The sequence below is a fragment of the Sceloporus occidentalis genome, unplaced genomic scaffold (assembly GCF_023333645.1).
Source record: "Sceloporus occidentalis isolate IW3139 unplaced genomic scaffold, rSceOcc1.0.p SCAF_37, whole genome shotgun sequence".
Classification (NCBI taxonomy): domain Eukaryota; kingdom Metazoa; phylum Chordata; class Lepidosauria; order Squamata; family Phrynosomatidae; genus Sceloporus; species Sceloporus occidentalis.
The window spans coordinates 9111778-9255956 of NW_028317017.1; the positions used below are offsets into that span (position 1 = coordinate 9111778).

At 38.5% G+C, this 144179-nt stretch overlaps 2 protein-coding genes across 9 annotated transcripts; one reads left to right on the plus strand and one right to left on the minus strand.

The window, feature by feature from the left end:
• Window positions 1-20816: 20816 nt before the first annotated feature.
• LOC149297813 (gliomedin-like) lies at window positions 20817-28223 on the plus strand. Its single transcript, XM_089488242.1, has 10 exons — window positions 20817-21086; window positions 21985-22036; window positions 22616-22633; window positions 23162-23278; window positions 24153-24308; window positions 24821-24955; window positions 26396-26479; window positions 26559-26684; window positions 27327-27477; window positions 27758-28223. Exons 1-10 carry the CDS (start codon window positions 20913-20915, stop codon window positions 28221-28223), a joined length of 1479 nt encoding a protein of 492 aa, XP_089344368.1. The 5' UTR covers window positions 20817-20912.
• A 3177-nt stretch (window positions 28224-31400) lies between these two features.
• LOC149297814 (dmX-like protein 2) lies at window positions 31401-85702 on the minus strand. Of its 8 annotated transcripts, none has more exons than XM_089488352.1 (44): window positions 85616-85702; window positions 73544-73669; window positions 72983-73057; window positions 71673-71751; window positions 71107-71260; window positions 69287-69353; window positions 65947-66125; window positions 64646-64820; window positions 61862-62036; window positions 61133-61395; window positions 60539-60796; window positions 59563-60244; window positions 59290-59411; window positions 58707-58796; window positions 58282-58399; window positions 57682-57801; window positions 56434-56652; window positions 54417-56105; window positions 53500-53610; window positions 52891-53060; window positions 52426-52523; window positions 51489-51654; window positions 51134-51398; window positions 48618-49687; window positions 46074-46265; window positions 45552-45628; window positions 43469-43599; window positions 43103-43351; window positions 42192-42373; window positions 41168-41301; window positions 39450-39535; window positions 38982-39183; window positions 38010-38127; window positions 37438-37500; window positions 36834-36920; window positions 36612-36733; window positions 36372-36510; window positions 35662-35722; window positions 35439-35566; window positions 35096-35173; window positions 33467-33558; window positions 32398-32450; window positions 31744-31961; window positions 31401-31610 (listed from the first exon to the last, which is right to left on the minus strand). In XM_089488352.1, exons 1-44 carry the CDS (start codon window positions 85700-85702, stop codon window positions 31401-31403), a joined length of 9180 nt encoding a protein of 3059 aa, XP_089344478.1. The 8 variants fall into 8 exon arrangements, with proteins under 8 accessions (XP_089344478.1, XP_089344476.1, XP_089344477.1 ...); XM_089488350.1 differs by having other exon boundaries at window positions 56434-56664; XM_089488351.1 differs by having other exon boundaries at window positions 56434-56664; window positions 60539-60783; window positions 61129-61395.
• Between the last annotated feature and the right edge of the window lie 58477 nt (window positions 85703-144179).

Here is a 144179-nt window from a genome sequence, read left to right on the forward strand (position 1 = left end):
TTTAGTCAAAACAAGATGATACCATTTCTTCTAGAAATGATTAATGAACTTGGAGTTATAAAACTTTCCTTCTTTGATTGTATGTGTTTGACAACTTCATGTGGCGTAATGTCCTTGACATTGGACATGGCTTTGTAGTCACTGGCGGGGGTAGCAACGGTGTGATCCTGTGAGATATGAGAAGCTATTATATCTCACTCGTATGGTAAAAAAAATGTGTTAAGCGTCACACATGGGACGGTTGCATTAAAAAGGTCATTTCAATTCTGTAAAATTCAAAATGTGTATATTTTTATGCTTTACGCTGTAGTTCCTCTCATGTATCAGGTGTATTTACAGAGATATAGGCAGGCCAATAAAAAGCTTATTTTGGAGTCAAATGTAATAATTCTGTACGAGTGGAAGCTTTTAGTGAAATAGAAAAGCTCAAATTTAATTTGTCGGAATCCCCAAGCAAGCAACATGTAGTCTCAGGAGCAGAGATACCCTATGCCACTGGTGTCCAACCTGCGGCCCTTGAGCTGCTGCAGGACTACATTTCCCATAAAGCTCTTTTAACTAAGGGGCTGGTTGAGGAGTATGGGAGATGTAGTCCTGCGGCAGCTGGAGGGCCGCAGGTTGGACACCCCTACCCTATGCAGATAGGATCTCAGAAGAATGGAAGTCAATGTGAATGCACGTCGCTATATATTTTTGTGGGGATGCATAGGTATAGGTTGTATAGTTTGTGTCTCTTAAGTAGCTGCATGCCATAATGACATAAGAAAAGATTTATTTTTATGACATGTTGATTATGTTCAGCTAGTCAAATTTATACTTAATTTAGGTTTTGTGCTTCGCATGGCTATCACCCTAGTGTGGGCAGTGCTCCCCTTCAGGTGCCCTTAAATATTATATGTGATTATATTGGAGAAACCCCTCTGAATTGTGTTATCAGGGCCCACATAATCTTCTGCTAGATCTAATTTCTAGTGTCAAATAAAAAAAGAAAGTTTGAAAAAATGTTGTACTGTATTGTCTTTTTTAAAACAATTCTAGTTTTTTCATGTAATATTTTCAGCTGCATATTAGTCAGCTTACATATTATAGCTGTGTTATATTTTGTTTCTACTAGAAAAAACGCCCTGACTCCTTATCATACTGCCTTGTAGTATACAGTGGAATTGCATTACCATCCTGTTGGACACTAATGGAAGTCTATGGGGAAAATTGTTTTGTTGTACAACCAGGACATAATTATCAATGTATTGCCATAAAAATTCAATTCCATTTTGTGTTGGAGCAGGGAAAGTCACCCCAAAAATCATGGCAGACAATAATGGCCTCATCCAGGTCTGCTGATAACGGAAGTTTATTTGAGAAAATGAGTAATATACATTCTGTATACAGCAATGTATTGTATGCTCAAGGAGATCTTATCCCCATTTAATTAACCTACACACTTGTTATAGCTCTAGCTTGTAAAACCATTTCTTATTTGGACGAGATGACTATAAGCTATCATGGGACAATATGATCTCTTCTGTGCCAGGAAGGAAATCGATCTGATTTCTAAATGATCCCGATGTGCCACAATCAAGACCTGCATGTTATTTACCAGCATTTTGTCATGGCACACCACATCTCAAGGGTTAAACTTAAGTAGCACCTAAAAGAAACTTCATTTTAGACGATTTTCAGGTGTATGTTAAAATAATCTAATTAATATAGAACATTGGGTTAATTATAGATTGCAGAAATAGGAATCACTTCCATTCCAGCTGTGTCAGGGTTGTCCAACGACAATGCTTGAGGGACACAAAATGGCCAGGTTCTGAAGTGATACATAACACATTTTCCAATAATGCTACAAGTTATTTGTTTTAAAGCTAGTGAAATCCTAACATTTGGCAGCTTTTACGTCTCTTGGAGTAAGTTGGACTCTCTAAATTATACCATAAATCTTTTAAAACTAGTAAAAAAATAGTAATCTTCCATCCAATTTGTATGGCTAAAAAACTAATTTTGTTGAATTAGTTTTTTCTAATCATTATATAATAATGTTCAATATATATACACTAATAAAGAAATTATTATTTGATAAACCAAATAATGGGGTTCAGTTACTTTGTCAGTTGGTATCCCATTGCAAGCATGCATGACAGTGAATCCATACAAAAAATGATACATTGTTAACGTTATTACAAAATAATTGTAATCCGTTTAAAAAAAAACCATCAAAAATGCAGGCATGTATACTTGGTTTTAAGATTCAATACATTCTAAAATTTCTCAAAGTTGTAGTAAAAATATGAAATACTAGCTTGTATATGGTTTTACGATTTGATACATTCTATGATTTTAGTAAAAAAAACAAAAAACAAAATAGTTTGTTATTGTTATCAATAAAATAAAAAATTTAAAATAAATGGCAATAGTTGAAAAAATAAAGATACATACACTAGGTATATTAAAAATACACTGTACTAAACAATCATAGTCCTTTGTCTTTCTATCACCGTGCATTATACTGTATACATAAAGCACTTCTTTGATATAGCTAGTAAAAACCTACCTGTCCCTTCGGGATAATTCTGAGTTCTGTGAGGAACCCTGAGATACCTACCTTTTTAAAGTAGAGAGAAAAAAAATATTTTTCTTCTGACCAGCGCTGTTTTGTGCAGCATCTTTAGAAAAGGTGCTTCAAGTTGCTACGAGATCAGTTGCTTAGATACAGGTGATTGATTTCATAAGAGTCATTATTACAGACAGCAGGACCTTAAAAACAGAAGTTTGTAACCAAACCTGCGTCTGCACTAGTTTTCTACCATCAACTTTCATTAGTATAAAATATTGCAAAGCTTTCACTAATTCATTTTCTTGATTTATCTAAAAAAGTTAAACTATTTTAATTATACAAATTTAAAACAGACTGGGATTACAGACTTTTTTACAGTGGCAAGATTCTGTATATGAAGTAACCAACAAGAAATATTTCAATAGTGCTCATGGAATTCATTTTTGGTGCTCTATTTTCTTTCTGGTATTGCTGTTTTGACATAGGGGCTATAGTTTCAGTTGAAATAAAACCACCTGTTTCTCTTAAACCTGATGCTTTTCTATTAGTGTTTAAGACAGAGAATGGGCAAAATGAATGGGGCCCTGATGATATTGGGTACTATTAGTATTTTAGCGTGCCAATGTCCACTTATGTGCTTCTACAGGTACCTATATCATTTGGTGTTTTTTTAGGACAGGTTCTGCCACACTGACACACACACACCAGGACAGGCTCTGCCACACCGACAGCCAAACACACACACTAGGACAGGCTCTGTCACACCAATACCCTAACACACACACCAGGACAGGCTCTGCCACACTGGCAGCCAAACACACACACACCAGGACAGGCTCTGCCACACTGACACCCAAACACACACCAGGACAGGCTCTGCCACACCAACACCCAAACACACACCCCAGCACAGGCTCTGCCACACCGACACCCAAACACACACCAGGACAGGCTCTGCCACACTGACACCCAAACACACACACCGGGACAGGCTCTGCCACACCATCACCCAAACACACACACCAGGACAGGATCTGCCACACTGACACCCAAACACACACACCGGGACAGGCTCTGCCACACCATCACCCAAACACACACACCAGGACAGGATCTGCCACACCGACACCCAAACACACACACACCAGGACAGGCTCTGCCATGCCGACACCCAAACACATACCATGAAAGGCTCTGCCACACCGATACCCTAACACAGACATCAGGACAGGCTCTGCCACACAGACGGCCAAACACACACACCAGGACAGGCTCTGCCACACCAACACCCAAACACACACACCAGAACAGGCTCTGCCACACCGACACCCAAACACACGCACACCAGGACAGGCTCTGCCACACTGTCACCCAAACACACACACACCAGGACAGGCTCTGCCACACCGTCACCAAAACACACACACACACACCAGGACAGGCTTTGCCACACCAACACCTAAACACACATGCTATAATCCACAATTAAGCATAAAAAAAACATTTTCTACATGGCTTTCTCATTAACCCTTTTATATTTTTGCACCTTGTGTATTAATGCCCCAGCCAGGCCCCCCTTTGTATCGATGAATGTCCCCCCCCCACAATCTTGTGTATCGTCTCCTTTGTGCATTTATGCACTCACACTCTTGTGTATTGATTTATGTGATGCCCCCCATCTAGTATTGATTTATGTGATGCCCCCATCAAGTATTGATTTATGTGATGCCTACCAGCCAACCCCCTCCCTTGTGTATTGATGCACCCACCCCTTTTGTATTGATTAATGTGATGCTCCCCATATACTTGTGTATTGCCCCCAGCTAGCCTCCCCTTTAGTATTGATGTAGTGATGCCCAACCACCCCCCACTGCCATGTATATTATCCCCAGCCAACCCCCCGTTTATATTGATTTTGTAGTGCCAAAACCCAGCTAGGTATTATTTAGTATTATTTAGGGGACGAAGAGCCTCACTGCGGCAGTCGGTTTAATTTTTTTAGCTGGTCTGCCAGCCCACGGACCAGCCTGCACACTGGGAAATTTCCCAGTTTCCTGGTGGGCCAGTCCGGCCCTGATTTTTCTTGGAATATCATAAATTCGGCAATGCTAGCTCCTACTAACAGGGGAGACCCCAGGTTGTTGATTGTTGATCTCTCAGGTGCCGACGGGGAAAAGTCCCCATCTGTGCAAAAACCATAGGATTTACTTTTATTATTATTACTGTTATTATTATTTCTATGGTGCTTTTACCAACAAGTTTGGGGGATATGCAACTATTTAACAGTATCAAACACATATACAGACAAGAACACTATGGTGCCACAGTTACAACTTATCAGCAATACATTAGCAAATTATCTGATTTTAACGAGAAAGAACGTTGTTAATTTTTTAACTCCTACTAAGGCATTAAACATTTTTTCATATCACATATTTTACTAGGGGACGAGAAGAAGGCGGATTATTTTCATTGTTTTATAGAAAGTTCCGGGAATTCTTTGCATAAAGAGGCTGAATCTCAAAATCTTTGGCATGTTGTAACAATATATGGCTTCAAATAATATCCCACACATTGAACTCATGCCACAGACCTAATGTTATTTGACAGGAATGGTTGCCACATTTAACTAATTCTATTCGAACAGAAGAATTTATTCAATGAACTCCTTCTTGGTTTTCAGTAGAGTGCACAACTAATTACAATAATTTATTGAAGATGAATTAATAAGTCTCGCAGCACAAAACACCAACATTATTCAGTATCGCCAAATATTTTGTGCGTGTGTAAATGAGACACATTTTGTTCATGGGAAAAACCTGGCATTTTCACTTCACAGGATTTCATTGTCAGTTTACAAAATCATTTTGCCACCTCTGTTATAGGGCATAATGGATCCAAGTGTCTTTGTTTTTGCAACACATAACAAGTTTTCATAACATCGGATCTTAAAATAATATCTTATACAGATGACAAATGGATGGACCAGATAAAACCATATGGAATTCAATGTTTCTATGATGAGAATAAAACCAACACATCACAGATCTCAATTTAATAGGGTGCTGGTGTTGGCCACCACTTGTGCAACCTCTCTTAATAATTGTGCCTTTAGTGAATATACCCAATTGTATAATATATTAATGTTACTATATATATATATATATTAAGATGAACAGAATTCATGAAGTCAAATAGCTAGGGGAAAAAAAACTATGTTTAATAGAATTATTTAAACCGGCTATAAAATGTATATTTGTCTTTCTTTATATATATGGTAAATTACTTGTTCTTCGTCTTTGACTTGAATTTTGTGTGTGAAAAATACAATGCATCATTATAGTAACTTGTCCATGCTCTGTGTGAGGTGCTTTGCCACAGCCAGGTTAAATACGTATTCCCAATCATAAACTGAGAGGATTACTACAACCAGAGCATATAGAGGAGTATTGTTATTATGGCAGAATGGGGCAGACTGTAACATTTTTAAGGCATATTTTAAAAGTTGCTTTTTAGAAGGTATTCAGCTATTTTAAATGCTAAGACCTTATTTTTATTTTCAAAAAGTAGATGTAGATATTTTTATGCATTGACATTCTCCACACATAGTACGATAATAGATTCTGTATTCTAATACAATTAAAGACCACTGTGTGCATATGCCATGGTTATACTGAATCCCAGTAGACCAAATTATATAGACAATCCTATTTCATAAACCAACTCATTAGAATGATTAAAAACAAACATAACAACTGTCATAATATCATTTTGTTGGTTTCATTTTTGTTCTATATGCTATGGCCCGTCAAGGACCTGGCTGTGGTGTCACTTCTACTTAACTGTACAGTCGATAATGTCTCAACTCTTCAGTAGTGAATGTAAATCCCATTCCATTAGTAAACAGAAGAGTAATTAATATTTTATAATTAGCTCACAAGAAGCTAAGATTTGTTGAGAGACACAATCTGATGAACATTCTGCAACAAGCACAAAATGGTCATCATGGACAATATGAAATTGTTGTCACAGTTCATACTTATCTAACCTGCTCCCCAAGACCCCAACCACGACTATCCAGCTGTTCTTGAACTTTAGCTCTCAAGAGTAAATTAAGTGACAGCCCCAGCACAATGTTTGGTGTAGTTCAAGGTTGCCTATCTTTATCATAAAGGTTGCCTTTTCCAATCATTTACTTTCATGGCTGTTGACATGACTCTCCAACTATACCTAGATTTTGGGTAGTACCAATGCATAGACCTTCATGGCAATAATAATGTTGAGAAATGTAATCAGATTCATCCTCATGGTTCACACAGCAAGCAGAATGTACCTGGACAACCCAATATGTTTCTATATTAAAGAATGCTAGACAGTTTGCATTTAATACCTGATGTACTCAGCTTTGGGTTAAATAGCCTGCAATGCATTTCATATAACTAGATGTAACATCCAGTCCTACAAAATGATTTATATGTTGTTTGTTCCAGTAAACTCATTGATAACTATTTTCTTGATATACTGATTTGTTTTCACTTTCAGCCCTTGAAAAATGTCTACATCTATCTTAGAATTAACTAGTCTGTCAGTTTTTCTTCTGCAATCCAACTATTTTGACATTTTTACTGTCTACCCCTGCACCATCCTCTTCAGCAGTAAGATGCCTAGGATACAGCTTTAGAGAACAATCTTCCATTATCTCAGCTACTGAATTGAAGAGCAGAGCTATAACTGTTGCCTGATTACAGCTGCTGCAAATGTTACAATAAAGCCAAACATCTGTGCTCCCATCTGCCTTTTGCCCCTTGCATCTGGATAGGTCTTACACATTTTATAGGACTTGCATGTTTTTAATCACTTATCTATGTATGAGGAACTTCGGGAAGATTGATAAAAATGACAATACATTAAAGAAATAATACCTTCTAACTGGGAACTAACAAGTAAAGAATTAATTATGGTATTGTGTTATTTTTTTATTGACAAATTTAACTGTATTGAAGATAACGTTCAGTTACAATTTTGGGCCAACACTTAAGCATTATCTACGCTCAAATTTATGCCCACTAATGTCCCATACACTAGGTTATGGGTAAAGACATTCACTATTAGGTCTTTTACCTATAACAGTTGCCTTGGCTCTCCCTAGGAACTTGGTCGCAAATCTGTATTTCCTAAGCTCTTTTATTTTATTTGTTTTTTCAACTGTCTAACAATGTTGTAGATGAGTGTATTTATGTAGAATAATCTTAGCTGAAGTCTAACAATCCTGCTGCATGGTCAGCATTAAAATGGGTAAATGTTACATGTATTATATTTACGTAGCACCATCAGATTCTGTAGTGCTGTTAAAAAATATATATATTAACAAGGGTAAAATCTCCATATCAATGTTAATGCCTGTAGACCTAGTATTGCATTGTTAATTTGCCAAACTGTAGTCCAATTAACCTGTCTTGGGATAAGAATATAATAGTTTTCTTAAATTTTCTTTGATTTCCCAGTGGTAAAAACCCCACACTCACACCCCAGGAACTGTTGCAAACCTTAAGCGCATACTAAAAAAAAATCTCAGTGAACTGCTCGCAATAATAACTGTATTTTACACAACAGGTGGGATGGGAAAATCTTATATTCCAATATATTTTTTTAAGGACCTACAAGCCCTTGATATAAACATTAAACTTGGTTTTGAATGTTTGCAGTCTGCTGATAACAGAATTAGGCATAAACTGTCAATTTTCAATTCTGAGAAACCAAGACAGAAATAGAGTAAAAAAATGAAATTTCACAATTTGCTGGTACAAACGTCTGAAGTAGATTTATTCATTGCATGTTTATATCACTCTTATTTTCATTTGGGCACAGTGTGTTCTCCTGGCCTTCTGAGTCACATATGCAAAGGACAAAGACAGCCACCAAATGCTTGTTGAAAAACAAATGACAAAGAGACGTCCCTTACACAGAACTAGATTAAAAAATAGTCTCTGATACTCAGCTGTGCAGCTAATGCACAAAAAGAGAACCATTCATAATAGAAAAATGTATTTTCCCTGAGGGTTCATGGAAAAAAAATATCATTAAAACATAAAGCATTTTGTTTGCAATGGAGGCCAAGCTGACATGAAGAGGACATTCATTTATTTATGTTGTACACAATCAGCAGTGGCATATGGGAAATCTTTTCTGTATGGATAATATACACATCAATAAAAAAAATATTTAAGTATAAAATACCTGTAAAACATAAATCCACTCTGCTCCCAGACATCTATGTGCTCATGTTATTTCATTATGTTTATTAATTAGAAGAAATTACCAATTATTATTTATTATTTATAATGGACTTAGCTTACAAATAAAGATTACAAAATTGCTGAAGTGCAGGAAAAGGAATATTTTATTCCTGGGTATTAACACTGGGATTGGAAAGTACACAAAGCACCATCATGTGTATTGACCATGCAAGACTTAGCTTTCCCATACATTTCTCCCATCTCTAGATCATGTAATAAAGTAACCCACACTAGTAAGCACTACCGGACCCAAGATTATATGCCCAATTTGTTTTTTGATTTTGTTTTTTTTTTCTTTATAACAAATTACTAAAAGTATAGTGAACAACAAATATTAAAATGCAAAAAAGAAAGACATATGTACAGGCTGCCTGGACATGATAGGAGTGTGATTGCTGTTGGGGGGTCATTTTCGGTTTCGCCCAAGTGAATGCTGAATTTTTCATTTCGGTTCAGAATTTTAATTTTGGTGCATCCCCACTATATACTAAGCCAGACATTGAAGTGGTAGGCCTACACCACATCAATGTTTGGCTTAGTATATAGTGATAGGAGTTATGCTGCAATATTATCAATGTCTGGCGCAATGTATAGTGATAGGGATTACCGGCAATATCTGCCTCAGTATATAATCATAACAGTTATGCCGTACCACCGTCAATGTTTGCCTCAGTATGTAGTGATAGGGATTACGCTGTAACCCTGTCAATGTCTGCCTCAGTATATAATGATAAATTATGCTGTACCACCCTCAATGTCTGCCTCGGTATATAATGATAACAGTTATGCCATACCCCCGTCAATGTTTGCCTAAGGATAGAAGCAATGCAGTTTTAAAGTGTGTGTGTGTGTGGGGGGGTGCCATATACAGGATCCGCCCCAGGTGCCAAATACTCTAGGTACACCCCTGTTTTACTGTTATATGGATGATAATTTGGGTATATTTCCAGAAGGGTTTAGGCTGGTAACAATTCTTCTGGAACAACCTTCCTTGATGAGCCTGTTAGACCTGGAAAGAGACAAGAGAAATTAGACAGCAGTTTGATTTTACTCTATGACCATCAGATATGTAGGTATGTGCTCTATCTGATATTGATAATGTGTTTGGGTACATACAGGCAAAGCTACAAAATACCACCTGTATAAACTTGGCAGGAACCTTTAGAAAAATGATAAATAATACATGGATTTCTTAACTTTCTAAAGGGACTTATTCTATTCAACTATAGACACTGTTTTGTCTAATTCTTTATTCTATAAATTTATTGCAGAGGGGTCTTTTTTGTATATATTTAAATCTGATGATGTAAAAAAAACTCAGCTGAGTACACTTATCTTCAGTCAACACTTATATAATTAAACACCTCTTTGTTGACAAGTCCATATTCACTTTTCAGTGAAGATAATGATTTAATAGAATAATCCACAATTATATTTGCAATTTTAGTGGTTCCTTTAATATACCAATTATTTTCACTTTGACACTGTAAATTAGTTTTCTTGAAAGCCCTAGTTTTTTGGTCTTGTACTAACTGATATTGTTTTACTTTATTTGACTTTATTGATTGGTATTTCCATTTTGGTTCTTCATTCTTGCAGTTTTTAAAATTTAATTCACAATCCAGTGTCATGGGACCGCCCACCAATGTCAACAGGACCACCCGCTGATGCCAGTCAACGCCTCCCTGGGTAAGCCCCCTCATATTAAGAATTTTAACAAAAGATCATTCCATTTGTTAGATCAACTGTTTGTTTCCCCATTAGATCTACTCTAAAATGTATTAACCCGTAGCCAGCCCCCCCCTCAAAAAAAATTTCAACAAACTGTCCTTGATTATGATAGCTTCGCGTCATATCAGTTTTGAGTAGACAATTTTTTTTGTTAGATCTAGTCTAATTACTGAGATATTGCAAATTTTATGAGGGGGGCTGCCCCCCCAACTGAAATTTAGAATTTTTAAAATTGATTTTGGTAGATATTCTTTAGATCCAGTAAGATCAACTGTTGTTTTTGTTAGATCTATCACACAGGAAGCGGTATTCACAATCCTATTGTGTGTCCGGGGAAGATAGTGAGAAGGGAGGAAGAGGGGGTAGATAGTGAGAAGGGAGGGAGAGGGGGTAGATAGGGAGAAGGGAGGGAGGGAGAGGGGGTAGATAGCGAGAAGGGAGGGAGGGAGAGGGGGTAGATAGGGAGAAGGGAGGGGGTAGATAGGGAGAAGGGAGGGAGAGGGGGTAGATAGGGAGAAGGGAGGGAGGGGGTAGATAGGGAGAAGGGAGGGAGGGGGTAGATAGGGAGAAGGGAGGGAGGGAGGGGGTAGATAGGGAGAAGGGAGTAGTAAGTATATTGAATGTGTGGATGAATTGTCTGAGTGAGGGAGATAATTAATGGGTTTGTGAGAATGCATTAATGAATGTGTAAATTTGTGTGAATGAGTGAGAGAATAAATTATTGTGTAAATTAATTATGTGAATGAAAGTGTGAATTAGTGAGTGATTGTAAAAGTGTTTGTGTGTATCATATAATTGATTTGTGGAAAGGCAAAGATGGCACAAGCAGGATGGTTGAACCTTGGGGACCAAGATGACACAGGCAGGGTGTTAATGGGACAAAGATGGCACAGGCCGGGCTGTTTGGTGACAAAGATGGTAAGTCCTATGTGTGTAATTTAGGTGCTGGTCAGGTTCTATGTGGGCAGTGTGGACACCAGGGCTGGCTTTGAGTTGTGCAACCTATCATCTATGCCTGTAATTTAGGGTTTTTTATCTATACCTTTATATGTGATTTCCAGTTGATCAATACCTGCAATGCATACATTATTATTGTATACCTGCAAATACGGATTTGTATGTCTGATTGTATGCCTCCAGTGCTGAGTTCACATGTGAACAATAATAATAACAATATTAATATATATATATATGATTGCTAACAGCAATCACACTCCTATCATGCCCAGGCAACCAGTACATGCTAGAACCTTGGCATAATAGGAACCAAGTGAGTTAGTACATGCTGGAATCTGGGTATGCCTGGGCATGATAGGAGTGTGATTGCTGTTAATATATTGTTATTTAATTTTTTTTGTCCGATTTTGGTGTGTTACTTACTTTAAATGAAAGTGTGAATTTTTTTTAATGGTTTCAGTCTAGGTCCAGAATTTTCATTTCGGTGTATCCCTACACTAAGCCAGACACTGAAGTGGTAAGTCTACACCACATCAATGTTATATAGTGATAGGGGTTATGCTGCACTATTGTCAATGTCTGGCTTAATGTATAGTAACATAGTAACATAGTTCATAAGGTTGAAAAAAGACCAAAGTCCATCAAGTTCAACCTATATACATATTGTGTCCCTACTGTGTTGATCCAGAGGAAGGCAAAAAAACCCTTATGAAGCAGATGCCAATTGCCCCATACCAGGGGGAAAATTCCTTCCCGACTCCAAATATGGCAATCAGAATAAATCCCTGGATCAACGTTCTGTCCCTATTAATCTAATATCCATAACTTGTAATATTATTGCTTTCAAGAAACACGTCCAGGCTCCTTTTGAACTCTTTTATTGAGTTTGCCATAACCACTTCCTCTGGCAGAGAGTTCCATAATCTCACCGCTCTTACTGTAAAGAACCCCCGTCTGTGCTGGTGTAGAAACCTTCTTTCCTCCAACCGTAGAGGATGTCCCCTTGTTATAGATACAGTCCTGGGTATAAATAGGTCCTGGGAGTGATCTCTGTACTGTCCCCTTATATATTTATACATAGTTATTAAATCCCCCCTAAGCCGTCTTTTTTCCAAACTAAATAACCCTAATTCTGATAATCTTTCTGGGTACTGTAGTCCTCCCATTCCCCTTATTACTCTGGTTGCCCGTCTTTGAACCCTCTCCAGCTCCACTATATCTTTCTTGTACACTGGTGCCCAGTACTGTACACAGTATTCCATGTGTGGTCTGACTAGTGACTTGTACAGTGGTAGAATTATTTCCTTGTCGTGGGCATCTATGCCCCTTTTGATGCACCCCATGATTTTATTTGCCTTAGCAGCAGCTGCCTGACACTGGTCGCTACAGGTAAATTTACTGTTAACTAAAACTCCTAAGTCCTTTTCCATGTCAGTCGTCCCCAGTGTTTTCCCATTTAATACATATTCCCAGCCTGGATTTTTCTTCCCCATGTGCATAACCTTACATTTATCTGTGTTGAACCTCATCTGCCACATCCCAGCCCAAGCCTCCAACCTATGCAGATCCATTTGTAATCGTGCACTGTCCTCTATTGTGTTAACCACGTTACAGAGCTTAGTATCGTCTGCAAAGATTGATACTTTACTATACAATCCCTCTACAAGGTCATTAATAAATATATTAAAAAGAATAGGACCCAAAACTGACCCCTGTGGTACCCCACTAGCAACAGTAACCCACTCAGAGTATGTACCATTAATAACCACCCTCTGTTTCCTATCACTGAGCCAGTTACTTACCCACATACACACATTCTCCCCCAGCCCAAGCATTCTCATTTTATGTACCAGCCTTTTATGTGGCACCGTATCAAATGCTTTGGAAAAATCAAGATATACGACATCCAGCGATTCACCCCGATCCAGTCTTGAGCTCACCTCCTCATAAAAGCTGATCAGGTTAGTTTGACAGGACCGATCCCTTGTAAACCCATGCTGATATGGAGTCATACACTTATTTTCATTGAGATACTCCAAAATAGCATCTCTTAGGAAACCCTCAAACAGTTTACACACAACAGAAGTTAAACTAACAGGCCTATAATTCCCCGGGTCACTTTTTGTCCCCTTTTTGAATATTGGCACAACATTTGCTATGCGCCAGTCCTGGGGAACAGACCCTGTCACTATAGAGTCCTTGAATATTAGAAATAGGGGTCTGTCTATTACATTACTTAACTCCCTTAGAACGCGGGGGTGAATGCCATCTGGACCTGGTGATTTGTCTATTTTGATTTTTTTTAGGCGGCACTGCACTTCTTCCTGGGTTAGACAGGCGACATGTACTGGGGCAGTTATCTCATCCTGCTGTATATTACCTGGCATTTCATTTTCCTCTGTGAATACAGCAGAGAAGAATATATTTAATAGATTAGCTTTTTCCTGATCCCCGTCTATAACTTCTCCCTCATTACTTTTTAAGGGGCCAACGCTTTCATTTTTAACCTTTTTACTATTTATATAGTTAAAGAACATTTTGGGGTTTGTCTTACTCTCTTTGGCAATGAGTCTTTCTGTCTCCACTTTTGCTGCTTTTATCTGATTTTTACATATTTTATTTTTTTCCCGATAGCTTTTTAGTGCTTCCTCACTGCCTTCCTGTTTTAGTAGCTTAAATGCCTTTTTTTTGCCATTTATTACCCCCTTTACATTTTTATTTATCCACATTGGTTTTCTCTTGTTCCTGACTCTTTTATTCCCATACGGTATGTACCTTTCACAGTGAGAATTTAAGATATCCTTAAAAATCTCCCATTGAGTGTCTGTACTCTTGTTTTTGAGGACATTTTCCCAATTTACAGTGTTAAGGGCTTCTCTTAGTTGATCAAACTTTGCCTTCCTAAAGTTCATGGTTCTTGTGGCTCCTCTAAGAGTTCCCTTATTGAAGGACAAGTTATAATGTATCATATTGTGATCACTATTTCCTAGATGCCCCCTGACCTGCACATTAGTTACTCTGTCAGGTCTGTTGGTTAATATTAAGTCCAGTAGGGCGCCCCCTCTGGTCGGGTCCTGTACCATTTGGGACAGATAATTATCCTTACTTATAGTCAGAAACCGGTTTCCTTTATGAGATTCACAGGTCTCTGTTTCACAGTTTATGTCGGGATAGTTAAAGTCCCCCATAATAACCACCTCATTGTTATTTGCTGCCTTGTTTATTTGCTTTAATAATTGATCTTCTGCTGCTTCCATTATATTTGGTGGCTTATAGCAAACCCCGATCAGTATTTTATTATTTTTCTTTCCATATATTTCTACCCATAATGACTCCACATTATCATTTCCCTCACATATATTCTCCCGCAGTGTGGCCTTTAGGCTGGACTTTACATAAAGGCAAACTCCTCCCCCTTTTCGTTTTTTTCGATCCTTCCTGAATAGACTATAACCCTGTATGTTAACCGCCCAGTCATAGCTATCATCCAACCATGTCTCTGTTATACCCACTATGTCATAGTTTTCTTCAGACATTATTAACTCCAGTTCGTCAGTTTTATTGGTCAGACTTCTGGCATTAGTAAGCATACAATTTAGAGGTGTATGGTTTTTTTCCCTATGAAGCCTATCCCTATTGACTATTCTAACCCCTCCCTCCGCTCCACCCCCAGGTACATTTATAAGCCCCAGCTTTCTATCTACACTATCTTCCCCTTCTATATTGTAGTTTCCCTCCCCCCCTTTACCTAGTTTAAACACTCCTCCACCCTTCTGGCCATCTTCTCCCCGAGCACAGCTGCACCCTCCCCATTGAGGTGCAGCCCGTCCCTACCGTAGAGCCTGTATCCGACAGAGAAGTCGGCCCAGTTCTCCATGAACCCAAACCCCTCCTTCCTACACCAGCTTCTGAGCCACTTGTTTAGCTCCCTAATCTCCCGCTGCCTCTCTGGTGTGGCACGTGGTACAGGTAATATTTCAGAAAATACTACCTTGTAGGTCCTTGCCTTAAGCTTGCTACCTAAGTCCCTGAAATCATTTTTAAGGACACTCCGCCTACCTCTCACTTTGTCATTGGTGCCAATGTGCACCATGACTGCTGGGTCTTCTCCAGCCCCCCCAGTAATCTGTCAACCCGATCCGCGATGTGCCGAACGCGAGCGCCAGGCAGACAACACACTGTTCGGCGATCCCGGTCTTTGTGACAGATCGCCCTGTCTGTCCCCCTAATAATTGAGTCCCCCACTACCAGCACCTGTATGGCCTGCCCTGCGCTCCTCCTTCCCTCCTTACTGGAGCAGACACCCCTCTGGTGGTCAGAGGCAGTGACTTGCTGCAGTACTGCTAACTCTGAACTAACATCCCCCTCATCTGCCAACCGGGCAAACTTGTTGGGGTGTGCTAGATCAGGACTAGCTTCCCTGGCGCTTTTTCCCCTACCCCGCCTTCTAACTGTAACCCAGCTAGCTGCCTGACTGTCCTGTACCTCCATCCCGCTATCCTCCCCCACCTCTACCCCCGAGAGAGCTTGCTCAGTGAGCAGCAGACTCCTCTCCAAGTTGTCAATAGATCTCAGTGTTGCCAGTTGCTCCTCTAGACTCAGGATTTGTGCTTCCAAATGAGCAACCCGCACACATCTCGCACAGCAATATGCACCCTCGAAGCGCTGATCAAGGATTGCATACATTGAGCAAGATGTACACCTGACCGCATTGTCAAACATGGAGGACATCTTGGCAATGGGGATAGCTCAAATAACTGGCAAAAACAGACAGTAAGGTGCAATATATATATATATATATATATATATATAAATATATGGAATCACAAGGATTTATACTTTACCCTCCTTCTTGCTTTTTAACTCCTTCTTTGCTTGTAACTCCTCACTTAGAGATGTCACTTAGGAGATTCACCCCAGCTCAGGATTCGCTTGTGTGTCCAAGCTAAATGCAACTGCAAATTACGCTGTACCACCGTGAATGTCTGTCTCAGTATATAGTGATAGATGTAATGCTGTACCCCTGTCAATGTCTGCCTCAGTATATAGTGATAGGTGTTATGTTGTACGACCATCATTGTGTGCCTCAGTATATAGTGATAGATGTTATGCAGTACCACTGCCAATATCTGCCTTAGTATATAGTGATAGGTGTTATGCTGTACCCCATCAATGTCTGTTTTAGTATATAATGATAACAGTTATACTGTACCTCATCAATGTCTGCCTCACTATATAGTGATAGGTGTTATGCTGTACCCCGTCACTTTCTGCCTCAGTATATAGTGGTAGGTGTTATGCTGTACCACCGTCAATGTCTGTGCCAGTATATAATGATAACAGTAATGCCGTACAACCTTCAGTGTCTGTGCCGGTATATAACGATAGAAGCTATGCAGTTTTAAAGTGTGTGTGTGTGGGGTGGGGATGCCACATACAGGATCCGCCCCAGGTGCCAAATACTCTAGGAACGGCTCTGGATTGAACAAGAGCTCATAATAAAGTTAGGAGGTCAGAGCCTTAGATGTATTGTAAGGATGTTTTACTTTACCAAAAAAAGGTAGATAAATGAAACAGTCTCCCAGCAGAAAATAATACAGTGAGGCAATTTAAACATGCATGGGATAGGTATAAATCTGTCCTGAATCTAAAATAAGCCAAGTACTGATTTGGGGCAAGGTCTTTACAGCTGGGGAAAAAAATGGGGAGACAAGATTGAGTGATTCTCATCTACCATCAAAATCCTAAAATTATAGTAATGCATTGCCATTAATGGGTGGCCATTACAATTTTTGTAGTGAATAAATAATGTGCATGCATTGTTCTTGTTAGTTTAACAAAACAAAAAGGAAAAACTGGGTCAACTATGGATAGTTGAAAGCCTTAAGGCATAGAGAGCTTTAGAAGTGACCTGATAATTACTCACTGCTCCTTGACAAATGCCAAATGCAATTTGTTGAGATGTCCATTTTTTAACAGAGATTCAGGGTGTCATTACAATTATAACGGCAAAATAAGGATTAATAATGTTAACATTCAGTCCTACCCTGAAGAATAAGAAACTATTACTTAAAAAAATATAGAATTATCTAGAAATATCACTGGGCAATAACCACAAAAAAGGTAAATTCCACAGAAGTTTGAAAAAGAAGCCACTGCTAATCACAACTCATCGGAAGTAACACTAAATATACAAAATAATTTTCCAGAACTTAACATTTTAGTTATTTAGTGAGAAATATATTCAAGGAGTGCAACTTTTCCATTGTAAAATCATGTACATTCTCCAAAACCATTACCGCTTATTTCTGTACTTATTAAAGATGTCTCAGAGTTACAAGATTATTGTTACACCTAAAATTTCATGTTTACATTCACTTGCATATGTTACAATTTTTCCCCAGATTGTCTCATTGTTAAGTTACCTGGTATGATTACTATTGCTGAAGCCTGCATCTGATAGGAACCCCTCATCTCCTGGCCGCATCCAGCAAGGGAAGGCTCTGGGTAGCTGGAGCCCAGAAGTTCCCAGGTATGATAATAGGTGTTACGCTGGAGGGAACCTGCAGGAACTGCATACCATTCACCATTGCAGTCATCACTTAACCCTCCTTTTATACTACTAACCCTAATCCTCACTATGACCCCATATTTGTTTTTACTTCTTTTATCTATACCCCTACTCCTCAAACAGATTTCATCTCTCCTGACTCTTCCACAGTCCACACCTCTCCTTACCTTCTGCCATCACCCCACCTCAACTCACATGCCCTCTTCTACTTCCTTCAAACTCTCCCCCCACTAACCAAAATCAGATGAAGGAAGCCTACTCCCACAAATCTCAATCCAACTTGTTATTGGTCCCATGCTGTACCCATTCTCTGGAATTCTGGAATAACCTCTTTGGATAAGCATACATGCTTTCCTCATAACATTCTCTAGCATCTGAATGACCAACAACCTCTACAGCTCACCCTGACTTGACCAAATAATTTCCATCCAAGCCATACTGTCCTACTGTTTCACTTCCCCCTCAACAAAACTAGATTGTAAGATCACAAGAGCAGTGCCCTCTTCTGCTTTTGTAATAGTCTGTCGTTACATAGTCTGTAAGTTATTTTATTCAATTAAGTAGCATTTCCACTTAAATAAATTCAATCGAAATTTGGCTTTAAAACAAGGAGATAAAATAAAGATTCAATAAGATCCAGTTCTTCGCAAACCTATGGCACCAGACGTACCTTCTGCTTTATGAGCCGAACTAAATTTTAGACAACTGAGGTAATGCCCTTGAATGTCCTTCTTAGTACTCTCAATTACCTCAGCCTAAATCATTTATTTGGTCCCTCTGTGGAGCAACACTGTTACAACTTCATAATAACAGAACAGTTATTTGATTTGCTGATAGATACTGAATACCCACAATAATGTTTACATATTCATACATTTTTGCAGAGAGTCATATTGGTGCTTCAGACATTTATTTGAGTGATAGCCCACACAGACTGACCTAAGGACCCAGAAAACAATGTTATCTGTGACACAGCATTCATTACATGTCCTCTAGATTAAGTCACTCTGTGACTTATGAGTTTGAACATTCCAAACTAGACAATAAGACAATAGCCTTTTCAAAGCAGCAACTATGTTTAGTTGCTCAGGCATAACATCATGACCACCTGCCTCATATTGTGTAGGTCTCCCTTCTGATGCCAAAACAGCCCTGACCCGTTGAGGCATGGTCTCCACTAGACTTCAGAAGGTGTGCTATGTTAACTGGCACCAACAGGTTACCAGCAGATCCTTTAAATCCTGTAATTTGCGAGGTGGGGCATCCATGGATTGGACTTGTTTGGCCAGCAATCCATAGGATTGAGATCTGGGGAATTTGTAGGCCAAGTCGATACCTTGAACTCGTTGTTGTGTTCCTCAAACCATTCCTGAACCATTTTTGCTTTGTGGAAGGGTGCATTATCCTGCTAAAACAGGCCAATGTCATCAGGAAATACTGTGTCCATGGAAGGGTGTAAATGGTCTGCAACAATGCTTAGGTAGGTGGGACATGTCAAAGGAACATCCGCATGAATGGCAGGACCCAGTAGCTTGTCTGTTTGATTTGACCACATTGGCCAGCGTGCATTAATAAACCTTACCCACCCATAACCCTGTTGTCAGTTCACAGCTTTTCCTTCCTTGGACAACTTTTGATAGGTATTGACCACTGCAGCCTGGGGACATCCCACAAGAGTTTGTGGATGCGCTGCAGTTTTGGAGATGCTCTGACCCAGTCGTCTAGCCATCACAATCTGACCCTTGTCTAAGTCACTTAGATCCAAACACTTGCCCATTTTCCCTGCATCTAACGCATCAACTCTGAAGAACAAATATTCACTTGCTGCTTAATATATAACAATCTTACACAAAATACATATAAGGAGGGGTTGTGTCTTCTATACAAGTACGCAATAAAATTTTTTTGCTAATAAAAGGGAATTAAAGCTTTTGATTCTGATACCTGCAAAAGAATTGTAATAATGACCTACATCGCCTAAAATGAATGAGCATGGCCCCCTCGACTTTTGTTTCTGTAAGTCAAATGGTTATTATGTGCACTACTTGTTTTGTCCTGTTTACCCATTGTACAGTGCTGCAGAGTATTTTGATGCTATATACAAATGTGTGAAAAATGTATATCACTGTGAGGAATGTACACATACATCCGTTCCTAATCTTTAATCTGTTTTACTGTTGCCTGTTTGTAAATGTGTTTTATAAATGCACAAGTCGTTTGTCATGCATACATTCAACACATTTCTAAAGTCATAAAAGATATGGCATAGTTTATCAATGTAAGCATTGATTTATTTTTCTCAACTGGGTGTTGGTTCTGCAAAATATAATTTGCTACAAGTAGAAAATGGGCCCCTCCTTGTCTCTCCCATAGAAATGCATTTGCTGTTACTTTCACATGACTAATTTGGATCTAAAGTTACAATCATGGTCTAACAGCCCACGGCATCTCAAGGCATTTATAGCAGGCTGTCTTCCCAGCATATGAAAAGGACTTTGTTCCAAGAATGAGGCACTGTATCCCTTGTGGATTGTATGAAAAGAAGAGGGAGAACTGAGACTGGCTGCTTCCATCATATTCCTCTGTGGCAGGCTGTGGCATGGGGACACAGAAGGTTGTGAGCTTGGTGGCCCATTCTGAAAGAGAGAACATCAATGTGGCTTCCAAAGCTTTTATAGTTGTACTTGGACTATTCATACTTCTTAATGCAGGTGGAACAATATTTATCTTGCTGCAATGGAGAGATATTGCCTCTAGACTTAATGTATTGGAATCATATGGGAAACCACACAAAGAGAACATGATGGCGTCCCATCTGACCCAGCTAATCTCTAAATTAAAAGAGCAAGACTCTGAAGAAGATGCTGGTCAAGTATCCAGGAACAAAAGGAGCCACCATCACAAGCTAGAAGACAACTACATCAGAGCTGAAAATGAAGACATGCTTATGATGATGACTTACTCCATGGTCCCGGTAGGCAATGGTGTCCAGCACACATCGAGGCTGTTTATTTAGGCTTTGATCAACCAAAACACCTATAAACCTTTCGTGCTTCAGTAATCCCAGAGTTTGTTTATTTAGGCTGTGATCAACTAAAACACCTATAAACCTTTTGTACTTCAGTAATCTCTTGGGTCTGGAGGAACTCAAGTGGCCTGCACAGAGGCCTAACCTTAATCCAATTGAGCACCTTTGGGATGAATTTGAATGTCGATTGTGAGGTCAGGCACGGATGTTGTACAAGAAGGCCTGACTCGCAAATACTCTTTTGGTTGAATGGGCACAAATCTCTTCAGACACACTCCAAAATCTTGTGGAATGCCAGAGGAGTGGAAACTGCTATGGTGGCAAAATAAGGGGGGTGAATTCCATATAAATACCCATGGTTTTGCAATAAGATGCCCAACAAGCTCACATAGGTGTAATGGTCAGGTTTCCACATATATTTAATCCTATAGTATAGGACTGTAGTTGAGAGTTTGTATGCAGTTGTTGCAAGCTGTAGTTTATTTAATTCCTTGGCCGAGCATCATGATAGCCATTGCCTACATCTTCTGGAGTTGTAAAGCTCAGCCATCAGTGCAGTACAAGGTTACTGAGCTATTTTAGCTAATTGTAATGTGTTTCCAGGTTCACCTTTCGTATTTGCAGGGAATTAGACATGTTATTCAAGAGACAAATATAAGCTGTAAAATTGTTACAGTTTGCTCTTCATCGGCCACAGTTACACAAATTTTGTTACTAACACCCCCCCGTATAAAAGAATAAAAATCCCATGGCGTATTTAGTGTCAGAGCCTAAAGACACCGAATGATATTAATGCTAAAAAATATTTTTGAGAATGTTGTATTCCCTTTCTCTGTCTATATAGGTACGTGTCATGCTAGACTTATGTAACAGCACAAAAGGAATTTGTTTAACAGGTATGTGGAAACATTTACTTCTCTTCTAAAGAACATAAATGAAAGCTGATTCTTCCAATGTTCCCCCCAGAAATATTTACTTTATACTTTTGTATAATGTAGCTGACTTTGTTAGTTTTGGAATTAGAACTTGTGTTGGCACTAAGGCTATGAAACATGGTGGCAGAAAGTGTTCCTTTTAACTTGCTCTATTTTTTTTTAAGAATTGGTATGTGTTGTGGATAAAAAATATATATTCTAGCCTATTTATCTAGATTCTGATGTGTCATAATCAATGATTTTCTAGACAATATTTATGAGATTTCTACCACTAAAATAAATGAAAGAAAAAAATGGAGAAAATGTTAAACAAGGTCTTACATTCCAAAAATGTATCTGCGTAAAGCCTAGCACAATGGACTGTTAGAAACTATGTCCCCTAAAGATTAATATAGGCGTCACAGTAACATGTTCAAGAAAAGTGGAGTCCTCATGTAAGATCTCCACCAGGGCCGATTGACAAAGTATGTGTTTGTGTTACATACCTCTTCCCAAGACAAGCCAGTGGACTGATATTTTCTTTTTTCTATTTTTCCATAGGGCCACCTGGACCCCCAGGTAAGATCTTTTTGCTTTACACTTTACACACCTTTTGCTTTTAAAATTTTCCACTCCAGTGAGTTAATTTGAGAGGTATTTCCCCAAATGAAATTTGTAGTTTTGTAGCAACAAACTCATTTCATTAAACTTGCACTGAGAGTAGCTGAGCTCAGAGAAGTACCTTATATGTATTCTAGCCCATGGCAGTAGCCTAGTTTTACCTTCTGGAAGTGACAATCATTATGGAGAATGTGTGCATTCATCAATTATACTTCACCTTGTTTAATAGGTTTCACACGCTAGCTCCACATGCCACTCTCTAAATTGTTCTTCTTCTGAGGTGTAATGCATTAGCCCAGGAAAAACCCAGCCTGTGGCTGTTTTTAAATCTCAGCTTAATAAAACAGAAAAATGCACAATGTAAGGCACACTTACATCAAATCACATAAAGATAAAAAAAAAAAAGCTTTCATAGAACATGAACCTGTTAGATTTGTTATTCTTTATATAAATATGTTATTCCCATTACTTATATCGTTCACATAGGTCCCCCAGGTATTGATGGAATGGATGGATTGCCTGGCTACAATGGTTCAGATGGTTTACCTGGGCTACCAGGTAAAAAAGGAGAACCGGGGAAAAATGTGAGAAGAGGAAAAGCAGGTAACTGAACAGCTGTATTACACAACAATTTGTCCAGCTTATCCCTATTGTCTTTGTAAATCTAGAATGCTGCCACTCTAATGTTGTTGAGACATTAAACCTATCAACACATAAATGGACCCTTCTGGATATTTGCATATGGAGCCTTTCCAGAGTTAAACAGCCTCTATTTCAGACCACCCATGCTTTTGATGTGTAGAGGTTCTATCAGGTTTCTTTAAAATAGATAGTGTATTGTGCCTGATGATAATGCTGTCATTTTTATTCAATAAAGTTCTGCCCTGGTTTATTCTATATCACCATACCTGGAAACTCTCCGGAAATTGCCGGGTGAAGCCCCACGTCTCCAGGTCGTGGGCGGCTGGGTCTTGACACGCCCCGCTCATTTTCCCACTGACATTATGGGACCGCCCGCTGACATCAGTGGGCAGTCCTGGCCGCGTCTAGCAAGGGAAGGCTCCGGGTAGCCAGAGCCCAGAAGTTCCCAGGTATGCATATCACCATACTTAACATGGTTGTTTAGGAGATTGAGCCAAGATAAAAGAACTAGAACTAGAACAAAAAGCCAGCTATTACAATCATTGACTTTCTGCAGGTACAGAAAATGTATCAGATTTCATGGGATTGTCTCTTCATATATGTTCATTTACAGCTTTGTTTTACAGCAAAAAAGCTTGTAAGCAAAGGACTCTCATCTCCTTCTTTACCAATATGTAATTTGTCAATTTTAAAATTGTTAAATATTTTCACTGTTCTGCTATTGTAACTATGTAGCTATGGAATATGATGATGCTGTATAAATAAAGGCAATTATTGTATTTTCAATTAAGAAATTATATAACTGCTGTTCATGATCGGCTTTTACATTGTCTAGGAGAACCAGGAGCAAAAGGTGAACCAGGCCCAGTAGGACAGAAGGGAGACCCTGGTGAAATAGGACCCCCTGGAGACGACGGGGCACCTGGCAAGATGGGTGAAAAAGGGGAGAAAGGAGACAAAGGTGATACACCAAATGATGTTATTGTCGAAGGTATGTATTATGTATGTTGGTAATGGCTTATTTATTAGAATGCTTAAAAGAATGCTTGGTAAAAAAAAGAGATATTGTACTTTTTATCTAGCCAGATGTATTTGTTTTTTTGTTTGCCCTTGATGGAAGCAAACATTTATTTGTGACCTTATGGTTTATACTGTATAGGATTGTGTACACTAGAAATGACTTATATATTTTCAGTATGAAACTTTACCAAGTGTTCTTGAGTACAGAGCTGGCTGAATCTGTGTATGCTGAAAAATAATTCCCTGTAACAGGGTATAAGGAAAAATAGATTTCTGAGTAAACAACCTTTGAAATAGAAAAGCAAAACTATTACAAATTGTGGTACTACAGGATGAACGGGGAAAAGCACAGAGGCACTCCAAAAATCGTGCGGAAAGCCTTCACAGAAGAGTGGAAGCTGTTATAGCTGTAAAGGGTTGACCAACTACATATGGTATTTTGTATAAACATTTAATCAGTGAAATCTGCAACATTCATTGTAGGTGCTAAGGGTGATATGGGACCTCCAGGCCCAGCAGGACCCCCTGGTCCACCAGGACCTGAAGGACCTCCACGTCGGAAGAAGGAAAAGCCACAGAAGAAGACTGTACAGGAATTTAATACTAATGAATGTTCAGGTACATAACATGTGTACTGTATTTTATACTTTAAAGAAAAAAGTAGGAATGCTTGGATACTGAATGTATTAAACCTCATAATGTCTGCTGGACAGAAATCCAACTTGGAACTCTCATGGACTAGAATCACTTAGGAACTCTATGTGCAGTGTGGAGATAGAAAGGAAAAGGAAACGTAAAAAATGCTTGACAATGATGGAACTGACATAAATAGAAAAGACATAGGAACAGATACTTTGCTGTAGGGGAGGTCCACATCTGTAGCAGCAGGTGTGTAAGTGGACCTTGATTACCTATTCTCAGTCAGAGATGCGTTCAAATTAGGTATGCCTATAAACAGCTCTCATTTTATTCCACTGTTGTGAATAACTACATGTTCAATGCCACTGTATTTGTTATAAGCTAAGAATCTCAATCAATACCCTTAAAGTCAGAGTTAACTTGACTACTGTATGTATGTTTATTTCAGTAAGATGTAGATACTATCCTTAAACCCAAATACGCACAGATGACTTAAGTTGGGCTATCACTGTCCTTGACTCTTCCACTGGAACAGATAAAGTCTTGAGAGAACCCTCGTCATTTACATTTTTACAATTGTTCTTGTAGACTACAAAACCTGTTCTAAAATTACAAATATGTTGGCTTAGCAACTGCATTATGTGCAATTCTCTAGAATAAGAAAATCCACATAAATAGTAAATTCTCTCACCCTTACATGATGATTTGGGGTAGGCAAGCATTTTCTTAGTTTTAAATTAGTGGTGAAACGTACACCCTGTTATTCTAAATACTGTAATACATAAAATACTTGCCAAATAACTTTTTTGGGAAAATTGAAGCACCGTGAAATCCAGTACAGTCTAGCTCAGGGCTGTCCAACCTGCTGCCCTCCAGCTGTTACAGGACTACATCTCCCATAATGCACACACATATATATATATATTCATAGTGTTCCTTAATAACAAATAGCAATTAACTTTAAAGAAACTATTTTTTTTAACCTTGGTTTGAAAACCTGTCTGCGTGCACCATTAAGACTGCCTAGGATAAGTACTGGTATTGCAGGCAAAAATCAAAAAGGCCCCTTAGGTTGGCTTTTTTGTGTAGACATGCTCCTTACTGCAGATATATTTTACAGGATAAAGGAACCATAATAGGGAGCTTGGGCAACCCCCAGTGAACATCTCCTGCAAGAAGGAATCAATTAGTCTTCATAAAGCATAGTTCTTATAGGGAGAACTGTCAATAATTTAACTATCTGAGCCCATGGAGGCTGACACTTCATAATGCATAGTAAATTGTTCAGCTGTCCCACAACCTCCTTGTTATTGAATATACTCTAGTGCGAACAAAAGCAGCTTATAGTTGCCTCAACTCTTTGAAATCTAAATTGAGGCCAGGGCAAAATGACTTCTAATGTATTTTATTGTATTTAAGGTGAAAAGTGTACAGTGCCCAATGATGACACCATGGTGGGAAAAATAAGTGAGAAAAATAATGCTCAGCCTTTGAAGCTAGGAGGTAAAAAAAATTGAATGCTTTTGACAGTATTTTAAGAGGTTTGTGGCAAGTACTAAAATTGTATTCTTGTCTACACTAGACTGTACTATAAAAACAATAGACAGTCCAACTCAAATTGCAAAAGTGAAAGATACGTTTGGAGCATGGATGATGGAAACTTCAAACAGGAGTGATGACAGGATTTGGATTGCGGGTCATTTTTCAGGTATTTTAAAGTCCATATGGTTAACAGGTGCTGCACAGTATTTTTCTGTTTCCCCTCAGTGAATGCTATAGAAATTTCACATATCCTCTTGTAGTCCTAGGATCAAAACTAGAACATTAAACATGTCAAAAGGCAGAGTTATCACTATAGCAGTCAAAGAAAAGGACCATGTAACTGGTCCACATAGCACTAGAAGCACTTTAAAGAAAATAAAAAATATTACTCCTAGTATAAGTTTCTCTTGGGGTACAGTGAAATATAATAGCATTATATACAATATTTATACAATAAAAATGTATTTAATAATTCCAGTCAAGACTTCACTATAAATAGCATGTGCCACATACATTTCACCATGACTCATAAAATGGAACAGTCTTAGGGAAACTTAATGTCCCATGGAAATAAGATTTCATAGAATAAAAATATACTATAAAGTAATATATGAAACTTGGAAGAAATGAAATTAAGTCTTATGGGTACTGTAAGAGAAAAAATGCTAGATGATACTTTTTGTCTAGCGAGACTCTTAGGATATTAGACAACGAGCAGTATGCTGCTAGATTATGCAAGGGGCATTTTAATATTTCTATTATTTAAAACACCCTACTATTTCTCAGTGTTATTATTTTCTGTCTGCAGGGCTCATAGTAAAACAATATGAAAATGTAACTGAGCTACTGAATGACAACTACAAGCCTATTAAACTGCGTTGGTTCTACCATGGATGCGGACATCTGGTGTATAATAAATCAATGTATTATCACAAAGGTGGATCGGATAAAATTATAAGGTAATTAAGCCTCTTGTCCCCTCCTCCCCTCCAAAAATCATATTTTTCAAGAACAATTACATGATCAGATCTCTTATTAGACCTTATGAGTAACTTACTGTTGATGTATACTCTTTGTATAAGGCTTCGGTAAATTGTAGTTGTCCACCGATTACGTCACACTTTATGAGTGGTTGAAGGAAATATAAGCACTGATGGAATTGGGATCTGGGGAAGACTGTCTTAAAACACATACCGTGGTTTATAAACCTCATCGATTTTTAATGGGTTTTTTTTCCAGGTATGATCTTGAAACAGAATCAGTTCAAACTCTGAGCATAAACAATGCAGCTTATCACAATCGGAGCTACCTCTTCTCAAATTCAAAGTCTTACTTTCACATAGCGGCAGATGAGAAAGATTTATGGATAATCTACTCGTCCGAAACAGACAAAACCATAATGGTAGCTCACTTGGATGAAAAAACATTCACCATCACCCAGCACATAAATACAACATATCCAAAAACAAAAGCTGGGAATGCTTTTATTGCATGTGGGATCCTTTACGTCACAGATACAAAGGACCTGAGGGTGACATTTGCATTTGATCTCCTAAAAGGGAAGCAGGTTGAAGTTAGTTTTGATTTGAGGTCATCAACATCAGTTCTTTCAATGCTTTCTTATAACCCTAAGGACCGACATTTGTATGCATGGGAAGATGGATATTTACTTTTGTATCCTGTACATTTTTTCTCTAAAACATAATGTTATATATATTAACTTGGAAAAGACTGTCCCAAATGCAGGCATTCATTAGTTATTGGAGTTCTGTCTCATTTAACTCCCCCTCCAGCTTCCTCTACCGAGAGCAAATAGCATGGTATTCTTCCTCCGTATGTACAGTAAAACTTTTACTTCAGTGACTGGAATGAGTAGTACTGAGCATACGCAAGATTTTATATATCCACGCTTCCTGGTTTTATTAGAGACAACCAGGGTAGGAGTTAAATAAGAGTTTCATGTTATAACTGCAGTAACTAAAGAATGCATACCCCAATTTACATGCAATAAAATGCATTGGGGTCTATATTAAAAAAAAAAATACAGGCTTGGGGACTAGACTGCTCCTTTAAATTTATTGAATGTACAGAAATGTGTTATTTATTATCATCGAAATCTTAAGTAATTGCACACAAAAATCAAAGACAGCAATGTACAGAGAACCATATCATATCTAAAGATGGGTAAAATGTAATACATTTGGTGCTACAACATAGGCCACTGTTCTCAGCAGCACATTGTTTTCCGAGCCAAAAGAGGCTAATATAACTGACAACCGGCTGCATTTGAAGACTTATGTGCACATTGAAAAGCAGGATTCTTGAGTAGAAAAATTGAACAGAAATAATGTATTACCAAGTTTGTCAATAAAGGCATCATCTATATACTAATCAATATCCAATATCTTATTTTGCCCAAATGCATCTCGCCACCTTGGGTTAAAACAATACAAAAATAGCATAATAATATGAGGGCTATCAGAACACAACTGTTCAAAGGATCAGCCCCCTTGCCCCACACTCACTTGTACCCCTCCTTATTTGTGTTACTACCTTTACTTAGCCCAGTGGTTCTCAACATACCTATTGCTGCGCCCCTTTAATACAATTCCTCATGTTGTGGTGACCCCCAACCGTAAAATTATGTAATTATATATTGTGAAATATGTGTTTTCCAATGGTCTTAGGCGACCCACAGGTTGAGAACCGCTGACCTAGACAGAAAGCAATAACACTATATATCTCACAAAAGAATGCTGGTTATGCTTCTAATGTTTTCAACAGTTAGTCACAGTAAAAATTCCATGATACCATGCCTGGCAGATGCAGTGATGTTAAAACTACAACTTGTGAGAGTTCACCCTTAATTTTTGTTGAATTACAGAGGTTGGCAGTATTGGTACCCTTCATATAAGTAAAGGTGAGGAGAACTTCTCTACCTAGTATCAGTTTATAACTGTAATGACTGGACATTCATCTTTCACCAATGTGTTTTTGTAAATTAGATTTCTAAAAAAGTCTTCTGACCCGTTGAATCAGGCATTATGTAGGGCCAGCTATATCTTTATTTATGGAGAAACTGATGGAGTTGAAACCAGAACTCTCTTTTTACCGACTACACCCCATTGTGTAGCATACCATAAAATAGCATTGGTAAAACATAATTTTGCATACTGCTAATAATGCTAATTACCGCAAACTAGTTGTGAAAAGGACAACTAGACTCTTGGCATGATTAGACTTCCTGAGTTGAGAACATTCTCTTACTGATCATTCTGCTTAAACACAGCCCTTGTTTACTTGAATATTAACTGATGATGACCATGTGTGTAACCGCCACAATGACATTGGAAACCTATAAAAGGACACACATTGCACAATTATAATGTTGAAATTTGCAAGTTTCGCCCAGTAAAAACTATTGTGGACCATTAGGATTCCATGAAATAGAAGGTGTTTATTTAACTTACAAAGGTTTGACAAGTGACTCCCTCTTTCTATACATACTTTTAAAATGTTTTCAGAGAAGGCAAAGTTACAAGAGAAAGGTGCATGGAATGCCATTATAATTTACATTACGTCACACACATTGGATGTTGCACTGAAAATAAGGAGGACAATTTGCTAAATGACAGTACAATACACACAAATCAGTCTTTGTAGCTTATTAAGAATGTGTTTGTTTACAACGGAGAAAATACATCAAAAAGGACAACACTGTCTAGTATATTACAAGCAAACAATATTGAACTCTGCATAGTTTATACATATGCTGTATAATAATTTAGTTCATCACTTTGAGCTATTCACTATGTGGCCACAAAAAAGCCTGACATTCATGTTAAAATGTGGTTCCTCATTGTCTACTGAAGTATCTGGATTCTGGGGAGTTTCTGGTTTATGCTTTTTTCTCCCTCTGATCTAGGGGTATTTAGAGAAGCTAAAATAAATGATGTACCAAAAAACAGAAATGCATTAAAAAAAAAAAAAAAAAGTAAACATGGCTGCAGGAATCAATATCAAAGTTCACCACAACAATCAACATTTATATGTTCATGTTTATAATAAAACCAAGGAGCTAATTTTGGAACGATCAAATGAATGAGAGGTAATGTGCAAGTACAACATAAAGTAAACAGTTAAAAATTGTGCAAATTAAAAAAACAAACAAAAAAACAAACTAATAAATAATACAAAAGAAAAAAGTGATACCCCACTAAGAATAAAAAATGACTACCTCAAAATAATGGATGACAATGTCTAGCCTTCGTTTGGGTGCACTTTTGTTGGAAATATGCTTGGTTTGGTAACTGATAGTATATGAAATGCACCACCTTCACTTCTACAGATGGAAAAATATGGACATGCTTTCTTATGACACAGCTGTTGAAATTGGAAGCAAAGTTGCTTAAGCCTTACACCACCAAAAGAACGGAAGTCTTTCCCGACTCCTCCAAAACCCTCAGCCGTCTTTCCTACTGCTTGGCCCCAGTGATCTTCTTGGGCAGAGCAAGTAACATTTGGTGTCAATACTTGTAAAGTGAAAACTGCAAAAACCTACATCGTTTAATCTATTTGAAGACAAAAAATATTTTACATTGTCTCAAGTAGAATGAATCATGAATTTGTCACCACTATTAGAATGGTCCAGCAAATTGTGTGTGTGAGACTACTACTTAAAGCTCTTACTGGCCTCTGCTTAGGTTCACTCAAAGAAACACATGCATGTCCACTCCCATACAGAAACAGAAAGAAAAAATCCTCAGTGTATACCCATCATCTAGGTCTTCAGTAACTGCGGAGAGGCCGACTACCTCTTTCTCCACATTTCGTAGCAGCAGCTCAAGATTTGGAAGTGAAATAGGTTTCTCAAACCAAACTTTTATATAATATCGAAAATGCCCGATTGGGTCTTGAAAGCAGTGGGCAACATCCGCATTTTCAGAGTGCCATCTGCTCCACAGGAGAAGATGCGTCTGTCATCTCCCACTTCAATCTGCATGACACCTGCTCCAATATTTCGAAATATGGACTGCTTTGCATGCTCATTTTTAAATGAGTGAATTAGGCCATGCCCTGTCAGTTTCCACACCTAAATCAAATGAAGACAAATATAATCAATTAGTCTGTCAGGTACTGGTGCACTTTATACGTATATCAAGATTAGGTTATTTCGTCTGAAATGATCCCAATGCTTGGGTTATGTGAACAGACTTGCACGTTACCTTCATGTTGCCTTCGGCTGAGCCAGTAACAAAATAATCTTCAGATGTGTCCAGGGCCAAGGCCTTCACTGCAGAATCATGAGCCTGGAACGTGTGAATCATTTGCCTCTGTCTGATGTCAAAGATGCAGATACATCCTTTCCTGCCACCGGTGATCAATAGCTGCTGTTTTGGTGCATACTGAAGTACAGTGGCACCATTGTCATGGCAATTGAAAGCTACATTATACAAAAACAAAGAAACATTGGTAAGCGCAAAGAGAAAAGACTAGTGTGAGTCGTACATTTTTATTTATCATCCTCGGTTGGGTAGTATGGATTAAGCATGTAGCATTAGTTTCCATGTACATGAAATTTAGTCAGTAAACTGTTTAAAACAATTAAAATACTTGCCTTGCTAGGTAACATTCAAAAATAGTTATAATTCATTGATATCTCACTAGATGCACATACACACAAAAAATACTTGATGTTCTCGTCTATTGTGCAAAACATATGGTGAGATTTTATTTGTCCGCTCAGTTTAGTGTACATGTCTTACAGTTTAACTATAGATAAATGTGTATAAATAAGGTATATGATACAAAAGATGAAACAATATAATATCCCAATTCAAAAAGGGAAACATTTTTACCCATATAAGCAAGATGCTTACCATGTACAAGGCTATTATTGGAGCATATCAAGGTATCCCATAGGCAAACATTTCTAGAAGAAAAACAGATTACAAATGAAAAAGCGGTACAATGAGGCCACAGAGACACCAAGTAAACTGAATATTTGCAAGGCAAATTACCAAAACATCTGCAACTTATTTTAAACAAAACAATATTGCGCTTAAGGGTAAGGATGGTCAAAGCTGCACTTCATGACAATTGTTGGATGGTAAATTCCAATTAAACTATCAGCAAAAAATTGGAGGAGCTTTTCCTACAGACAAGACTGCAAAAATATATACTTTTATAACTGCTTATAAGAAAGAAAGAAAGAAGAAAAAAAAGTTTCCATAAGTTTCCCTTTGTATTTCTGTCTTTACAAAATTTGATTTTATTCTTCACCGAAAGAGAAACTTTTATGAGCTCAGCTCAAAAGATTGTGTGTTTGTGTGAAAGAGGTTTGATTTTATTTTCATTTTTTGTTAATTAGTTAAAAGGTGTCTCAAAAATAGGTAAAGGAAATATGTTTTGCTTTGAATTGAAAAGAATATAGTTCTGGGATGCATGTTTGTCGCATGCCATTGCAGGTGTGCAAGAACAGACATCCGAAGGACAAGGAATTATTTAAACACACAAGTCATTTTTACATTTATGTTACACAGTGCCCAGAAAGTACTGGTGGGAAAAGAAAAAAAAACAGCATTTACTAGAGCAGAGTTAGCGGAAATACACATTATATCCAATTCCAATCCACCCAATGAAACACTTAATACTGAATCAGGCCCATGATTTCAGATAATCATGTATCAGGAGGTTTTAAATAACATTGAGACCTGCATAAACCTTGAATTGAAGGGAAAAAAACTGATGAAATGGGTGAGATTTTAGAACACTTTGAAACTGTGATATAATATCAAATGTATACTTCAAGTATCATTAAAGAAGGAAAGGTCAAGTATTCATCTATTTTCAAAACCTGCTGTAAAATGCAATGTAACATTTCGCCCTACCAAAGGATTTAACTGAGGAGACCATCTGCTATTGTTCAGCTGTTTATTTTACACATACCTGTTATCACTGGATTGTCCAGCTGTAGCAACTAGGCTTGAAGAGGTAATGAAGGCAAAATCACTTGTGGTTTTGGTATGACACTGCCAGCTCTGTAGAAAATTGACAACATACACAAATAAGCACAACAAAACTACTAATCTATAAATTGGCTGGATGCATGTAAATGAAAAATTACAATCACGGTAGGAGTTAAGTGCCATTCCAGGGCACTTATTAGTTATATATAACATTTTGTCTAGTAAGCAAGTACTAATTGACCTCTTTTCGATTCAATCTAAAGTATAAGCTTATTTAAGGCTGGCTCTTTGGAAACATATAGCATCCTATTGTACAGCTTGGCTGAATATGATGGTAGTATATGAATCCATAAATAATGATATATCTGTGGCAAAAACTTGTAATATGTGTAATATTTTATTGATTTTCTTGGGTCAACAGGCAGACTTGCCATTTCTTGCCCTGTATTTTAAGAAGCTGCAAGAACATTTTGGGCTGTAACAACTGCATATGTTCCAAATCTTGGGCAAGCCTACACATTCAGTCAAATATGTTGATCATGGGCATACATTTGTCTTTCCTGGAGCTTGAAACAGTGAACATGGTATCTTGTTTGTTGACTCTGGGTTCGAAAGGTTTATGTGGTAAATTGTTATTTGCATACGGTAGCTTAAGTAATCTAAAAAATTATTCATAAAAAAAAAAAAAAAAAAATACACATCAAAATGTTTGACGTATTTCATTACTAAACCAAGTCTTGATACAGTTTAATCCTTTCAATTCAGTCTGTTTAATACAGGCTAGGTCGCAAAAGGTAACTTTGCAATCAGCAAATCGTACACTGTAAAGCAGTACAATTTAAAAAAAAAAATCAAGTCAAAATTACCTGATTGCTTAGAGTTTTGCTGAAAGGCAAATTATTTTCATAATATAGGCAAATTGAAACATGAAAATAGATGCAATTTAAGGTTTGGAGAAATTCCATGATTGCAATTTAAATAAAAATATATATTTGGTGTGAAATATACATATAAATAAAATTATAATCTCGGTGTCCTCTTGCATGCAGTGATAAACATGTGGAATTACCGGTCATATTCTAAGTATACTGTGGCATTTCACAGTGACAATTAGGAAGGTCTTAACATGACAATGAAAGAAACAGTAGCCCCCCCCCCCCCACTAAGACTGGGTAATGCTGGCACTAGGGAGAAATAGTCACGTATACACTAACTATACCTGACTATGTGCTTTACATAATCAAATAGCCCCAAGATCAAAGTTGATACTGGGAAACATGCCAGACATCTAAATAAGACCATCTATGAGAGGTGATTAAAAAGGAGTCTGAGGGACAGTGTTTTCCCAAGGGTCTTTGAACCGTATAATGTAGTTTTAAATAGGGCAGATGATATATTATTTATAGCGGTGTTCTATGGTATCGGTGAGCCCAAGGATTTTTTTTTTTTTCTTTCAATCCAAACACTGTAGTCTGGGACTCAAAGAAGCATAAAGAAAGGGTAGTGCAGTGGTTAATATGTTCTGTGATGTGCAGTTCATAACCATGGACACTGTAGAGGCTAAAAAGCCGTTACATGCATAGAATGTCACACAATCAAATGAACTTACCAGGTATGGTTTTGGATTTGAGGCGGTTTGGTTTACCTGCCAGATGCTTAAAAATCCTTCTCCATCAGCAACACCACACTAAAACAAAATATATCATTGTGCAATTCAAGTAACCCATTATGAAATAGATTAGTAGAGGAGAATTTATAACTTACAAAAAAAACAAAAACATAGCTATGGGCTGTCATGTTCGATAGAGAAAAGCTGAAAGGCATTATTGTTTTGTATTGTATTGTGATGTCTGCATGCTGTTTGCACTGCACTTAAGGCCTCTTTTTTTGGCAACTGTTGTCACACTGACTAATTTACAACATATCTGTATGTACACATATATACAACAAACCTTATTTCCTTGGGAATTAAAGTACAGTCTTGTAACACGAGCATTTCCAGCTTGACGGAAGCATATGAGTTGCTGGGGCCTATTCCATTCAAACATACGGACGCTGCCATCCTGAGCACCAGTAAGATCTAGTGTAATCCAAAAGACAAAGATGATGCCTTTACTAGTCTTCATCACAAAAATGTTAAGGCACAATAATGAGATGAAAGCAGTCTATACTTACAGTACTGGTGAACCGGGTGAGAGGCCATTCGCTTCACATTATTAAGATTCCGTTTAATAAGCTTCAAGAAGGAAAGAAGTATAAGCAAGTTATGGTGTGTTACCAAGATAAATAAAAAACACAATCAAACTTATCCTTGTACCAATGGAATACAAGCCAGTCAGATGTACAATCTCCATGTTATTCTAAGTTGCCTAAAACCTGAACCTCTCAGCCCATTTTCCTTCTAAAAGCCTTAGAACTGTCCAAATTATTGACATTTTATGGGAAAACTAGTACAGCAATGCTCAATGTCAATTTAGCCAATGCTTGGTACACTGAATAGGGTATGGGAAACTCAAATGGAAAAACTGCTTAACAAGATAAAGAGGACCCAGTTGCACATTTACAGAGTAGAAGTGAAAACAGTCCCATCTCCGCATAATAATGTTATTGCTGCCAATAAAAATAAAATATAAAATCATCACACATGTATTTAGTTAGAATATATAAGAATAGTTTCAATGAAATAACTTTCTAATGGAATGGGACCTACCAAAATGACCAAACCGTTCTGAGATTAAAATAGACAAATGATATTAAGAAGCAATATACAAATTTGTATTTGGAGTATAAAATAAAAAAAATCCTCAAAAATATGCAGTTTAAATGTCAGTAAATACATTTTACTGTGGAAACAATAAACAAGAATACGTGGAAAGCGAACATACCACCCCAGCTCCAGTGCTTGTCTGACCACTGCCCAGCCAGGGCATGGATGAGGAGGACTGCATATGGCTAAGGTTAAAGGAAGTTACACTTGACTGAGGGATTGCAGAGGTCGAGCCCCTAAAATCAAGGTCATCAGAACTGTGGAAGTACAAAGATATTTATGTTTAAATCATCTTGATTCCTATTGCATACAAGATCTGAGAGGAAAAAACTTTTACAACTTAAATAATTGAACTAACCTTTTAGATTCTCGGTCACACTCTTCTCCAATCCATATGTAAGGTTGGGCAGAAAGGAGGCAAGATACATCAAGTTCTTGTACATCATGTGTTGATGCCAACACAATTTCATTGCTGTTAGCCTAGAATAATAAAGTTATTTGAAACAACAGACACGCGGATTAGTGAATTATATTATAGTTAATGCCACAGCTAGAATAAGATTACAGTAATTATTCATACCTTGTTAATTGCAAAAGCCATTATAATATCAGATTCCTTGTGGATAATCTTTGCTTTTCCTCCTGGGTAACCAAGATCGGCTTCAACCTGCAAGACATTTCTAATGTTACAATTGCAAACTAATTGGAGAAGACATGTAGAACACATTTAAGCCGCATGCAGAAACATGTTCAATCGTTCCAGCAATGGGTACCACAAAAGAAAAAAGGAAAATTACCAATATTAGTATTTAGTAAAGAATGTGAATTTGGTATAATAAATAATAAGATAAATATCTGTGCTTGCACTTCTAAACCTAGCTGGAGGCATTATACATAAGACTGGATTTATGAGCAATTCTTTCTAAAATTAATTGATCTTTTAGTTAGATAAGGCCAAAATACAAAAGGCAACAAAGAACAGAAGCCAAGTAACCATAATATGAAACGATATATATATTTTAGTGATCCCAGAAATTATTAATAAAATGCATTGAAGCCTGTCAGTGGTTTAGAAAAGTGACCGTTCGCTTAATATTTGTAAGACTAGAGTAAGTCCAGAGAGTGCTGGCACCAGTGAACATGAAAGAGTGCACTAGAGGAGGAGGCTTTGTAAGACATACTACCTTGTTTGTCTGGAGATCTGCTATGGAGTTTACTTTGACACGTTCTGCATTTTCTTCTACAGACTACATCACAACACACAGTCACAAACACAAAAACATGCACAAAGAAACAAACAAGAAAATAAATAAATGATATGTTCCTTAATGCTATTAATCACGAATCTTGTTATCGTGACAAATTAAATGTTTTGTCTTGCGCTTTAAATGCAAGTTTACAGCAACTAGATGGATAAAAGAAAATATAGAAATGGTAAATAAACAGACAAGCGATACAAGCGAAACATCCTACTTACACGGACGTTTCATTTGCCTCCATATGATTTTTTACCATTTCTTTTTGATTATTACGTTTGAACATAGTCACATTGCTCTCAAGATTACCGTCACTGAAGAGGTAATTAGCATTAAACACGCCAGGGTTTAAATGAAGATTTGCTGATGACCTTGCGTTATGTGAGCAATGTGATATTCATTCATTCATGGTAGACATGCTGCCTTCCATATGCAACGCGATTACAATTATTTTGTCGGCAAAACATAAAGGGTTTTTAAATCTGCTGTTCCGAGTTTACCTCACTTTGCTTTCTTTTCTTTGTAAATATATATCTTATAAAAGACTCCTGCAGAATCTCCTGTTTCACTAGAAAATGCCAAAGCCTCTTCACAGGAAGCGCAGAGTAATCTTTGGACCTGCAATAAGAAGATACAGTTTGATCTCATTCTGTATCCCAGTGAGACTGCATCGTTACAATTTTACAGAAAAAAAATACCATTTTAATGAGCAAGGAAAAAAATACTACCATTACTACTAACTTTTCATACACAGAGAAACTAGTAAGTGATATTTGAGAACAGTTGTCGTCGTTACCTCGGCACTGTCTAGGGCATTTAGGAACATCACATGGAGGTTACATGGGCCCTTTTTAATCAGCTCGGCACCAGGGAGCCCGACTGACCAGTAGAGTAATCCACCCCCCTTATGGCTGCTGCACCAGGCTTGGTCTTCAATGGAACGTTATATACTATATTTACTAAATCACCTGTTATTTAGAGCTGTCTGGTATTTCTTGTGCTGTATCAGATTTTATAAACATATATACCGACTAGTGTTTTATTCTGTTGACAGACATTTTTTACCGTTTTAATGTTCTAGTTTTCTTACAGTGAGGTAAAAGGAAAAAAATAAAATATGACTTATGTAGCATAAGTATATTTTTTTAAGGAAACGCATGAATGTGAACTTGCTCTGAGAAAGTAACTTAATTCTTGGAGCATCCAGAGGGGTCCACTCCCTTTAGCCGATTTCTCACATTCATTGTTAGCATTAAAAATCCAATAATTTTCATATAGGATTCTCTCATCCGATGGCTGCAAGCAGTGAGCTCAGCAGTACAGTCTAGATAAGGAACCTATACATCACTTGCATTGCTGGGCAGACATACACCACAACAAAACTTTCATTATTGTAAAAGAAAATCTGTATTTCAAAGTAGCCTATACCTCTGGCAGACCAATAGACACTAAACATAAAAGATGACTCTTACCTAAACGGCGTGTTTTCAGGGTCCAGCATAGCCTTGTGGCGTAAAATAGCTGGTCCTGCACCCGCAGATACGTCACTGGGATAGTTGCTTATGTAGTTGGGTGGAGGGCCTTCAAATTGGTCCATTCTTTCGTGGAGTATTTTCTCCCAGGTCTCTAGATTTTTGACAACCGCAATCCCCAAAGGAGATGTAACAGGAAGATCTAAATAAATATAAACAGATGTAAATGAAAGGCTTCTACAGAGTTATAATTTGTTTTGCTATTAAGATGTTTACTGTAAAGAAGGGCGATTATCACAGATGGCATTTGATACCCCTCCTTTCTAAAGAAGTACCATTATGTGCTATCTATTATTGGAGACAGACCAGACAAACTCAATGATGAAATACATCATACTAGAACTCTAATCCCCTAGCAATTAGCTAAACATCAACTAAGCAAACAAATGCATAAAAAACAAAATCCACCTGACATCTCCAGACCAGCAATTGGAAAGAAATTCTTCAGATTGTGAATTGCAAGTTTTGTCATTGCCAAACGAATAAGTGTCCAGCTGCAAACAAAACATAGATTGAACAATGTGCATATCTAATGAAACATGTTATAGTTCACAGCTAGAGGCAAGATACATCAGTAGAGTGTGTAGTTTAAAAGCTCCCATAGCATCATGATTCAGAATCATTACTACTAGAACATAAAAGACTTGTGCATTCGTATCCGTACAAACTTTGTTTTTATCGAACATTGGCCGTTTCACACATTCCTAGGAACCTCTGAAAACCAGTTTGACTCCAGCTGAAATTTTATTTGTTGGCCTGCTATAGAGGAGTCATCTCCCTCTCACACATTTTCTGGGATGGTTGGCAGTAAATTACAAGTTGTTGCTATATCTGGGGCCATACAGGCTTAAACAAGCTATGATTAGCATTTTTGGAAGCATTCCTATAAATTGTGGTTAATGTTCAAAGTGGGTACATGTGTTAAGCACTCAATAAGCAGCACCTGTTAGATGTATTGGACTAAGTATTAGCAAATACAAACTACACAGGAAACAATCAAGGACAGGGAGGAAAGGGTTGCCTACAGCCATTGCAATGCCAGAGATATCTATACTGAAATCATCCTCTCTAACATCACTCTAAAATGAATCTTTAAAAATCTCAACCAAAACACTAACTGATATTATAGAGGTGTAAAATAAGGAAAAGGAAAAAAAAAGATCTCAGAGGTTCTGTGGACCTCAAGTTACTTCTACTGGGAGGCTGTTGCACATATCCACCACCCCCTTAGTAAAAGTACAACCTTCTTTATATTAAGACTTTATGACATGAAATACAAGTACAAATCTCTGGGGTTCTGTGGAGGCTATGGGAGGCTATTCCACACATCCACCACCCTCTCTTTAAAGTAAGGCTTCCTTACATTAAAGTAAAACTTTATTACATTGAGTAAAAGTAAAAATCTCAAGAGGAGCATAATAAACATGCAAATGACAATTACCCATTTCAGTGCCTGAAAGGAAAGCTGTGCATTATTTACCTCTACTAACAAGGATTATATCATCATTTAGAGCTGCTTCTTTTGTAGGCACTGTGTGTGTGGTGCACTACACACACGTGTGGCCCCTCTCTTTTCTCCTGTTTTTTTTTTTCTATGCAGCAGGACACCGTCTCACATACTGCTCCCCCCCTCCCCTCCCATGTAACCAAACAAAAGGATATGAAACGCAATTCGCTGTCCGGAAACAAAAAACGCAAAAACAAAAGGAAAGATTTGGCGGAAATTATTTTGAACCTCGTGTACAAATCTATAACAGGTCTCCATTTATACCACGTTATGCTCCCTGGTACTCTACTTGACAGAACACTGCATATAACAAGGTGATGCACAAGTAAACTCTGAGTGCATTTAGAAGCATGCAACATCTTCCAGCTGAACAAAAGTTTATCTTAAAATATATTTAAAATCTAAAAATCTATTTCCAAATTGATAAACAATATAAATTTTAACTGGATAGCAGTTGTAAAAGTTAACCAAAGAGGATGCATATAAAGCGTGGATCCTGACAGCATCAATGTTATGTGCATCAGCTGAACAAAGTATTACCAAACGTCTGCTTTACAGCCTCCGTAACAAGCGATTGAGATGCACAAGCTCATTTATGTTACGTAGCTTCTAACTGTACCTGTAGGAGCTTGAATTTTTGTGCTCCTGTATCTGAATGTCTGAAAGAAAAGCATCATCATCCTCATCGTCGTCACTTGGAACACTTTCATCTGAGTCATAGATAAAGCCGCTGTCAGACAGAGGAAGAAAGGGCTGCAAGAGAAAGCAACTCATCGCGTTAGAACCTGATTTCCACTTACCGAGGTCAATAATTAATGTGAAGGGGTCTGTAATCCAATCAAACAAAGGCATCCATTGATAATTTATAGTAGAAAAAATTATATTGCAATAAGAATTTTTTTTTTTAAAGTTGCATCATCCTGTATTAAATGAAAACTTTTTAACTGATATAGTCTGGCTCGGCATGCACGTGCCGGGGTAATAGCTTCCGTTGCACCACTTGACATTAAAAAAAATTAAACAGTGTATTAATAAACAAAGTTTTAATTGAACAGGCCTTACTATACCATTTTTCCCAGGACTAAAGAAAAATACACCAAATACATATGTTAAAAAAAATAATGAAATAGTATGTCACATAATTTCAGTCTTGCATGTGTTTCTGTAACCTTTAATTTGTCACCTCTAAATGTCATGGTTCAGTTTGTCTGATGCATAAAAAACGAGGCAAAGTGAAAGCTGCAACTGAATGTCCTTCAGATATTTTGTCTGTATAGATGCAGACAATGATATACTTCAGTAAGCCTCTTATTTTTTAAACTTATGATGTAATATTACTTCAATTCAAACAAAGATTGTAGGAGAAAAAAAAATGCTGCGTTATAGTCCAAATAGCAGCTGCTACAAGCTCGGCTACCCACAAACTACAGTAATAAACATTATATTTGTCCTTTAACAATTATGCAATAATAATAATTTTTAGCACGTAAAGCGAGCCCTCCTATTTCAAAACATCAAAAACGGAAAACCATTCAAATGCTAAAAGTTAAGATAAAATTGCAAATTAAACAGACTCCAAACATGTGGAACACATACTTTTGCCATCACCCACAATTTATAACAAAAAATGGTTGATAAAGTACCTTAGCAACAAAATAGTCCCACATGCTCAGCTCTGGGGGGATGAATTTCTCTTTGTAAGTCGGCCTCTCTGTGGGAACTGGAGGTGGAACAACAATATCCTTTACTGGTCTTCCAGGAACCAGCATTCTCATATTAAATCTTCGACGGTGCTTATCTATCTCCTCCGACGGTACAGGGACTGCTGCAAAAAGGTGTGAATGATCATATTATAAAGTAATATTTGATTTACTTATTATATGAGATAATCTGCATGCAGAATTATACACCAATCAAGGAACCAATTTCCTTTACAAAGTTTAACCCTGTGGGCTGCGTGCAGTGCTGTGTCACCATCATATCTCATTTGGCTTGATTTTGTAACATGCGCTCACTAGAGATGTCAGCAGTGAGGAATATAACGCATAGCAGGTTCTTTGCACTGCAAACACAACACTGGGTTCTCACCACACAACTGAGACTCATGTCCCATATCTGTGACAGGAGCACTTCCTTTTCTGCTTGGTATAACAATTTTGGGTGAAGGATGCTCCTCATTAGTCACTGACAGAGAATATTGTGTTTTGTGTTCATCAAATGTCTTTGTGCTACCTAGATGAAATACATGAATTTGCCACAAGGAACTAACAGAATAAAACCAACATTTACAGTATCATATTAAATGCCCAAGAATTTCTGGAATGTTGTCTGTATGGGCATTTAAACACCTTAAGACATGCTTGGAAAGCGAATGGTGGCGTGGAGAGCATTTCTTTTTAGACCTTGTGATCCTAGGCTTAAAATGTTGTCAGTGTTCATAATTGGTGTTTATAGATAAAGAGATCAATCTTTACACAACATATTTAATGGAGTACTGCAGTAAATACGGTCATGACAGCTAGCAAATGGATGAGATAAGACATTATCACAATACCTGGAATAGCCTCAGGTGGTTTTCTGGGTTTCACTAGAAGTTTCACTCCTCCTCCAAAAACAGCTGCCCACATTCTGCCATTTAGCGGATGAGCCGCAAGCCGGAACAGCTCCGTGCTCGAGTCCGTAGCAAGGGCATTTATTAAAAGGCTAACATACACAGCAACAACTGCTTCACAGAGCAAAATGTTCAGTTTAGGCTGATCTTCATCTTGGGCTGTGGTAAGCAGGTTTATCAGAGAGCTAACTCCTGTAAAAGGGGTAAATAAAAATGCATGAAAAAATATCCAAGAATACACAAAACACACACTTCAAGCACCATGAAGGCTAAGCAAAAGATTATAATGTTTACATAGTAGCATCATACCTGGCCACGAAGCAGGAGATGAATTTGGGGTGGCATGTTCCTCAATGCTTTCTGTCCTCAGTCGTCTCCTTTCACTAAGTAAGAGTCCCTGGTATACCATTCCTGTAAACTGATTTGTTGCAGTCTGAGAGCTACACAAAACAAATTAGAGCACCCACTCAGAAAACTAGATGCAAAGATAATATATGTTTACTAGACTTGAGCAAGAAGCGGACCAAGACAGAAGAATACAGGAGAAGAACAAGTGAGAGGAGAAAAAAAAAAGGACAAGAAACCGAGCAGTGGAAAAGGAAATAGGGACACTGAAGTACTTGGTAGAGAAGGTAGGGAGCCATTAAAAGGGTTTTTGGGAATGCCTTCATAATATTTAGGGTTTAATACTGTCTAATACTCTGGATGACTCTTAACATTGCAGTTCTGACTTTCTCAGGGAGCGGAGATATAATGCAGTGGCCTCAGTCCTCTCTGGGCATAAACTGCAGGATTAGTTAATTGAACATAAAAGCCAATGGGGAAAATTATTATGTGCTTTTCAAGTACTGTGCATATTGCCTTCTTTGATCCTTTTATTTTTTATTTTATTTTTTTACAGTATATTTCATCAAAGTTATTTTTATACAGCAAATAACTTGCAGTACTTAAGATACGCCTCAGCCTAAGAGAAATCACAAACCACTTTATTAAAATACAAGTGCAGATGTAATATGAAAGGAGAAGTATTTCAGATAGCAGATCCTTTCATGAAGGTCAAGCCTTTATGATACTCCCTTTCTTCTGAGGTCTGCACTTTGCATTTCAATTTAATGGATTAAAGGATTTCAAAACAAACTATGTTTAGGACAACTTTAAAAAATAAAAAAATCTTGATCTTCTATAGACAGCAGTTTTTTTGCATCTGCACCTGCAAGCTAATCAGACTGGATCAGCCAAGTAGAGAGGGATGGTTTTCTCCTATGGTTTGTGTCCTTAGTGTTAGGCAAAACACATGATATACCATACTGTCCCAAATATATTGATATTACCGTATGTGCTCGATTATAAGACAACCCCCCAAAATCTAAATATTAATTTAGGAAAAAAAGAAAAAGCCTGAATATAAGACTACCCTATAGGAAAAAAAGTTTCACTAGTAAATATTAATGTAAACTATTTTTTTATATTTAATAAAAGCTATGATTGAGAAAAATATGTTTTGTTTTTATTTGCCAACCTGCCCCCCCCCAGGGGGGCAAATACAGTAATTTAAATAAAATGTAATAATAAAAAATTACTGGAAAGGTAAAACAGTATTTTCTCACTCACCCTCAGTCTCTTAATGTTCCCTACCTATACGCTGTCTTCCTCTTGTCCCTGTGTCTCCAGCCTTCACTCCCAGGGGACATTGAAAATATCTAAATCCCGATATATGGGCAAGCCCCTAATGTAAATACTTTAAAATAGGGGGGAAAGCGGGGCCTATAACCACACAATACAGTAATTACTAATCTGGAAGTTGGTATCACGTCTAAGCGTTCCTTTTTGTCTCCCTGTGATCCTTTGTTTTCCGAGTATGCATAACATAGTATTTTACATCCGAAAAGGCTTCATTTGTACAAAGAAAAAGCAGCGCATGTGTTTATAACTCAAATCATAAAATATAATAGGGTAAATATTATATATTCTTATTCTAGATGCCTTACTCTTTTGCATAAATAGCTATCAATAGGTCACAGTGCCATATGAAAGAGTCTGTAAAGACCTGCTCCCTCGTTGTGCCTCCCGATACAACCCCTAAAACAAAAACCTCTCTTGTTGGCTATTTGAAGTGTTGTGAAGCGAGTGACATTAAAAGGTGAACATTTTACTCTTCAGTTACAATCCTACAAAGGTTTTCCTTGAAACAAGGGCCTTTTATAATGAATAGTTAATAGGGGAGATATTTTTTGAAATTCATCAAATTTCACAAAGCATTATATAGGATCAGTCCTTCCTATAAGTGAACTAATTCCCTAGTGATATAGTAACGGCAGTTTTAGTAAATACTCATCTACAGATTAGAACAGGGAGAGTTGAAACAACACAGATGAGAGGTTTGAATTTTTACCTGTAGCTATGGCTGTCACATAATGCTTGATAAATAGAAGCAGATAGGGATGCTGCCAACAAGTGAAGAGTGTATACCTTAAGAAGAAAAAATACTGTAAAAGCACCATAGGAAACAGAGTACTGTACTCCAACAGCTATATTAAATAAAAGACATTAATTATATATGACAGCTATACAAAACACTGTTATTTGACATACAAACATGACTTGTTATTCTTATAGTATATTGTAAACACACATGTATTCTAGAATCGTGATGTTCTCTGTAGTTCTTGGATATATGGCAAATATGCCTTTATATAATAATATAACAAAAAGAATATCTGGATATACATATTTTATATAATACATATTAAATAAATAATATACTAGTTGTGGTTAAGTGTGAGGTCCATAAACAATTTATGTGCAAGAAATGCTGGTTTGCTCACAGCCTCTCATTTGGGCTCTATGTTGTCCGAAATTGGTACTCCATTTTACAAGTGCTTTTCCAGTGGGATTTTGCATTTTTCTCTCTTACTTTTGCTTCTCTGTTAGCCGGATGTGGAGGGCTTTTCATCTGTACAATGGTGTAGAGGATATCATGAATATGGTTATTTAGGTAGAGCACAGGGTTGGCTATCACAGTTTTGGTCACAGCAATGCTTGCAGATAATAAGGGTAAGGTTGTAGGCAACGGAAGAGGAGACTGAAGCTGTTTCACAGTCGTTTCCTTGATGTAAAAGAAAAATAAATACAATAAAATATTACATCTAAAAAGGAAAATAGAATAACTAAAAAAAACTGAAAAAATAAAGAAACGTTGGCGCCGTTTCCATATTCCCTGCATTTCTAAGACTTTAATAATAGTGATTGATGGCCTAGACCCCACATTTATGCAAGTGAGGTACATCACTTGCACTGCATCGAAAACTAGGTCAATTAAATAACTTTATGGATGTGTTATCACAAATCTGTAGTGTTCTTTTTACTTAGCTTTCAAATTTCTCAAGTGCAGATACTTCAAACAGCGGTGATATCCATAAAGACGGAACATTTCTTTTTTAATGTGCACTTCTTATGTGCGTGTGAGGTCAAAACCAAAAAAACACTAGATGGCTGTATAATGGCAATTATAAAATCTCACTATTGCTCCATACAGGAGATCCTATCACTTCTGATATGATAAACTTAAGTAGAAAAGAAGTTGAGAAAATGTTAAAAAAAAAAAATAAACTCTGACGCCAAAACATTAACACACACACACAAGTAAATCAGTAACACACAAATAAAGCAGCATGAAACACTAGTGAAATTACATCTTGTATCTAAACCTATGGCAGACTATGGCGATACAAATTACAAAAAGCATAAAATTTGAGGTCACTTTTAGTGACTCTGTCCCAGTTAACAATTGCATCTGCTTCTTTTTGTTCTCCTTTTGTTCTAATGAATACAAGCCATCCTCACAAATTATCGAGGGGAAAAAGCACAGTTATTGATATCTCTCCAATGTAATTACTTAGCTGTTCCATATTCCTGCGACTATTAGGACTATTAATTACCAAGTGCTTGACTGCAGAGTGAAAAGCAGCATGGCAAATACGAAAAATAAAAACCTCCAAAAGACCAGGGTAAGTAAACCTGTGATAATCCACGGTGACCTAGTTTGCATTAAGTCCTGTATAACTACCCTACTAGATAATACAATGTTCTAGGTCAGATCTTATTTTCTAAATGGAATATCTAAAGAATTAAGATATCACAGACAACAAAGGAAGCCAATGGACACATTATTTAATATTTACAAAAAATTAATTCTGGTTTGAAATGGACATAGTGCTCTGCATTATGTGGTTTAAAATGATGGGAAAATTAAGCATGTGCATATGTAATTAATATGGCCTGAGACAATACAAAATGTAATTTTCAATTCTGCATGTGAAAAATAACAAAAAGCACAATGTTTTAAAATACAATGTAGTAATTAAAATGACTAATAAATAAAAATAGTTAGAAATCGAAGTAACCTAATCAACAACTATTAATTTGACCTGCAAAATAAAGTCCTTTGTATGTATTTTGAGTGACTTTCTCTGCTTAGACAACACACCGAGTTACATTAGTGGGTTAGGCATCCTATTGTTCACCACAGACAGTATAATAAGGGATCAGATTGGCATCAGACAGTGATCGTAAATGTTTTTGGGCCTCAGTGAAACCAGGGTGTAGCCCCTATAGAGCCAACACTGCATGTTGGGGCCTACCTCTGGTATAGTGCAGTGTCTTCCCCTTCCAGGAAAACAAACACACACACACACACACACACACATATATACACTTATTGCCCTTCTTTTCTCATATCTAAATAATGAAAAGGGCAGTGGCAGCAGCCACGTGGGTTCCATCTGATAAGCCACCAAACAACTTACACCCAAATATATATGCATACACACATTTTATATACACATACATATATATATGAAAACACATTGCACCTATCCGGATTAAGCTAAATGTAGAGGTCCTACAGACCTTGGTTTCATTTCATTGCGGTGTGCGTGCCCCCTTTATTGCCGATTTCTTCACAGTCACCATTAGTTAAACGATGCATAGGGCTAGTATACTTCAGATTTTCTACATGAAAAGCTCACTGGGGTTGGGTCTTCTTAATACATTGCAAAGGGAGGAAATTTACGCATTCAGATCACTCAAAACTAAACGTCACAGAATCAGGCTCATGTTTCATCCACAAATAGTTGATTCTTTTAGTACTTAATTATCATCTATCAAGTCTATTAAAAATCACTGTGCATGGAAAAATGACTTTAAATAGAAATTTATAATTTTTTATTTCTGCTGGCCCAACTGATCGCACTTGCAGAACTATATCTGGCTCTAAAGTAGTTTTATTGCTCTAAAGCAGCTTGAGTATGAAAACAAAAGAGCACTGTTCATAAGTAAGCATATGCCCTGAATATTTACAAATAACTTTACAGCAAAGTATCTTGCTCTACATATCAAAAAAAATATAAATTAAAGAATGTACTTTTTTGGCAGATGTTGAGTTCCCTAATGGGATTACCTGTTGGGACTCTTGCAACAAAAATTTGAGCTCCATCCTTACAGATGCCAGACCACCTCCCTGAGCACCGTGTAAACTGCAGTAACTGAGAAACACCCTTAAAAGTGCCTGATTCTTCTGCAACCACCATTTTCGTTTTTCAGCATGTTCACGTTTAGCTTGCAATCTGCGGCGTTCAATTTGGTGACGCTCATAGGAACCAATATCGGTCTTGTCTGTAAAAACTGGACTGTCTAAAACGTCACTTGAAGATTGTGTTTCAGATGTGTATTCTTTGCTGTCAGTCTCGTGGTTAAATATCTTGTGCATTGCAGAAATTTCCTTTTCCAACCAGTTATACAGCTGAAATCTTAGTTTTCCACCATCGACTTCGTGTCCTGTTGCTAAAGTTCTAAGCTCAGTCATGAGAATCTTTAGACAAGCTCTAAATTTTAGTTGTTCAGCAATCACGTCCACCTCACTACCTTTAGGTTTTATATTTTCGACAGGCAGTATTTCAACACTAGCTTCTTTTTGGTTCGGTTTTTTTTCCTCTGAATCAAATGATTTTAACACTAAACCGCTGTCATCTTCGTCTTCGCTTCCTTTATCTTCTCCCCAATCAAGCTGAAGTGGTTCATCCTCAATTTTAAAACTTGGTATTCCCCAGTCTAAGTTTGTTATGGAGTCTTCATAATTTGATGCTTTTGTTGATACTGGAGTCAACCAGTCTGACCCGCTTCTTTCTTCTGTATGGACCAGTTTTGATAAGGATTTCACACTGCTCCAGCCAACCGACCCTAAGCTCAGGTCCTCTTCGTTATCAGCTGCGGCTTTTGTCAGCTTTGGGATCTTCGAAAGAACCTCAAGCGCAAGGACTGGGCATCCTACTTTGAAGTGGGCATTTGCAGTAGTAAAAAACAGCTTCCTTTCAATTAGATTGATTTCATCCACATAATTCCATTCAGTCTTCAGGCCTACAGTAGCTAAAGTGGCCTCCGGAGTACTGAAGTGCCTGCGGATAAGCAGGGGGTGGGTCCGAAGGTAGTTATAAAAACTAAACACTACAGGATTGCAGGACTTGATGAGCACTGTTGAGACAAATACAATTAATTAATCACAATGAAAATATTGTAAAAGGGAGAAAACTAACTTGGTGGGTATGTACTATATGTACTGAATTGCAGATATTGACTGAAATAAAAAGAACAGAATAATATTAAAAGGTATCAAAATCTTTGTACAGTATCCCACAAAAGTGTGTTCACCCCTCACATTTTTGTAAATATTTTATTATATCTTTTCATGTGACAACACTGAAGAAATTACTCTGCTACAATGTAAAGTAGTGAGTGTACAGCCTGTATAACAGTGTAAATGTGCTGTCCCCTCAAAATAACTCAACACACAGCCATTAATGTCTAAACCTTGGCAACAAAAGTGAGTACACCCCTAAGTGGAAATGTCCAAATTGGGCCCAATAAAAAAAATAATTGTTGCTCTACATAAACATGGCCTAGGCTATAAGAAGAATGCCTAGACCCTGAAACTGAGCTGCAGCACGGTGGGCAAGACCATACAGCGGTTTCAGAGGACGGGTTCCACTCGGAACAGGCCTCACCATGGTCGACCAAAGAAGTTGAGTGCACGTGCTGCCAGCATTGCTGCAGAGTTAAAGGGGTGGGGCGTCAGCCTGTCAGTGCTCAGACCATACGCCGCACACTGCATCACCTTGGTCTGCATGGCTGTCGTCCCAGAAGGAAGCCTCTTCTAAAGATGATGCACAAGAAAGCCCACAAACAAACAGTTTGCTGAAGACAAGCAGACTAAGGGCATGGTCCGATGAGACCAAGATAAACTCATTTGGTTCAGATGGTGTCAAGTGTGCGTGGCGGAAACCAGGTGAGGAGTACAAAGACAAGTGTGTCCTGCCTACAGTCACGCATGGTGGTGGGAGTGTTGCCGGCACTGGGGAGCTGCAGTTCATTGAGGGAACCATGAATGCCAACATGTACCGTAACATACTGAAGCAGAGCATGATCCCCCTCCCTTCGGAGACTGGGTCGCAGGGCAGTATTCCAACATAATAACGACCCCAAACACACCTCCAAGACGACCACTGCCTTGCTAAAGAAGCTGAGGGTAAAGGTGATGGACTTGCCAAGCATGTCTCCAGACCTAAACCCTATTGAGCATCTGTGGGACATTCTCAAACAGAAGTTGGGGAAGCGCAAGGTCTCTAACATCCACCAGTGGATGTGGAAGAGGACTCCAGTGGCAACCTGTGAAGCTCTGGTGAACTCCATGCCCAAGAGGGTTAAGGCAGTGCAGGAAAATAATGGTGGCCACACAAAATATTGACACTTTGGGCCCATTTCCACTTAGGGGTGTACTCACTTTTGTTGCCAAGGTTTAGACATTGATGGCTGTGTGAGGGGTGTACTCACTTCTGTGAGATACTATAAATCAAAAAGTTTCACAAAATAATAAAAACATAAATAAATGTAAGGGGGGCAAAAAAAAGTATATGTGCGCACCAGGGTTGTCATCATCTTCTTTTGGAGTTTGTTCCAGTAAGGTATCCAGTGCTTTCGTGTAGTCTTTCATTATCCAATAAGCAATGCTTCTCAAGAATGGATCAGGATGCAATTTTGTACAACAAAAACCTGAGCCATCTTTATTGCAACCCAGAACTCTTTCATACAAGAGAGACTCGTATGTCGAACATGTATCAAATTCAGATTCATACAACCGCGCAATTATCATGGCCAACTGGATGTCTTCCATTTTTTCAAGGCAGACCTATAACACAGAATAAGAAAGGTCTGCATTACACTCAGAAATAACTGTACAAAGGCCTGAACAGGCCAGTTTTGTTTTTTGTTTCTGTACCTCAAGAGCATCTTTCAGAGATCCAGCCAACAAGAAGAAAGCAGCAGACTGTTCAAAGCGCTGCTTTCCAAGCAGCGAGAAGGCATTTTTTAGTGCTGCTTTTCGCCATCGGTCCTCCTTAAAATTATGGCTAAAGAACTGGGTCATTTTTTCATCATGCTGGGATCTGTTGGAGAATAATCTTATTTTAGAATGTAAGGTAACATAATATCTATTATATATATACTTATGCTACCCAAAATTCACCATCCAAAACAATCCGTTATTATCTAGTCTACACATACAAGTTATAAGTACTCAACAGCCAACCAGCAGACCAATGCTTTTTAAACTATATGTATAACACATCCAGTAATCTGCTATACAAATGATACAATCTCTAATGTATTAATCTCAGAATAAATTATCATCTTTCCTTATTTTTTTGTGTTTGATAAGCAAACATTACTTGCCTGTACACTAATGAAAAATACTCAGATTTGCATTTTTGTTCCAAAAGGAAAAAACGCATATGCTTGAAGGCTTTACAAAATATTTGCATTCACATGGTAAAGTTTAAAAAGGTTCCAGTATGAAGAAGACTCTCTACCAATCATGTGTCACTCACTTTCCCATTAATAGGACAGCTCTGTGAATGAGTTTTTAGATTTCACACTACTGCACTCCCCACGAAAAATAAATAAATGTACCACAACCATGTAGCAATATATAAAATCTGCCTTCAGCTACAATGTGATAAATGTCTCATTATTAACTGATAGGGAATCGGCAGTGCAGGGTTTGCAACACATGTACTAGTTCCAGCTTCTGTTTTTTTTTAAATCACCATATATTAATGCATCACACTTTTTTTCAACACACACTAGCAAGTCTAGGCTAGTGCGGAGTGCCATATGTTTTTTATATATATTTAAAACATTGTATTACTATTTTTTACCTGAATAAACCCCAAAGCACAGCTTTTTTCTTCATTGCAAGGTAGAAAATGGCTGCATCTAACGGGTCATTATTCCTTTGAAAGGATGCTTTTGCAACCTGTTGAAAAAGTAAAATAAAGTGAAAAACATTAGAAAGTAGTAAGCTTATACATTTAGTATTTAAAAGAAAATACATCAATCAACATACTGGACCTGGACTCAATAATATGATTGTATATAATAGTAAGAGACACAAACACACAATGCATATTCTGCAATGGTAATTTGAAAGGGAAGCTATCATGAAAAGCTGTAGAACGCCTTGTACCAGAGGCGCATTTTGTCTCCGCATCCTTTTAAGCAAATATCCATATTGCCCTATAAACTGTTTAGAGACTGTACAAGGAAGACATTAAAGTAGAATTCTTAGGAATAAAGCTAAGGGAAGTTTTTTTTTGTTTTTTTTTTCAACAAATTCAAGATACCTTTTCTATGCATCTCCGGAGCGTATTAATATTCCTGACCCACCATCCTATTCCCATTGCTCTCAGCTCTGACCACTGTGGGTCACCTCTTTGGATAGCAGGAATCATATTGATTAATTCTTCCTCAGCCTCAGAGTGAAATGCCCAGGCAAAATGACAAGTAGATAGCCCTAAAATATTAACAGATTAATCTTAACATATGCAAACTGTACTTGAGATCAGTGTAAAACAGTCCTATTACAGTGGCTGTAGTCTGGCGCTTCTCCAGTACCAAGTAACAGGTCAATAAATAAAAGTAAGTAGGGATAGCCAAGATTGATCATTCCACTGGGAAACTACAACTATTTAAGGCACAGAAGGAATTATGAACACTTCAGATTTTGGCACGTCAAAAGTCTTTTACTACAACACATTAAAAGCTATCAGTTGGTTATTCCTTGACTACAATGCTGACTCTGGTAAAGCAGCTTAAACAACCCATGCTGTCATTACTGGTGAACAGAAAGTAAAACGTAAGTAATATTATAAAAAACAGTTCCCATGCTGATAAATTTAAATGTAAATGTATACACACCATACCATGTAAAATAAATAAATAAAAACTGTTACCTTGGTGGAGTAACTGAAGTCTGTACAGGGGTGGCAGGGATGTCAAAAGACAAGTGTGCAAACGCATGGCCAGCAAATACCTCAGGCCACACTCATCCAGATTATCGCCCCCTGAAAACACAAAAATGTGTTAAACATAGGCCTAAAACATTGTACACAAAGACCACTTGTAACAGGACATTTTAAATATTGCCTTACAAAGGGGTACAATCATGTGAGTGGTAATTATGATGGGTTCTCTTAATTTTTCAGACCCACTGCACTCAACTGGTTAAACAAGCAAAAGGGTTACAATTAATCAGATCTTTAATATGGTCTCCATTTTGGGAGAAAGTGTGTCTATACTTTTCTGTTCACATTATCAATGTGAATTCCTCTGCTGTATTAGGGTCTGGCTATACTTTAGCTAGCCAATAAAGGTATTATCTTTACCAGATTTGCTCTTTAGTTAACATGGTACAATTCTATACCTTTATCAGCAAAACAGAAAAATGATCTTGGTGTTTTAATGAATGCCATCTGTTGTTTTGCAAAATATAATAATACGCACTTTGCAGTAATGCTATACCTGTTTTTAAAATGGTGTTTTTAGGACAAGCTTTCGGAAGTATCAACCTTCCTTTATCAATTCTGTGGCTTCAGTTTGTATACTCACAAAAGTGCATCTTGAAAACTGTTAGTGTTTGTATTAATAGCATTATTATTGGACAAACAGCAATACTCATAAATTGTATTTATACGACTGGATTAACATTGCTACTCTGAACAGTAGAATATAAGCAAATAAGGTAATTCATAGTTATTAATATTTTGTTTTACCAAAACAATGTTAACCTCCATGTGAAACAATATCTGGGTGCATTTTGTTGCCTGGATTTTTTCTTACAAAAGCGGAACACCAAATGTAACCTACTTACCAGAGTAGTTATTGTCTCTGCTTTCCCCAAGCTCTGTACTCGTTGTGGCCACAGTGTCAGCTAGGGCAACAAGAAACATCTGCTCTAGCCGTGTCAGGCCTGGCAAACTAGAATGCATGAGGTGGCTTGAGAGCACGCTGGCATGCTCACGACCAAAGTAGGTGGGACCATACTGGGAAAGGTTGATAACTTTCGATTTGCTCTCTCTTTTTTCAGTTTCGAAACCAATGAAATCATCAGTTGTTACGTTCTGTACCTGAAATAAATCCGAGTATTGATCACCTGCCTTACTGTCAAAACTGCGTCTAGAGCTGCGGGTCATTTTGGTTGTTTCCTCTGAAGCAGAATATGCTGCATCTTGATCTGCTGAAAGCAGGGCATAGAGTGGTAATGGCGGGATGGAATCGATCTCAGTGTATTCTCGTGTTCCATCTTTTCCCGTAATAATCATGTCCTTTGCAGTACTGCCACTAACACTAATAGTTCGAGAAAGATGGCGTTTAGGTGCGGCTTCGTCTCCGGTATCCAAGTCTTTAACAATTGCGACTTCTCCTGCAATACATTTTACTAAATGTGAAAGGATGGCTTTTGCCCTCCTAACTTTTCCCAAGTCCATGAGTTCAAGAAGTTGAGTTGGGTGATACTGAGGGAGTGTTGGTGATAAGACGTGGGCAGCCTCAAAAAGACCACCATCTTGTATTACAGTTGGACTCCCAAAGACATCATCTACAATTGCAGCCCCATCAATTACACTGGTTTTCTTGGAGATTAACTGTGCTTTTATAGACTCTGGTTGAGGTTGGTCCGCCTCGTCTTCAGCCGCAAAGTTCTCATTATCAAAACACTTCAGACTGTGTTTCCATTGTGCATAAACATGCATTTCACAGTCCATCCCAACTACCAAGATCCCATCCCTTACCCAAGACAAAGATACAGGTAATGAAGGTGTGCCATCGACAGAAGACACCAAATCAATTGATCGGAGAAGGACCCATTTAGATTTTATACCTTGCTTTATACTACCACCTAGTGGTAAAGTAATGACAGCAATCCCATCCTTACTGTTACTTTGATCAGTAACAATGCCTGAAAGTCGTCCATACATAAATATACTGGAACCAACGCCAACAGTTAGTATATGTGAACCGTCTTCCTTTGAAACCCAGTCTAAGTGTACTAAATGCTTGATATTGGGCATTAAATGCTTGTCGTGGTTCAGAAACACATCGGATTTACTGTATACAAACAAATTGCTGTCCACACTAATATGGGCATTGAGCATGCTCCCAACTCTAATTAAGTCATCGAGATGAATTGTTTGCTCTAGGACCCATTCTGATCCACCAGTTGATTCACATTCAAAAAGACAAACGTGCATAGAAAATTCTTTGGAGACAAAGCCGTTATGTTGAATTGGTTGCTTGTAGGCCACGGCAAGTCTGCCCGTGTAAGAACAGCTTACTGCTACTGGTCTCCCTGCTACGGTTACTGCGCTTGCACTCTCAACGTGCCCATCATTCATTAAAGACCATTCCTTCCAGCAATAGATATGTTGGTCCTCGCTGCTCCCACATCCTTCCACTTTCTGCACACTGCACCTCCAGAATCGCACTTTGTTATCTGAACATGTTGTAACAAGCAGGTATGGTGCAAGGCACACTGGATAAATTGAAGAAGAACTAAGGTGGCCTGCAAAGACAAACACACACATATATATATATATATATATATATATATATATATATATATATATTGTACTAATACAAGTAGTAATAAACCAACAGTATTCTAAGTATGGTGCACAATAATTTAATAATTATTTTGTTACTTATGTTTTCCATTTTTTAACTAGAGTACAGCACATCCTTGTCTGTTTCCAGGGACTGGAATACAATTGCCAGAACACAAGGTCATATACAGAATTACATATTAGAGCACAGAGAACCAAGGGTGCCACCTCTTACCTACATGTACCTATGGCTTCTATTTAAGAATAGTCTGAGATTATTAATCATACCTGCAGATGGTGTTGCTCTTATTACTTGTACACCATTTGGGATATCCAGGGCCTGGCTGTACACAAGCCTGGAGCTTAGAATTAGTTTGCTGGCAGTTTGGAGATTAGCAATTGATGCAGACCGTGTCATGGGGCTTGTGCCTGGGGACGCATCAGGTGATGAGACAGCAGTTGGCTGCCCAGGAACAGAAAGCAAGTTTTCTGATGCTGCGGAATCTTCTGCAGGCTTCGCTGCAAAAGCAAAAAAGGAAAAAAGCTTTCTATGACTGCTCAAGACAAAATAATTGAATTAAAATTTCCTTTATCCTTAAGAGAAAATCACCAAGAAAAGCCATGAAAATGTTTTACATCTATTCATAAAGAGGAAAATGCAGAAAACTATGTTGTGAACCAATGTTCTTGGAAATGACTCTGAAACATGGGACACTGCTAAAGGCAATGGGTGGGAATAGGAGTCTAAACAATATAATCGAGGAGGACAAAGTGCATGTAGCCAACTTAATTTTTTTTTTAATCCTGGAATCAGTGAGGCAGAAAACATTTGGATAACTCTCCATATCCTAGTGAAAACACAGCAGTGCTTGAATATGAAAGGTCACTAGTTTATGTCTCCAATTGCCAGGAACCAGCAACCCTGCCTATGGTAGGTAGTTCACTTGACCATTACGCCATTAGATGGCTTATGGGTTGCCTTGCCATTTACAATATATACCCGACTGCTCCTGTCGTTTGTTACAGTGATCAAGGGCCTATTAATACCCAGGCATGTACCTAGCTCAGGCCTAGAGAATTGCATTTGCGTCCTTGTTTCTAACCTGGATTGCGGTCCTGCTACTTATTATTTGGATTTTGACCCTCTACTCATCCCACAGACTAACTCCCCCCCCCTCCCCCAGCCTTCTACCTATCCTAGAGACTAACCCGCCACCTCCACAGCTATGTCTACCCATCCCACGGAAGCAAAATTATTGGAAGACTAGACTATGATTAACCAATTGTCCTCTCTCCAAATGTTGCAGAAGCCAAATGCCATAGTTTTCAGCCAGGCTTTGGGAGTAAGGACTGTTGGTTACATATGTACTTAATATATTGACTTAAGCCACACAAATGTAGACATTACATGGTTCACCGAGTTTAGCTGGCACAAAATTGACTTATTGAGACACCGATATCTTTAGAAGCAAACATATTCGTAAATAAACTCAGACTGGTTCGAACATAGTTTCTTCCAAAAGGGCAGATGCTTACCTACAAAAGCTTGGACAGACTTCAAATGAAGATGCCACATATTTAGAACAGAGCGGTTTTCAATGTCTTTCTCCATTACCACAAGGAAGAATTTTTCTGAAAAAGGTGGTGGTCGATAACCTGTTTGGAGGAGAAGAAAAAAATGGTTAAAAAAAAAAAATACTAGATTCAGATGATGACAAATAAGGTAACAGTTTAATTAGAAATATATCCGTATGCCATAGTTCTCAATCCTACGTTGTGGGTCATTTCATTAAAAACAGCTAGACTATCTAATCTGCCATTTAAAGTCATCAATATAATTACATTTTAATTTATTGAGAGCCAGCTGTTTCAGTAGGGCTATTATAATAGGCGAGAATGAAATATTAAAATTGTCAATACACAAAATGGACAACATTAACAAATGTTAACTGATGAGGTACAGAAGCGCTAGAGGGCCCTGCTCTTGCAAGTTTACAATCTATTAGATAAACAAATAGCCAAGCTGATCATAAATGTTCAACTCTAGGCTTATACTCTTCTACACATACACACAGTTGATACATTTTATTGGGCAAATATATAAAAAACATGTAAAGTTATTATTTTAGCTGGTACCTTGAGATGGCTGGAAGAAGACCTCGGATTCCTTTTCCTTTACTTCCTCTTTATGTGGTTTGTATCCCAAAATGAAATCTTCTTGAAAAACGTGAAGCAACTGTGTACTTGAGCCACACTAAGAATGGAGAAAAGAGCATCACAAATAATCCAACTTTAGTGGGAGGATTGGACAGCAAGGGCATCTGAGGACATGTGCAGCTACTTCCACAACCTGAAAATGCAGTTCTATTCAATCAGTCAGAATTGTATGTAACCTCTTCTTGGATTCAGGAATAAAAGTATGCTATTAGTAAATCTATTAATATAGCATTTTTCATAATATGAATTTTTATCGAAGCAAATATTTTCATGGTACAGGATACAATGTTTGTAGAACATAGATAAATCTACACTTTTACGTAAATGACCAAAGATTTATATACCTTGTCTGTTATCACATCAAGTTCAATGATACACCCAGGTCGAGCAGTGGATTGCTGGCTGACTATATTAAATACTTCACCGATAAGTCTCTAGAACGACACAAATTAAATACATTAATATATACATAAAATGACGGAGCTGCCCCCACTAGACTCCAGGAGTCTGGAACACGGGCAAGTCTGGGATGGGGAGGGTGGCATATATCTGGGGGGCAGACTGGCATAAGTAAGGTGCATTATGAATTAAGGGGGAGGACCTTAAAATGGCCATTGGTTTTCCAAATTTCTGTTTGTATATAACATATGCCGACTAACTGCAGAATAGACACCAAAAATGTTAAAATATATGTATTCCTGTTTATTAGGCAAAATACTGTTTTACCATTCCACGTGTATTTCTTTAAAATAGCACCAAACTATAAGGGTGCGGCATATAATCAGGCCAATATGGTATATTATAGATTATAATAAGAATAAACTCCAGAAACAACCAGTACATTTCACTTCCTATAGTTTCCTTGCCAAAAAACTAACATGCAAAGCTGTTTGTTTGAATGAACTATAGCTCCCAAAGTAAACTTACAGAAGACTCAGGATCAGACAACTCATCAAGCAGCTTTCTTGCATCAACAACTGCTTGATATAATCTCAGATTTGTCCCATCAGAGGCTACAAAGCAGGCACTGGCAGAATTGCAGTAAGTACCTGTAAAACAACGGGAACTCACATTAAACCGATACCGACACTGGTATAGAGTAGACCAGCAATACAAAATATTTAATGCAAATCTAACTTTAAGATACCAAAATATTTTTACAATTGCACAGATAAAATGAAAGTAAAAACGATAACTCACCTAAACAATAACTTGGTATAAGTGTTGGAAGCCATGCAACGTTACAGAAGGCAGCAGTACGAAGAGAGTTGATTCTGGCCAGTTCAGACACTCCCCCGCTGTATGATAAAGGCCCGATAGGATCAACACGCCACAATATGAGTTCACTGTAAATCGCATTAGGGTCGTGAAATGTCTGAGTTGCTGCATTTCTAAAATGTTGCCTAGGGAATCCTTTCAAATTCTTCACTGGATCTTGTACTTCATTTTTCCTCTCCAGTTCCAATGAACCCTCGGAGTCTGGTGTTACCAGAACATTATGATGAGAGGAGGTTAGCAGCAGAGGCAGAACAGAATGACAAGCCAGATCATTCAAGTGGAATCTGTGCCCACAATACCTAAACTTGTGGGTCACTGTAAGCACACTGGTGAAGGCAGATTTATCTCCAAAGGTAACTGCCCACTGATTTAACGAGCCATCAATATGCTTTGACACCATCATAACTGTTGAGGAACTCACACTTGGAACATCTCTTAAAGAGTTTACAGATGGGACACCTGAAATAATCTTTCCTTCTTCCCTCAAGATGGCTGAAGCAGGCTCGTTGGCAGAGGTAATACAAGCGTACATCATAATATTTTTGCTGAGAGAGCTGGCATCTCCAGAAGGAAAAGCAACAGGAATCCGGGAAGAAAAGGAAACCTAAAACAAATATATTTTGTTATGTTCTTGCTACTAATTTAATGACAAACAGATACTGGTTGGAGTAGGCTTTTGGGTTTTTTAATTCTTTCTAGAATGGAACCTAATACCAACCAACCCAATGCTATAAAATCTAAGCAATTACTATTATTATACTACTACAAAATCACTATACCCCAAGGTTCAACAATGGACATTTTTGGGGCTTTCTAGGTTTTGGTAATTTTTTTGACTGGTCAGAAGGAAAGTTATAAAAAATATAATGTAAAAGATCTACACATTATAGAAATATACCTGTATTTGTCTAAAGATTCCTGGATTGTACTCATCCAAATAGTTAACGTGCCACAACAGAAAGGTACCATCCACTGGGTGAATGGTGAAGAGCATATCGGCATTCTTGTTCCACTCTGAGATGAGCGATTCAATTTTCCGGTCTAATAATACTGTGGGAAGAGGCAGGGCGGTACAAGGTGATGTACTTTTGGTGCTCAAGTCTCTCTCTGCTTCTTCATGCTCAGGTGAGCCAGACAATGATCCTCCACCCTCAGGCTCTCCTAGAATAACAGAATAAGCATGAAACAAGCAGTTTCAAAGAACAAACACTGGTTATTTAAATTCACCTCCTTTACATATTAAAACCAAAATCCAAATTGAATGATATAGGACAAAGAAGGGGGTTAAAACGTTGAATAGTAAAGATAAATTACAGATCGGGGTCCACTTACAAAGTCGTGTTTATAAAATGCTAAATGTGGAGCAAGCAATGGGACGTTTTGCACTTTGATTAGTAAAAACATTTGTCAGGTGATCGCACTAACCTCATATTTATTAGGAGCAAATGTTTGTTGTAAGCAACTCTGAATACGGTTACACAATTTGACCTACTTCAAAATGCAAGACCAAGTGTAAAAGTATAAAAGGCCTACCATTATCCAGATTCATGAGCAGGCCCTCCTCATCTTCCTCCTCCTCCTCCTCCTCCTCCCCTCCGTTGTTGGTCTCTTGCTCCACTATTGTTTTCAAATACTGAATACATTTTTCAATTGATGAAGTAAAATGTAATTCCTTATTATTTAGCCAGTGGACAACAAAGCCCCCGTATCCTTCCTCCAGGTTAAATGCTGTTCCAGCCAACACAGATGGAATATCTGTATGAATGAAAAGAAACATTATTATGTAAAACTTAGCAAGTCTGCTTTGTTTCAAGGACACATTTAAGAAGTAATTTTTTTTACTATTTATGATGCACAAAAGGAATTTTAGTAAATATGACCACCACATGTTTTAATAACTCAAGTGCAAAATGGGAAGTTACATACAGTGCTTGGCCTACTGACAAGGATTAAATATTTGATGATGACGACACAATGATAAAACATTGCCGTTGAGAAGGTTGTGTGCCAAGAATGTGTAGTTACAAAACAACCTTTGGCAAGATATACTGTATGGACACTGAAAATAAATCTGTGGCACATTACACCTGTTACTACATATGAGATACCAATGAAATATTAATCTACGCATTTATCGGTGACCAGGTTGGCATGACCCACAGATCAAGTGTTGAGCTCTTTAAAGAGCCCACAAGAATAGACAGAAGAAAGTGGCCTTCACCTGTGTTTGGATTTATACTTGCTGCTATATGGAAGTGACATAAGGAATTGGCGTGATGAGAGATGTGGCGATGGGTATCATGTTGGCTTGGCTGACTAGGCAGTAATTCTGTGTGAGCAGCAAGGACGGAGGATCGCCTTCTGCCCCTTCTTAAATGCTTCAAATGATGAATTGTCTAAAGTAGAGAGAGAAAAAATGACATATTTAAAAAAAAAAATTAATAATGTTAATTCAGGGGGAAAAAAAAATATGACAACAATAAAAAATGCAGACAATCAGACTTACAGTACCACGACATATTAACAGAAATGCACATTTAAAAAACCTTTTGTTCCTCATGCTTGGGACATTCTACAAGAGAATATTAAACCTAGAAGTATATTGACATGGAATAAGTGCCTTAACCCTTTGTGTTGCATTGGGGTGATAAGTAATTTGTTTCATTCCTTTATTTCCAAATACACTAGTCAACCCAGGATACAAGCGGTATCATCCAGCCATTTCAACAGTACTCCTGGTGTGGGACCTAAATACCCCAGACCTTGATGTGTAGATTAGAGATTATGTACACAAGTACTTTCATTTTAGCTGACTCCTATGCAGTATACATTTTGGCTTGCCCCAGGACACATATCACAACATAAGCAAAATTAGAGGGGAAATGAATTACAATTCCAGTACATTAAAAAAAGCAAGCCCTTGGAAGAGTTGTCATACAACACCACAATCCTTGTACAAAGACACAATGTAACATGTTCGGAATCATAGGTATCAAATATTTCTACCATTTATCCTAGAAGTGCAGATATGCTGATGTATGATTGCATCTATTGTCCCAATACATTAAGCATAATTTGCAAATACATTTCAAGGAAATTCAAATTATAAGCAGTGACGTATCCCAGCTTGGGCCTAGGGTGGCAGGTCCAAGGTGGCAGCAGTCTCCAGGAGACAGAGCTCCCTCTCTGAGATCAAACCCCTGTAGGGACAGTCAGTGGCGGAACTACCGGGGTCGCGACTGCGACCGGGCCCTGGAGTTCTGCCAGTCAGGGGGGCCCAAGGGGTGCTGAGCGGTCGTTTTCAGCAACCGCTCTGCACCCTTCTGTCCAGTGGCGTCGCCCCCCTGCCGAATTTGGAATAAAGTCGCAATGCGACTTCAAATCCAGTCTTTTTAATTTTTTTTAATGTGGAGGAGAGAGAAGGTGCGGCCCGCGTAGGATCGGCAGCCAGGGCAACCGATCTTACGCGGGCCGCACCTCGAGCCAGGCTACTTACCTGTGGGAGGGTCTTCTGTACTGCATAGAGGAAGCGGAACCTAGCAGAGTTCACGTGACATCACATGACTTCTCCAGTCCTGCTTCCTCTGTGCAGTACCAGAGAACGCAGAGGGAGGCCGCGCCCTCTGCTGAAGTCTGTGAGCGGCATCGAGGAGCTGCAGTGCAGGTTAGGGGGTGGGGAGGGTGTTTGAATGAGTATGCGTGATTGAGGGGATTAATCTGTGAATGAATGAGTATACGAATGAATGAGTGTGTGTGTGAGATAGCATGGGTGTGTAAGTGCTGTAACCTAGGCATGATGGGACTGTGATTGCTGTTAGCAATCACACTCCTATCATGCCAAGTCAGCCAGTACATGCTGAAACGTAGCTAGCTGCCCCCCTTGTGTATTGATGCTGCCAGCAGTATGGGGTCTACACATCACTTACAGCCACCCTGTACCAGCATGTACTGGCTGACCTGGCATGATAGGAGTGTGTTTGCTAACAGCCTAGGCACATGCCTAGGTACCAGCATTTACTGGTTGCCTGGGTATGTTAGGAGTGTGATTGCTGTGTGGGCAGCGTGGACACCAGGGCTGGCTTTGGGGGTGTGCAACCTGTGATCTATGCCTGTAATTTAGGGGGTTTTAAATATACCTTTTAATGATGGAATTCACATAAAAACACATCATTAAAAGGTATATTTAAAACCCTTCCTTGCACTTTACTTACAGTAGGAATTATTTAATTTATATTTATCCAGAGATAAAATGCCCTCCTGAAGTTGTAGTGACTTCAGGGGACAAAACGTTCAATCATTTAGTGGAAAAGTTATTTATTGTGTTATATTTATTTCAAGGATTAGTCGCACTCAAATGTGGCTTCACGCTTCCCATGATCAAGTATTATTTTAGCCCAATAACAAAAGTATAATTCCATAGCACATTACTTTTGGAAATTATGAATGTCCCCCCCAGTTTGACTGTGGTATCTTGTGTGCCCCCCTATATATTGTTTCTAGAGTCGCCACTGCTTCTGTCTCATCTGCTCCCTGCCACCGCCGCCTGCCTCAGCGCTGCCCCGACTGCAGTGGTGGGAGCGTGAGACGTCATATGCCGGCGCTGAGCAGTGAAGCCGTGCACACCGTGGCAGAGCAGCGAGACAGAGGCCTTGCGTCCCCACCGCAGGACTGCACGGTAGGTGACCTACAAAGGGGGGTAGGGAGTAGATAGTGAGAAGGGGAGGGTAGATAGTGAGAAGGGGGCTAGGGAGAGGGTAGATGGGTTGGGGGTGGGGGGGCCCTTAACAGATTCTCGCACCGGGGCCCTGAGGCTTCTAGTTACGCCCCTGGGGACAGTTACTACTGGTCTAGTTAAGCCATGCTGGCTCAGCAGAGTCTCCATGGACTTCGTTAAAAGGCACAAACCATGGAAGTGGAGGGCTTAGGCAGCCACAAAGGTAAATATAGAACTAACTATAAGTTTATCTGCTCCTGTACTGTAGGTGTAGAAATGAGTGAACCTTACCTCAAGCGCATGCTCAATCTTGTCCTTCTTCCCAGCATATGCCAGACTGCTGCTAGAGCTGCTATGCTCAATAATTTGACCACCAAGCAAACTGTCCTCTGGCAGCAGGGTCTCCGACCAGATGCGACAAATGCCATCCTGACAGGATGTGAGCAACACATTACAAACAGAGCCCCTAAAAAATAGGAGAGACACATTTGAAATGGGGCAGCCACCATGATTTTGGAAGCATGGAAACTTGTGAATATATGAAAGGAGTGTATATGTCACATAACATATAATATGTAAAATCAATACTGAGCTCTCAGAGTTCTACAGCTGGTGGTACTAGTTGATTCCAAATTCATAGTTTATAACTAAAAGAGTGGTGGGTGTTACTATTATTAACTCTATACGAAACCTTAGTTTGGGGCGCCAATGCATAATTTATTTTGTTTATTGAATTGTGAAAAGTAAAAAAGGTAACTTCATGAAGATAACATGATTCCAATTACAAAAAAAGTATTAACATTGTTTTTATTAATGCTAGAAATGAGTGAACCTCTATTTGAGGTGTGTATATGGATCTCATAACCTCCAAGCCATGAATAGGGTAGATATTTTTTTTTTATTATTATTAATATTATTTTAGAAGAATGAGCAGGCTTCCTTTTAGGGAAGTAAGGAATTTTATAGGTACACATATTACATTTTATTTGGACAATTAACGCGTCTGACTTCCCTTAAGAGTGCTGAAGGAATTTTTATCCATTCTGCCTTTATATGAATTAATTCAATTAAAAGGGTATTTAACTTAATTTCATGGATTTGTGCATTTTCAACCTTACTGCGTGTATTTATGTCACACATTACAATTCTGAACCTAAAGACATGGGTTACAGCAGAGAAAACAAACAAACAAATACATTTGGGAACCACTTTACCCACATTCCTAGTTTGTATGACATTTCAGCCATTTTGGAATTATATTTGATATATGAAATAAATGAAGAAATATTACAATGCCTGTATATTTGAAATCTGCTTTCTGTTGAAAACATATATTGGTTCCATGGCCTTACAAATCGATAAATTTGTTGGAAATCTCTACTAAATGGTCATTAAAGAAGCATTCTGCAGGAAAATGTGTTTTGAAGGAAAAAGAAATCCATGCGAGTCTCTACTCAATCCCTAAAAATGTCCTTCAAATCATAAGGGTATGATCTTTTAAGTTCAGTTTTACCCTAGCCACTTATGAAATATTCCCTTTTTAAAAAAAAATAAATGATCCCATGCAGTAACTGAAGGGTATTATTTCCTACCGTGGCATGAACCTGCTTGTGTTTCTCCAAGAAAACCCAATCACAGCTCTAGGATGTGCCAAGTACACAAATGAAAAGTGTGGGTTCAATGAAATTCCCTTTTTTTCTTCACTTTCTTGTGGCAAGAAAGAGGATTTCCATCCAGTGAGAGGATACCACACCTTAAGGAGACAATCATCCTGTTGAGAGAAAAGGGCATGTTCTAAATAGATCATACAAATCATGGTTTTACAAATATTTTTCAAAAAGACAATCAGATAAATTTGAGCCATACAGTATATCAGGCCATATATGAAAGCGCATAGTATATCTAGGACTGAACTACTGTATGTTTTTGGTTTTATAAACATATTATGAGCTCCAGAGGACCGATACCATTTAGGCAGTTGAATATAAACTGGGAAAAGGTTTACAAGGCAAACACTGAAAAGAACCAATGATTGCAAGATACAGCAAGAGAAAATATATCTGTAAACTGTATAAAAGATATAAACCAAGCTAGATTGTAAGCTCATTTGAGCAGGGTACTATTCACTTGTTGTTTCTGTAAGTCAAATTGTTATGTTTTATACTACTTGTTACGTGCTGTCTACCAATTGTACAGCGCTACGGAATTTGATGGTGCTATATGAAAACAATAATATTAATAGTTTGTTGAAAAATTTAATCTTTCTAATGTTAAAGAAAAAACAGACAACTTTAAGAGCACATTTTTAGAGAAAACCGTAAATCCCATCATGATCAGCTTAGTATCCAACACAGACGTAATACGCTTATAAAGCAATAAAATGGATCAACAATAGAAAAACACTTATTAAAAGCATTAAAAATATATTATTAATGAAGGTATTGGTTTTAAAGGGCCAAGGTACCCAACTCAAACATAATCCAGATACTTTACTGGGTGCTTCTTTCACATAAATTCTGCTCATAAAGATGAGTACCTTTCTGCTTAAAAAAAAAAACCCCAAAAAAACCAAAACATGTGGGATGATTAAGACACAGTAATTTCATTGTTTAAGGATATGATGAAGAGCCAGTCTTCAATGCATCCCTTGTCTTCCATGATATATATATAAATCCACATTTTAATGATTTGAATTTATTCAGTAGTCACACATTAGATTAGATGCGTACATTATATGTACGCATAAGGTGACCTTATTGTACAACAGGTCTTCTAATTATTAACTCTACAGAAGGTAACATCTGTATTTTGTGGTATAAATCCCCGTTCATCCACAGAGAACTTGGGATGTATTAAATAAAACACCAGGGTGATTCCCAAGGTCAAAATACAACGGCAGCCAGACGAGTACAGATGCGTCACACCCATGATGAAAATGGAAACAAATTGTCAGCTGAAGCGGAGGCAGCAAACGCCTTCTAGCTGGAAGTCTCCAAATGATACCATCTGTTACAAAATCCTACAGCAGATAATCGTGGGATCTGAAACATGACTTTGTCAGATATAGAGAAACAAAATGTTGCACCTTAAAAGCCTCAGTATTTCAAGGCAAAATGCAGTGTATATAGTGTATCCCCCCTAAAGATCAAAATATCCCTACAAAAAAAGGTTATAGGTACTGTATAGGTCAGGCGTGCAACATGCGGCTCGCGGGCCAAATGCGGCCCGTGTGAACTAGAGGTGCGGCCCGCGTGAGATCGGCAGCCAGGATCACATAATCACAAGCCCTGCCGCTTACTTGTGGGAGGGTCTATTCTCTGCTCCAGTCCTGCCTCCTCTGTGGGGAGAACGAGGGAGGCCGCGCCCCCTACTGAAGTCTGTGAGCGGCATCGAGAGCTGTAGTAGGTAAGGGGGTGGGGGAGGTTGTTTGAATGAGTATGCCTGTGAGGGAATGAATGCGTGAATGAATGAGTGTGTGTGTGATAGCATGGATGTGTAAGTGCTGGAACCTAGGCATGATGGGACTGTGATTGCTGTTAGCATGATAGGAGTGTGATTGCTAAGTCAGCCAGTACATGCTGAAACCTGGCTAGCTGCCCCCCTTGTGTATTGATGCTGCCAGCAGTATGGGGTCTGCACTTACAGCCACCCTGTACCAGCATGTACTGGCTGACTTAGCATGATAGGAGTGTGATTGCCAACAGCAATCTGCTAACAGCAATCACAGTCCCATCATGCCTAGGTTCCAGCATTCACTGGTTGCCTGGGTATAAAAAGAGTGTGTTTGCTGTTAGCAATCACATTCCTATCATGCCAAGTCATATTGTTGATTTTTTTTGTCCAATTGTGGTGTGTACTTTTATTAAAAGTGTGGTTACACACTAAAATTGGACAAAAAATACAATGCCCAGCCAACCAGTACATGCTGGAATCTGGGTATGCCTGAGATTGCTGTTAACAATCATAATATATAATTTTTTTGTACAATTTTGGTGTAAAACTTACTTTTATTAAAAGTGTGTGGGGGGGTAACTTTCAGTTTCGGCTAAGTGAACCCTGAATTTTCGATTCGGTCCAGAATTTTCTTTTTAGTGAATCCTTAAAATAAATAGAACTATTTTATTTTTACTTATCCAGAATCCTGAATTTGTAGGCCCAGAAATCCCAGAAATCAGTGAGAGGAAAGTAAAGTTTTTGTGTCATTTACTTTATTTTAATCTGCATATTTTATTAAAGACCATATATTCTCACAGTGAAAAATGAGTGCGGCCCTCGCACGTATACAATTCTGATGAAGTGGCCCACTGCAGAAACAACTTGGACACCCCTGGTATAGGTGCTACAGATGAACAGTGACCCAATTTATGTTCGGCAACATGCCCCGATTACAGTAATACTATGTTTTTTTTATATGTTCAAAAGGGTCGCATTCGTACTTATTACCTATTTCCCTATATTAAACATTTATGAATACTACTGGCTTAAGAGGTTTGGAGGTAGTGTGTTATATATATATATATTATGTATGTATATGTATATAAACTTGTAGTGGTACGGTCAAGGTGACATCACTGGCCTAACAATTCTGCTGATTGCAATACGTGCAATCATTCGCCAGGAGAAGCAATCAGAGATCCCAGAAGGGCATGCGTGATCAGGCATTCCCTATAGAGCAGTGTAATAGCGTTGTTTGAGGGCCATTAACGGGTTAAAGGGAAGGCGACTAGGACTTTTCTACTTAAAATATAAATTACAGTGTAAAATACAGTGCTTTATCTAGAAATAACGAAAACCTGTTTTTATGGGAGCCACACAAGAAACTAAGCAAATTACTTTAGAAATTCTTATGTATTTCGTAAGACCTTTCAAGTAATAATTTATTTAAGAATACTGCCTCTGTAGCTGAATCATTATTTATTTAAAATGCCTTACCTTCCCTGCAGTGGCAAAGTATTCACCATCTGGGGACCATTTCATCAAGTGTACAGACACTGCAGTCCTGTTAAAAAATAAAATGTATCATTTATAGCCTGGATGTAATGATTTAAGGAATATGGAAATCAGATTAATAAATAAAGCAGTCCAACTCTCAATTCTATTTCAAATCTGTTGTGACACTATACACAAAGTAAAAAAATTTATGCTTTGATATTTCAGTCTATCACTGGATTCATATACATAGTTTATAGTAACTAGATAAAACAGCCTGGGTTAAGCCACTGTAATTAGAGGTAGAAATGCCCATTTCATGTCAGTGATCTATGAGACAAAAACATTTACATTGCCTGTTATAATGAAATATCAACAGCATCTGCTTGACCGGTGGTCATCTGCTGACATTTGCCTGCATACACAGGCATGGACGGGGACTGGCAGCACATATTCAGTAATTGTTTAATTACATTTACTATGTATGTTGGAAATAGTTTTGAACAAAAGTATAACACAACATCTAAAATATAGTGTTACCCCCTTTCTGAACACTAAGGTGAGCCACAGGCCTTAAACTTTAGTACAGAAAAATATATTAAATTTAATTTAGAACATCTCTATGAGACGGTTGCTTCATTTCCCATATACATTGTCTCGCATTAGTACGGAGGTGAAATAAAGACTTCTGAAATAGAGTAACGTTTCTGCAGAATAAACCTAACTGAAAGCACTGAAACAATGGCTATATGTTAAAATGGACAGTCTAATGTCTTTCATATGCATTCTCATTTAGCAGAAGTTTCAAAGTACTCTCTGTACTTTAATATGTTTTCTTCCAAAATGAAAAAAGCACATACCTGACCTAGAAGTTGCAGGAGCTCCCCTCCTCCGCTGGGGCTCGACATTTATTCCCATCGATTGACTTGAATTGTTCAAGCTGCCAATGGGAACGCTTGCCACCCCCAGACCCACGTCTACATAGTTCATCAAACCAGCACATGAGCTGACTGGCGGTAAGTATTTCACGTTCAGGGAGGTATTGTCAGCTGAAAACATCCCCTGCACTGCAAATACCTGAGAAGGGGTAAATGCCTGGGGGGAATTCTGTAAGATTCCCTCTCGCATTTGCAAAATGGACACCTGGAAAACTTAAATATGCATTCAAGAGCAAATGATGGCTGGGGTATCCTTTTTAAAGCCCCAGTTTTCAAACAGTTAAAATAATAGAGATGCACCTGTCATGCAAACATTCTAGTGTCCATTAAAAATGGCTCTCTACAGCCATCATAAGCACGTCAAGCAGCCAATCAGTGGCATAAAAACACGACCATGGAAGGTGCTTTGGAGCTGCAACTTCTCCTAGATGTATCAGCACTTACGGCACTTATTTCTTCCAGACCACTTTTGGAATTTATCTATAAATTTGAACACTATTGCAAAGCAAGCTGCTAAGTATTATCAACACTCGGCATTGTCGGCTTACAGAACAGTCATGTTCTAGCCTTTTATTTAAATAGGAAAGCATCTGAAGCTTCTTATAGCAAAGCACATAAAAGCATTTGTGTGCATAAGCCTCTCCCTGTGATCAGTGCTGCACCCAGATACCCTGCATGAAAACCATTCGTAAAACCAATCCATGTTAGAATCGAAAAACGAAGAGGGCATGACTGCTTCTTTAAAAACGGGCGAACTGAACGAAAGCCTAAGAGTCACGAACTTCCCCACATATACAGTCACCTAAGAAACGTTATGTTGTCATTTTAGACCACACTGGTTCCCTTTGCAACAAGCAGCTTGTCAACTGATTCTTCTCAGCTTACTTGCATTGCCAGATACAGTTCCAGTCATTCAGGGACGGATGAACATTATCCTGTGTGATGTGGCTGTCAATATCATCTTCGTCCTCTTCTAGAATATCGCTTGATGGTGGAGCCCATAATTGTAAGCAATCAGTGGCTGTCAACAGCCTGTTACCTGTAGAAGGTTATGTACGTGTTACAGAACAAGTCAATAATCTAAATTTCCAACAAGGATTATTGTGAATAAACAAGTGCCCATTTTCCCCATGCAGAGCTCTTTAAAATAGTTTACAGAACAAATATATAATTTGGGTATCATAATTCAGATTAATAGACAATTTGTAAAAAAAAAAAAAAAACAAATAAAAAATGGTGCTTAGAAATCTTCTGGGATAAAATATCTAGATCCTTAAGATGACGTAACTAGCAACCCATTTTCCAACTGTGACTGTGCTATCCTAAAAATTCCATTGTGAAATACGACATCCTAAAGAAAGAGACACACTGAAGTATAATACAAATTTAGCAAAATTCTCCAATGTTCTTGCACATAAATATTCTGAAAAATATGCAAATGCCACGCTTACCTTGAGGATCCCATGCCAAGTTGTACGTCACAGAACTAAGAAAAAACTGGCCGGTTCGCACCCACTGGTATTTTAACTGCTGAAAGAGAAAAATATAAAAGCTACTCCTTTTCAAATAAACACTAACGCTTCTTGTTATAAATCCAACAAGGGTTGGATTAATTAAATACAATGATAACAAATTTTCATTTGTAGAGTCAGTTATTATAGATGAGCAGGGGAGGGCTGGCAGCCTAAGGCCTGGGGGGCAAGTCAAGTGAAGTGGCTCCGCCCCCTCGCACTCACCTTTCACCCCTCACGCTGCTCCCATCACTATGCGGCCATCAGACTGCTGGAAACTTATCTAAACGGCCGCTGGGTGCTGATGCCACCGGCCGGAGCTACTTTAATCCTTTTTTTTATTTATTTAAATATGCTGGATCGGCTTGCCATATTATAAATAAATAATTAAAGTATTAAAGTAGCGCCGGCCGGCCGGCAGCATCAGCACCCAGCGGCCGTTTAGATTCGATTTCCAACAATCTGATGGCCGCATAGTGATGGGAGCAGCGTGAGGGGTGAAAGGTGAGTGCGAGGGGGCGGAGCTTTCACCCCTCTCGCTGCTCCCATCACTTGGCGGCCATCGCATACGGCCGCTGGGTGCTGATGCCGCCGGCCGGCGCTGCTTTAATACTATTTTTTTTTTCATTTAATAGCCGATCCGGCTTGCCATATTACATTTAAAAAAAAAAGTATTAAAGTAGCGCCGGCCGGCGGCATCAGCACCCAGCGGCCGTTTAGATTAGATTTCGGGCAGCCTGGGGGGGCAATTGCCCCCCTGCCCAGCCCACCCCTGTAGATGAGATCATCATAATGTTCACTATAAAAAAGGTGACTACCACAAATTATAGCTATATACATGCTGAGAGGGTGCGTACAAAATTTATGCTGGGGGACGCAGAAGTAAAAAAAAACCAAAATTGGGCTACTTAAAACGTCCTGTAATACATAGTAGCTTTAATTCTTATACCAAATCTCTGCTTTGGTGCAAATTACCTCTTACTGCTTAAATGTCAAAAGCAACATGCAAATCATTAAATATGACAGTAAAATTATTGGTTATCACACATATGCATCTTCGAAAAAGATTAATCCCCACTGACAAATGGATGTAGAAGTTAAAGGGTTAATCTTGATCTACAAGTCTATTTCTGTGACTGGGAAGGTGTTGATGATGTGCTGTTTTCTCCCCACAGACATATGTTAAAATATGTGCTGTATTTCCAACATGGAAGAATAAGACATGTGAATGACACAAATGTTATACTTACGCTGTTGCGTTTTTGGGAATTTATTATACCAAGAGGTTCGAAAATGCAAACTGTATTTCCATACGAGGCTGCAATCTTTGGGAGGCAAAACAAATTGAGTAAAATACATTGCGTGGTTTTTCGACATTTTGCTACGACAAACCTATATATCACATATTCTGGCACACTTGTGTGTGGTTCGGGGGTCATATACTAGGACATTTATACAGTAAACCTTAATGACAATTTATTCTCCTACATTCATGCAAAAAGACTTAACCAAGACAAGTTTCTCTACTCTTAAGGAAAAAATAAACATTACTTCTATTAAAAGTAAGATTTGCATCGTCTTTATCTCAAAGTAACAGTCTAGCCCCCCAATTTTTTTTTTATGCATGGTGGAGTCTATTTTCCAAGGTCTGGTGCATATAAACATTTAGTTATTGGAGTTAGAATATAGCCGATGATCCCATTAACCATTAATAAAAAAATACTTTACTTGTCAAGATACAGCAAAGAAGAGAAATAAAAGGAAACCGCTAACAGACATCATCATAAGATAAAACAGTTGTAAAGTCTTACCCGGCCCTGCTGCTGGGAACACTCCACACAGCTAACCTGGATGTTTCCATGTTTAGCACCTGGAATTATTTGGACGCACTCAAAATCATTGGCTAGTATAACAATGTCACACCCTGATCCATAGGCCTACAGAGAAAGAAAAAAAAAAAAAAAAAAAAAAAAAGGACATTGTAAAGTCACAAAATAAAAAGAGTAAAAATTAAAAAATAACGTTATGCACAACAATACATAAATGTAGAATTCTACCTGCACAAAGTTTCTTTTGTGATGCCTTTTATCCTAGGCAAATATCAAGGAGGTATAGGCGATCAAGGCATTAGCCGTGTAGCAAAGTGGTGGGTCTTCTTCATCCTTTACTAGACATTAACCAGTTGGATGTGAAGTCTGGCTCAACCTTCAGTTTGCTGCAGGATGCCTGTTGCTCTAGTTTACATTTGTGCAATGGTGTTTGTGTTGCCTATGCTATTGTCCAACGTTATTAATTACCAATAAAGTAATGCTGCCACAGTTAGCTTGAAAATAAACATTTCTTAGCTCACAGGAGCCATATCTGTGTTGAAATACATACACCCCTCATACTTGCCTTAAATGCCTACCTATGAGACAAGGAGCCAATTTACACAGAAACTCATAGAACAACCTTTACCTTTGTAGTGGATAATGGGCTGCCGCATGGATTAAGTTAAAATAAACTTACAGGTAGTAACATTTTTCTATCCCTCACATCAACATGTACAACAGCAGTTATGAGAAAAGCAGATTGCTAGAAGAAGGGTTAAGTCTTCACAATTGCTTGGAAGACTTTACTACCACCACTTTACACCAGAAAACTCAAAAGTCAACTTATGTCGTACTTGTCCATGATGATGTCATAGCTCTGATGGAGCTGCATTAGCGAGCTGGCTGAATGCCAGCCAGTGATGGTACATGCCAAGCTGAGCCCAAAACAATAAACACCATCACATATTCACAAGAGTGATGGTCCTTTTTTAACACCATTTGGTCACCTGCTTTTAAGGGTTTCAAGTTCCATTAACATCATGATCATTATGAGTGATTATCACAGATCAGACGGTAGCCTGGAGTTGTAATGGCTGCCAGCCTATTGAGCGATTCCTTGCCTTAAAAGGATTCACTGCAGTTATGCACAGTGGGGCAAAAAAGTATTTAGTCAGCCACCAATTGTGCAAGTTCTCGCACTTACAAAGATGAGAGAGGCCTGTAATTTTCACCATAGGTACACTTCAACTATGAGAGACAGAATGAGACAAAAAAGTCCATAAATCACATTGTCTGATTTTTAAAGAATTTATTTTCAAATTATGGTGGAAAATAAGTATTTGGTCAATAACAAAAGTTCATATCAATACTTTGTTATATACCCTTTGTTGGCAATGAGAGAGGTCAAACGTTTTCTGTAAGTCTTCACAAGGTTTTCACACACCGTTGCTGGTATTTTGGACCATTCCTCCATGCAGATCTCCTCTAGAGCAGTGATGTTTTGGGGCTGTCGCTGGGCAACACGGACTTTCAACTCCCTCCAAAGGTTTTCTGTGGGGTTGAGATCTGGAGACTGGCTAGGCCACTCCAGGACCTTGAAATGCTTCTTTGCCCGGGCAGTGTGTTTGGGATCATTGTCATGCTGAAAGACCCAGACACGTTTCATCTTTAATGCCCTTGCTGATGGAAGGAGGTTTTCACTCAAAATCTCACGATACATGGCCCCATTCATTCTTTCCTTTACACGGATCAGTCGTCCTGGTCCCTTTGCAGAAAAACAGCCCCAAAGCATGATGTTTCCACCCCCATGCTTCACCGTAGGTATGGTGTTCTTTGGATGCAACTCAGCATTCTCTACTCCAAACACGACGGGTTGAGTTTCTACCAAAAAGTTCTACCTTGGTTTCATCTGACCATATGACATTCACCCAATCTACTTCTGGATCATCCAAACGCTCTCTAGCAAACTTCAGACGGGCCCGGACATGTACTGGCTTAAGCAGGGGGTCACGTCTGGCACTACATGATTTGAGTCCCTGGCGGCATAGTGTGTTACTGATGGTAGCCTTTGTTACTTTGGTCCCAGCTGTCTGCAAGTCATTCCCCGTGTGGTTCTGGGATTTTTGCTCACCGTTCTCGTGATCATTTTGACACCACGGGGTGAGATCTTGCGTGGAGCCCCAGATCGAGTTAGATTATCAGTGGTCCTGTATGTCTACCATTTTCGAATAATTGCTCCCACAGTGGATTTCTTCACACCAAGCTGCTTGCCTATTGCAGATTCAGTCTTCCCAGCCTGGTGCAGGTCTACAATTTTGTTTCTGGTGTCCTTCGACAGCTCTTTGGTCTTGGCCATAGTGGGGTTTGGAGTGTGACTGTTTGAGGTTGTGGACAGGTGTCTTTTATACTGATAAGTTGAAACAGGTGCCATTAATACAGGTAACGAGTGAAGGACAGAGGAGACTCTTAAAGAAGATGTTACAATTGGTGGCTGACTAAATACTTTTTTGCCCCACTGTATATTATAGTTAAAAATCGAATACCGTTTCTTCTCGACTCAACACATGTAATCCACAGTTGCTTGAACACTCGACACTTCAACCCACAACTTCAGAGAAAAATAATATTCAGACAAAGTGATGTTTAAGAATTCATCTTTTTACTTCAGGTTGGCTTCTCTCAGTGAGGGATCTGTCACCCCACAGTTGAACACCTTATGCGTTTTGGGCCCAAAGATAGTGCTTAAAAAAGAAAAAAATGGTTCAGCACTCAACTTCCAGGAAGCTGGGTGCTAGCAGGAAAAAGGGACAGCATAAACCCTCTTGAAGCACACAAACAAAGAAAAGGAATCCAAGCACTCTAAACAGCTTCCAATCTTTGGGATACTTTATTTAGAGAAAGCAAAAAAAAGCAACGTTTCGGCCAAACAGGGCCTTTGTCAAGATGGTGCTTAGTCATAGGTTATGACAGAATATTATTTCTCTGAAGTTACGGATATTATAGTGCATATACACTGTGCAGGTAAAGTCACTAGAAAATGTATATATAAAAAGTTATAATAACCTGAATGCTCTCACTGGGGAATTCCTGGGATTTTCCAATATGGCTGCCTGGGTGTTTTACACATACGCGCGATGATCACTCAGAGGATAACAAATTCGCCAGCCACATTTGTAGTTTTTAATCACTATGCCGGCATAGAAATAAAGTATATCGTTTCACCTTTTCAGGTGAAAGGATATTCCTACATTTTTGATTGACAGTAGCACGTTAAAGAAACTGCCAACTAGTCTCTGAAAGATCAGCAGCATTCTCTACTGTAATAAAAACATGGTGGGAACGCTTTAGAGAGTTCTAAACCCTTTTGAAGTCACAGTTTATGGCCTTTTAAAAAAGCTTTACCCAGGACAGTCCTTAATAAGTTCTAAATATTGCCAGGAGATGTATACGATTTTAATTTAAAATTCAATACACCATTTAATAACATGTTTTAAAAATTATTAGACACGTATAAAAAAAAGATATACATCAAAAATTTACCGTATTTGCTCGATTATAAGACAAGGTTTTTTTCAGAGCAAATTCTCTGAAAAATACCCCTCGTCTTGTAATCGGGGTCGTTTTCTAATCAGACCTCAAATGATCATCGCTGCAGGGGACCTGGATCCTCCTGTATGGTAACCTCAGCTGCTGCCGGCGTCTATCACCGAGCGCCGGCGAAAGTGCCAGCAGCAGCCGAGGTTGCATACGCGCGTACCTTCCTGCTCCCGGGATAGCCCGCCCACTGCGGGGAAGCAGAGCCGGTTGGGGAGATTCCTCCAGAAGCAGGACCGGTCCCAAAGCAGATCCGGTAGACCTCTTCAATTTTCTGGAGGAGGCGGGCCTAGCGGGGTCACACAGCGTCATGCCGTAATCCTGTGGGAGCTGACGCAAGCGCCTGCTGAGGCATCACGGCGAGTGAAGTGCCTGAGTGGGTATATTAGTCGGTGGGTAGGTAAGTGTCTGGGTGGGTAGGGAAGTGTCTGGGTACGTAAGTGTCCCCCTTTTTGCCACTCTGTCCCATGATATGCCTTTTAACCCCCTATATGCCAGAGTGGCATATAGGAGGGTATAAGGCATGCCTGGGGGCAGATGTGCATAACTGGGGGCAGGTTGGTAAATAAAAGGAAATTAAAAACAAAATAGTTTACATGAATTATTTATTTACTAGTAAAACTTTTTTCCTATAGGGTCGTCTTATAATCAGGCTTTTTCTTTTTTTCCTAAATTAATATTCAGATTGGGGGGGGGGTCGTCTTAAATCAGGGTCGTTTTATAATCGAGCAAAAACGGTATATCACACTTTGCGTTTTGGCTTGTTTTGCTCAACAAATGCTTTTAAAAACACTTCATCTGTGGCTACGGCTTCCTCAGAGGTAAGTGTAAAAAGGTCTGGCGAAAAAGAACATAAAAAAGGACAATTTTATAATTTTTTTTATAGCTAAAAAGCTCTGACAGTACTGCCCCTTTAATTTGAGATTAAGATTATCGTTCCTGTTCTTTGCAAATACCGTATTTGCCCGAATATAAAACGCACTCCCCCCCCACTTTAAGTCTTTAAAGTGGGGGTGAGGCCTATATTCAGGGGTCTAGCGCAGGAATGCGCAATTCATATCGCCCAACGCCTGGGACATGCACATGTCCCGGGCGCTGGGCAGGCAGCAGGGTTAGGATACAGATCCCCCGCACTACTGCAGGGGACCTGCATCCTACTCTCCGATACACTGAGCAGCCTCCCCTGCCAGCACTTCCCACAGGGGGAGTGGCGGCACGGGAGATTGTCTAAGCGCATCGCGCAGGTGTTGACCGGCTGCGGCGATGCACGTAAACAACCTCCGCTGCCAGCACATCCGATCGACGTGCTTTAACAATCTCCCTTGCCGGGAATTCCCAAGGGGGGGGGGGGGGGGGGAGTCCCAGCAAGGGAGATTGTTAAAGCACATCGAGCAGACGTGCCAGCAGCGCAGGTCGTTCACGCTCGCATCGCCGCAGCCGGTGAACGTCTGCTCGATGTACGTTAATTTTCCTTGCCGGAAGTTGTATATACGTACTGCGTAGATGTCCCCCGCCCCGGGGAGTCTGCACTGGTAAGTCTTGGCGGGCAGCATATCTCGGGGGGGGGGCAGAGTGGCAGCATATCGGGGGTGGGCAGAGTGGCAGCATATCTACTACACTAAGTGTTTTGTTTTTTTCTAAGAAATGTTTTTCAAAAAAAAAAAACAAAAAAACAAAAGCACCTAACTTTTAGGGTGCGGCCTATAAATCGAGCCAATACGGTATGTTAAAAACAGGCAAAGGCTAAAAACACATTTCCTTTATTCTATTTAGATCAATTTAAGATCGGTATATAATAATGACAATGAGAAAGGAGTAGAACATATTAAAATACAATTGGGCATTTAAACCAAAACAGATGGAATGTAAGACCAAAATGTGAGTGGCGTAATGAAGAAAAAAAAAAAACACCTTTTTAGATTTTAAATCTACACAGAAAATATAAAAACAAAATTGTTCTTTATACTTGAGGACGTAAATGGATATATTTCCCTACAAAGCCGTCACAAAGGAAAACTGTACAGACATTGGGACAAATTCTAGTCACAAACCTTCCAAAAAGATTTGAGGAAAAAGGATACACCAGGGAAGATGTAGGGAAAATTATATTTAAAAACAAACAATCAGTAAACACTGGGAAATTGTAAAAACAGACCCAACATATATTATATGAGAAATTGGCAGGGGTGCCCCAAGTTTAAACACTATTTTTGGCTTCTCTAAGAAATAATTTGATAAAAAGCTACTTACCCATTATTTAAAATACCATAAACTCCTTTCAACAAGATAATTGACTCTACAAATATAACATGTATACAATGCCAAAACAGGAAAATATAAAGTAATAGTACCAATGTGATATATTCACTTACATGCGCTTGTAAATAAAAGTGTGGGAAAAACTTAAAGGTGCCCAAGAACAAGATTCAGGGAATATATTAGCAACATAGAAAAAGGGAGTAAAAATCATTGTTTGTCACTACACATTGCCAGAAAAACACAACAAAGATCCCAGTGAATTAAGATTCACGGCCATCTGTACTGCCTCAAAATGATGGAGAGGAGGAGATCACGAAGATGAACTTGCTAAAAAAGAAGGACATCTCAGTCCACATTTTATAACATAAAAAATCCACTAACAAGTATTAAAATGACCATATGTTTTCTGTTCAATTATGAAATGTAATTTAGGGAATAAAAAAGGTATCAATTTATGAGAGAGAAAAAAACAAAAAAAAAACAAAAAAAAAAGCGCACAACATTCAAACATGATATAAAACACATGGGAGTGACACATGGAAGTTAGATCCCATAGAAGCCCCAAGAAGGGACACTGATGAATCAATCTACCATAAAAAGGCTGGCAATGAGACAACTTTCCATGGAGAACAAGCATCTGCCCATCAAGTAAAAATAATTCAGACTATAAAGTATCCTCCTATGTATTAACATTGCAACAGTATGTATCAAGATGGTCGCAGTATCTTTATATATTTTACAAAGATCTTCTAAAGAGCACATGAGAGATAGCTCTCCTTCAACTGATTGTTCTTTACGTTCTTATTCGGCAGACGTTTTTACACTTACCACTGAGGAAGCCATAGCCATAGGCAAAAGAGCCTCAGGTGGTGTTATATAAGTGGTTTTAAAGCATTTGATGAGCAAAATAAGCCATATATTATAACAAAATAAGCGATATAACATTTTGATGTGTACCTTTTATACTTGAAAGAAAATAGGATTATAGAAGTGTGAAGTGAAATGTCACTACAATTGCAGATATCTGTGCCAGGTGATGTCCATGGACGAAGATAGAAAACGAAAGAGAGAAGGTTAACAAAAAGATGTGGAAGAGGTTGGCAGACAAAGTAGGGAAACATTTGGAGAATGTGAGAGAGTGAACAAGAATGAGAGTGTAAGAGTGAATGTGGGCACCTAGCAATGAATTTTGTTCAAAAATTAAAAAAACGCCCCTGAACCAAATGGGCAGGTAACAATTCATTGTCCGAAAACTAATGGACAAAACAATTTGTCCAAAATGTTAAGAAACATGTAAAGATACAAAAAAATAAAAAATGAAATAGGATTAGAACTCTATAATAAAAAAAAAAAAACTAAACTGCAATAGGCCCATGAAATCGTTTCCACTGTATAAAGGGCAGATGCTTTTCAGCCACCAATCATCATTTTTTTTTCTCTCTTTTATCATTTGTTTTGTGGTTGCCATCCTTTTGTTTTATTTTTAAGTTATGTAGCTTTTCACACAAATTGCCCTTCATTTCACATAATCTCCCAGTGAAGTCTGCCTAAGAATCTAACATAGAAAGTTATAATTGACATCCTGTATTCTATTTTTAGTATGTCATACACTTCTAGCACTATATATTGGACTGCCTCCTTTTGTCTAACCTGTCGAGTCTCAGTTGAAATTAAAGCATGTGACACGGTAGTGTCTTACACAGAAAACAGATCTAATACCTAAGACACAGAAAAAAAACCAAACAAACAAAAAACCATAACAATGATTACGGTAGACCGTATATAATGTATAAGAATTCGTGTTGGGAAGAACCTGAAACGCAAGTATAAATACTTTTATCTAAATACTATTCCTGTTTTATGCACAGTCAAAAAACATATATAAGCTTTTGTATATTTTACGCTATTAGAGGGTTTCTTCCAGGAACAGTAAGAATTATTCGAGGATAAAGCAACTCCATGTGAAAGATTCTTCCAACGTAGATAACCTTAAATACCTTTGATGTAATCCTGATTAGAAGCTTTTAGAGAAGATTAATTTGCTACGTTGTAATGTGGATAGTTAATGAAAACCTCCAGGTTAAAGTAAATTTCTTTACACAACATCATGGAATTATGGACTATGATTTTAACATAGACTATACATAGGTTAACGTTGACAAACCTGGTTTTACATATTTTGGCTCCAATAAATGTCCCTTATTTGTAGAGCTGAAGACCTGCTGTTGTTGTCAGCCATGTGATTTTCTGTGCTCAAACACCACATTGAGCCGATTCCTTATGGCAAGACCTTTTCTCCATAGAATTTGGATTATTCATTATGATTGGTTGCTTGATAAATATGTAGACTTTCTGATAAGTATGATAAGGAGTCAGGGTGTTTAGTAGATTGGGGTAAGATATCAGAGCTAGAAAGCAAGATATCATTGTTAATGTCTTGTCATGTCTTAGATTCTGGATAACCATATACCTATCTCACGCATGTTTAAATTCCCCTACAACTTCTGCTAGCGCCTGGTCCACTCATCTACCACCCATCTGTAAATCTGATACTAGTAATACAAATGTAAGAGTCAGACTTCTGTTTATTTCATGCATTTAGTTTAAACAATATGCAATTTTGATAACTGGATAATTTTAATACCACAGGACTAATTCTATGATTTTCATATATATGGACAATAAGGAGAGGGGCTACCCAACAAGAATTATGCTAATCAATGTGATTAAGTCCCTGTCCAGAAGTTAAACATGAATAGAATGGATTTGCCACAGGATTCATCTTAGCCAAAAATTCTGCTTAGCAAGTGGAGCAAAACAACATCCAACAGGTTGCTTCCTCATTCTTTCTGCAACACTACAAAGAGGAAGAGCCTGTATATTAGCTTTTATACTGCCACAAGGAAACGCATAATGAGAATAAGAACTTTATTCCATGTTGGCCTTATCACTATCACTCTAGATAAGAGCACACCTTGAGATGTACCCTGTTAATGTTTATATTTACAAAAAAGCAATATTGACAAGATTCTACCAAGGATGTAAAACAAAACAAGATACAAAAACAAATAAAATGTAAAAAAGCTTCCTCTACTCCTACCTCATTTTAAAAAGGATAAATACAGTTCAGACTTCTATACTGCTCCAAACATCAACCAGCATTTTTGGGAGAAATAGAGCTACGTCACTCACGTTCTAACTGTATCGGTTCAGTAAGTGAACACGGCTCAAGTGCTGATGAACACTTAGGCATTCCTCTAAGAGCACCCGGAATCAGGTAGAAACAGTACGTAGAAAAGAACCCGAACATTTCCATTAAGTCTTAATCTTTTGTGTACTGGCTTTAGTGTAATATAAGATTTATTCGGCAGTAACACATGGTAGTTTTATGCTCATTAATTTGCACTGAATGGACATGTTTTAGGTAAAAAATGCTTGCCAAATCTCAGTTAAGTAATGTTTTAATACAGATTGAAATAAACCTGATATATCACTGTAAAAACTGTCAGTATTACATCTGTCATAGAAAATAGATGATTGCTTACACATCATTACATCATTACAAATGATTATTATTATCACTCACCGTGGGTAGCAGTTAGCTGGAAATCAAGGGGCTTCCCCGTCTATTTGGTGCTAACCGTTTTTTGTATGCAATATATACCCTTACAAAAGACCCATCAGATTTCCAGGCTGCATTTCTTTGTTTAGACCGTATTAGCAAATGTGTTAGTAGCCAGATAGACTGGAAGCCACAAGGAGGAATACCCACAAAGAAGATATAGAATAATTATATTAACTGCTAATAGACTAAAAGCTCTCACAAGAGCAGGGCCCTCTTCTGCAGAAGTACTTCTTGTGGGTATTCATGAGATTGGTAGTTACAATGTTATTGTTAATTATATATTCTATTGGTACATTAGAACTAAAGTGTCATATAATGTATAAATGTAAAGCATCATTACGCATTAAGTAGCCCCTCACCCTCTCTTGGGGAAAGCCTACCTCCAACAGCATTTGAAGAGCAGTGAAGAGACTTTGGAACATGTAATCAGGTTTGCAGTTTTAATCCCATGTCACTGAACATTTACCTAGGTAAAGTAGTTCCTCATTTTTTAACCTCTAAAACAACTATACGGACATGTTTTTGTACATCTCATTTAATCAATAGATCAGGTGACTTTTAAGTAACGTCTTAGAGTAGAGTAGATTTGCCAAATGGTTCTTGGGCGATGTCAAATTCTGTTTTTAACAAAACTAAAAATGAAAAAAAACTAAAATAGATCCGTCGCTGTTGAGATGGGGGGGGGGGGGGTCACGAAAATATGCATTTTCATACAGGGTATTCTGATGAAATTATATATATATATATATACACACACACACACACACACACACACACACATTTCAAGTGCTAGAATGTTAATTTAGAGGGGACACTCTGCTATCGTATGTATCAATCTACATATGGTGGCTGAAGCATCCCTTTGAATACTGCGCACAGGATTAGCAGAAACTACAAATTATTAATCTTTTTATATTAAATATTTTCCAGAATATGTAACACTGCAATTGTTTTTTCTCAGCCCAGTGGCATTCAAGGGTTTCAAGAGGTAGAGAAAGTATCCATGCAGCAATACTTACTTAAATGCATTTTCAAAGAAAAAAAAGTCATTAGTACTCCAGGCTCAGAATTTGATTACTAGATTGGACACGATCAATGTACTTTTTCAAGTTTTTTTAATTTACAAATACACCCAAATAATTTGAAAAAAACACTAGTAGTTTTTCTGTTTTAATTCAATATATAATGTATTCAATCTACAATGGCATTTCACTATATAACTTCTATGCTTTGCCGTGTGCTGCAGTGCATCAAATATTAGTCTAAGCAGCCAAAGGCACAATACATATTCCGCCAACCTCTTAAGTTATAGCACAGCTCGTGGTGCAATTCCTAACCTGCCCAGTGCCGTTCGCTTTCAACCCATCCCCTCGACAAGTCAGGCATAAAGTACAAATGCTGCATAGGTTGACAGCCTCACGCCTTAAAGGAAACAAGGGACCACAGGTATGATGATCCTTGTTTCATTTAGAAAGAAAATAAAAAAGGAATTTCTTGGTTCTCATGGTTGCAGTTTAGCGGTTTTACTAAACATTACAACATCTGTACGTAAGTCTATGTGAAGAAGCTCACAACAGGACTGCAGCACAGATAAATGTCAGATCCAGGCGTGACTTTGTAGGTAAAAGTATTTATATATTTCACACACAATCTATGGCAAGCTTTTGAGACCACCGAAGTCTATTTGCTACCTGCTTCAGATGTATAATATACCTGAAGAAGAGACCTATATAGTCTTGAAAGCTTGCAATCTATTACGGTATATTTCACTTTGTCACTTAGTTAATAAAAAAAGATCTCATCTTTACCAAACTTGCCATTTCTTCCCATGGCTAACACTTTTATCGCTCTCAATCAGCAGTGCTATGGATGGCTGGCTCCATGTCAGATACTAGATTGCGCAACTTATTACCAATGTGAAAGCTAATCAAGGTTCCCACTGTGGTACATTAGCATCTGAAGGGTGCCGCAATGATAAGGGCCACACACTTCAGAAGTGCTCTACAGGTCTTTGCAAAACCTAAAGGATTAATGTCCAGATGGCTCAGCTATACTCCACTTCAAAGTAAATCACACACCATAGATAGGTGAGCATGTCCTCGCTGCAGTGCAACCTTTTGCCACCGAGGTCACTGGTCAGGAAATGTGACACCCAAACACACTGCAGTGCACTGCTCACTACCTGAGCGCAGCACCTTCTCCTTCCCAGTGCCTTTGCAGATATGATCACCCTGCCTGCTTGCTTGCCCTCCCCCATCTCCTGCAGTCCTCTCCCCATGACGGAGCACATCCTACACCCTTTCGCTACTGCATCAGGCCTCACACACAAGGACCCAAACCGATTGGCTCTTCAGTTAAATACCTGTCAGTGGCATGAATGATGCACCCAAATTAGCAGGGGAAAAAGGGGTGACTGCTTAACGTATATTGCAATGCGTTGTCAGTGAAAGAGTTAACAGTGCATGTATACGGTATATACGCAGCTTTGTACATATAGGATCGGCCGCAGTTTACACATTAGAGATGATAAGATCAGTCAGATCATTCATTCAGCTGCTGCTCTACGGAATCCCCAAGCCCCAGGAGTCTCTTACCGTGAAAGGGATGTCATTGACACTGCCCACCGAGTAGCAGTTATCCCCGGGGTTCACCGCCCCAGTCAGCACCTGGTGCAGATGCATGTTGTGTAGTCAGCAATGGGATCTCTCAGTGATGGACTGCGGCGCACTGTCCTCCTGCCTCCATGAAACACAGCTCGGGCCTCCCGTCCGTCCCTGCTTTTGTTTTGCTTGTTTTATTCGGCGATGTAAATTGCTGTCACCATCAGGTATTCGGCCAACGAGCTGCGTCCATGACGCGGGGCGAGTCTCAGGCTCCCGGTATCGATTCAAAGGACCCGGATTCAGCTCTTAAGCTTCCCCTGATGCGCGCGAGCGCAGGATGAGGGGCTGGTGGGCAGGGAGAACTCTGGGGCGCGCGGCGCGCTCCTGCTACACTGTGCACGGCAGCGCGGCCTCGACACCCGTGTGATAGTCACGCGCTTAGTCGGCCAATGTATGTCTTAGACGTATATGTTTGCCATGCACCTTATCCTCTGGAGTTTCTATTTTATTTGTTCTTTCCCTCGAATCATACACGTTCTAATGCAGTTAAGGCAAATTAAGTCATATTTGGGGCCGTGGCTTGTTGCTCCAGCACATATAATATATGCATTCCATGTGTTCCCGTTTGAGGTCAGGAGCCCCGATTTAGGACTCAGATCATTCTGTCTCTGTTTTCAAGGGATTCAGAATACCGGTATTTGAGATTTATGAATGTAACAATGTTCTACAGCACTAAAAGTTACAATACATTGTGTTGTGTAAATAAAACATATCATTCTGCCAACTGTCCAATTTTACCAGGAAAGTCCCAGTATTTGGGAGCTTGTCCCGGTACTTTCATGCCCTGGTACATGCCCCGGAAAATTGACAGGTGCGGGTGTTGTGCAGATGCAATGGTGCCCAGATAGAGAAAGAAAAGAGATAGGGAGAAGGGGACACAGGGAGAAAGGAAAGAGCTATGGAGAAAGAGGGAGGCAGTGGGAGAATGGTAAGAGGTTGGGGAGAAAGGAGGTTAGATGTAAATGAGAAAGGGGAGAGCTTAAGAGAATTGAGAGAAGGAGAGAGACTGAGAATGGGAAAATATTATGAGAAACAATAGAAAGGGGGATAATGAGAAAGAAGGATAAGAGAGATAGGGATAAGTAATAGGGATACAAAGAAAGAAGAGAGATCGATAAGGGTAATGAGAGAGTGGAGAGCAAGTGTGTTTGTGTTTTGTATATGTGTGTATACAGGCATTGTATATATATATATATATATATATATATATATATATATATATATATATATATATATATATATATATGTATATTGTATATATTACCGAATTTGCAAAATGCCTGCCCCCCCGAATCAGACGAAAACTAAGTATCGGGGGAAGAGATGCCACTGAAATCACCAACTGAGGGCAATATGGCAGCACTTGTGGTGAAGTCCTTTCCCAATTCAACAATAAGGGAAAAAGGACATCACTGCAAGGGCCGCCATATTGCCCTCAGTTCACCTGAAAGGGTGGTGCTTGCAGTGATGTCCTTTCCCCCGGTTGGTGAATCGTGGAGATGACTTAACCGTAAGCGCCTCCATATATCCCTCAGTTCACCTAAGGGCATTATGGCGGCACTTCCAGTGACGTTTTCTCCCTGACCGCAATTATGTCTGTGGAGATGCGGACGAAGAAAGAAGATTAAGGATTTAAGATAAAATCGAGAAGAGAATGGAGAAGATAGGAGAATATGCGGAAGTGGTCGGCAGAAGCACAAGTGGTTGGCAGAGAGGTATGGAAACATTTAGGCAGTGTGAGAGAGTGAACGAGAATGATAGTATGAGAGTGAGTGACAGTGTGAGTGAATGAGAGTGAATGTGGGCACCCTGTGAATGTGAACAATTTTGGACTGACCCATGGGGGCAGGAAAAGAGCGTAGTCATCCAATGCGAGGTCACATGATCACATGGCTAAAGGCTGCTTGCACACTGCGAGCAGTGAAGAACATCTACTGATGAGCTGTGGTGGGTGAGTGAGGGAAAGTGTATAAGTGTGTTATGACTAGTTCTGCTGGCCCCTCTAGGGTTGAGCGGCAGAGTACTCCACAGCCGCCAGCAATTAGCTGCGCCCACGCAGAACACCTCACCAAAACCACTAGCCTGAAAGAAAGCAAACGGACTGAACACACAAGGACAGAACGAAGATACAACCAGAGCAAATGTCAGGAGCCAGGCCAGACTCAGGGGCAGGGTCAGACACAATCCGAGGTCAAACCAGATCAGAAGCGAGGTACAAAGGTCAAGAGCAGCAAAAACTCCAAAAGGAAGCAGAGGTCAAGGCAGGCAGCAGTCAAGTGGGGTGAAATACTAGCTGTCACGGAAGCCTCCGTGCCATGGGCTCCTGGTGGGGACTGAGTGCCAGCCTCCTTCCTACAGACTATGGGCCCTGGTAAGGAGTGCCACGTTATCCAAATCATAAGAGACTCTAAAGACTGTGAAGCTCGGAAACAGATTTGGGGTTCCTGCATTTTGGGACTGTGACGGTTCCTAGAGTCACCCTACACCTCAGTTAATGTTATCCAGTGACATGAAGCCCTTTTGTGTGTTATTAATAAAAATTTATTTTATTATTACCTTATTTCCTAACTGTTTACACAAAGCACACTAAGGTCTGGGAGATAATCTAGTCAAGACAACGTGTATTCCTTATCTGTGTCCTTTTGTATTGTTAATCCCTTTACTGCCCCTGTTGTCTCTGGGAGGCAGATTAAGGGGGCGGTTTGTATCCCAGTATCTTGTTTTATGCTAATGTGTGTTTTGTTGGATATATCCAGCCATCTGTGTCTAAAATAAATCAGTTCTCCTCTTGTACCTAAAGACCATTCTTGCCTGGTTATTTGAGTACTGGACAGCAATATACCTTTACTTTGCTTGGGGATATTGCTGACGGATTTCAGTAGTTTGTCGTCCTAGCGGTAGAAGTCGTCTCTTACCGGAGAGGGACAACCTGAGGTCCCTGGTCGGTCCGTCACACTAGCCAAGGTCAATATTAACAAGAAATCACCAAAACAACAAATCAAACAAACAAGTTCAACGATTTGGTACCATAGGGTTAAAATCAGGTCTTTAAATTTGATGCCGAACAAGTATTCGGAACCTCATACCAGAACCACCAACAAAATGGTGGCGCCCATGGAAGGAAATACTAAAAACATGTCGGCCGCCCGTTACATTACTTCTGGTTCCGCTGCCTCAGCCGACTAGTAAGCTGAGAACCACCACATTGCGTGGCAGACCTAACAGTGAGAGGATGAGCATCAGGGGAATGGGAACCAGATAAGTGTATAGCATGACCTTTCCTCTTCCAGGAGCGTGTCTTGTGCGACAAGGAGCCTATTTTTCAGGATGAGACCTATGAAAGTCCTTAACCAGTTTGGGTGTGTGGACATGAGCCAACACCCATGATCTTTCCTCTTGACCATAACCCCCCAGTTAAAGGTCCATAAGAGTGACCAATAGAGTCACTCGCACAGACCTTTAATTCTTGATGGCAAAACTTGGCCAGGGGAGCTTCCATGAGTTAAAGGTCGATACAAGTGACTCTATTGGATGAGAGGATGAGTACTAAAATGCAAAGAGCATAGACTCAAAAATCCTCTGCACTGATGGGGACAGAAAAAGAACCAAAGATTCAGCTGATTGAGAATCGGGTCAGTGCTCAGATGGGTTTCACCGATAACAGCCTTTTCCTCTAAGGTTGAGGCCCAAAGTACTCCATGGCCGCTGCGTGATAGAAGGTAAAGGTACTGAATACATGGAGGGAGAAAAAATATACAACCAGAGCAGACGTCAGGAGCCAGGCTAGACTCAGGAGCAGGGTCAGACATGAACCGAGGTCAAACGAGATCAGAAGCGAGATACAAAGGTCAAGAGCAGCAACAACCTCCAAAACTAAGCAGAGATCAGACAGGCAGCGGTCAAGCAAAGCAAAGAAAAACAAATCAGACAAGCTAAATGATTGGGTACCATAGGGTAGTTTAAATAATTACATTTGAGCATTCAGAACATCATACGAGAACCCACCAACAAAATTGTGGTGCCCAAAGAAAATAATAAAAACACATTCAGGAAGGGACAGACGCAGAACTGAAGACTCAGCTGATGCAGAGTCGAGTCAGTGCCCAGATGGGTTTCACCGGTGACAGCCTTTTCCTCCAAGGGGTTTGAGCCCCAGAGTACTCCATGGCTGCCAAGACTTAGCGATACATCACTTCCAGGTCCGCTGTCTCCGCCTATGAGTAAGTTGAGAACCACCACAACAGTGAGAGGCTGAGCATCGTGAGAAAGGGTACCAACAAACGACTGACATACGGCTGGAGCGTTACAGAGGCTTAATGGCATAACCAAATATTCATAGTGTCCATAACTAGTATTAAAGGCTAATTTCCATTCATCACCAGCCCCCAAATCCTTGCAGGTGTTATAGCTGCCCATTTGTTATGGCAAAATGCCTCCAGGTCATGCAAACTCTTTGGTCCTCTTGCATGATCCGCATGTTTGAGATCTCCCCAGAGTGGCTCGATGATAATAAGGTCAGGAGTGATGGCCACTCCAGAACCTTAACCTTTTTCTGCTGTAACCACTGGACAGTCAACTTGGCCTTGGCCAAGGTCATTGTCCTCCTGGAAAGTCCAAATGCTTCCCATGCGCAGTCGTGCAGAATGCAAATTTAAAAAGGAGCCAAACAACTATGTGGTAATAAATGGCTTTATATGATCACTACCCTTAAATAAAACACTGGATTGTTTTGCATGATCAGTCATATTTTCAAAATCAATGCCAGTATTTTACAATGTCTGCCAGGGTATGCAAACTTTTGAGCACAACTGTATATATAAGTGCATGTTAGTATGTATGCATGTGTGTTGTCATGGATGCACAAGGATGTGCAAATGTATGAATAAGAGTAGCAATAGGGTAAAAAGGAAAGAGATAATGAAATGAGGGAGATATGGGGACAAATGGGAGAAATAAAGAAAAAGATGAGGGGGGATAATAAGAGGTGAGGAGAAAGAAGGATGAGGAGAAAGGGGAGAGATAATGACAAGTAGGGAACAGGGCCGGACTGGGACTGAAAAGCAGCCCTGGAAAAATTTGGAGACCAGCCCCATATAGTTTATCTCACGGTCAAGCTCTTATACCCACACGCACCCCTTATACATACCCGCGTCACACTATTTGCCATTCTTTTTATCTCATTATTTGTATTAAAATGCCAGAAAGCAAAAGTGTTAAAAGGCCCTAATAAATTAAATACATTACACATAATGGGATCAAAACATTTGCTACTGCGAACATTTTTAGATGAAAAAGTTCCATTTTATTCAGTGGAACAAAACACTGATCACATTATTCTTCACGATATTCTGGTAAGAAACTTTTATTTCTTTATTAATTCATGTAGACTATTTTTTTCCATATTTAATAAAAGCTATGATTGAGACATGTTTGGTTTTTATTTCCTTTCATTTGACAACCTACCCCCGAGTTATGCACCTCTGCCCCCCTGATATGCCTTCTAACCCCCTATATGCCACTCTGCCTCCAGAAATGCCTTATACCACCTATATGCCACTCTGTCCCATGATATGCCTTCTAACCCCCTATATGCCACTCTGCCATATAGGGGGTTAAAAGGCATATCATGGGACAGAGTGGCATATAGTGGGTATAAGGCATTCTGGAGGCAGAGTGGCATAAAGGGGGTTAAAAGGCATATCATGGGGCACTCCGCCTCCAGAAAAGCCTTATGCCCCCCTATATGCCACTCTGCCTCCCTGATATGCCTCAACCCTCCTATATGCCCCTCTGCCCCGTGATATGCCTTTTAACCCCCTTTTTGCCACTCTACCTCCAGATATGCCTTTTGACCCCCTATATGTCACTCTACATCCAGAAATGCCTTATACCCCTATATGCCACTCTGTCCCATGATATGCCTTCTAACCCCCTATATGCCACTCTGCCATATAGGGGGTTAAAAGGCATATCATGGGACAGAGTGGCATATAGGGGGGGGTATAAGGCATTTCTGGAGGCAGAGTGGCATGAAGGGGGTTAAAAGGCATATCATGGGGCACTCTGCCTCCAGAAAAGCCTTATGCCCCCTATATGCCACTCTGCCTCCCCGATATGCTTTATACCCTCCTATATGCTCCTCTGCCCCATGATATGCCTTTTAACCCCCTTTATGCCACTCTGCCTCCAGATATGCCTTTTGACCCCCTATATGTCACTCTGCATCCAGAAATGCCTTATACCCCTATATGCAACTCTGGCATATAGGGGGTTAAAAGGCATATCATGGGACAGAGTGGCATATAGGGGGGTATAAGGCATTTCTGGAGGCAGAGTGGCATATAGGGGGACACACTTGCATACACACACATGCCGATTTTTTTTGTTTTTAACAAATACAAAAAAATATTATACAGTACAAAAAATACATTGGTTTACTGACCTTCTACTTCTCTTGACTTCCGTCCTCAGGTAGCTGCACACTGTTCTCCTCTATGCTGACAGGATGCCACTGACCTGACATCCGGTGCTGCAGCAGTCTGAGTGCGAGGGGGCCGAGCTTTCACCCCTCACGCTGCTCCCATCACTATGCAGCCATCAGACTCTAGGGAATGTAATCTAAACGGCCGATGCGTGCTAATGCCGCCGGCCGGAGCTACTTTAACACTTTTTTTTTATTTATATGGTAAGCTGGATCGGCTTGCCATATAAAGTAAAAAAAAAAGTATTAAAGCAGAGCCGGCCAGCGGCATTAGCACGCACCGGCCGTTTAGATTACATTCCCAGCAGTCTGATGGCCGCATAGTGATGGGAACAGCGTGAGGGGTGAAAGGTCAGTGCGAGGGGGCGGAGCTTTCACCCCTCACGCTGCTCCCATCACTAGACGGCCATCGCACACGGCTGCTGGGTGCTGATGCTGGCCGGCTGTCTTCAGGGTTAGTCTGCCGGCCGCCCAGCCCACGGACCTGCCGGCCCACCGGGAAATTTCCCGGTATCCCCGTGGGCCAATCCGGCCCTGGTAGGGAAGATACAGAGAAAAGGGAGCGATAGAACAAATGGAAGAGATTAGATAAATAAAAAAAGGAGATATAATGAGAAAAGGGATCAAAGTAAAAGGGGAGAGATAAAAGTGAAAAGGGGAGAGATAGGAAAGTGGAGGGATAGGAAAAAAGATGAGGTAAACAGTAAAAGAGGATGAATAATGAAGAGAAAGGAGAGAAAAGAGACAGAAAGGATAAGAGATAAAGAAAAGTGATACAATAAAGGGAAGAAAGAAATAAAAAAGGGAAAGGATAGAAAGGACAGAGAAAGAGGAGGAGAGATAAAGATAATTGGGAGAGCTAGAGAGCATAGGGAGTGCTGAGATAAAGGGAAATGGAAGAGATAATGAGAAAGGGGACAGGGCCAGCATTACCTATAGTCAAGGGCAAGCTGCATCAAAGACAGGTTGAGGCTTCCTGTGGTAAATGAGCTTTGTGTATGTGTTTGTTTGCCTGGGTATGTATGGTATGTCAGTGTCTGTCTGTCTGGGTGTGCAGGTCAGTGTCTATCCGCTTGGGTATTCATGTCAGCGTCTATCTGCCTTTGTATTCATTTCACCTTGCTGTGATTGTTTGGGTTTCGAACTTTTGCTTGGACTGTGATTCTTTTGGTTATTCTTTTAGTACCATGCTATTGTTACAGCGTTGTATGACCTTGGCTTGCCTGACATTACTGCCCTCTGCCAGTCTCCCAGCCTGTTGCTGTCTTCCAGTTTTCCGGCTGCCTGTTCTTGCAGGTGGCACCAGACAGGCATCTACAACTGGGCACCTCTATACCTGCCTGCCCCATACCAGTTTGGAGCCCGGACCTGTCCCTGCAAAGAAACTCAGTACCTGCAGCTCTGACAAAATTATTGAGGAATTAGTCATATATGACAAAGTCTATGGATAAATCAGGATATGTTTTTACCACCATATCCACTTTAATATTGATATATACAAAATTAAGACAAAGACTCCAAGAAGTAGGGTACATTGCCAACTACAACAACAGAAAAGTATTTAGGACTTGCTGTTTCTATTACAGAGCATAATAAACATAGGTATAACAAATCAAAGTGAATATACTGGTAAAACCTTGCATATGTTATTGTGTACGGTGCTGGAGAAATTGAGAATGTGTCATCATAGCAGCTTATACTGTGATTATTATGTTTCATTGGATCCATGCTGTGCATTATCAATTCCTTTCATTAATTCTTCTTTTTTAACATTTGGCAAAAAATGGAATTGCTCTTTGGCAGAATTTAATTTCATATATTTTTCCTTAGCCTTCGTCCTATGACTTTCTTCTTGCTTCTGTTGCATTTATCTCTCTCCTTTATTTTTATCTTTGTAAGAAAACATATCTAGACAGTTTAATCCTAAAACGTGTGAATTTCATTTTAAATAGTATACTGCCCATTTATTAAAAAGTTTTAGAGTACAATGTCCAAGATATCTCGTTTGTTATTGATGCAAAGTAGGTATCGGGGCCTTAATACTTTGTGTGCCTTTTGTCTGGGGAAACACTACACTCGAAGCAATGTGCTTTCCGCATTTTATAAAGTTGAATGCATGTAAAGTGTCTGTCTGCATGCTTGTAATACTAAGTATATAGGTTTTGTTTCTGTAGATGGAGCTATATCCAGCAACCAACATGCAATAAAAATCTGCTTGGATAGATATAGGGCCATACTGGGACAATGTGGCCAATAAGTTAAGTCGTTAAGTGTTGTCTGTTATTGGCCCTGTCTAGTGGCCCACAAGGCATTTGCCTTATTAGCTCTGTGGTCAGTACAGGGCTGCTTGCATGTAAAATTTCTGAAACAGTAAGCCACAGGATTTGCAAAAAAGGAAATTCAGACAAAGAAAGCTAAGATTAAGTGAAATCTATCAATTTAATTTTTGTCTGTTTTGAAGGAAGAAAAATAAAGTCATTTAGGATGTATATTAGAGAGCTTCTTGAAGATGTAACTTCTAAATGGAAAGTTGCATCATGAAACACAAAACAGAACAGAAAATATCATATTTTATGGAAATACATCTTTACCATGAATAACCCAATAGAGTTAACTACATAATAGAAAATGTAATTTGAGTAAAGCCACATAATAGACTAACAGCAAAAAGCAACTTGCATACCATAATTCTGTCTCTCTCTCAGTGTGTGAATTTACAGAGGAACACACACTGTTCACCTAGTAAAGAGGTCTCTTATAATTGAGATTGTGCAGTTTTGGGTCAACAAATAATTAAAGCTGCAGAGTTAGATAAACTTTTACACTGTCAGGGTTTCCTTCTACAAGGTTAAAGTCCCCTTCCTTTCACTTGCAATCTTGCAATATTGTTTACCCTTATAGCAGGGGTGTCCAAGTTTTTTCTACAGTGGGCCACTTTATCAGAATTGTATAATGGGCCGCACTCATTCACTGTGAGAAAATATGGCCTTCAATAAAATATGCAGATTAAAATAAAGTAAATGACACAAAACGTTTACTTTTCCTCTCACTGATTTCTGGGATTTCTGGGCCTACAAATTCAGGATTCTGGATAAGTAAAAATAAAATAGTTCTATTTATTTTAGGGATACACTAAAAAGAAAATTCTGGACCAAAACCAAAAATTCAGGGTTCACTTAGCCGAAACTGAAAGTGACCCCCCACACACTTTTAATAAAAGTAAGTTACACACCAAAATTGTACAAAAAAATTATATATTATGATTGTTAACAGCAATCTCAGGCATACCCAGATTCCAGCATGTACTGGTTGGCTGGGCATTGTATTTTTTGTCCAATTTTAGTGTTTTTATTAAAAGTAACACAACAATATGACTTGGCATGATAGGAGTGTGATTGCTAAGAGCAAACACACTCTTTTTATACCCAGGCAACCAGCGAATGCTGGAACCTAGGCATGATGGGACTGTGACTGCTGTTTGCAGATTGCTGTTAGCAATCACACTCCTATCATCCCAAGTCAGCCAATACATGCTGGTACAGGGTGGCTGTAAGTGCAGACCCCATACTGCTGGCAGCATCAATACACAAGGGGGGCAGCTAGCCAGGTTTCAGCATGTAGTGGTTGACTTGGCATGATAGGAGTGTGATTGCTAACAGCAAACACACTCTTTTTATACCCAGGCAACCAGTAAATGCTGGAACCTAGGCATGATGGGACTGTGATTGCTGTTAGCAGATTGCTGTTAGCTGTTAGCAATCACACTCCTATCATCCCAAGTCAGCCAATATGTGCTGGTACAGGGTGGCTGTAAGTGCAGACCCCATACTGCTGGCAGCATCAATACACAAGGGGGGCAGCTAGCCAGGTTTCAGCATGTACTGGCTGACTTGGCATGATAGGAGTGTGATTGCTAACAGCAATCACAGTCCCATCATGCCTAGGTTCCAGAACTTACACATCCATGCTATCACACACACATAAATTCATTCATTCACAGATTAATTCCCTCAATCAGACATACTCATTCACACAACCTCCCCCACCCCCTTACCTGCTCTACAGCTCTCGATGCCGCTCACAGACTTCAGCAGGGGGCGCAGCCTCCCTCGTTCTCCCCACAGAGGAGGCAGGACTGGAGCAGAGAATGGACTCTCCCACAAGTAAGCAGCAGGGCTCTTGTGATCCTGGCTGCTGATCTCACGCGGGCCGCACCTCGAGGTTCAGCGGGCCGCATTTGGCCCGCGAGCCGCATGTTGGACGCCCCTGCCTTATAGCAATGCCAACTGTAGTATCACATTTAATCGTTCTTTTTCTTCCTATTTGAAAAACAAGAGCACCACTCAGTGGTGACATTTCTACTTGCATGTGTACATAACAGAGATAATATAGCTGTCAAATTTCTTAGAACAGTGAGGTCCAAAAAGGCCCTTGAAGGACATAATTATTATTGTAAGGGTATTTTCATTTAACCGGTTAACGCACTAATATGTTTAACTAGATTTATGCACTAGTATGGCAGATTGCTGGGGAGTTGTGGTTTAATTATGAAGGACCAACAATGGCAGGTTTCTTAAGCATGAAGAGCTAGCTGACCCTATAATGGATTGAATGGTGACATGACTAAAGAAATGTCAGTGATTAAACTATGCAATCAAGCAGTGCCGGCCTGACAATGGAGCCGAGTGGGGCAACCGCTCCAGGCGGCACTTTTGAAGGCACTTTGCCGCCCCAAGCCCCTTTTTTTTTTTTTTTTTTTTTTTTTTTTTAAAGCCGAGAAGAGAGAGAGAGGGTGCCGAATGGTTTTATCTTACCAAGTTGTCAGTACCCGCTCGGCGCCCCTCACTCTCTCCTCTGCCTCTGTCTTGGTGCCGGCTTGTAATGTTGAGCGCCGGAAGATGACGTCATTTCCGGCGCTCAGCATTACAAGCTGGCACCCAGACCGAGCAGGGAGACTCACCGCAGGACTGCTGAAAGGTTAGTCCGGTGGGGGGAGAGGAAGGGTAGATAATGGGGGGCAGCATTTTAAACTTCGCCCCAGGCGGCATTTTGTCTTGGGCCGGCCCTGCAACCAAGCTCTTCCTAAAGAAGAAGCTTACTGGAATTGGCTTAGGATAATGTATAGTGGTAGTTATGGACTTAAAAATAAAACTCTCATACAAACTATCCATTCAACTCTCCTTCAGTGAATAGACCTTCATGGGTTCTGCTGAGCACTGAGCTAAACCATGACAGTTAATAGCACCAGGCCTCTGGATGTACTCAGGGCTGGATTAAGAACATCATGGGCCTGGTGTGGAGGATTTTGGTGGGCCTTTTTATGGAATTAAATAAAATAGACAGAATGGACAGAATCTTAACTCCTTGACATCCATGTGTACTGGATAAAGAGAACATCAGTGCTCGGCAGATAGTATAAGATAGAATCTTATGTGATGGGAGTGTGAGTACATCTGTACACTAACAAAAAGTCATCATACACGGGACCCCTGAAGCCACAATTTAGTGCCACTAATCCTTTTTAATAAGATACGCAGGTTGAAATAGACTATATAACACAATACCTTTACTTTTGTACTCGCTGATTTCTGGGCCTAAAAAGTTTTGTGCTCTGAAGTGACTACAAATTCAGGAGTGTATAAGATAAGTAGAAATTAAATAGTTTAATTTATTGATACAGAAAGTAAAGTGCCAGGAAACAGATGACTAAATACACACCAGGACAGACTCTGCCACACCGACACCCAAACACACACACCAGGACAGGCTCTGCCACACTGACACCCAAACACGTACACCAGGACAGGCTCTGCCACACTGACACCCAGACACACACACACCAGGACAGACTCTGCCACACAGACAACCAAACACACACACCAGGACAGGCTCTGCCACACCGACACCCAAACACAGACACCAGGGCAGACTCTGCCACACAGACACCCAAACACACACACACACCAGGACAGGCCCTGCCACACCCCAACCCAAACACACACCCCGGGACAGGCCCTGGCACACCGACACACAAACACACACACAACAGGACAGGCTCTGACACACCAACACCCAAACACACACCAGGACAGGCTCTGCCACACTGACACACAAACACCAGGACAGGCTCTGCCACACTTACACCCGCATCCAGACGGTTTCCACGCTGCTTATGTCATTTGTGTTTTTGCCCCCTTGTGTATTGCCCCCACCCAGCCCTATGTGTATTCATGCCCCCAGGCTGCCCCCCCTTTGGTATTGATTTATGTGATGGCTGCAGCTGGCCCTCTTTTGTATTTAAGCGGCCAGCCCCCACGTGTATTTGTGCACTCCAGAGAGCCCCCCTATTGTGTATTTATGCCCCCAGCCAGCCCCACATTGTACATTTATCACACCAGAGAGTCCCACTTTAGTATTGATTTATGTGATGTCCCAGCCAGCACCCGCTTGTAAATGAATGCCCCTATACCCTTGCCTATTGCCCCCAGCGAGCCCCACATTGTGTATATATGCCAGCCACCCCCTCTTTAGTCTCAAATCAGATCTGGAACCCAGACCTGCCTAGGACCCAGATTGGAAGAATAGAACTTGCCATCTTTGCTCCCAAAACAGCCTGCCTGTGGCATCTTTGCCCCCCAAACAGCCTGCCTGTTGCATACCCCCCACTTACACATCCATGCTATCACACACACATATTCATTCACTAATTCACAGATACTCATTCAGATATTCATTCACAGATATTCACTCCTTTACAGATACTCATTAATTCACTCACTCTCACATACTCCTTTATACAGATTTCTCCACCCCCTTATCTGAACTGAAGTATGTGCCGCTCGCAGACTTCCGCAGAGGCCCGCTGCTTTCTTCTGGTTTACTCGCACTCTGTGCGAACAACCTGTTTTACTGCACATGGGAAGCAGGCGCGCAGCAGGATACGTGACGCACATAATGTGACTCCGCTGGATTCCTCCGTCTCCCTGGCGGTAGAAGAGATGTTGCTAGCGCGCCTCTACCAATTAAGTAGCCGGCCCCTGCGGAATTGATTGTGGGGATTGCCCTGGCCCCCCTAGAGTGGTGAGCCCGGTTGCAGTTGCGGCAACAGCAGTTGCTGCGGGCTGAAGGGGCAGGTGCATGATTGAGCCTATTTTAAAGTAGAGTCCTGGAGCTGCAGCTCCATCAGCCCCTACGTTAATCCAGCCCTGTATGTACTGACAACAAGGCATTCATGCCAGCACTCACGATTTTGATTCTGGATTCATGAGATAACCAAATTAAAATATCTATAATAAAATATAGTTTGCCCACCCTATACAGTGGATATAAAAATTCTACACACCCCTGTTAAAATGTGATTTTAAAGAATGAGACAAAGATAAATCATGTCAGAACTTTTTCCACCTTTAATGTGATCTGTAACATGAACAATTCAATAACAAAACAAACAGGTGTGTGTGGGGTGGCAGATATATGGCTGAGGGAAAAGGCAAGGTCACAGGCAGGGCAAGAACGGAAGGCTGCAGGAAACAGGTAGAGAGAGGACTAGGGGGATAAGAGCAGGTTACACAGACCAGGGGGCGCAGACAGGGCAGGGAACAGAGAGAGAGAGACTTAGTTTTGAGCAATTAATTTTTTTCTGAAAAAAAATCCCCCGAATTTCATCTGAACCAAGAGTGCAGGAACTGAAATTTGTAGTTGCAAAACGAAATGAAAACGAAATGAAAAGTTTGTCAAATTATATTGCGCACAAGTCTAATAAACAACATATGGAGAGTAAAGCAGGAGAACAATAGAGAATAAAGACAGAAAATAGAGAAAGAGTGAAGAAAGTGATAGGGAGAGATTGTGAAGAAAGAAAAAGAGAGAGCGAAAAAAGAAAATGCAGGAAATGAAAGGGAAAGGGGAGAGAAGAAGCATGAAAGAAGAAAGACAAGAACGAAGAAAGAGAAAAAGAGAGAAGGCAAAGATAGAAAGGGAGAGAAAAGTGATATAGTAGTATAGTTAGAATTTCATATAAAATATATTTCCAAGTAGATAGATGACCTATAAAGATTTTAAACACTTCATATAGCTATATTTTCTTGCAAATTAATTTGTGACAGGCACCAAGATCAAAGGGTATTTATCTACTATCATGAAATTAATATATAGTCACTGGTAACCTGTTGTAAGATCAACTTCTCATTCGGCCCACATTTTTATTATACACAAGCCAATTTACAGTTGAAACTTCTCAAGATTCTCTCGAGAAACTGTGCCAGAAATCCTGATATAACTCACATCCTATCCTATCTTGCAATAAACAAAAATCAATATTTTGCCAAGAGCATTGTGACCCAGATGAGTAAACAGTATTTCCATCCCATTCAACTGAGAAGTTATAGGTAATTCCTGTATCCAGTGAAAAGAAACATGTCTGTCAGCATAAATAACATATCCACAGAAAAAAGCACTTATTTTTCTGCCCCCCCCACAATTACATGAATCTATATTCCATAGATTATATTTCATTATAATCTACATGCGACACGATGGCTTTTGTTGCTTAACCCCATGGTCGGACGAAGCGTGATACTTGAATGTACCTCTCCTGGTCTCGGTCTCGTTCGTTTACTATTATTTTTCATTTATTTTCTTGTATTTGTTAATTTTTGTTAAAAAAAAACAAGCACGAGTGTATAGTCTTCTGTCTACAATGAGTTACACTGCGATTTGAATCCACTGTCTATTATTTGTATACATGATGTGATGCCTTGACCGGGTTGCCCCTGCATACTCTGTAATTGCAATGAGACACCAAGCAGCTGTAACTTTAACTTTACTGTTACCAGATTTCCTCATTCTGGAATGTCAATACATTTACTTCATGTTGAACTCAAATGTTTTACTACTGTATACGCTGTGCTTGAATAAACAGTTTTGAAAAAAAAAAAAAGATTATATTTCATATGAAACCTGGACTCATCATATGATGGCTTATGACTTCACTGTATAGTGAACAGGAAAGAGATCTGAATAATTTATTTCATAAACTTATCCAGAAGTACATAAAAACTTACTTGTCTACTTGTTGGTAATAATAATATATTTTCTGTAGGCTAAGTATATAAATATTTAGGAAATATAATGTGGCCTCTTAGCAACTGTAGTCTCTTCTGTGTCATAGAGTATTGTGCTACAATTAAAAAGAACAAAACTGGTCAAGGGATGTTTTATTTCTGATGTAAATTTGACCTTTCCTTGTAGACTTTCTTTATAAAAATCTATATGGGGAATTTTACAGATAAAAATATATAGTGGCCATTACCATGCTGTGTTTTTTTGTATTTTCAATAATTTCCACATTCTGAAAAAAAATAATCAACACTGGGTGGTGCTATTGAATTACCTTTGATCACAGCCACATGAGACATGCTTTCTTGGCTTGAATGGCATGCATTTGAACCAAGAGACAAGCCTTGATTCATTGTTACTATATTTTATGTTGACATATAATTGAATATGTGGCATTCCTTTATCTTAATCAGTTTGCTGACAGCTTGTTTACACTTTTAAACTCATCCATGGTAAAATATTCTGATGTCTTGGGTTTTTCCTTGATTGTAATTATTGGCATTTCTTTACCCTAACATGAAAAATGGAATCCACAAGTAATTTGCAAGAATTCCATCTTGTCAACATGGTTTATATCACAGGATTTATGAGGTGCCATGTCCCTAACGGCACCTCATAAGGATTAGTCTTTTGATGTTGTGACATGTAGAAGAATATAATTAACATAAGAAAACATGGAAATTACTATATAGAGCACTTCATAATAATTCAGGATGGGACCAAAGTATGTTAGTGAGGTCATAATTCTACAATTAATAATCCAGTAACAGCATCAATTTATCAAGATGACACTTTTCCCATATCCTACATTTTTAGTTTTATACACTAAATGTATGAAATGTTACTTAATGATTAAAAAAAGCACTTAATATCTAAACTATGCTAAAAGGTATCTTAAAAGCTCATGAAGCTGCTTAGTTAACTCTCTCCTATTGTTAGGTCAATGATAGCTGTTCCTTTGTTCAGTAGCCCTTTGTAATGGTGAGGTGACTAGAAAGAGACTCCAAGACAGGAAACTGATTGAATAATGTTAGTTTTGTCACATTCAGCAATAGATCCCAGCTTCTATGGGGTGAAGACTGGAGCTGTTATTAACATCTTGGTTTAGCCATGATTCCTCTTTTACATACCTTCACAAGTTTACATTGTCCTCTTCTTGAAACTATATTCATACATACAAAATAATATTTATTGGTTCTACAATGAAAAAGGACAGGGCTAAAATTGAGACATATTGAGTAAGTACCACGGCTGAAAAATAATCAAATTTCATCAACATCTCCCCATTACTGTATTACCACAATACAGTTTTTATGTTATCCAGAGCCACTTAGCCCCCTCATACTACCCTACTTTTGGGAGGCAGTAAGGGCTTTTTTCTGTAGTGGTAGGTGCTGGAGAAATTCTTGGATTTTTTTCTGAGTCAGCCAGCAAAAAAAATAATAGAAATCACAGAGGATTTATGCAAACCCCATTGGGATCTCTGATGGTGGGGCACCTTGTGGCTCATGACAGGTACAGTGATCAGGAATACAGACTATAGAGCCCTGCTTCCCAGTTACTATGTGATAAGCTGCAGTAGGGATCAAAACAATCAGAGGGAGACATTTTGGTTTTTTTCACAAAAATATACATAAAACAAATATATATATTTAAATCTTAAAATTACATCATATTATAAATAAATATACAAGTAAAAACATGAAATATAACAAAATATCAATTTTAAATTACAACACTTGCCCCATGCCCAAACATTAAAAAAATATATTTAGTCACTCCAAAACAACATGTGCGCATTACTGTACCGAGATGTTGCTGAACATAAACTGGGTTTTTCAGCAGTGGAACCTAACCTGTTAAAGAAACACTTTTGTATTTTACTATTATATTGTGATTGGATGTACGGTGTGTCTTAAACTAGGTATCTATATATAGATTTGCTTGTCTGTGGAAAAATATAGGTTTTCCTAAGTGTGAGGTGATCAGCTTATATGGTTGTCACTTAAAGGGAATTTTCACCATTTCTTATCACTAGTACTAGATTTAAAATAAGTTTTCGAAATAGTGTGCTGTTTTCTTTTATATGTGTATTAGCAGTTTATGTGTGTTCTAGGTCTGTTATCTTAGCCCTAACTACTAGACAGTTTGACTCTTTATCACTGCCTGGCCGAAGGGTGAAATGTATAGTGAAATTGGAATTGTGCAATATTTGGATTTATTTGGATACTTTATATTTTTTTTCTACTTTTACTGTGGAAATAATTTTTTTAACTAAAAATATCATCCAATCTAGGTAAGGACATTGCTTTTCATATCCTCTTGATGCAAAAGGATATCCACTGCTGTTACCTGAAGGTCCCATATCTGTGATGTGGCTGCGATCTTTGGTTGTTATGTTACTGCAATAAAAGTACAAATACCATCAAGTTTATGTATTACCGTATATTATTGCATTTTATCGTTTTATATATATTGTTGAAATGTAATAGACAACGGACTTCTCTCATCTCAGTTGTGAGAAAGTGGTAAAACTTTTTATATATAAATATTTTACTCCATGGGCTTTTCCCTGAATTATGTTTCATGAATTATGTTTATGGTACACAACTGTTCAGTAAACATGGCCAGTATTCTATTTTGTATCAACTGTTTACTAATGTTATTTGCTGTCTTCCTGTAACTTTCTTTGACCCATTGGCCAATTTGTTTATGGCCAATAGAGATGGGAGGGTTGTTAGCAAACATAATATCTAAGATGTACATTTAGAATAACATCACTAAAGGAAATAACATGTTAAGTAACAGGAGAAAACACCAAATGATTAAATCTAACTATATGAGTTTAAATCAAGTTAATTGCATATAAAGTATACATTTTACCTCTTCTGAACAGTAATTAGAGGGACTCTTGGGAACATTCTATTGAACATTAGCTACTTCTATTTTACAGTGAACTAATATAAGGAAACCAGTGGGCACATTCCATGTAGACCAGTTATCTTCTCCTTTGTGTATAGAAAAAAACCCCAATCACAATATAAGTATTAATATTTTAAAATGAATGTGTTATTAAAGACTATGTTCAGTTTTCCTTCTGTAGCCATCTCCTGGACTTATTTCTAGTAGGGAGTTCCTTTCCTTTGCATCACAGATCCTCTATGTTGAGTACCGGGACTAGATATCATACCTAACATTCTACCTTTGAAGAATGTTTGGAAAGGGTTGTTACAGAGGTGCTACCTCTTAAGTGATTACTGATCACTTCCCAACCAACTCATAATCCTGCTCCCCTGGAACGCCATTCCCATAAATTTGCCAGAATATGTTGCTGATTACATTACCTCTGGAAATCTACAGGTTAATCAGCCACACTGCTTTTGTTGAATATGTTTTTCATAACCAACCTAATTCATAGCTCTCAAGTGTCCCTCTTTTTTCCAAACCCTCTGTCCTTTCCTTCTGTCCTGGTGGTATGGTGGATATGATTATTTAATGGTGTTCTACGGTGTAACTAAAAAACATTGTTCTTCTAAATGACTTTCTAAATTGTATATATTTTGCATTTTGTATATATAACATAAATAGGCAGCTTGAAAGGCTTCTGCAGCTGCCAGGAATAAATGAATAAACTGAATATATTTTTTTATTTTCAATCAGGAAGTTAACAGCCTGGAATTCTTCATTTAAAGTTGAAGTTAAAAGTTGGTTCCTATTTTTGGTGGTAAGTAAAGAACATCTCTGAGATACATGATTCAGTATATTAAGGGAAAAGTACAGCAAGTAAGGGAAAGAGTTTTATTATTATTTGCCTCCACTTGTTGCTTGTCTGTGGTTAAATAGTTAGACTGATTGAAGAACTGAAAACACAATCTTTAGGTGCGACATTTTCTCCTTTAATGACATGAAGCCGATAGGTAATAGATTACATTAATTATTGGCATTTCTTGAACCAGAAGATTAACTGACATTTAATAGCAACTCCATACATCTAAAATGTTGCTTATCCCTTACAGACAGTAGAATAATCTACATTTCTTCTTAAACAATTACACTATACAACACACAGTTTTGTGTCTGAAAAATAATATCGCTTTCATGGCTTGTTTAGAGAAAATGTCTTGTAGTGCTGTGCTGCATTATAGATTGCAATTTTCAAGAACATTTTCAATAAAACTCACCTAATTTGTGATCCCCCACTTGAAAATATTTGCTTGCAGAAGAATAAATTTATTGACCTTGTCCAGAAGGTGCTAAACTCAGGCAAGTAAGTTGCATTAGAATATTTTACCAGTGTCTACTTGATGTCTTGCTAAGCGATTTGATTGATGTAATGCTAATGCAAAGAGACGGAAGTATGTAAAATATAGTGACAACTCTTCTTAGGTTTTAAATGTCGCAGGATAAATATCTTCATGGATGTCAACGTTGTTTATGGTTTTGTTTTGGAGGAAAACGATTTTTGCCTCTTTCATCAACAAAATTAATAAGGCTTCAAACATACATGAAAGAAAATACAACAGATTTTTCTCTATTATGCAATTTAAAGGGATATAACACTAAATAGTTGTTTTTTGCAGGGGGGTGGTAAAATAGAATATATGCTCTTGGTTGTGTTTATATTTTAATTTTGTACTTATATATAATATATTTAGTTGTAGGGTGAAGGAAATATCGAGTCCCTTTTCTACAGGCTCGGACTGGCGTTGCGGCCAATGTCTGGGAGCAAATATCTGGAGCGCCATTGATTGACAGCACCTTCAAAATCTGAGCAACTTTGACAAGGGCCAAATTGTAATGGCTACACCACTGGGTCAGGGCATCTCCAAAACTGCAGCTCCACTGCCGAAAGTGCCTACAATGGGCACGTGAACAGGACCACTGAGCAATGGAAAAAGCTACTGCAACATTAGTTTTCACCTACAGGTGAATCGGTATGCAAACTAATGTTAGGTAGGTGACTCTAGATTATGTAGTGAAATATGTAAGGTTTAGTATGGACAGGTTTCCAAAGGTTATGTATTTTATCATTGACATCATATAGATGGTAAGCTTGCAAACAGTGTCCTCTTTACCTCTTTATTGGCTTAGTCATACCCTTTGAATAATTGTATTGTAAGAAGCTCTCTGTAAACTCTTAACGCTTTATAAAAAAGATGATGATGATAATATACTTATAAAAATAATGCTCTTTTACTTAGTATAATTCCTTGTGTTTTCTGTGTTACACTGCCATCTCCTGACAAAAGCTAGAACAGGATTTACCGTATTTGCTCGATTATAAGACGACCCCCCCAAAATCTAAATATTAATTTAGGAAAAAAACAAAAAGCCTGAATATAAGACTACCCTATAGGAAAAAAAGTTTTACTAGTAAATATTAATTCATGTAAACAATATTTTCATATTTAATAAAAGCTATGATTGAGAAAAATATATTTTTTTTATTTCCTTTTATTTGCCAACCTGCCCCCCCAGTTATGCACATCTGTCCCCAGGGTTTCCACTCTGCCCCCAGAAATGCCTTATACCCCCTATTTGCCACTCTGCCCCATGATGTGCCTTTTAACCCTCTATATGCCACTCTGCCTCCAGAAATGTCTTATACCCTCCTATATGCCACTCTGATATGCCTTTTAATCCCCTATATACCAGAGTGGCATATAGGGGGTTAAAAGTCATATCATGAGGCAGAGTGGCATATAGGGGGTTAAAAGGCATTTCTGGAGGTATATATATATATATAACTGCTAACAGCAATCACACTCCTATCAAGCCAAGGCAGCCAGTAAATGCTGGAACCTGTGGATGATAGGAGTCTGAGTACAGCCTCCCTATGCCCTGCTACCACCACCACCATCCTTACACATCCATACTAACACACACTCATTCACAAACATTTAAATACTCATTCATTCCATTAATCACACATACTTCACACATTAATCACAACCCCCCTTACCTGAACTGCAGATCTCTCACTCGCAGACTTCTGCAGGGACCCGGCTGTGCGAGCAACTTCTCTGGCCCCGCCCCCAGAGGAAGGAGGGGGGAGGCAGAGTTATGTGACACTCTTCTAGCTTCCTGTTCTCCTGCTGCTCGCGACCAAAGCCCGGTAAGCAGCATGACCCCAGCGGACATTTTGAGGTCTGATTAGAAGACGACGAGGGGTATTTTTCCAGAGCATTTGTTCTGAAAAAAACCTCGTCTTATAATCGAGCAAATATGGTATATAGAAAGAATATATCTTGTGTGAAGCCTGGATTACCTCTGACTGGGAACTGTTTAGTTTCTGAATAGATATGTATTTTCCGCCTGTAAATTGTCTATACATTAAGTCACAACAAAAGTCAAAACAATATCCCTTATTGTTTTAATTATGCTATATGCTAAATGTTCTCAGATCTTTTAGACAGGCAAAATATACTAAAAAGATATAAATAGAACAATAATGACATAAAATGTTAGAAGTGGAGCACATGGACTATTCCTGACAATTACTCCACTTTCTCCACAGTTTGGGCGTTTTATACATACGCTAACGTTATGTAAACAAATAAAGACACACTCATATTTTTTTTCCTGATGTATTATGTAATGGTGACCTTTTAGCTTTAGAGGTGTTCAAGAGACTTGTCCCTATGTCAGACATCACAAATTAAAAAAAATTATTATACTGGCCACAACCCCCCCCCCGCCAACAAACATGTATGATGGTCCTCCGGCCCCCTGTGCCCTGGTCCTCTTCTGTGGTAGATGGGCTCTGGAGAACCCGGGAGAGCGAGTGACACAGTGCGCGTCCTGATTCGTCAGGACGTGTCACAGAAGAGGACCAGAGCACATCTGAGCAGTTTTTTTTTTTGAGAGCGAGCGTGAGAGAGAGAGTTCAATGGTTATAACTGAACTTGTGCTCGCTCTATTTCCGGGATGTCTCTTACAGTTTTTGAGCATAAGGGAGCCGCTATTAAAATGTGGGAGACTCCCAGAACTTCCGAGAGAGTTGGGATGTCTACCTATGTCGTAAAGCACATGCACTCTTCTTCCGTGAGACACTGAAAAAAATGGAATATGAGAAATATGTGTAAAACTCACAGGGGATTGTGAGTTGATGTAGGAGAACTATTTGATTTGATCTCTAGGGACGAGACACAGGAGAACCTGGAAGATGGTTCTGTTACTTTACAATATAAATAAGTACAGAAATAAAAAAAAAAATAATGCCTAGTATTTATCTCACAAAACATTTTTCACAGATGTATAAACTTGTCAGAGTACCCACACAGTTATTATGGAGGATATAACTCAAATATATTCATTTATAGTGCTGCATAAAAAGCCCAGAACAGCATATCATAGGCATGAGTTAGAATAGTTTTTAATCTTTTAACACAGGTGTTAAAACCATAATTCACTCATCCAAATGAATTAGAATTTAGTTACTTTTCAAGACTTTGTCATTTTATAATAAAGAACACCAAAACCCTTCAGTCCACCTTTCATGTTTTTTTTTCTGAGAGCAATTCCAGTGCGATTCTTCAGAAATATTTTCAGTGGTGTTCACACACATGGGCAAAGTTACCAACTATACCTTTTTGAGTGCAAGAGTAAATAATTTGCAAGGCCAGGCAGGCAAAATGTGAGTGACAAATTATACTTCATGCTAGGAATGCAGTAAAAAATAACCCAATAACACCAGGGTGAGTTCACTGTTTTCTTGTCCCTAGTCCCGAGTTATGAAGATGGTATGGTTTAGGCTGCCAGCTGTCACTTGTGGCTTAATATCCCGTCCAATATATAGATAACATCAAATATTTATTTCTTGAGCAACAGCAACAAAATGTACTTACTATTATGCCACAATTTTCAATTGGGACACAGGCTGTAAGTGTTTTTTTTAATATGTATTATTTTGTTTGCTTAAGATGTATGAAATATATGGGCTGGTTATGAACAAAGAATAATTATGGAGAAAAGTAGCAAAAGTGGAGCAATTACACTGGCGACCAATGGAATGTTAATCCAAGTTATACCAGTTCGAGTGTCCAAATTGAGATACCTATGCAGGTTAGTTTATGTAGAAGAAGGAGCGTGGTGAGCCATGGAAGGGGTGTGGCCAGCCCATGGAAGGGGACCCCCATTCGCCACACTTTGTTTAGATGCATTTGAGGCATTTGAGGCATTTTGGCAGAATTTGCCGATTGAAGATAGAAGGGAGAAGATAGAAGATGCGAAAGTAATCACAGAAGCAGAAGTGATCAGCAGAGAAGGTAGGTAACATTTAGAGAGTGTGAGAGATTGAATGAGAATAAGAGAGAGTGTGAACGAGGGTGACATGGTGAGTGAGTGGGAATAAGAATGAATGTGGACACCGGGCAACCAATTTCATTCCTGAATTAAAAATGCGCTCACATTTTTGGCCAAACTGAATGGGCACGGATTGAAAATGGGCCAAAAACGAACTGCAAAATTAATCCAAATCATTTGCACATGTCTAATTCATACACACACACTATCTCCATTTCATCCCCTCTCCTAGGTGCCACAAGCCCTAGGCTCATACTTGACACTGTACCACCATACAATGACACACACTGCAAATATCAATTATTAACCACACACTAACATACCACAGTAACACACAAGTTCAACGAAAATTTGTTTTTCGTTGGATGAATATGATATTGTGACAGACTTTTTATTAGATGTAATGTCTAAGCATTATGAATGGTGAAACATTCTGCCTGATCTTTATCCAAACATATTATTTCCCCATATTTACGTCCTTGTTTTGAGCTCACTTCTGCCTTATACGTAGCAACATTTGGGGAGTCACACATAATCACACTAATTCATTAATTATGGTAATCATAATTTTCAAAAGCTGATGGGTTATAGCAAATTAACAGGAAAAGTACTGATTTTCTTTATTTTGTAATGTGACATTAAGATATTTTCATGCACTTGACATTTTATTAAAATCCCACTTAATGGTACTTAACTGTTCTCCATACTAATGAATAAATGCTTGCATAATTCCCATTGCAGCATACCTTAAAGTTCTATTTTTTTAATATTTAGTCAAGAACATTTCTCTGTGCCTTCTATAAGGTTTAATATATGATAAGTTCAGTTTTACTTCACTGAGAGGGTGGTAGATGAATGGAACAGCTTTCCATCAGAAGTTGTAGAGGCATAAGGTTATACATTTGGGTTCTTTATAGACCTTATGATCTCTTCTGTAACCAGATGGTACCATTTTGATGTCAAGAAAAGATACTGTAACTGGGGTCTGTTCAATTATTTATTTATACCTAACTTCAATGTTAGTAGTTTAAAATAAACAACATCTGTAAAAAAATAACCTTTTGTATTTATTGGGAGATACTTTATTTGTCCTTCTTTTCACTTTGATCCCATCTGCAGCTGATAATGCCAGTGCTTATCCGTAGTATCCGGGCTAAACCTGGAGAGTTCGCAGGTATGATGACCAACCTGTAGTGGGGATTGATGAATAAACCATGCTGGAACTCTTTCACTCAGATTGTTGTTATTGACAGTTTTAGCACCGACAACAATGTCATAGAATGTCCAAACCAGAGTTCAGATATTCACCTTTAATTAATTGTAGCTGGGGCTTGTGCTGAGCACCTTTAAACTTAAACTGCCACTATGGAGCCAGTAATGACAGCCTGATTTCCAGTCAATGCAAAGATCATAGTACAGGGGCGTCCAAGTTTTTTCTGCAGTGGGCCACTTCATCAGAATTGTATACGTGCGCGGGCCGCACTCATTTTTCACTGTGAGAAAATATGGCCTTTAATAAGATATGCAGATTAAAATAAAGTAAATGACACAAAACCTTTACTTTTCCTCTCACTGATTTCTGGGCCTAGAAAGTTTTGTGACTACAAATGCAGGATTCTGTATAAGTAAAAATAAAATAGTTCTATTTATTTTAGCGATGCACTAAAATGAAAATTCTGGACCAAAACCGAAAATTCAGGGTTCACTTAGCCGAAACTGAAAATGACCCCCCACACACTTTTAATAAAAGTAAGTTACACACCAAAATTGTACAAAAAATTATATATTATGATTGTTAACAGCAATCTCAGGCATACCCAGATTCCAGCATGTACTGGTTGGCTGGGCATTGTATTTTTTGTCCAATTTTAGCGTGTAACCATGCTTTTATTAAAAGTAACACACCACAATTGGACAAAAAAAAATCAACAATATGACTTGGCATGATAGGAGTCTGATTGCTAACAGCAAACACACTCTTTTTATACCCAGGCAACCAGTAAATGCTGGAACCTAGGCATGATGGGACTGTAATTGCTGTTAGCAGATTGCTGTTAGCAATCACACTCCTATCATCCCAAGTCAGCCAGTACATGCTGGAACAGGGTGGCTGTAAGTGTGGACCCCATACTGCTGGCAGCATCAATACACAAGGGGGACAACTAGCCAGGTTTCAGCATGTACTGGCTGACTTGGCATGATAGGAGTGTGATTGCTAACAGCAAACACACTCTTTTTATACCCAGCCAACCAGTAAATGCTGGAACCTAGGCATGATGGGACTGTAATTGCTGTTAGCAGATTGCTGTTAGCAATCACACTCCTATCATCCCAAGTCAGCCAGTACAGGCTGTAAGTGCAGACCCCATACTGCTGGCAGCACAAGGGGGCAGCTAGCCAGGTTTCAGCATATACTGGCTGACTTGGCATGATAGGAGTGGGATTGTTAACAGCAATCACAGTCCCATCATGCCTAGGTTCCAGCACTTACACATCCATGCTATCACACACACATAAATTCATTCATTCACAGATTCATTCCCTCAATCAGGCATACTCATTCAAACACACTCCCCCACCCTCTTACCTGCACTACAGCTCTCTCAATGCCGATCACAGACTTCAGCAGGGGGCGCGGCCTCCCTCATTCTCCCCACAGAGGAGGCAGGACTGGAGCAGAGAATGGACCCTCCCACAAGTAAGCAGCAGGGCTCTTGTGATCCTGGCTGCCGATCTCACGCGGGCCGCATTTGGCCCGCGGGCCGCATGTTGGACGCCCCTGTCATAGTATATACTTTTAAATCCTTGTGTTTATCTATTACATGATGCTTAGGATGTAATGTTACGTCCTAGGGTCTTTAACAGGCAACAAGCACAATTTCCCCCATATACTCTTTAAATACCTTCAAATGTACTCTCTTTTTCATCTTGTTCAGTTTATTCTTTTCTCTCATATCTAAATGAAAACATTCACAGGGGACATTTACAAGTATTACCCCCCCCCTTCCCATGGTTTTATATCTGCTGCTTTCATGTTTTATTTCATCTCATAAAATGTCCACCCATGGCACTTCTCCCAGTAATACTCACGGCACAACAGTGACTAAGCTGAGCTTTAATCATTTTATTAGAAAAGATGACATTTTACTTCATTGGTTTTTAAGAGCACAGAGAAAAGATAATTATTTATGTCCCTGATGTCTTAGAAATCTTAGGAACTATTCATGTAATACCCAGTTCTGTTATATTTGCTTTTAATGGCATTTTTCTGAGAGGTTTCCAATAGAATACATATACATGTTAAATTAATATGTTAACAGTTCAACAATAGAAAACTTTTATCAGCTATATTTTGTTTGACCATGTTCATGCTCTTCAGATGCATGTTTTGATGCATGAAAAATAAAAACCCATTTCTTGTATCTAGGACACATTATTAGCCATCAGTATTTATGGCACATTAAGCAAACAGGACTTTTGTGTGGGGATAAATTAAATAGTTATACAGCAAACAAAAATGATTATATCACTTTGAAAATACAGTACATATCTAACGAATGCATGACTGCCTTTGGACGTTATCAATATTAATATAACTTTGAAGGCAGTTATTGGTGAAATACAGGTTGTCATAAATAATAAAGTATTTTATGAAATATATGCGTAGATATTTGAGGAAATTGATGCACTTTCAGCGCTTTTACAAATAATGTCTGTACAATGGGTCCTCCTAGCATACACCGTTTCAGATAAGTTTTGGTGAGGAATGAAAATCTTTTCAAGCATTGTTCCTCCTTCTAAACACAATTCCTAATAAAGACAAATGTCCAAACCATCCCAGAAATAATTTTAATTTGCTTCATGTATATAGTTTTTTTTGCCCATGAGGAAGACATAGGAATGCTATTGGGGATAGCTGTCAAAAGGGTGTGATGCTCTGATGTGAAGACCGTGGACTATGTGGACATTGGCAGTTCATAAAATAAAGCTATCAAGGGTGTTTTGTAGAATGACTGACTGAACAGATTGTGGCTTATACATTAATCTGACCAAGTAAGTAGCCTGAGCTGGGTAGGTGCTGCTGATCATAGCGTGACAGTTAGCTGAAGCGTATGAACATTATTTATAGTTTTTTTAATTAGTCATAGGACCATTTGTCAGAAACCCAGCAGTTGTTTATCAACAATTCCAGCTTGATTTCCCAGCGCCCTGGTCCAGTCAAAAAAAATTCAGAGGAACTCCCTAATGCATCTCACTGCTTACAAAAGAGGTAATGGGGTAGCTGCAAGGGACAGAAATTGGGACTGTCCTGCAGAAACCATGTAATTTAGGAGTTATGAGCTCACACTTCGAAGCAACACAAACGGTTTGAGACAGTTCTAGTTCTCAATTTATAGAAACCTACTAAACACCAACTGTGAAAGTTGAGAGGATGAAGCCAAGATGTTTTGGACATTTTTGGAATAGCAGAGCTGAGTTAATTTTAGAGAGCTGTTACTCAAAGTTTAAATTAGATTTAATTGTCCCAACGTTTAGTCTTCTAAATGTAACCACAGCGCTATCAATTTCTTGTAATTGCATGTTATTTCTGATGAACTAGATGTATTGTGGCTGTCTGTGTCAGTGTGTATCAGAACCGCAGTTATTTTTATTACCAATGTTTAGTTGGCAGATAATAAACGCAAAAACACAAAAGTGTATTGCAGTGATCTCCTTTTTCATAAATTTAAATTAGTATTATACAAGCCTAGAGAAATGTAATTACTGTGTGAAAAAGAGTTAACAGTTCAGGAGGGGTAAAAGGAAAAGCAGGTGATACCTGTAGAGTAATGTAGGTGAAAGTAAGATGGGGATAGAGAGCAATAGTCTAAAACTAGGGTGTAGAACAAGGATGGATATACAGAGACTAAATGTGTGGTTATGGGAATAGGAGGAAATTATAATGAATGTATTACTGATAAATAGCAATAATACCAATTGGTTTATTTGAAGATGAATTAAACACGGAGGAAAGGTTTTTCTGAACCTTATCCTGGGATTATAAACTGACTGGCCAAAATACAATTAGACCTTGGAGAAAGAGATTGAGTTCAAGGTATAAATAATGTTTAAAAGACAGAAAATTGCATATTTACCTTAGTAAACAGATGGAAGATCCCATACTGCTATGTCCAAAAGCACTCCAATGAGTGCACAATAAGACATTAATCCCAGACGAGAAAACACAGAGCTCCAGAGATGTTGCAAGTGTATCCACAAGTTTAATAAGGCCAAATGTTTTGGGCTACCAACATACCCCATTTATCAATGTGGCTGCAGGTGCACATTGATAAAGTGGTGTGTGTAGCCCGAAACGTTTGTGCTTCCTCCATCCTCACACTTATTAAACGTGTGGATTTACTTGAGACATCCCTGGAGCGCTGTGTTTTCTTTTTTTTTTTGGATTAATGTATAAATAATGTTGTTGGTCAGGCAAAGCAGTGTGCATCCAAATACAAGAAATTATGGTTCCCCAAAATAAATCAGTATCCAATATAAAGTAACACAGGAACACCAACCCTGTAAATAACAGTTAATTCTTCTGGAAAGTTAATTTCATAATTCAGAGCCTCTATGTCAGAGACTGGGTCCATACAGACGACTGTAATGACCCAGAGCACCCAAAGATGGTGTTCAGGAGTTATTGCGCAGTAGTGGAGGTGGACAGGGCCTGGCGCAGGGCAACCACACTCTCCAGAGTGTTGAGCACCTATGGTTGTGTGGCCACATACCAGGACCCTGACATAGCAGCAGATGATGTCCAGTTCAAAACAAAGTGATATCCTGCAGGCACCCTGCAGCAGGCATGAGACATAGCTCAACAGAGAAATGAGCAGGATGCTGCAGGCTGGGAGTAGGGAGGCTAAGCAGAGTAACAGCAGAAACATAGCAAGCAAGGGGGACAGAACAAGGAACAGGGAGACCGAGCAAGAAACATAGCCAGACAAGACATACATGGTAATGGAGACAACAAAGGACAGGGAATAAGGCAAGGAACACAGACACTTCTCCTTTAAGCAAGGATAGGATATCTTAAACTGGGACATGGGGAGAGAGCAACCAAGATCCTCAGATGATTCAGGGAGAAGAGGGCAAAGGTACATAAAAGACTGACAAACATAAATACAGGACTAGCCTAGGACTATATGATAACAATTGGAGATTCAGTCACATCTTATGGCCATAGTATGCGTAGCCCACCACTACGCCAAAGTACTCCTATATATGGTGGGTCCCATCGCTAAACCCTGCCTACTGAATTACTAATAAGTTGAAACTAAACATTAAATCCATACACAGAACAGAGAAGGACATACCTTTAGACTGCAGACTGAGACAAACATAACAAATGTGTGGGGCACACCTTATAAAGGAAACAGAAGCTGAAGCTAAGGCCAGGACTGGAATCAAGGAATCAGAAGAAGCATAAGGAAATCCAGGAATAAATTGTAGTGAGACAGGGGAACTGGCAGATGCAGCATAACAGCACTCACATGGAACTCTGTTACTGTATATATATAAAATTAATGCAGCAGGTTGGATAAAATACAGCAGAAACATTGTACCTAACACTTGCAGCACAGCTACCTAAGAGTATCAAGGATCCTTCTGGTAACAAATTGGTACCCTTTATAATGTCATAGTGACACCACTGAGGTCTATTTATTTTTACTTTTTTATTTATTTTACTACGGTATATTTCAAAATTTATTTTTTTTTTAAGAAGAGAATGAGAGTCGGGTATAGTAGTGTCTAATTTTATTTGCCCTTACAAATACATTTTAAGCCCCAGGAGAGATAATCAAGTTTATTTTTTGTTTATTTTGTATATTATGTTTGCTGCAGTATTAAATAAAATAGGTACTTCAATTTGAGCTGGATCTGACTGGGCTTTTATTTTAACATAGAAGACATTGGTTCTCAAAGATCTCTGACTCCTTGTGCTTTAAAGGATAAATACAGTATTATGTTCCACATACAGTGGGACACAAACTACTTTATTTTCTGTGTAAAACCAAATTCCCTGCATAATACATACCCATACCACACACTTTGATCTAAGTAGCACAAACACATTGGACCATAGATGGCAGTAGAAGCATGTTAAACAAGGTATACGTAAAATGAAAAACAAAAACTCCAAAGGAAAAAAAGATAATATAGAAACTAATTCTTTGTATGGAACAAAAAGAACAAGTTTATTTTGTACTTTAATAAATCAATTCCAACATTGTTCTTTCCACACCAATAATATAATATCGGGTCACACATTCAGTATTCTTTTACAATTTGCTGAATAGTGCTGCCTTAATTTAAGATATTTTTGCAATGTGTAAAAGCTTTTAAGTCATATAATAAATATTTTCTTTGACATTTGGCATAAACTAAAGAAAAACAACATAAACCTGGTAAAATCCATAATCTGTTTTGTTTGTATTATCTCTGCTTCTTTATTTTGTTTTTCTTGCTATATTTTAATCTTTCTCTTGTCCACTAACAGGAGATGTTCTAGCTACCAAAGAGGAATCCATTTGGAAGCAAAATCAGTTCTAGTTAGTTGGAAAGACATTCACATCCTATATACAGACACGAATATATCAGGGTACATGTGTTTTCCCTACATATATAAAGGGTTTCAAGAACAGGTGACTAATGAGCACCCAAAGTCAGTAAATGACTTAGTATAGGAGTTTCCCATTACATGTTTTGTGTACTGCAATTGTCACGTTATAATTGGTAGCTATCCCTATAGAATACAGAATTCTACTACACATTCTACTACACACTTTATCAGCACACTATAAAGAACATCATAATTGTCAAATTAGAGGTACCACATATGCAGCTCTCCAGACAATGCATCCAGATTGGAGAGGAGGCAATTTCATTGCCAAAATGTCAAGAGCTGAATCTAAATTCATTTTCCAGATGGACACAATAGCCTCAAAGGGACTTAATGCAGAACTTGAAATTTTGGGCTTTATGTGATGAGAGACAGGCCCCCACATTGTTGCACGGTGAGTCATGAGCCAGGCTGATTTCCTAGCTCCTTGACTCCCCCTGCATGAGGGCCTACCCTCTCCTACAAATGTTTTCCCCCCTTTTTTATGTATATTTCATTTATGAATTTCATTATTATTATTATTATTGTTATATTAATATTCATGATCTCCATTTTGATATTTATTTTTATATATTTATCCTATATATCCTATATATATTTTTTATTTATTTATTTATATACTTCCATTTTCATATCATTAGATTTTCCACATCACTGTCCTTCCATTATTCCACTACTCATGTCATTCATTCAATTCATAGGACTGCAACTGATCTAAGATTCCTTTAATCCAGTTCGGTTTCCCCCCCCCAATCCCTTGTTAATCCAGTCCACAAATTTTCTAACACCCATTAGTAAGTATCCAATCACGTGCATTCAGATCCAAATATAAGGCCCACATTTTTTCATTACCAACAGAGCTATTGAAAAAGAAGCCAAGTGCGCTTCGAAACGCGTTTAGCCTACTATTCCCCCTGTGCATCAATATCAACACTGCTCACGGCACTTTGGACCGAGTAAGACTAACTTGTTAAATCAGCAATTTCTTTCAATCAAAAAAATTTTTTAATAAAGGACCTCCATTAACCTACTCAGGAGACCTCTCCCTCCCTGCATCCACAACTGCCAGCAATCCGTCAACTCGGCAGCGGCTAGGCATGGTCGATGAAGCCTACAGGGTAAGTGTGAGAGCTCCGCGGGACACAGCATAAGAAGATCGGTGAGAGGTGCACAGCACCATATTTAATTCTCCCGAAAAATCATAATAAAGACACGGTATCTAAAAACATTTTCATAGAAAGGATCGCTAAGGAAGTCTTCACAGAAGACACACGGAACACTGATAAGTGTTATCACCTACAAACTGTGAATAGTATGAAATACTCTTTTTCCACAGAGGACTATATTTGAAGTACTTTACATAACAAACAGCAATATTATTGTGTCATCCACTCGGTCTTTGATATATTTATAGAAACCAACAATTTGTACATATTTCACACGAGAGACATTATCTCTTGATGTTATAATCAACTGCCTTGAGCATATTGTGTTATTTTAATAACCAGTTTTTTTTTTGGGGGGGGGGGTTTCTTCCCCATTTTATACCTATTTTATCATAACGAGATACTCTTATAGATCTTATAGGAAAGTTATTTTATGCAATTTATTTTAGAGTCTAGCTGCAAGGGCCCTGCAGCTGACCCTATTTTATGTATTTATTTTTTGTATTTGTTTTAATAAATGTATCTATGTTTCTAAACCACTACACACAGTTTTACTGATTGGATACTTTTAAACATTCTATATCATCACACACACAACACCAGCTGTATTCTAACATACCATTCAGGGACCTTATTAGAGAACAGTAATAGAATTTCCTATGTTATTACCAATGTATTAAGACTGTGTCAATGAAAAGAGTAATCTCCATTGTTGCACAAACATGAGATACCTGTTTAACCTTGGCCTATGCATCTGGTAATGTTATCCACTCAATGCTGTAATAACATGTATAGTACATTACATTTATTTATAGAGCACCAGCAGATTCAATGTTGCTATTACAATATAGCTACGGTGAAAATTTTTCATATGATTAAAGCTGAGAAAATAAGGATGAAAACATTTTAACATATACTGGTACAGAAGGAAAAGTAGAGCTGGTGCTTGCCTTTTTACAATCCACTAAATAGAAATGCAGTGAACTATTTAAGTGCCTCAATGTTTTGCTGTCCTGCTTGTTAAAAAGGTTACACTTCATAGGTTATTGATATTATTGATGATAGTTAAACAGTCATTAAGTAATTGAAGTTGTGGAACACTAATTCATTTCGCATTTCAACCTCGTTAGCTTCTGCTGGCCATATGTGTTTTATTTAGAGTGCTGAATTTCCAGTTAGCGTCATTCTGTCACTTCCTGTTAGATCATTCTGCAGAAGGTTGGTAGGCACATAAGTCCTTCCAGGCTCCAACAGAAACATAATTACAACACTAAATCATAACAAGGCAAAACCTGCAAAAATGGGCAGATTAGATAGCCATAAAATTCTATGTTGCGTATTCTATTTATATATATATATATTGCTTGATGCAAGGACTGGCCTCCAAAGTATCTTCTACTCTATTTATTGGCCTGGTGGATCATCTGGGCCAAACACTAACATAGACTCTAGTGCATGCTGTTTAGTCCAGCCTGTGGAATCCAAAAAATGCACTTTGTATTAAAAAGGTCAAGAACTTGTATATGGATTGAAATGATCAAGAATGTAAACACCGGAGTTTGCAGGAGAGTGGAGTATTTGAGTGGCCTGATAACACTGTGTAATGAAGGACCAACTACAGTAATGCTGATGATTCGAAATGCATATTGATATCTTGGAGTTACACTATCCAGGCTTTACTGCAATTGTAAACTCCCTGGTTGGCGAGACCTATTCTAGAGTTCCTTTCTTTCCATCTTCGTAAAACACAGTTAGTGCCCATAAGGGAATTAACTCCCCAACTTTCATATTTCTAACCACATATACAATATTTTTTATCAATTTAACATTTAGAAAAATGCATCTGAGATTTGTGCTCTGTGATAACACTTCATTTTTTCCTGTAAGAATATCTCTGCAAGTGAACAACTTTGTTGTTAATGTTTCACCAGGGGAAGCATGAATAAACTGCGGTAGCTTCATTAGGAAAACTGTATAATAGGATATGAGGGCTTTAATATGCTCTGAAATATAGACCAAATAAGATTGCCAATTTCATATTAAGATCACTTAAAAAAAGAGTCAATTTAGAAGAAGATACACCTTTGTATCATCAAGCTGCTACACTAATTGCAGTCATGCTGAACTATCAATTATTAAGGTGAATTTGCAGAATTAAGTTTCTTTTATTGAAAACTGGTAGGGTGATTTTTGTATTTTAATATTTTAAAAGGGAAACAAATGGGCTTGCATTAAGGTACTAATTAGGTCTATTATTACTAATTAGTACTAATTAGTATCATATACAGATAGGTTACAAACACAAAATATCAAGGTAAACATTTAGTTCTCATGAAGGTCTACTATATCAATAAATACAGGTTAGTAAAACTTAAAAAATGCTTGTGGGTATTAGGCAGACAATAACAGGAAAAATACATCACACGCTCTACAACGGACATCAATGGCATGTGACGGAGCCATGAAGCTGATGATCCTACAACAAATGTGTTTGTTTGTCCTTCTTCTATGCCTAGATGAAGTAGTGCCAAACATTTAGTACTCATGACATGTAGAAGAAGATGTATACTAATGGAACAATACGTTTTCTCATATGTGCAAAAGATCATATACTTATGTCTGATGTTTTGCTAGTATTTATATATCCATATTTGTTAGGATCTTTGAGTACGCAAACCGGACAGGAATTGTGTGTATTCATGCCTAAAAACAATGAATTTCATGATTTTTTTTTATTAAGATGCCTGTGCTCGTTCCCAGGGATATCCAAAAATTGTGGATACCCACAATCAGTCCAGAGAAAACTCTTGTAGAATAAGTAGAAGCAAACAGTATATTACTACATTTTTCCTGCTCTACCAATTGTAGCCTCCAATTTTCACAAATGTTTTGTGACAGCTTGCACATCTGTACTTATGAGATTGACTGACTTAATGAGATCATCGGTGTATATCTATAGATGTATGATCTTCTTTTTTCTTTATTTTCTAAAATCTGTCTAGCAGCTTAGTGTTCTCCACCATGTTCCTGTCCTAATCCTCCCACTACTGCCCTTTATGTGGGTAGGAGTTTAATGTGATACTTCCGACAAGTATATTCAAATCCATAAACAAATATGGGAAAATAAAAAAGAAAGGTGCAACACAATAGTGTTGTCTTGCAAAACCAACATAATCAAAGACTGCCCTTACTTAAACATATAATAGAAGCACATTTAGAAAAAGCCGATACAGGTCCTGTCAGCATGTTTTGTCCTTCTAGAATTAAGAACCACTAAATTATAGGAAATTGGGGAAAGCGTTATACTTTGTTCATATTTTGTATAAATGTTGTGAACTGGTTGCAGCCCTTGTGACATCGAATTCAGCAACACTCTCTTAAAATCTTCTGTGACTCTACATCTTACTCTCTGAATAAGGAATCATTAACATCTGGAGACTCCTTATTCCCTAATTTTATAATCTCTATTTATAAAAATGCACACTGGAATATTCTATATAAAAATACCTTTTGTGCTTGGAAGGTATTTATAAATCATCAAGCTTTTGGTATATGTATGGTACATTACCTTTTCCTTATTTTACTTTAACAAATAATTGTATTCACTAAAATGAAAGCCTAATGAAAAAATGTGAAACAACCCCTTTCTCAAAAATATTCGTACATCTTTCATAACATTTTGACAGGTATTCTGAGCATTTGTGTTTCAAAGTTTAAAGAAAAAGAAATCCTAGCATGAATAACACTTTGAAATAGCAGTTGTATTAAAAATGTAAACATGAAAAAATTATTATTGCAACACAACCACAACAACAGTATGCCTGAAGTTTCTAGAGTTGTGTTGACGCAAAGTGCTATTTTATAGCACTTGATGTAGAAGAGCTAAGGTTTAGAGTTTAGATGCACAACGCTACATGATGAACTAAAATATTAAAAGAAAACGAAAAGGCCTATTATAGCATATTTGTAGGATACCACACTAAGGGGTCACTGCCATAAGGACAAGCATTGTATTCCACACTCTCGTGCAGGACTATTGAGGTCTCCAGAGTTCAGGAAAAAACATACACAGTTCTATAGGAAAAGACGATGTAGAAGCCAGTCCTGGTGTGGCTCCTGCTGTCAGGAGGCATGTCACACGTATACGTTTCCTTAAACAAACAGCTGAGATATGAATATTTAGTGCGTTGATCCATAATATAAGAGTGGCATGTTAACTTACATACAGTACATGGGCTTTCCCTACTTGTTCTAACTAAAATAAGTTCAAAGTATATAGTCAATACTCGTAATACCCACAATCTACTTTCTGATAGAAACTTTAGATTGTAAGCTCTCGAGCGGGGCCCTCAGAGACACACCATATAAAGTACCGTAAAACTAGATGGGCAGGCTAAACTCACAGGGAGGGTTCTCTTCTTCTGATGTGTCTTTATCTATTAATGTATGGTTGTAATGTATGTTAACTAACCCACTTAAGTGGTACAGTGCTGCATAATTTGTTGGCGCTTAATAAATACAAAGATAATAATGATATCTATTAGCTTCACCTTCAAGATATCTTGTCCACTGATTACTCCACATGACCTTTAATGCAATAAAATCGAAAACACCCAAGCAGCCTCACACTTTCTGTCTCTTTCCCCCTCAACCCCCTAATAGATTGCACTCTACCCTATTTTAATAGTGTTGCTGAATCTGCTGCAGCTGAAATACCCATTGTGGATCAAAAATACATTTGTTTTTCACTCGTTTTTCTCCTGAGGAAGCCGGTAAGGCGAAACGCATTGAGAGAGAGAAGAGTTTGGGGATTTATCTCCACTTACCTCCGGACTTTTTCGAAGCGCTTGCTGTATACCCATGATCTTGTAAGTGTATTTTGTTGCCTATTATACAGCTGTAAGAAGATACTGCACCATTTTGCTTATATCTATTTTAGATTTGGAAGAAATAAAGACCCTTTTAATATTCTGAAGAGCTTCCTACATCGGCTGTGTTTGTGAGTGCATTCACATCACATTTACATTTTTATAACTTTTTTAACAATATTACACTATTATTATTTTGTTTTATTTTTATATGCGCCCCTATATTTGTTGTATCTACTGTTGAACACTGAGAGGAGTGTATATCGGGTTGCTGCAATATTTATTAATTTGATTAAGACACGTGACTGGTGTTTTCACTGATTGTTTGGTGTTCTGGTGCTATTATCATGGCTAACAGTGGAGCCCTCCATTGTCACAAGCAAAAGACTTGAATTTCACCAATGGTGCCGCTTTTTCTTAAATCTAATGTGCCTTGTGATGGGCAAACATTTTGATAATCATGGAATCATCATGATTACCAAGGATGTACTTTGTCAGAGAATGCTGTTATCTTAACCACTGTTATTATATAAGATGAAATTAGTTCCTAACACATTATATAATATGTTATTGATGCAATAGAAGACCTCTAAAGATTCACACCATAATAGTCATTTTCTGATAACCCACAAGTAGAATTATTTTGCAAATCATTTGAATTGTAAAATAATGGGAAAAAATATATCTAGAAGGCTGGGCCCCTGTTATCTTTTTACTTGATGCTTTTGGGTCTAATAACATAATAAAATTATATGCAGAATCATGAGTCCTTGGAGGAGTATAGATGATTTTTGAAAAACCTGTGACCCTGTAGTTTGACCTTGTTTAAACAGTATCTGTGCGGGAAGCAATGCACGTAAATGGCTTTATGATGTTCCTACTGTTTATGGATATGATCTGACAGTCACAGTTTTTTTCATGACACAAATTGGTCGTTTGTTGAACATTAAACTAGGACTGGATATAAATAAATCAGCATATAATGTTTGTACTGTTGATTTCTAAACTCCAAATATCATTCATTTTACACTTTTCTGCTAACATTACTGTTAAATATTTGTTAGTTTCTCCATAAGACCTCTGTATATATATCAATATATATATATATATATATCAATATATATATATATATATCAATATATACCGTATATATACCTTATAAACACTATATGTACAAAAGTATTGGGACACCTGACCATTAAACCAAGAGATCACATTATAAATGCGTAAACATTAATATGAAGTTGGTTCCCTATAACAGCTTCCACTTTCCAAAAGATTTTGTGGGAATTCTTGACCATTCATCCAGTAGAGCATTTGTGAGGTCAGGCACTGATGTTAGATGAGAAGGCCAGGCTCGCAATTTCCTTTCCAGTTCATCCCAAAGGTGTTCAATGGGTTTGGAGTTGGGGCTATGTGCAAACCAGGTAAGTTCTCACACCGAACTCATCCAACTATGTGGTTAAGTGGTCTTGGAACTACAACTGAGCCATTGTAATAAATAATTGTAAGGTAACTGACTGCCAAAAGCTGCACACATCAGAATATTAAAGGAACACAATAGCCTAGTTTTATGTGAGAGTCCATTTTGCACAGATTCCAATGCATTGTACTGCATGCAAATTGGTGCATGCATTCCCAAGGTACTGGAGTTAAAATAAAATATTTAGCAATGGAAGCACTGGCAACTAATCGTTCGTATCTTATGGTAGGGAACCAAGCAGCTCTGAAAACCTTTTGCAAAGATCAGGGAAGCGGGGAAGATGTCATGTGACTGTTGCTTTAAACCAATAACTGGTGATGAAAATTAGTTTCTGTACTGCGATGCTAAGAGCCTTTAAATTTGTAATATTGAACCAATTTTGCTTTTATTCATGATTCTATATACATAAGCCACTGCTAAATAAGGGTGTAAATTAAAACTGTCATTCCACCTCATAAATAACAGATGTCCTCCCTATTTAATTATGTATAGTCTTCAGTCTTTCTAAAATGAAAATGACTATACACATTTTTAATGTAGTTCTTGGTAATTTGCTGCATGAATGATAAAGTTTCAGATAATCCCAACACACCAGCTTGGAAAATAAAGCTTTGACAGACTTGTTTATCTTGTGTGATTGCTCACGCTATCCCTTGTTACACTTATAAAATTAAAATGTTAGTGGAATCCAATCAACAAAATGATTGTATAATACTGTTAATAATGTATAATAAAATATAAGTTTTTCTTTAAAGAATTAAAAATAATTTAGCTTTGTAGTGCAGGGCTGTCGAACTCTGTGCCTTGAGGGCCTCAAGCCCAGGAATTCTGTATTTCCTTTATTGGACATGTGTTTTAATCAATTTCAGCTGCTTTAATTGGGCTGCTAAAAAATCCCTGGCCTTTTGGAGGGACCAGAAAGCCTCTTTCCTTCTTTCCTCCCCTGACGTCCCTCTTTTCTAGGTTTTCAGGATGTTTGGAGCGTATGAGTGTATCCCAGTATTCTACAGTCCTAACAATCATAACAATATATGTATATGTGCATTTGTAATGAAAATTGTGTGACTATTATATATTCTTCTAAATTCCTCATATAGTCTTATAAATTCCTCATAAATAACTGTTCCCTAGTAATGCCGCTAAGCATTTTTTATGTATAACCTTGTGTGCTATTTCTATACACTTTATTATGACTTTAAGGAATGTAGAACACTGATATACTGATAAGAACCTAACCCTGTAAAAGAAGGACTTTTGGGTCGGAAAGAGGGATTTTGGTAGGCATAACATTCCAGCTGTCAGACACTTGCTGGTGTCTGTATTAGCAGGGTAGAAGGAGCCCAGAATGCAGGACTACTGGAGGTAACAGGAACAGTCCAGAATAGTAGAGATAGGGCACGATAACTAAATCAGGTAGAGGCAGGACGCCAAATAGCGTAATCAGGTCACAGGCAAGGGTCAGGTCCAGGCAGCAATCGAGTAGCGTAATCAGGTCACAGACAAGGGTCAGGTCCAGGCAGCAATCAAATAGCGTAATCAGGTCACAGGCAAGGGTCAGGTCCAGGCAGCAATCAAATCAGGATACAAATAGGTAGAGGAGCACAGTACTGGGGACGCTGTGTAGGGCACAGAGCGTCTCAGAATATCTGAGCGCCGACATAAGGGAGCTTGAGGGTTTTATAGAGATCCCAGACGTGGCGTCTGACGTCACGTCTAGATCTCCACCCACTGTTCCGCCCCCAACCACCTCTTCCCTGTGAGACGGCACAAGAGGTGCCGCCCCTCCAGGGGAAGCCCCTACCCCCACTCCTCCCCCTCCCTCCTGCACACCGTTAGCAGGAGGAGAGGAACTAGGGGCGGCGTGCTGGAGCACCGCCCCCTTCATGGGGACCCGAATTGCGTCGCCGGCGTGTTCCCCGGCTCCCCGCGCAGACGCGGGGAGTGAAGAACACATCGCCCGAGACGGCGGCAGGAACTGGGAACCTGCCTCGAGCAGACGCGGTCTGCCCCGGGTTGGAGAATCGGGGTAAGGATATCACCGGAAGCTCCGACATTTTGCACTATGATAACATTGTGTGGACTTCTGGCAAAATGACAGAGCTTCTGGTAACATCTTCTCCCCCCCTGATTGGAGGATGGGGGGTGAGGACGTTACTGGAAGCTCCGTCATTTTGCCAAAAGTTGTCCTGGAGGTTATTGTCTGCAGCCATACGGGCAAAAAAAAAGAGAGAAAAAAAGGGAGAAAGGAAAACAAGAAGATGCAGAACAAGAAGTTGGAAGACATTAAAGTGTGAAAATCAGAGTGTGAGAGAGTGACTAAGAATAGATATGGAGATTGAATTTTGTTCCCTAAATATGGGCCCTAATTTTTATCTGAAACGAACTGAAATGATCTGAAAAAAAATTGTTTGAGATGCATTTGCACATGTTTCATACCAAATATTAATAGTTGATTAGCCCCTTAAGGACAATGGGTTGTCCTTAAACCCATTAATGACAATGCATTGTGAGCTCGTACATGTACAGGCTTTGTAGTTAAGGAGAGTTAAAGGTCACAAAATAAGAATGAAAAAAAAATCCAGAAACAATGTTACAAATAAATTCACAGATTAACCAGTAAGAGAAAGACAGTCACTATAGTAAAACTCTGTTAAAGTTGAATGAAAGTATTTATAAATATTTAAAAGGCTTAGTCGCATTTTCAAATTAACTTTCCTAGCAGTCACACCATGTTTTTCAGCCACGCTCACAATGAAGGAGCAGGCAGGGGCAAAGAGTATCTTAAATGTTGTGTTGAATACGGTATTCATTTGTTGAAATGTGATTAGCTTCCTAAGGATTAATAAGAGAAAAAAGAAGCTATGAAAAATAGTATATCCCACTGTCATGGTAACTGATGAAAACATAAATGCATTCAGGCATATCAAGATAAATGTATAGAAACAAAACAACAAATCCTTGGCTTAAGTAAAATAAAACACATATATATGTTCTTTTTCAAAATTAAATGTCTTATCGAAGAGTGTGGTCATTCATCCTTATGGCATCCTGTAATGAATAATATCTGCATTTTACTCTGCAAGTACATTATAGAATCTGATTTGATTTAGATATCGCACATTCTACACATGTACAGCCTCTTCTTAGCTAGTTTAAGGAAGTCTAACATAAACAAGGAATTATACAAGGAATATCTTACTACATACAGTATTCTACTTATATTCTCTTTCTGGTAAACATGTTCAATCTTTTGGACATTTCATTTAAATACAATGAAGAAAGCGTTTGCCATATACATGACAAATATTGGTTTCAGCTTGAAATACTATAATTGGTATTAATTCATGGTAACTGAAGTGCAAGGTGGTGTTGTGGGCAGGGCCGGCCGAAGACTTAACGCCGACGCCGGGGGGGGGCGGCATTATCTACCCCCCCCACCGGTACTTACCCTTAAACAGTCCTGCGGCGAGTCTCCCTGTGCTGCCACGGTGCCGGCTTGTAATGCTGAGCGCCGGAAATTCACGTCACTTCCGGCGCTCTGCATTACAAGCCGGCACAGAGACCGAACAGGGAAACTCGCCGCAGAGGAGAGAGAGAGGGGCGCCGAGCGGGTAAGCGAAAACCACTCGGTGCCTCTCTCTCTCTCCTCCGCTTCAAAAAAAACCAAAAAAAAACCGCTTGGGGCGGCAAAGTGCCGCCCCTTCTGAAGTGCCGCCTGGGGCAATTGCCCCAGTCGGCTCCATTGTAGGGCCGGCCCTGGTTGTGGGAACGTATCTTCATACTGCAAGGCAATTTACACCGTTTTTATGATATGTCTAATGACGTGGAGGTTCATATAAATGCACACATTTATATAAAATAACAACTAGTATTTATAGTGTCTTTCTCCAAGTGGGACTTTAAACCCCACAGAAATAACAGAATCGGAAGCTGAATAATAGATATTATTACCCAATCCATGGTACACACAACAAGTTATGGTGGGCTAAGGGTGATGGAAAATCCATCCACTTAAAATTAATAGAGTAGCAGAGGCATTATCAAAACCTAATCTACATACACCACCCAGAAATCCTAAACGTGTAGTACTTCCACCATTGGAAGGGATTCTGGTTAGGCATATGCAAATAGGGTTAACATTTTTGTCTCTATTAATGATCCATGATTTTGTGGGATATTGTGAACTACTGTAGGCAAAGTGTCATATAAGATCTCAAAACCAAGGATATTTTTATTTTTGCAAAGTTGAATTTCCACGCTGTGACATGCACCAAAGTTATAGCAAATGCACTTCATGCAAATATTTGTACGTATACCATGATCCCTCAATGGCCTAAAGACTGTAGTGGAAACCTACCTAGTGGAAGAAACTTGTAACATGTATCCTAGACTCTATTTGTATTGTTCTAGAAGACTGCTTGTGAGCCTTGAGCATGAGGGACTACTTACAGCCGCACTGATCCCCTTTAAAGCTATTATTACAAATCAGGCACGGCAGCAAAGTAAAGCATGTGACGAGGAAGCAATATGGTAGCTCCCACCTACAGCTCAACAGGCCGATATTTATATTAATTTTTAAGTGACAAAGGAAATATAAAATAACCCAAAGAAGTAGGGTCGGGGTTATATGGAATGTGACATATGGAATGTGGCAACTCTCTTTAATTGAAAAAAAAAATACTTGAGTATAATATTCTCCGATATACTCAGATGAACATCCGAGGATTTTAAAAATGTTACCTTTTATCATTTTTTTAAATGACTGAAGCAATTTCTTGGGAAGCTGGTTCATTATGTAGAATGAGTTGAATTCCTCTTAACATTGAAACAATTCCATTAACTATAATAGCAATGGGCCTTGTATGATGCTTGACTTTATTAATGTAGCAATTGTCACGGAAGATAAACTCTGCAAAAAAAAAAACATCGAGAACAAGACATTTGTGTTCTGGGAATGAGCAATTGTTCAATCATTTTGGAAAGTTAATTTTTTAAGTAAATTACCTGACAGAGATATTAAGAAAAGAGGCCACTACAGGGCATTTGATTTTATTAAACTACAAGTCCCTTTACTTCATATGCTACCTTGATCCTGATACTGGTACAGCTATGCCTAGAATGCTGTCTGTGCAAGTTTAAAATACAGAAATAATTGTTTTTATTCAATAAAAGTTGAGTACAAGTTGGTAGTTGAGGAGAATTTGCAGCTGCATTTACACTCAGTATAACTTCAGCACAGCTAGGTGGATACCTTTGAATTCTACAAACATGTATAGTTTGGGAATTCATGGTGCCCATTCTAACCCCCCCTATGGCTAGGGTTAAGATACACATTGAACATAGAACAAACAGATTACAACGATTTAGCACACATTTGGATTGAAGCAAATGTTACAATAAGTAAAATGACAGTTTACTATGCCTGGCAACCTCATTACAAAAGAATGCATATTTGAACATAACAAATATAAGACTTACCTTTTTTCTATCCACCTCATGCTGCGATGGTTCTCTCCTGTGATTGGCTACTTCAAATCAAAGGGAATGCTTTCTGCACATGCCAGTGCTCCAGCTGACTGGAGGTAAGCAGATCATGAGATAAGTTTGGCCGGACACATCTCCTGCATAGAAAATAGCTGGGAGGTGGTCAAAGGGGCAAATGCATATGGTGGTATTCTGCAGAATCCCCCATGTATTTTCAATGGGGGCATCATGAAAATGTAAAGGAACCTCTCAGCTATCATATGCGATACGGTGAATTGAAGAGTCCTGTCCTTTTGGAGACAGACTGTTTGCTTTACCAGTGGGCCTGCATTAGTGGTTCTGAGAAGGGAGGCCCTCATGGCTAATTATTCAGCAGTCCCTCACACTGTGACCATTACATTTCATTAATAATATTAATGACAAATGTAAACACTGGCTCTAGTCAGTTCTTCAAAGTTTCCAAATATAATGCAAGGCATGGAAGTGAAAGGGTCATCCGTTTCAGTGTCATAACCTCTGCTATATCACAGTTTTTATGACAGCACAAGGTTCCCCAGAATCAAGATGTAATATTTCTTAAACATCTAGTAATAAATGTGTAAAGAACAGATTCAATGGGTAATAACTAGTGAAAGAAAACAAAGTATTGGGATATTAATGTACACTTTTCATGACCCGTTTTCTGTCTCAAAAGGGCATTTACAAAATGAATGAAAGTTACTTAGATTTGTTGGTACTAAAATTAAAACTCAATTGTCCAAGTTCAATGATATTGATTTTTATACTGGGTCGCTACTTCCCCCTGGCTTCCCTGCTTAAAATAAATAGCTAATTTGCTGTTATTTGTGGCCAAAAACTTTGCCTGTCATTTTTGATAGATTCTTGTATGTGTGTTCCTAGAAATTAATTAATAGATGTTCTTTATAAACGCGCACACTTGTTTTTTAAAAAAAATCTTAATTATTAACATGGGAAATATTAATGAGCGGATTAGGAAAAAAAGCAAAATGAATGATGTGTATTGAGAAGTAATGTTTGCACAAAGCCCAATTAACACATGTTTTGAACAGTTGTGAATAATGTTTGAAGCGTTTCACGAAGACAAATGAAACATTATCATAATTAAACAGCAAACTGTTCTTTCTAGAGACTTTGCAAAGGTGAAAAACTTTGACTTATTAACATAAGGTCTGCTGACTTAATAATTTTACTGCAAATTGTATAGAAGAAAAGAGTTGGCTTGTGAATAATAAATATTATAAATAACATTTTAAAGGAATATAATGGTGTAAAAAATATTGCGGGAACCAGGGGTCTACAGTGACATCCATGGCTGACATTGTTGTGTTTTTTCTCTCTGTTAATTGTCTACAGGGGTAGCGGTGTTGGTTCAAATCAGGGATCTTACAGGGATGGGAAGCAAAGTATTCTGAAGACCATCCACATAGAAAAACATGCCAGGCAGCTATACTCGAACACTTTACTAAAAGGGTGGAATATTAATGGAACAGATTCCCATCAGAAGTGGTAGAGGCTAATACATTAAGCAAATTCCAACAAATTCTAAGACAAGACAAATGACTGATTAAGACCTAATTCTAAAATCAGGAAAAATGGACAGATGAGATGGTTCTAATGATTCTTTTCTGCTGCAGAGTCTATGTTTATGGTATATTTTGTACAAAACAATGGGGTTTTTTATATATATAAATCAGAACAACAGGGGGATGATTAAACAATGGATAACTATTTAACTTAGGCTTTAAACTACATTAACCAAGAGGGACTTGCACAAAAAATAACCAATAAGATTACGTCAGAGCAATAAATTGTTATTCCTGTTTTTAAATACCTTATCTTATAGGGGAAATCAGAACCCTCTTTGTACACACAGAATTACACTATTGTACATTTTCTATTTAGTTTTTATGTGAATCTGCTGAGAGTTATACAGAAGACACCATCTACTTTATTTTTTGAATTTAATTATACAATTTCTTTATTCAAGTGTACTTTCTTCACTATTGGTGTATAGTAGTATTGGTGTTAGTATAATGAAGATTGGATAGCACTTTTTTCTATATAGCACTTTATTCATTTTTTATCAACATATATGTTATAAATTAGTAAGAGCTGCACTTTATTCACTATTTTATTTTTTGTCACATATGGGTTATGTGCTAAGCACTGGCAGCTTTTTGCACTGAACACTTTATAAAACTATTCATAGCATAGTTTTGTATAAATTATAATTCACAATTTTTTTTGAAGCACCTTAATTCACCTTGTTTTATTGTTATTTCTTGTTAAGTCAACCTATGTTTAGAAATGTTTGATATTTCCATTCGCATATATATTTTAGTATTTGCTAACACAAACCTCTGAATAACTTTGCAATGGGTTGTCCTTAACCCCTTGATGACAATTGCCGGTCCGGGCACGTCACGGAAATTCAAGTCGATAACGACAAATGACGTGCCAGGACCGGCACGTCTTTAAACGGGTGCAGAAAGCAATCTATTTTCGCTTTCTGCACCGAAACGGCGTTGCTGTAATGCCTCGACCTCGAGGCATTCAGCAACGCCATTATCGGCACAAAGGGGCCATCTCTGGCCCCTCCCCGGGGCGTCAACATCCGCCATACTTTGTATGGCGGCGGACTCCCGTTTTAAAAGCGTTTAGGAGGCGATCAACGTTCGCCTCCTAAACTTAAATGGTGTCGCTGGAATGCCTCGATCAGGAGGCATCAAGCAACACCAAACACTTACCTGGGGATGGACTGTGACCGCTCCGGAGAGCGGTCACAGCCGCAGCTGCCGGTGATCTTCGCCATCAGCAACATGGCGGCGGCCGGGGAAAAAAAAACAATAAAGACTAAAAAGTTCGCTAGACGGTCTCCTGACTAGACGGTCTCTGGCTCCACTTGCAGGTTGAATATAGGTACTGCATTCAACCATGCAAGTCAATGGAGCTCAGCTTTCTAATCACAGTGTGATTAGAAAAAATAAATTAAAAATAAAATAAAATTAATAATAATTAGAAAAAAAATAGTAAAAAACCAGTAAAATGTAAAAATAATTTCCCACTGATGTCACTATCAGGGGAACCTTCAAGTTGAAAAAAAATGTTAAAAAAATAAAAAAAAATGCAAAAAAAAAAAATATATATATAAAAAATATATTTTTGTGAGCAAGTCCTAAAATTAGCATATTAGCTTAAAACAATTCTCGCATGGAAAGAGTTAAAATACTGGCATATTAAATGCCCATGGGGTGTCTACTTTAAAAAAATGTATGATTTGATGGGGTAAATTGAATTGGCTAGGTTCAACAAGGTCCCAATTAACACGGGGGGAAGGATGGCCACACATCTAATTTCCAATTAGAAAAATGCACACGTACCAAATGTGGCCTTTTAGTTCCCCCCCAAAAATGACAAACCCATGCATGTGGGGTATCACTGTACTCGGGAGATGTTGCTGAACACATATTGGGGTGTCGTGTGACAGCGGCATATACCAGGAGCTGTAAATTCATACATAAAGTAGGTGTGTGTGGGAAAAATACACACACAAAAACACTACTGCAAACTTTGAAAAAATGCTGGTGGTAAAATGTGTGCATGCAAAGAGTTAAAATACCAGCATTTAAAATACCCTATGGTGTCTAGTTTTCAAAAATATATGTTTTTTTTGGGCACACTGAAATGACCCGGCTCAAAGATGTACCAAATAGGGCATGGGCAGTGGATCCCCAAATGCCAAAGTTCAACATTGAAAAATGTGCATGCCCCAAAGGTGGCCCTTCTTCTCCCCAAACAGCCAAGCAAAATCATTCATGTGGGGTATCACTGCGCTCAGGAGATGTTGCTGAACACATATTGGGGTGTTTTGTGATAGTGACATATACCAGAACCTGTTTATTCATACCGGAAGTAAAATGTGTGTGACAAAACAAATGCAAAAAAATGACTACCACAAAGTTTGACAAAGACTGGTGGTAGATATGGTGCATGGAAAGAGTTAAAATACTAGCATTTGAAATACCCTGGAGTGTCTAGTTTTCAAAAATATATAGCTTTATTGGGCACACTGAAATGGCCCGGCTCAAAGATGTACCAAATAGGGCATGGGCAGTGGATCCCCAAATGCCAAAGTTCAACATTGAAAAATGTGCATGCCCCAAATGTGGCCCTTTTGCCCCCAAACAGCCAGGCAAAATCATTCATGTGAGGTATCGCTGTACTCAGGAGATGTTGCTGAACACATATTGGGGTGTTTTATGATAGTGACATATACCAGAACCTGTTTATTCATACCGGAAGTAAAATGTGTGTGAAAAAACAAATGCAAAAAAATTACTACCATAAAGTTTGACAAAGGCTGATGGTAGAATAAGTGCTTGGAAAGGGTTAAAATACTAGCATTTGGAATACCCTGGGCTGTCTAGTTTTCAAAAATATATGATTTGATGGGGTAAATTGCATTGGCCGGGTTCAAAGATACCGGAAATGGCACATGGGGGGAAGAATTACCAGATTTGGAAAAATGGCTTTGAAATAGCAAAACGCTACCTGTACTTATTGCGCCATAACATACAGAAAAAAGCAAAAAAACATAAAAACATTGGGTATTTCTAAACTCAGGACAAATAGTAGAATCTATTTAGCAGGTTTTTTTATTACCTTTTATAGATGAGTAAAAGATTTTTCAACTAAAAGTTAGAAACAATTTTTCACCATATTTTATACTTTTTTTAATAGTAAATAATATGATACAATCAAAACAATGTAATCTAAAGAAAGCCCTTCTTGTCCTGAAAAAAACAATATCTAATGTGTGTGGGTTCAGTAAACGGGAAAGAAGAAAATTACAGCTAAACACGAGCAGCGCAGAAATGTTAAAACGGCCATTGTCACGAAGGGTACAAAAAGTAAAATCAGCCTTTGTCACGAAGGGGTTAAACCCATTAAAAACAATGAATTGTGAGCCTGTACATGTATGGGCTTTGTCATGAAGGGGTTAACACCAATAAAAAGCAATCAACAGTTTTACACATTTTAATACAGGTCATTTATTGATTAACGTCATGGTGATTTTATTTAGTTTGGTTCGCCTAAGCAAATGTAATTTTTCTCTGAACAGGTTTATGTTCAGACACATTTATTATCATCTATGTTTAAGCTTTGCTGTTGACAAGGATGAATAAGTGGCCCATGCAATCCTTGACCAACAAGATGACAGGGCAGTTTCTGATTAATTTATTTTTTGAGAAATAAACTAACCTACAAACCGAGAAAAGAATGGCAAACGTTTCCATTCAACATGACATGAAGAAGACATCTATGCACAAAATAGTTACATCTAGAGTTTCTAAGAGCTATCAAAACTACAATGGTGTGTTGCCGGCTTGTGGATTTCATTATTCTGTACTGGAAATGTGTGCAATTGTAAAGATAAAGACTATTAAGTAGGTGTTATTATCAAAGCACTTTCTAGGCTTATACTAAGCTGATTTACATTCAGCAGGTATAGGGCAAACTGAAACAGTAATTGACCCAATTGACCTCTTCTGATTACTGAAGGTGGAGTAATCTCAAGGGGACTTATTCATCTCTTTGCTGTAGTCCTTTTTGACTGCATTATAATTACTGAAAATTCAGGCACCATTTTATAAAGATTTGTCACTGGCTATCAGGTACAACTGGGCTCAATAAAACCAACAGGACTATAATTAGAATGAGCAATGTCCTTTAACTTAATTAGAAAATGCAAATATGTATTGTGGCAGTAGTAATAAAGGTGGGGGGGTTATAACATTTTACACTAAACATTCAGTTTATAGTTTAGTTGGCTGGTGTTAAAAATAAGCTCCAAATGTGTGTTTAATTAGTTATATTATGATAAAAAAAGAAGTCATAGTATTTTTTTTTCTTTTTTTTATTGGCTTGGCTTTACTTTTACAATATATTTGGATTTGAAAATATGTTTTTAATATAATATGGGCATTATAATTTTTTCTCAAAATGAGAGGATATGCTAAAAAGGAATGCTAGTAGGGTTCCATTATTATGATAATAGAGGTAGATTTTTATTCCCTAAGGCAGAATTGCTTTATTAAACACACCATGTACAAGGGTAGTTGGGAGTGTGTTATCCTAAACCCAGACACACCACCCCCACCTCCCAAAATTCCCTTATCGCAAACCCCCCCCCCAAAAAAAATGGACAAAAGACATGAGCCGGTATAAATAGGGCACAGCATTTAATTAACATCAAAAAGACACCCCAAGATAAACAACAAATGCCTGCCAGACATTCAATAATTGGCCCTGCTAGCTCAGTGGGCACATCCAATAAAATATCTACCACCTTGCAAAGGTCACGGGAGGGCCTATCCCCCAATTATACTTCTTTTTGACCATTTTTCCTCCCCTTCCATGACTAACCCAGACTGGCAAGGACCCACACTCCTGCCACAAATCAACCGCGGTACTCAAACATCCTATGTCAAAAGTTACACTCTCACCCTTAACACAAACTTTGAAACACGTCTTTTCAACTTAACCCTGCAATGCTCAAAGGCCTTCTGTGTGTGCACAACGCAAATAGTTCTGTTAGACCACCTCAGACCAGACTAAACATACATTAGGAAACAAAACCAACAACCTGGCCATGTCTTCCTTAATGTAATCACATAGCCCCCATAAAGGGACTGAGTTCAAATCATCCCCCCAGGTGGATTACCAACACATCTGGCACACACAACAGCCGGGGCAGCTGAACCAGCTCTGGAAGCACCTGAACACAACATATTCCCCCCTGGCAGGACTGTCGGACTGCCGCCCACTGTCGAGCCTAAAAATCATACAAATGGCTGATCAGCCACTGCACCCACTTTACGCCCGCACAAATTGCAACTGCACCCATGTTGCACCTAAAGGACTTGTCACTGCACCCCCAAAAATGACAGGTACACACTAATTCATTAATACATTATTAATCTAATAGTGTTACATAAACCATTTAATATTATAAAAATGTGCATGAATATTTTTTCTGTTAAACATATGTTATACAAACAAAAATATTCCCCTGTTAGTGCTATTTTATGGTAATTATGTATAAAGGTACTTTGTTACATGTGTATAGCTGAGCAGATGAGTTTGGGATCAAGCTCTGTGTATAAAGATTAATCAGCCATGCGCGAAATGGCCACCGCCAATAACCAAAATGGCCGCAGCAACTTATTGCAATGCCAGTGCCACTAACCAAAATGGCTGTGGCGCATATGCAAAATGTTGCATACAGATGAATCAAACAGAATTATTACTCAATATGTATGCGCACAGCAGGCTACATGAAGAGTGTTGGAGCTGGAAGAAAGGATATTTCTTATATGCTTGCATTTAAGTTTTACAGCAGTTCTGAGATTATTAGTGTTTAAAGGATTTTAAAAAACCTATTTTCCCCCCACCCCAGTTGTTCTTTAAAAACCTGGTCCATAAGTATAATCCTACATGCAAGGATTCCCCAGGAGGAACTGAAGTTTCTATAGCTGGATCTTACAAAGCCCATGAGTGGCAACCACCTCCGCAAGGAGAATGGTCCATGATTTTAAGGGCACTCATTTTTGTTTTTGTTTAATATTACAGTGGAAAATACTTGAAAATGACAAGGCCAAGTCCTAGTGTGGGAATTCCCTATTTATTTTATAGCATTCTATGTTAAACCAATTGTCATAGGAATGGAGAAAGAACATCTTGGAAAGCTTCATCAGTGGTAAATTCATAATGATATAACAGCTCTTAAGCCGACATCAGAAAAATACATTGCACACCTGTGACATACATAGGCACTGTCAGACTGTCAAAATATGGATTGGAACATGTGTTTCTATAATTACCTCAGTTTCTTTACCACGATATGTTTGTTAGTTCATGTCATTGATTTTCCTGTTGAATTAATTATTGATCCTTCAGAAAAGATGATCAGTTATGTATGCTCACCCTGGAGGTTCTTTGGAGGTCAAAGGATTGTATTTTACTTTATTTTAAATGGCATTACAAAAGAGCTAACATTTTTATAAGTAAGTGTCTAATATAATTAAGTTTCAATATTCACAAAAACAAGTTGCTTAGTTTTCTGAGCTGCTACTGTGGGGTACTTTGACGTAGTGTGAGGAATCCCCAATATTTATGGAATAGATGGGTGTTTTTTGTATAGTATTTGTTGGGTATGCAGTTCATTCTTTTTTTGGTGTATTTATTGTCTCTTGGTTCTGTTTCTTTTTTTCTGCTATTTGATACCATTGATTTGTTAATTCAAGGACTTTAATTGACATGACAGGTTTTTCCACATAATAGCCTAACTGTGGAATGTCTCTCCAGTGTCTAGCACCCCTTTTTAATAACTCGCCATGCTGCCTGAACTCCCTCTGTACTGTGAGAATTGAGGCAGTTTCTGGCAGGCTAATGTTTAGTGTAAAATACTCTCTCTACTCACAACCAAGACCGCTGTACAGAATACTCATCGTATTCTTATCTTGTATAAGAAGATATGAGATAGGTTATGCATACATAACATTTTAAAACCAGATAGCATTTTGTAGGGATATCCCGCCAAATACCATACGGAGACCGCTGGGTCGGAACACCCTACCCTTTAACGTTCCCTCCAGGGGCTGAACCCGTGGAGAAAATGAAATACACATAACTGATGGTATAACAACCAATAAAACACAGCATACCTATCTCAAAACATCCGCCATAACTAAAAATCAAATAAAGAAGGAGACAACTAAAAGGGGAGGGAGGGTGGGGATTCACTGCTTTAAGCGCTGGTCAATAGTATCTGACCAGTGGCGGGAAAAAGGGGTCCCCTAAATAAACAGCCCAAAAACCCCACCCAACCAGATGAGGAACCCCCATAGGGTGTCCCTTACATGACCCCTAAGACCTGGCAACAACTTTCTGTTAGTCTAGGCCCAGTCATGCAGCCCTTACTCTTAGTATCCAGGGCTTGACTTTTTGCAAAATGATAAAAATAATCTATTGATGTGTCTATTTTTAAAAGCATTCTTACTTTACAGCATTTTTTCACACCTAAGACTTTTGCTCAGTACTGTATATATATTCTAAAAAAACTTAAGGGAAAAGAGGAAAAAGAATGCATGGTGAACAGCTAAGGACAATATGCTAAATGGAGAAGAAATAGAGGAAGGTTAATAAGAAGGATTTAAACCAAAGAATTAAAGAAGTGAAAGAGATATAAAGGGCAGAGGAAGGATGGGGAAATGAGAAATTGTTAATTAAAGTGTTAGGACAGAGACAGTTTTTAAAAAGTGCAAACAGACGAGGGTTAAATATGATGGTTAATGGGGAAAGAGAGATGGCACACAAAGGATTAATGAAAATAGTGGGGAAGGGGTAACAGGGGGATAAGACAAAGAAGTGGGGCTGTGTATATTACGTTCCTCCTGTGCAAGAGTTTAAAATAGACCCCCTGATCTATTTTCTTGTTTAGGATTTACCCCTAAATCATCTATGAAGTTAAGGACTTCGCTATGGATGATTAAAATTGCTTAAATCCTTAGTTCAATGTTACTAGATAGCACATAATTCATGAAACTGAGTCCATTGAATTTATCATAATAAAGAAAGAATACATGATAAGATTACAGTACATTTACAATAACTGATGGGAACCATCGCACCATTCCTACATAATTAACCTCAAAGCTATGTCAAATATAAAAAGATGCATTTTGAAAATGTATGGAAATCCATTCTATACAGTGTGCTTGGGAAAATAAATATTACACTAGAAAGTTTGGGAATTTGAAGAAACATCAATAAGGCAGCTCTGCATGTTTCCCATCTAAGGATACATTTAGATTTAGATTCAAAGCCAGTGGATGCCTCTGAAGGCAAAATGATGTCTTTGTTATCCTCTTCAGAACTGTATCTGAAATCTCATATGTTTCTCATCAAAGATATATCTTTATCCTATGCAGTGACATTGTTGCTCAGTAGCTCTACAGATAGAATTTAAAATAGGAAATCATGACTAGTATTCATTTGGCATAAATGCGTTCTTTCTTAAAACATAACCTTTGGACTTCAAGTGACCAGTAATTACTGGCTGCTTGTTTAATCATGCTTGTGATGGAAAATCCATCAGCACATAATAATAATCCCCATAATAAAAGCCAAAGAAATGTAGGCATAATTGTAAAATACCTTTTGCATATTATTTCATTCTCTGTTTATTATGGCATTGAATATACTTTTCACTTGCAACATACATGACTTTTTTATGAAAGTAGAGGTTACAAACCATATTTGTAACAAAATATGCTTGGCTTGAAAGGACTCATCTTGCAATGTATTTTCTGAAATAAAGAACCAGTGATTTCCTTGTGCTGTATGCCAAAATGTGAAAACATTTAAAAAAAAAATATAAACTATTATTTGAATTAGCTGTAACGAGGCCCTTAAATACCTAGAAATGGATAGATTTTCAATGCCACGCAGTCGGTAGTGGAGTTCATGCTTTTATAGTCTACACTAATTATTCTTGTTATAACATCACAGTGGGTGCTTCTCATTGGTATATTGCAATTAAAATCCCTGCTTGAATACAGGTTGCCTAGCTGATAGTAGACTTCTAATACAATTAGTTGGTTGCTACTGTTATCAGATCTGCACAACAGGATCTTTGTGATTGACTATTAAAAGTTTACTATTTGCTCATTTATAGAGTTCCTAGGTATAAAGAATATGTAAACAGAATAAAACAGTGTACTTTTCTCATTCATTTGAACTTTTTACAAAATGCAACTTGACAAATATTTTGTATAGCTTGGATGAATATTTTAGCTGTTTAACACTTTCTTGACCTTCTTACACGTTAGTAGTTTTTCTGCCAACACGCTTTCTTCTTCTTGTATATATTCCCCTAAGGGCAACAATGCCTTGACAAGGATTTCTACAATGATGAACGCTTGTGTTACAGGTCAGTGTTGATTGGCAGAACTGAAAAATTCATAAGGTAAAAAGAAAACTGATTGATGGATTGTAATTTTTGTGCATGAAGCCGAAATACATTTTTCAGCAAGAGTCTGTTTGAAAATGTTTATTTTAGCCAAATATATTTTTCATTTTGATCTTGTTTATTATCTGTAAGAATGTTATCAGTGTATATATATATATATATATATATATATATATATATATATATATATATATATATAGCAACTTGGCTACTGGGCAACTGGGCCAAAAATAATTCAGACAAATTTTTCAGTTCTTTTTTGGGGAATTCGCTTTCAGGCAATGAAAAACATTCCCTGCCCATTTGGTTGGGACAAAAATGGGGGGCATTTTTAATTAACGCTCTCTAAAAGTTTCCTTACCTTCTCTACCAAACACTTCTGCTTCCACATCCACTTCCGCATCTTCTTGTTCTTCATCTTATATCTTCTCTCTTTCACCTCCATCAACATAACCTAGCACGAACTACCACCAAAATAGCAATGCTTTGGGTGATGTCTTATCCCCGGATCAGACGTCACTGAAGGCACCACTATTTGGCCGACATTCACCTGTTTTTACAAAGGAACTTGATGCAAGCATTTCATAGTAATCATGTTTTTATTATTTTGCTCAAGCTCTCCCCAGTGGTCATTCTCTGCTTCAAACTCCAGTGTGGCCATACTGGGTCTGGAGCAAAGAACTGCACTTTGCATGTGAGTGGTGGCCCTGACAGTGCAACATTCAGCCTGGTGACATCACTATGGAAACAGGAAATCCCATTCAAGTGAATGGAAATGGTTTCTATTGGTTCCTGCTGCCAGATAAAAAAAATCTTTCACACAGCCAAAGCGAGTTGGCGCTCTTCAATAGCTGCAAAACCTAGCAAAGTTCAATCTTCATCTAACTGTAAGTTTTGTTTTAGTGTTTTTCTAATTGTAAGCAATGCAAAATGTAAAAAAATATGTACTTTAAAGGTACTTTAATGTGGATAAAAGTTTTAAGGATACATTTTGGCCACCAGACTTTCCCTTTAAGGGTTAATGATTATGCAGCTGACCAGACTTGACTTCAGTCGAATGACTTTCATAAAAACTTGCAGGTGAGTGCTTGTGACTCAACATTTTCCAAGTTACCTGCAAGGGCATGTGAGTTCAATGATTTCTCCCCTTCTTCCCTCACCTAATGTGGGATGAGAGGTAATAACTGTACATGCCTTTTTAACCCCTCCCTATCCCATGCCAATGTGCTTGAGGGGTTAAATAATATAAAAAAATTTCTCCAAAAAAACCCCAAAAAACTTTGGAGGGGCATGGACCCTCTTGCGGGTACTAACGCTAGTTGGCTTTATTGAATCTGTGAGTTAGACACTTGTTTACTGAAGTCTAACTTTAGACCCAACCTTAATCAACAACAGAATGAAACATAAAGGAGAAATTGTTATTGAAGTTCAGTTGAATGGCATTCAGAATGTTATTCTAAAATTATACTCTGAACTTTTCTGGACCTTGAAGGGTTCCATACTGCTTATCTTTACGTTCTGGTTAACTCCATTTGCTCTTACACTATTATGTACAATGAACCCAAGGGATATGCCACTGTTATAATTGCTTGAGTATTTTGCTAATTCTCCAGCACAGTGTCCATAGATAAGCAGATGGCTGGAGACATTGTTAAACTTTATCCGTGTTTACTTCCAGTTTGCCATTTTATATAAAACTTTTAATGAATTCATATGACAAACCGAAGCATTATGCATCCAAAAGGCTGCAGCAGAAAGGTTAATGAACTCTTTAAAGCTCAAGAAAAGGTTAATTAATAAAATAATGGAATCATTTAGAGCCAGATAAATAATACATTTATTTACTTTAAATTGATTTTGGTGTACATACTTTATATGTGTATTAATGAGCCTTTGAGAAAAATACTTTTGCCTATTTGACTTAGTACAGAAAAAAATACATATTTTTATTTTTATATTTATTGGTATTTTGTCTTTTGTAATTTTTCTTCCACTGGTTTGTACAAACATTTTCAAATAAAACTCTTAACTTCATGAACAACTAGATTTAGATTGTGAGCTCTACAATGCAGGAACCCCTCTCCTAAAGTATCTATACATTTTGGCCACCATACTATGATGCAATTTTGTATTTATTATACCTGTCCGAAAAATCTACATGTACAGTACCCTTCACAAATATTGGCAAATATGGTAAATATAAGTACAAAAGACTCCCTCCCAAAAACTGTGTAATATATATAATATATATATGGCACAATTATTGCTACCCCTATAAATTCATATGAGAAAAATATATTTGAACTACCGTATTTGCTCGATTATAAGACAAGGTTTTTTTCAGAGCAAATGCTCTGAAAAATACCCCTCGTCTTCTAATCGGGGTCGTCTTCTAATCAGACCTCAAATAGAGGTCTGATTATGAGACTAAGATCCAGATCCCCCGCACCGCCGCAGGGGACCTGGATCCTCCTGTCTCCCCCCCCCCCACACACACACTTACCGGTGCTTCCTGCTGTATTGCCGGGGCAGCGGGTTGACGTCTACGTGATCCGCGTAGACAACGTCCGCTGCAGCCGGAAGGAGGTGTGGCTAGCAGCGGGGGTTGTCTGCGTCCGTCGTGGATACCTTCCCCGACTGTCAGAGATCAGAGTTCCCCGCACCGCTGCCAACTCCACCTCCTTCCGGCTGCAGCGGAAGGAGACGTCAACCCGCTGCCCCGGCAATACAGCAGGAAATTGGAAGCACCGGTAAGTGTGTGCGTGTGTGTGTTAAATGGGGGCATAGGGCATTTCTGGAATGCCTTATACCCCTATATGCCACTCTGGCACTTAGGGGGTTAAAAGGCATATTATGGGGCAGAGTGGCATATAGGG

Bases quoted from the DNA above. Each gene is read 5' to 3' on its own strand.
- LOC149297814 (XM_089488350.1), bottom strand. From the start codon at position 85,702: ATGCATCTGCACCAGGTGCTGACTGGGGCGGTGAACCCCGGGGATAAC. The intron at 36,734-36,833 runs GTATGAATAATT...TTATTATTCTAG, and splicing joins TGGCTTTTGCAATTAACAAG to GCTAACAGCAATGAAATTGT. The intron at 31,611-31,743 runs GTAACGTGCAAG...CATTTGATTTAG, and splicing joins CAGCCGAAGGCAACATGAAG to GTGTGGAAACTGACAGGGCA.
- LOC149297813 (XM_089488242.1), top strand. From the start codon at position 20,913: ATGATGGCGTCCCATCTGACCCAGCTAATCTCTAAATTAAAAGAGCAA. The intron at 24,956-26,395 runs GTACATAACATG...ATTGTATTTAAG, and splicing joins TAATACTAATGAATGTTCAG to GTGAAAAGTGTACAGTGCCC. The intron at 27,478-27,757 runs GTAATTAAGCCT...TTTTTTTTCCAG, and splicing joins GGATCGGATAAAATTATAAG to GTATGATCTTGAAACAGAAT.